Source organism: Phaenicophaeus curvirostris, chromosome 2, assembly GCF_032191515.1.
Source record: "Phaenicophaeus curvirostris isolate KB17595 chromosome 2, BPBGC_Pcur_1.0, whole genome shotgun sequence".
Taxonomy (NCBI): Eukaryota; Metazoa; Chordata; class Aves; order Cuculiformes; family Cuculidae; genus Phaenicophaeus; species Phaenicophaeus curvirostris.
Window position 1 is genome coordinate 30662593 of NC_091393.1, and position 121896 is coordinate 30784488.

The window sequence follows — 121896 nt, forward strand, 5'->3', positions numbered from 1 at the left end:
TGTGCTGGAGAGGACACGTCCGGGAAAGCCCTCGTGACACCGGGTTGAGGGCAGGGAAGGTCTCTGTCCCCCATCATCGCTGCCTCTGCCCCAGAGCAGGAGCTGGGTGCCCTCTGCTCTCTCCATCCTTCGGAGAAGTTGGAAGGGACCCACAAGGATCGTGGGTGGCTGCATAGGACGACCTCCAAATCATGGAATGATGGAATGGTTTGGGTTGGAAGGGCCCTTAAAGATGATCCGGTTCCAATGTCCCGTCACGTGAAGGGACACCTCCCACTGGATAAGGTGGCACCAAGTCCCATCCATCCTGGCCATGAACACCTCCAGGGATGGGGCAGGAACAACATCTCTGGGCCAGTCTGGGCCAGGGCCTCACCAACCTCACAGCAGAACATTTCTCCCCAAGACCTCGTCTCCATCTGCCCTCTTTCAGCTCAAAACTGTTCTACCTTGCCCTATCCCTGAACTCCCACATCAATAGTCCCTCCCCAGCTTTCCAGGGGCTCCTTTCCCTATTGGAAGCTGCACGAAGAGCCTTCTCTTCTCCAGGCTGGACAACCCCCACTCTCCCAGCCGGTCTTCATATAGGAGGTTCTCCAGCCTTTAGATCATCCTGGTGGCCTCCTCTGGACTCCAGCTGAGTTCTCATCAGAGCATCAGTCCTACCCAGCCCACCAGGATCCTTCACTCACCGATGGCCAGGGGCAGGACCTCGGTCTCCTCATCGGACTGTGTGGCAGAGTCCCCCCTCTGGGGAGACGCATTCTCCCTCCAGGCAGACCCACTCATCCAGGCCAGCTTGGATCTGCAAGACGGTCTCTCTGCCATCGTTGGGGATGGGGGTAAAAGCGTAAGCAATGAGAAGGCAGAAGCTTCGGCAAACGCCTCAGCACCACAGGGTAAGACGTGAGCTCTGCTCGGAGCTGCGAGCTCTGGTGTCTGTCCCGTGACTGTCCTGACGGACACTGAGGGCTTGGGGGCTGCGTCTCCCTCAGCTCTCGAGGGTCAGGGTGGGATCCCGCTGTGATGTCACAAAGGGTCCCACCACAACCTGGGCAGGGGCTGCGGGGGCTCAAAGGACGGGGGTGTGGCCAGCGCTGCCCCCCGCTTTGCCAGGGTTATCGAAGAGGCGGTGGCATTTATGCACAGAACCACCAGGTTGGAAAAGACCCACCGGATCATCGAGTCCAACCGTTCCCATCAATCACTAACCCACGTCCCTCAGCGCCTCGTCCACCCGTCCCTTAAACCCCTCCAGGGAAGGGGACTCAACCCCCTCCCTGGGCAGCCTCTGCCACTGCCCAGTGACCCTTTCCGTGAAATATTTTTTCCTAATGTCCATCCTGACCCTCCCCTGGTGGAGCTTGAGGCCATTCCCTCTCGGCCTGTCCCCTGTCCCTTGGGAGAAGAGCCCAGCTCCCTCCTCTCCACAACCTCCTCTCAGGGAGTTGCAGAGAGCAATGAGGTCTCCCCTCAGCCTCCTCTCCTCCAGGCTAAACACCCCCAGGGCCCTCAGGCCTGTTCTCCAGCCCCTTCCCCAGCCCCGTTCTCTTCTCTGGACTCGCTCCAGAGCCTCAACATCCTCCTTGTGCTGAGGGCCCAGAACTGAACACGGGATTCGAGGAGCTGGACACTTCAGCTCTGCCTTCTTTCAAGGATCCAGACCGCATTAAGTTTGACACCAGCAGAGTTTCTATTAGCTCATTTTTCGAGTTGTTCTCAGCAAGCGACAGCGCGTTCGATACCCCCCGGCCGAGCCGAGCGGAGCCGACCGGCCCTCGCCCTGGCGCTGCTCTGACCGCCCGGGACGGGGGCTGAGGGAGGCGAGACGGCAAAACCCTTCTGGCTTGGTTTTCCCCAACTGGTAGTGTGGTTTTTGTTCGTTTAGGTTTTTTTACCGGAGCTGTGGTAGGATCAGGCAAGCTTCAGCACGAGGGCTAAGGCCAAGGGGCAGGGAAGGGGAGGGGGCTTGTGTTTGAGCAGCAGTTTGCTGTAGGGACGGCTTGGCTGTGTTTAAAACCGTGCCCGTGAGCTCACTTCTTTGAAAAGTGTTTTGCTTTATAGTTCCAACATCTTCAATCAGAAAAGAAGAACATGCCTCCTCTAATTTCACTGTTAAGCACTCTGCAGTAAATGTTGTGGTTGTAACTACTGCTTTCTCCTGTGTTAGTTTGCTTTATTTCTACCTGAAGCAAATGACGCGAAGAGCCTATAGGTACGAGAGTCTTTACAAATGCTTTGGATCTCCCTTTTCTCTCTTATGGTTTGTGTTTGTTTTGAGTAGTGGAAGAAAAACAGTTTGAAAAGACACAGCTGTTAAGTTAGATTTTAACAGGAGAGTTGTATGCAGAGCAGTTGTGACAAACTGTAAATCGATTTAATTCAGATGGTCGTATTTTTATGTCATACATGTTTTAAAAGAGATGGGTAGTTTCTTGCTTGGTCAGTACTCACAGCCATGAATTATTCTCTGCAGTTCTTCAAAGAGTGAAGTACTGTTTGTTTCCCGTCCTCTTTATAAAAACCATCTTGGAAGAGCCATTAGGACCACTTACCATCTTATAAACTAATATTTTTATATCCAGGCTTTCTGGAGCGTCCGCAGCAGGGACAGAAAGAGCAAAACCGAATCAGGTGTACTGAGCCCAACCTGTGCTTCCTAAACAAAGCGTGGCTGGCTGCATCCTGCAGCTGTGGTCACTTTAGTCGTCTATTGGTAATGAGTTTTACAGGGGCATTCACCCTCCTCGCCTGCAAATGCTTCCTGAGGTTCCTACCCTGCTCCATCCCAGTCCACCTCCAGCCTGCCTTGAACTCTGATGACAACCCTCCTTGCCAAATGAGAACAAGCTGTACCGGCTGGTGACAGTCACCTTACCTGTGTAAATAATTTTAACAAGGTTTATGTGTTTTTCTGGCTTAGCTGTGCCCCCTCCTGAAACTCCGTCTTTACAAATCAAGGAGTCATATGTCGCTTAAAACTCTCCATGTATCGTGGTGTAGAAACTCTGTGAGCTTGTCCATAGAGCTTCTCATGAAGATGGATTTGACTGTATAGGCCTAAAATTCCTTTTAATGTAGAACAGCAGCTTGAGGACTTACACGGCCTCAGGCCCATGGCAGGGGGCTGGAACTGGGTGGGCTTTGAGGTCCCTTCCCACCCAAACTATTCTCTGATTCTATGATTTCCATGACATGCTTTGTCAGTTTGGCTTGGAAGACCAGGATTTACAGTGGCTGCATAAATGGGGAAAAGCCCCAACTGTCTGTGGAAGGATGAGGGGAACACTTTTGAGCCGAAAGAGAGGAGGTTGAGATGAGATCTCAGGCAGAAATGTTCTGTGCGGGTGGAGAGATCCTGGACCAGGCTGCCCAGAGCAGTCATGAGAATTAACAGTCAGGAGTCAAACAATATGCCCTCACAAACTGCCCAGAAATGCAGCTTTCACCAAATCCTCCCCACAGCCCTCCCCAAACTCCCCCAAACCACGACTTTCGCCTCATATCTTTTCAAATTTCAACTCGATGTCCCCCCGTGTGGGAATTTTTACCCCACATCCCCTAACCAGCTCCCCCAGTACGTGACTTTCACCACCAATCTCATTCCAAATGGTCCAAAAGGACAATTTTCACCGCAAATCTCCAAACTCTCCAAAACCACAACTCAACACCTCTGGGAACTGAGGGGATGAAGGGCACTGGGAGGGGGATGGGGAGGAGAGATGTGAGGACTGGGAAGGGATACTGGGGTGGGATGGAGACTGGAGGGGGATATGGTGAGGGGATTAAGGCCCGGACTTCAGTCTGATGGATCGAAGACACTTTATTGAGTATCAATCAGCCCCACAGCATTCAGGCCTTCTTCTCTGTAAAATGTCTCCACAAGTAATGCTGCCCCTCTGCCTGGCTCAGCGCCACCAGGAGCAGATCCTTTGCAGAAGGCTTTCTCTTCCTCGGTTGTTGTTCGGAGAGCCCAGCAAGAAGAGGGCCGCATTCGCCCTGTCACAGACTGAGGTGGAGATGTCTATTCTGAGGGGTACAAGGGCTGTGATGGAGAAAAGCAGAGCTGAGATGAAGTCCCGCGTCTACAGAGACCTCCAAACATCCCCCCCAGACCCCACCCACCCCATCCAGTAGACACTTGTTGAGCAGGAGTGCCCCAGCTGCCCCACACAGGCTTCCCTGGAGCAGGACCTGGCAGGGTAAAACCCCATCCCCTGTCCCACCAGCCCCGGCCAACGCAGCCTTGCCCCTCCTCACCTTTGCAGATCTCTGACGCCTTCTGCGGGTTTTGGTCCTTCAGGGGCTGAGCAGCAAGCGCTAGGGACAGAGCTCCATCAGATCCCCCTTGCTCCCCAGTGCCGTGGTGGGAACGGGGACAAGGGTGACCCCAAACAGGGACCGAGGGGTGGTGGCTCACCAAGGAACGTCACAGCTGCCTCTCGCACTACATCCCCAGGAGCATTCAGGTACTGCAGGCTCTGGTTTACATAGTCCTCAGCCCTCTGCTTGTCCTGCTTCAGCTGGAGAGACCACAAGAGTACAGGCATGTCCCAGTCCCTCCCCAGCTGGCCGCCCCAGTCCCTCCTCCCAGTATCCCCCGCTGCTGCTAGGACCCCTCCCTCCTTCCCACAGAGTGTGGACAAGAACCCTTGGGGGCTCTGTTCTTGAGGATAGGGAGCAGGGACGCATCTCCAGGCTGTGGGCTCCAGGCTGGAGCAAGGTGGGTGAGACCCACACCCCAGACATGGGGGGCAGCCCTAGTCCAGCCTGGGCCCCGGGGTATGGGGGTTCTTCTCACCAAGCGCTCTGTCATGTTCCACGTCCCCTTCATCTGAATGAGGCTTTTGGGCAGTTTCCAGCCCAGGAACTTTGCCACAGCCAGGAGACCTTCCTGGGAAGCCTGTGGAGCAGGAGAGGGTGGGAGATGGCACCGCAGCCCAGACAGGGAGACTGGGTGTCCTCCTCCTCTTGGCTTTGTTGGTGGGGCATGGTGGCCTTAGGAAGGTGGGACCTGCCCTGGCCCAGGTGCCTGGGAGTCTCCTCCCTGCGTCACAGCTCAGCTTTGAAATCCGTACCTCACTCACGCTCGGCGTTTCGTCACGTAGTTGAGCCACGAGCGGGAACAGGGCCGTTCGCACCTGCTCCTTCATCTGCCTCTTGTGGTTCCACACCACGCTCTTCAGCTGCTTGGTGAAGAACCTGATGGCTCGTTCTCTCACCTGGCTGAGCGTCTGTTAGGGAGAAAGACAGCAGGACTTCAGAACCAAGTTCTCTTTGCCCGTGGTGAGCAGGAGCATCATCATGGCTGATGGGTGAGGAGATGCTCCAGGCTGGGATTTGGTCACTGGAGGTGTGGGATAGCTCCGTAGGGTCAGCTGAATGGCCCCAAACTTGTCCAAGGCCCCTCAATGGGCTTTCCTGACCACCCAGTGCTCTCCACCAGCTCCACCAGCCACATTAGGGATGAGTTCCCACCAAAACGGGCTGAGGAGTAGACGGGCTGGTCCTGGGCAATGCCTGTGGGCCACACACCCCTGGCCACGCTGCCTGGGGAGAAGATCTGGTCCTCTTCCCCAGCGCAGCTAGGGAAGGAGGAGCCCTCGGGGCTCTGAGAGCAGCTCTCCGGGAGAACCTGGGCTGCAAAACTCAGGGGAGAAAGGCGAGAAGGTGGCCCTGCTGCAGGTGCTGCAGTTGTCCATGCCCAGCGCCCGTCTGCGGGGCTCGGGCTCTCCCATAGCCTTACGTGATGAAAGAGGGGCAGCAGCTTCTCCACCAGCTGCACGGTGATGGCGCTGGCCGCCTTCTTCTTTAGGTGACCCAGAACGATTTGGAGGATCTTCAGGGCGTTCACAACAACCTTTGCGTTTTCGTCCTCCAGGTCCTCAGCCACATCTGGCAGGAGGCTCTCCATTCTTCTGGCCTGTGTGAAGAAGAGAATTTCCTTGTTGGGAAAAGCTCCACGGCTGGAAAGCTCCCCAGGTGGCCACCCTGGCGGGGATGGCGCTTGGGGCCATCACCCCACCGCCTGACTCCAGCCAAGGCCAAGCCACCACCTTCCCCACCGCCCCAGCTCCCGGCTGCCCTCGGCCAGGCCGTGCTCACCGTCTCGGGTCTCTGAGCGAGTGTGAGGAGACCCTGGAGTACTGCTGGGCGCAAGGCCAGGCTTGGGCGCCTCAGGGATCTCCAGAATTTGTAGAGTCCCTCAAAGTTCTCATTTTCAAAGTCCTTGCAGGCCAGGACCTGGAAGAAAGGCAGCAGTGATGGAGCGGCAGAGCAAGGTGTGGCTCCCCGCTCCGTGCAGCTCTGGGTTCCAACAGCAGCTGAGGCCGAGGCCACCAGGGCTGTGGGTGGTAACTCACCAGCAACTGGAGGATCCCTGTATCCTCAGGCAAAGCGTAGAGGAGCCGAGGAGCGTGTTCCGCCTGATGCCAGCTGAACAGCCCCAGCAAGACTCTGTCCATCGTTTGGGGCACGGAGAAAATCAACTCCCACAGGGGCACGGCAGAGCTGCAAGGCAGAGCGCTCGGTCAGCAGGGCGACCTCGGCCACCGCGGCCTGGCCTGGGGCAGCCCTGCAGGACAGGGACCCTGGACCTCAGCTGGGGTGGCCTGGGCAGCAGGAGAGGAGCGAGGGGAGGTTCACTGTGGGGCTGGGAGGAGCGTGGTGAATCATGGAATGCCCTGAGATGGAAGGGACCAACAAGGATCATCCAGTCCAACTCCTGTCCCTTCACATGGCAACCCTAAAACCCACCCCGGGTGTCTGAGGGCCTTGGCCAAAGGCTTCTTGAACGCTGTCAGGCTTGATGCCGTGACTGCTTCCCTGGGGAGCTGTTCCAGTGCTCCGCCACCCTCTAGGTGAAGGACCTTGTCCTAATGCCCGACCCAACCCTTCCCTGATGCATCTTCCTGCCGTTCCCTTGGGTCAGGGAGAAGAGCTCAGCCCCTGCTCCTCCTCCTCCTCCCCGTGTGAGGAACCTGCAGAGCACCATGAGGTCTCCCTTCAGTCTCCTCCAGGCTGAACAGAGCAAGTGACTTCAGCCGCTCCTCACATGGCTTCCCCTCTAAACCCTTGGCCAACTGTCAGGGCCAGGACCTGTCTCTGGGTGGAGCGATCTTCATGAGTGTTGAGACCGCTTCAGTAAGGTGATGCTCGGTCACGAGGAACAGAAGGGCGTCCATGCTCTTCCGGGCTGATTCCGTCCTGATGTCTTCGATGTTTTCCTGGAGGCACCTTATAAGACTGGGCACCTGGAGGGGACACAGGTGAGGATGGAGCTGCCCCTGGAGAGCAGCCATCTCCTCAGCTCCATCCCTCTCTGCTGGTTTCAGGTGGCTTCAGGTGCCCGGGACACCTGGGTTTGGGAGGGGGTGATGGAGGAAGAAGGTCTGACAGGACGCAAGGGTTGGGCCGTCCAGCCCCGGGCCACTTACGTCCATCAGCCAGCACTCAGGGGCGCTCATGGCCACGTCCAACACGTTTCTCGCCTCCTCCTTGTCAAAGACACTGGACTTCCTCAGTGCTTTGATGGCCACACAGACGATGTCGGTCTTCTCCACAGCGTCCAGGTATCTTGCAAACCTCTGCAGGAGGAAGGGAGAGAGGAAGAGATGTCCCAGTGAGAGCCCGGCAGCGCTGGAGGCAACACCCAGAGGAAAGTGTTGGGCTCATGGGGGCAGTGGGTGACCCTCAAGCAATCCAGGCCTTGGCCAGCGATGCTGGAGGCGCTGCTGGGAACCCTGGAGTGCACCCTCGCTTGGGGACAGCAGGAACCTTCTCAGCAGGGACAGCGAGGCCACGCCAGCCCCACTGAGTCTCCACGCCTTTGCTCCTCCAAGTCCCCTGTCAACGCCTCAGGCAGAAATTCCAGCGACGGAGGAGCTCCTTACCGTGAGCACGTCTCTGGTGGAGAGCAAATGCATCGCAGAGGTGTCCTCAAGATCCTCGTGGATCTGTTCTCCTTCGTTCTTTGCCATTGACCTGCCTGAAGAAGCAGGGAAGAGGCAGAAGGATCAATAAGACAAAGCAGCTTGGCCAGCAAGGTCAGCCCTATCATCACCATCCTCAAGATCTAATGATGCTTAAAGAGAAGCAGAGCTACCAGGAGATGTCAGCGTGGAGGGACGAAGCCTACCACAATGTCTCTTACTTTCTTGCTTGCGGATGAAGTTGAACAGACAAGAAAGTGCTTCCAAAGCTGGAGCTTCTTCCTCTTTCACAGGACATGGGAAGACAAAGAGATGACCAAGCAGTTGGCCCAGGATGGGGATCTGCAGCCCTTCAAAGCGGACAGGGCTGTCCGTGGATCTTGACGCTTCATTTGGGACCTGGGTGAGAGAGGCAGAAGAGCGGGAGGGTTGAGGGCTGCATCCCTGGAGAGTCAAGGCTTTGCCGGGCGATGGCAGCTCCGGCTCCCAGAGCAGCCAACTGGGCAGGAGCTCCCCGCAGGGAGACCTTTGGCAGCTCTGGTGGGCAGGGAGGGGACGTGGCCTGGCTGGAGGGTTCCTCGCTCCTCACCTGCAGCGTGGGGTTGTTGGTCAGCAGACGAATCAGCTTCCCAATCCTGCCCAGGGCCTTCTCGCGCACAGTTGATGTCTTAGAGCTGGTGAAGTTCAGAAGGGTCTGGGAAGAGAGAAGGTCCTGGTGAGCCCTGGGAGCAGAGTTCTCCTCCAGCAGAAGCAACGCTGCTGAGCTCCTGGGCTGGACTCGCCCAGGCCATGAAGGCTTCCTCTGCTCTCCAGCAAAGGCTCCAGTGGGGGCCGTGCCCTAGGAGACCTCACAGACTTGGGCTGATGGTTGGACTGGATGAGCTTAGAGGTCTTCCGCAACCTTAACGATTGTATGATGCCATCAGGGTCTGACGGCCCTGGGTGGTGAGACAGACCCTGTGGGCCAATCTTGTGGCCAGGCACAAAGGCAGATGCCACCTTCTTGTGCTCCTGAAGAGCCTGGTGAGCAGCCCCTGGTTCCCAGAGGAGCTGGGCACCCTCCCGGCCAGAAATAAATACTGCTTTTGATAGTCACCCTGGGAGCAACCTTGTTGGCCTCCAGATCGCCACACAGACAAACGAATCCACGTTGCCCCCTGTCAGGGCCGGACACGAGCGTGTGGCTCGTAGGTCCGAGTTGTGACACCAGAGGAGCTGGGCACCCGCCCGGCAGCGCTCTCTCCGCCTGGCACTGAGGTGGGGACCATCAACTCCAAGTGGACACTCTCTTCTCCCAGAGTGAGAAGCAGCCCCTCAGAACCCAACTCGTTGCAGACCTGGAAGATGCTTGTCAGCTCCTGATTGAGTCTGGTGACCGGAATGGTGCCCAGCAACTTCTCCATCATCGTGTCCAGGGTTTCCAGGGCCTGCAAAGAAGATAGAGAGTTGTGGCAGGGTTTCCCGCTGTCCCCCTCAGCACCAGGATCCCATCTCCCAGTGCCGGGGCAGGACTGCCACACGTCCCAAAGTGCACAGCATCCTGTGGAGGTGACCGGAACACGAGAAGAGGACGAAGGCACGAGGGTGGGCAAGAAAAGCTGAGCCCCTGCCTTGCACCTGTGGTGGTAGCACAGCACGGGGTGGCCAGGGAGCAGCTCAGAGGGTGTGGGGGCTCCTGTAGCTCATTCAGCGCTTACCGAGGTGTAGCGTTCACGGATGGATTCCATCTTTAAGAAGTTCTTGACTTTCAGAGAGATGGACAAGACCGCTGTCAGGCAGGTTTGGAGCAGGAGTTTCTCCTTGCCCTCCAGCACTGTCTGCCAGGAGCTGCGGGGAGAGAGAGGAACCAGTCAGGCACTGGTGCTGGGAGCGGTGCCTGGAGGCCTTGTGCACACGGATGTGGACATCAGCTGTGCCCATAAAGGATGTTGAGGTACCTCATTTCGGTGATGGCATACATGGCTTTCTGCCACAGCTCCATCTGGAGATGTTCGTCAGCGCATTTCTCTTCCATCAGCTCCTGCAAAGACCAGCTGGTGTGGGACCTGGCAAGCAGCAGCACCCAGGGCCACCAGACCCTCATAACATCATAGAGTCATTAAGGCTGGAGAAGACCTCTGGGCTCATCCAGCCCAAACATCAGTCTAACCCCACCGTGCCTACTAATCCCCATCTGAAGCGTTACATCTCCACATGTTTTGAACATGGACGGAGACTCCATCGCTTCCCTGGGCAACCTCTTCCAGTGCTTCACCACTCCTTCCGTAACAACCTCGTTCCAGTGTCCAATCTAAACCTCCCCTGGTGCACCCTGCAGCCATTTCCCCTCGCCCTGCCCAAGCGTTGCCCTCTTCCTCCGAGCTCCTGCTTGACCTCTCACCTTGACCTTCTCCACCACACGGTAGCTGTGGCAGAACAGGTCCAGGCCGCTCGACAAGCGGTGCTTCTTGGCGGCCTGGCACACGGAACCAATGCACTCAAGGAACTTCAGCTTCTTGCTGTTTTCCTGGAACAAAGACCAAACAGGGAGCGTGAGAGCGGGACGCCCCTGGCCAGCAGGACAGGAGCAGGGCAGATGGAGACCTGGGAGAAGCCGCTCTGCCCAGGCAGCGAGGGGCAGGGTTACCTCCTCTGTGCAGTCGACAAAGGCGCAGATGAAGTCCACCGTTTCCTTCACCTTTGCGTAGATGGGCAACCAGTTGGTGTCTAAGAAGGGAGGAGAGCAGGGAGGGCTGTGAGAGGGTGTGGTGGAAGGAGACAGGAGACTGCTGGGGACAGACCTGGCTGCCTGGCCGGGTCCTGCTCTTGGGTCAGCACAAGCCCCTGCATCGCTCCACGTGCAGTTGGGCTGCTGTGCTGGAGAGGACACGTCCGGGAAAGCCCTCGTGACACCGGGTTGAGGGCAGGGAAGGTCTCTGTCCCCCATCATCGCTGCCTCTGCCCCAGAGCAGGAGCTGGGTGCCCTATGCTCTCTCCATCCTTCGGAGAAGTTGGAAGGGACCCACAAGGATCGTGGGTGGCTGCATAGGACGACCTCCAAATCATGGAATGATGGAATGGTTTGGGTTGGAAGGGCCCTTAAAGATGATCCGGTTCCAATGTCCCGTCACGTGAAGGGACACCTCCCACTGGATAAGGTGGCACCAAGTCCCATCCATCCTGGCCATGAACACCTCCAGGGATGGGGCAGGAACAACATCTCTGGGCCAGTCTGGGCCAGGGCCTCACCAACCTCACAGCAGAACATTTCTCCCCAAGACCTCGTCTCCATCTGCCCTCTTTCAGCTCAAAACTGTTCTACCTTGCCCTATCCCTGAACTCCCACATCAATAGTCCCTCCCCAGCTTTCCAGGGGCTCCTTTCCCTATTGGAAGCTGCACGAAGAGCCTTCTCTTCTCCAGGCTGGACAACCCCCACTCTCCCAGCTGGTCTTCATATAGGAGGTTCTCCAGCCTTTAGATCATCCTGGTGGCCTCCTCTGGACTCCAGCTGAGTTCTCATCAGAGCATCAGTCCTACCCAGCCCACCAGGATCCTTCACTCACCGATGGCCAGGGGCAGGACCTCGGTCTCCTCATCGGACTGTGTGGCAGAGTCCCCCCTCTGGGGAGACGCATTCTCCCTCCAGGCAGACCCACTCATCCAGGCCAGCTTGGATCTGCAAGACGGTCTCTCTGCCATCGTTGGGGATGGGGGTAAAAGCGTAAGCAATGAGAAGGCAGAAGCTTCGGCAAACGCCTCAGCACCACAGGGTAAGACGTGAGCTCTGCTCGGAGCTGCGAGCTCTGGTGTCTGTCCCGTGACTGTCCTGACGGACACTGAGGGCTTGGGGGCTGCGTCTCCCTCAGCTCTCGAGGGTCAGGGTGGGATCCCGCTGTGATGTCACAAAGGGTCCCACCACAACCTGGGCAGGGGCTGCGGGGGCTCAAAGGACGGGGGTGTGGCCAGCGCTGCCCCCCGCTTTGCCAGGGTTATCGAAGAGGCGGTGGCATTTATGCACAGAACCACCAGGTTGGAAAAGACCCACCGGATCATCGAGTCCAACCGTTCCCATCAATCACTAACCCACGTCCCTCAGCGCCTCGTCCACCCGTCCCTTAAACCCCTCCAGGGAAGGGGACTCAACCCCCTCCCTGGGCAGCCTCTGCCACTGCCCAGTGACCCTTTCCGTGAAATATTTTTTCCTAATGTCCATCCTGACCCTCCCCTGGTGGAGCTTGAGGCCATTCCCTCTCGGCCTGTCCCCTGTCCCTTGGGAGAAGAGCCCAGCTCCCTCCTCTCCACAACCTCCTCTCAGGGAGTTGCAGAGAGCAATGAGGTCTCCCCTCAGCCTCCTCTCCTCCAGGCTAAACACCCCCAGGGCCCTCAGGCCTGTTCTCCAGCCCCTTCCCCAGCCCCGTTCTCTTCTCTGGACTCGCTCCAGAGCCTCAACATCCTCCTTGTGCTGAGGGCCCAGAACTGAACACGGGATTCGAGGAGCTGGACACTTCAGCTCTGCCTTCTTTCAAGGATCCAGACCGCATTAAGTTTGACACCAGCAGAGTTTCTATTAGCTCATTTTTCGAGTTGTTCTCAGCAAGCGACAGCGCGTTCGATACCCCCCGGCCGAGCCGAGCGGAGCCGACCGGCCCTCGCCCTGGCGCTGCTCTGACCGCCCGGGACGGGGGCTGAGGGAGGCGAGACGGCAAAACCCTTCTGGCTTGGTTTTCCCCAACTGGTAGTGTGGTTTTTGTTCGTTTAGGTTTTTTTACCGGAGCTGTGGTAGGATCAGGCAAGCTTCAGCACGAGGGCTAAGGCCAAGGGGCAGGGAAGGGGAGGGGGCTTGTGTTTGAGCAGCAGTTTGCTGTAGGGACGGCTTGGCTGTGTTTAAAACCGTGCCCGTGAGCTCACTTCTTTGAAAAGTGTTTTGCTTTATAGTTCCAACATCTTCAATCAGAAAAGAAGAACATGCCTCCTCTAATTTCACTGTTAAGCACTCTGCAGTAAATGTTGTGGTTGTAACTACTGCTTTCTCCTGTGTTAGTTTGCTTTATTTCTACCTGAAGCAAATGACGCGAAGAGCCTATAGGTACGAGAGTCTTTACAAATGCTTTGGATCTCCCTTTTCTCTCTTATGGTTTGTGTTTGTTTTGAGTAGTGGAAGAAAAACAGTTTGAAAAGACACAGCTGTTAAGTTAGATTTTAACAGGAGAGTTGTATGCAGAGCAGTTGTGACAAACTGTAAATCGATTTAATTCAGATGGTCGTATTTTTATGTCATACATGTTTTAAAAGAGATGGGTAGTTTCTTGCTTGGTCAGTACTCACAGCCATGAATTATTCTCTGCAGTTCTTCAAAGAGTGAAGTACTGTTTGTTTCCCGTCCTCTTTATAAAAACCATCTTGGAAGAGCCATTAGGACCACTTACCATCTTATAAACTAATATTTTTATATCCAGGCTTTCTGGAGCGTCCGCAGCAGGGACAGAAAGAGCAAAACCGAATCAGGTGTACTGAGCCCAACCTGTGCTTCCTAAACAAAGCGTGGCTGGCTGCATCCTGCAGCTGTGGTCACTTTAGTCGTCTATTGGTAATGAGTTTTACAGGGGCATTCACCCTCCTCGCCTGCAAATGCTTCCTGAGGTTCCTACCCTGCTCCATCCCAGTCCACCTCCAGCCTGCCTTGAACTCTGATGACAACCCTCCTTGCCAAATGAGAACAAGCTGTACCGGCTGGTGACAGTCACCTTACCTGTGTAAATAATTTTAACAAGGTTTATGTGTTTTTCTGGCTTAGCTGTGCCCCCTCCTGAAACTCCGTCTTTACAAATCAAGGAGTCATATGTCGCTTAAAACTCTCCATGTATCGTGGTGTAGAAACTCTGTGAGCTTGTCCATAGAGCTTCTCATGAAGATGGATTTGACTGTATAGGCCTAAAATTCCTTTTAATGTAGAACAGCAGCTTGAGGACTTACACGGCCTCAGGCCCATGGCAGGGGGCTGGAACTGGGTGGGCTTTGAGGTCCCTTCCCACCCAAACTATTCTCTGATTCTATGATTTCCATGACATGATTTGTCAGTTTGGCTTGGAAGACCAGGATTTACAGCGGCTGCATAAATGGGGAAAAGCCCCAACTGTCTGTGGAAGGATGAGGGGAACACTTTTGAGCCGAAAGAGAGGAGGTTGAGATGAGATCTCAGGCAGAAATGTTCTGTGCGGGTGGAGAGATCCTGGACCAGGCTGCCCAGAGCAGTCATGAGAATTAACAGTCAGGAGTCAAACAATATGCCCTCACAAACTGCCCAGAAATGCAGCTTTCACCAAATCCTCCCCACAGCCCTCCCCAAACTCCCCCAAACCACGACTTTCGCCTCATATCTTTTCAAATTTCAACTCGATGTCCCCCCGTGTGGGAATTTTTACCCCACATCCCCTAACCAGCTCCCCCAGTACGTGACTTTCACCACCAATCTCATTCCAAATGGTCCAAAAGGACAATTTTCACCGCAAATCTCCAAACTCTCCAAAACCACAACTCAACACCTCTGGGAACTGAGGGGATGAAGGGCACTGGGAGGGGGATGGGGAGGAGAGATGTGAGGACTGGGAAGGGATACTGGGGTGGGATGGAGACTGGAGGGGGATATGGTGAGGGGATTAAGGCCCGGACTTCAGTCTGATGGATCGAAGACACTTTATTGAGTATCAATCAGCCCCACAGCATTCAGGCCTTCTTCTCTGTAAAATGTCTCCACAAGTAATGCTGCCCCTCTGCCTGGCTCAGCGCCACCAGGAGCAGATCCTTTGCAGAAGGCTTTCTCTTCCTCGGTTGTTGTTCGGAGAGCCCAGCAAGAAGAGGGCCGCATTCGCCCTGTCACAGACTGTCCAGTACCTGGAAGGAGCCTGCAAGAAAGCTGGGAGGAACTATTCATAAAGGCTGGTGGTGATAGGACGAGGGGCAATGGGCACATTTAGATTAGACATTAGGATGAGTTTCTTCACTGTGAGAGTGGGGAGGCCCTGGACCAGGTTGCCCAGGGAAGTTGTGGCTGCCCCATCCCTGGGGCTGTTCAAGGGCAGGTTGGATGGGGCCTTGGGTAACCTGATCTAGAGGCCGCACTTTGAATCCTGGGTTCCATTCTGGGCTTCTGTCTTCAAGAAGGATATTTGAGGGGCTGGAGCGCATGCAGAGAAGGGGAATGAAGCTGGTGGAGGGTCTGGAGAACAAATCGTATGAGGAGCGGCTGAGGGAACTGTTTTTTTAGCCTGGGGAAAAGAAGGCTGAGGAGTGACCTTATCACTACAGTTCCCTGAAAGGAGGTTGTGACAAGGTGGGTGCTGGTCTCTTCTCCCAAGCAGCAGTTGACAGGATGAGAGGAAATAGGTGTCACCAGGGCAGGTTTAGATCAGACATCAGGAAAAATATCATCTCGGAAAGGGTTTTCAGGCACTGGCTGAGGCTGCCCAGGGAGGCGGTGGAGTCCTCGTCCCTGTGGGGGTTTAGAAGCTGGGTAGGTGAGGTGCTTAGGGATGGTTTAGTAGTGGACAGGTATGGTTGGATTGAAGATCTCAAAGGTCTTTTCCAACCAAACCATTCTATGACTCTATGAAAATGAATGTTGCTGAAGGTAAGAGCTGACCTGCACTGGTTCATCCTATGGCAGCAGTGAAAAGCAGCAGAGAGGTGGCCTCGCTATGACTAAGACTATACTTTTCGCGTGGAAAATTACTGATTAATGAAACTTGAGAGTCTGAACTGAGAGAGGAAATGTCATTGTTTCTGTAGGGACCTGAAAGGATTGCAGTTTCAAATGTCTTAATACAGACATCATGGAAGTTAAAGCTGAGGTTACCTTGAAGATGTGCTGTCTGGATTGCTTGCTGAGCATGCACTACGTAAATCAATCTCTTCATCCACCCACAGGACATTTACTCTGTAAACCCAACATCTGACTGTCCAGGTGTGAGCAAGGAGTGGAGCAGTGGTTCTTTAGGTCAATGGATGTGTCGCAACCTGTGAGAGCTGGAGGGTTTGCTGTCTGCGCTGTGTGCTTCCTGCAGGGGTAACCAGTGGCGCGTGGGTGCTGTGTTCAGAATATATTTGTTCTCCCGAAGAAGCTGCTGCTGCTGCTCTTCCAGTTGGACTTTGGTGTCTTTAAGGACTTTGGAGTGTTGAATGAGTCTGAGCAGCTCCTGGCGTAGGTGCCAATTCTCTGCCCTTGTTTCTTTGATTCGCTCAATCGCACATTGTGCTGCTGCTGCTTCCGCTTTCTCGGTGACCGCCTGGATCTTTCGGTGGAAGTCCCTCTCGCAGTCAGCCTTGGCCCGCAGAAACTCACTCCTGATTTTGTGCATTTGTTCCGCGCGCTCTACCTTTGTGACCAGCAATTCCTTCTCCAGCTCTTTAATCCTTTTCATCCGTTCCAACTGAATGGCTGGGCCAAAGAGACGCTGCAGGTCTTCAACCTCCTTGTTCATAAGGGAGAGCTTTGTGTGCACCTCTTTTAGCGCTCTCCTGAGTTCCTCCTCCTTTGCTGCACACTGGGAGACCAGCTTCTCTTTCTCCTTCCGGACTTTAGACAGGTCAATGTGATTCTGGTCATTTAGTGTTATTACCAGGTTCTGGCACTTCTGGCTGCGTTTTGTAGCGTAGGACAGGTAGGTGTTGCTCTCTTTCTGATTCCGTTTGCCTTCCTTTTCTAGGAACTTATTTTCCTGCAGCAAGCTCTCTACTCTTCCCATGTACGTGTTCAAGAGGTCAGTGAGAATCTTGTATTCCTTCTGCAAGTACGATTTCCTCTCTTGTGCAAGCACTTCCACGCCACTTGTTCCTGTGGACTGATCTTCATTCTTGGCTCTTGCCCCTTGCTTATCTTTCCTGGTGCGTGTTGTGTCTTGTTTCATTTGCTTCGTCGTGGATGCCATGTTCCACGGGGGGGGAAATCAAACTGTAACAGAATGAACAGTTACAAATTGTAGCATTTATGCCACTTACATGACTGTTCCTTCTCCCCCGCCCCCTCCGCCCGGCCATTGTGGCCTCTTGTGTAAGCAATGAGAAGGCAGAAGCTTCGGCAAACGCCTCAGCACCACAGGATAAGACGTGAGCTCTGCTCGGAGCTGCGAGCTCTGGTGTCTGTCCCGTGACTGTCCTGACGGACACTGAGGGCTTGGGGGCTGCGTCTCCCTCAGCTCTCGAGGGTCAGGGTGGGATCCCGCTGTGATGTCACAAAGGGTCCCACCACAACCTGGGCAGGGGCTGCGGGGGCTCAAAGGACGGGGGTGTGGCCAGCGCTGCCCCCCGCTTTGCCAGGGTTATCGAAGAGGCGGTGGCATTTATGCACAGAACCACCAGGTTGGAAAAGACCCACCGGATCATCGAGTCCAACCGTTCCCATCAATCACTAACCCACGTCCCTCAGCGCCTCGTCCACCCGTCCCTTAAACCCCTCCAGGGAAGGGGACTCAACCCCCTCCCTGGGCAGCCTCGGACAGGGACCAATGACCCTTTCCGTGAAATATTTTTTCCTGATGTCCAGCCTGACCCTCCCCTGGTGGAGCTTGAGGCCATTCCCTCTCGGCCTGTCCCCTGTCCCTTGGGAGAAGAGCCCAGCTCCCTCCTCTCCACAGCCTCCTCTCAGGGAGTTGGAGAGAGCAATGAGGTCTCCCCTCAGCCTCCTCTTCTCCAGGCTAAACACTCCCAGGGCCCTCAGGCCTGTTCTCCAGCCCCTTCCCCAGCTCCGGTCTCTTCTCTGGACTCGCTCCAGAGCCTCAACATCCTCCTTGTGCTGAGGGCCCAGAACTGAACACGGGATTCGAGGAGCGGTCTCACCAGTGCCGAGTCCAGATGGAGAAGAACCTCCCTGGACCTGCTGGCCACGCCGTTTCCGATCCAAGCCAAGATGCCCTTGGCCTTCTTGGCCACCTGGGCCCCTGCTGGCTCCTGTTCAGTCACTGTCAACCAACACCCCCAGGTCCCTCTCCTCCAGGCAGCTTTCTAGACAGACTTCTCCTAGTCTGTAGCACTGCACAGGGTTGTTGTGTCCCAAGTGCAGGACCCGGCATTTGGCCTTGTTAAACCTCATCCCATTGGACTCTGCCCAGCGGTCCAGCCTGTTCAGATCCCTTTGGAACCTCCCAACCCTCCAGCAGATCCAGCTTCCACCCAGCTTAGTGTCATCTGAAAACTTGCTAAGGGTGCACTCGATGCCTTCATCCAGGTCATTGATAATGACATTGAACAGGGCTGGACCCAGCACTGAGCCCTGGGGAACCCCACTTGTCACTGGCCTCCAGCTGGAGTTAACTCCATCTCCCACCACTCTCTGGGCCCTCCAGCCAACCGGTTTTCCACCCAGGAGAGTGTGCGCCTGTCCAGCCCAGAGGTGACAGTTTCTCAAGCAGAATGCTGGGAGAAACTGTGTCAAAGGCTTTACTGAAGTCCAGGAAGATCCATCCACAGCCTTTCCCTCATCCAGCACAATTCTTCACACTCAGATGAAATAAACAACTTCCTTACACATACAAGAATGGTTAATATGAGGGAAAAGAGCAAGCTATGGAAATCAAAAGCTAAACCCACTGAAACCTTGTGCCAAAACACTGGTTCGGCTGAAAGACGGGGAGAAATTAAGGGCATAACGCACGTTCCTACTTGTGCCACAGAAGTGCCATGCGGAGAGACAGAGGATGAATGAGCCCCAGCAGTCACTGCTGAGCCTAAAAGCGCTTGCTTTGTGTTACCTCAATGTCAGCATAGGTGCCACCACTCCAGGGTGGGCGGGCCTGGTGTTTCCAACATCCGTATAATCCTATGTACATAAGAGAAATGGTAGTCTGATGAATCATAAAATCATAGAATCACCAGGTTGGAAGAGACCCACTGGACCATCGAGTCCAACCATTCCCACCATTCACTAACCCATGTCCCTCAGCACCTCGTCCACCCGTCCCTTAAACCCCTCCAGGGAAGGGGACTCAACCCCCTCCCTGGGCAGCCTCTGCCAGGGACCAATCACCCTTTCTGTGAAGAATTTTTTCCTAATGTGCAGCCTAAATGAGGCATTGCTTTATTAGCCTGCTGAGATTTATGGATTTCAAATGCTTCAGAAATATTACTGTTTGTCAGAGCTTATGCCAAAATGTATATTAATCTCTCCCTTCACGATCACCCAAATCTTTATTTCAGTATCGGACCTGCCCACTCAGCAGGTACCAGCTGTGTTCTCCCCTCACGGCTACAGATTCATCAGGCAGAGACAGCAGCTCCTTCCATCCTGCGTAGGAAGGAACCTCACGCGCCCTGGGGATACAGAGGGATCCATCTCCTGACACCACTGTGCCGCCTGACCCCAGGGAAAGGCACCGTCACGTGCTCTTCTATTTGTACCCTACTCTTACATTAGGAACATTTTCCCACCAGCGATCAGTTCACGGAGACAATGAAACATGGTCCTTCTGAAGGGTTGAAACTGGAATCTAGTAGTGTTAGGATGTCACACAAAGCATTCCACGTCTCATCCAATATTTTTTTTGATGGTACGGCACATAAATCATCTCTTAACTGTTGTCCCCGTAAACTTTTGTCATACCAATTAGTTTAAGTGACATTTAGAGTAGATATTTTCCAGAGTCTGTAAAGTGTAGAAATACTTGATTTTTTCATGATGCTTTTTAAGAAGGTAATAAACGTTGGTGTTTGTAAGCTGTTGCAGTAGAGCATATAGTTCTACAAAATAAATTAAAAAAAACCTGAGCCATTTCCTTTTCTTTTTCCAGCTTTTCTATTTCCTACAGGGTTTCACAGAATCGCAGAACAGTTAAGGCTGTGAGGGGCCTCTGGAGGTCCCTTCTTTGCAGCAAGGCCACGTGGCTGGCTCACAGTCAACCTGGTGACCACCCACATCCTTCTCTGCGATGCTGCTTTCCAGCTGGGTGGCCAGCAGCGCGTGGTGGTGTTGGGGGGTTATCCCTCATCCCTTCCCAGCTGCAGGACCTTGCGTTTCTCCTCCTAGAACTTTGTTCCTCCTGCCAGCCTGTTTCTTCAGCCCATTGAGATCCCTCTGGAGTATCAGCCACTGATCCCACTTCAGCGTCCTCAGCAAATCTCCCAAGGCTACAGTCTGCCCCATTCTTCAGACGATTAATGAAGACATTGATTGATTGATTGATCAATGCTCCAATCCAAATCATGGATGAAATTTACCAAGACACACAAAAACCCCACCAGAAACTATCAGGTGCATTTTTTCCAAGTAATTCTTACCATTTTTCTTTAGATTCCCTCATAATAGATTTGTAATTTTTAATCTTTTAATTTTTAAACAACTGAGACATTTAACTGTCACAGTAACTGAGCTTGTCTCAGGCACAAAATTATTGCTCCAAATTTAAAATTTCAACATCTGCCCAATATGAACACAAATTAAAAATTATTGCTGTGCTTCGATGATTAACAACATTATTAGTCTACTGATTATAGTTGCTGTAACACCAAAAGCCATTTACTTTCCTTTCTCCAATTTCCTCAACTTAACTTGATCGAAATCGTGACCACGTACCAAGTGTATTTTGCCATCTGACAGAAGCACTAATCCAGGCAGAGGCTGCGACGGGGCAGAGCACACGGGCAGCCGCGTCACTCACTGTGTCACAACCCAAGGAGCAAAGTAGGCAGCCGAGGGCAGACCAGGAGGATTTGATGCAAAGGCAAACGTATCTGAAACAAAATAAAAGCTGGCATCGAATTCTCTTCCATGAAGTTATTAATTATCAAGTAATTTCGGGATCCCATCAGGAAATCACATGCCTTAAGCATGTGTCACACAGGAGTGTTCTGGTTTTTCTCTTGTGCTTGATTTCTGTTTAAATGGTTTTCTTATGACAGGCGAACAACTGGAATAAAAGCGCGGGGAGTCACTTTTCTGCTACTTAATTTGCAACTACAATTAATAACTCCACTGAGAAATAACTCCTTTACCACTCTGTACAACCATCCTAGGAAGACCCGCAAGATGCACTGGCAAACCAGGCTGGGGGGTACAGGTCTCCAACTTTAATCTAGAAAGTCGGTTGAAGAGGACTTCCCCTAGACCTAATTCTGTATTCTGTACGGAAACATCCTGCATGTCATCAGGAAATTACTCAGATGGAATTAAATTAATTATAGGCCCAGGAAAATATCTGCTGTCTCAGAGATGTTCTTAATCAGGATTTTCTGGGCAGTACCTTAAAAGAGTGCAGTTAAAAATTTCTGTCCTAAGAATAACCAGATTAACCCACAAGTCCTAGCATCCTGAAACAGCAATAGAAAACTGTTTATCTGTTCAAGTAAGTTTTCCAGTAAATCTAGTAATGAATGTTTAGATTCTCATACTTCTGACTGACTCCATTGCAAATGTATATTCCAGAAGGGAATTTCCATTAGTCTCCAACTTCTGGTTGAAATGACAAAAAATTACCAGAGCATCTAAAATGGCATCTGTAGTCCTTTATGTTGAAATGGCAAGTATTTTTATCTCCCATGATACAGCTTTCTAAAACAGAATTCTAGACACACAAGGCTTAAAAATACCATTAATACAGTAGGGCCTTTCAAGAGACCAACAGAAGCGCTCCGCATTCCTCTAGGCTGGGACCGCTTGCAGGAACAGACTTTGTAATAGCGTCAAAGAAGTCACGCTGGCTTTAGAAAGTTTGTACTGAAGCACAATTAATACCAGATCGAGAGAAAATGATTTGCTATGAGACAGGAAGAGAAGGAATCAGCCTTTGTTGAGCAGTGACATATAATATCCCTTCTTTTCTACAACCATCTAAATGCAGGTGGATAAAGAACATGTAGGTCGAGGAGTCTCAGCCGGCTTTACTGTCAACAGCCAAAAGACACCAGCATAGCGAGTCCTACTAGTCAAGCTGCAAAAAGCAAAGAAATGCACGTGCAGGCACATATTTAGTCCTCCTTCTTTGGAATCATCAAATAAATAAGCAACTTGTTCAAAACGTCGACTTTGATTTGTTAGTTATGCAGTTTCCATGTATCAAGCTAAAAATACCCAAATTGTCAAATTCAGAAATAGCACACGAGGAAGCAACATGCTTTGAGGTGGATATTTTTAAAAGTTACTTGAGTACCCAAGTAATGAGGGTGGACTTGAAATTCATGCGTTGTCATGTTTAGTAATCTATACAGTAAAGGAAGACTTGCATTAAAATTAAAGACAGACACCAAAGAATTTAGAAAAACAAGTTCACTTTTTTTAAACTACAGTTTAATCAGATTTATCGACACAAATTAGAAAAAAACATTTATAGGCAAGTTAAAAACACCTTTAAAACATAACAGCATGCTGCTTCGGCAGCACTGCTGAGACAAATTAGAAATAAGTAATTATTAAAATATCACAATCACCAACTAACAGTGGTATTTTAATTTTACCATACACCAACACTTAAGTTTATGGATCTGTTGAAAAATAACACTTTTTAAAAAATATATATTTTGGAATAATAAAAATGAAATTCACTGACAATGCATTGTATTCTGAACCAGGAAAGGCAGATCTAGGAATACTGTCGCTATCCACTTCTCGGGGTGTGTTCTCACGTACGGGTAGCTGGAGGCAAAACTACTTCTGCATTGAGGTAAAACTATTCCCTTGAAACCGTAACCAAGGCAGGAAAGAACAACGTTCCATCTTTTAAATTCTTAAATCGAATAACTTATTACAATGTCTCTGAATAATGCTATAGTTACCCATCTTACACTATTTTTCATTCAATACATTTTGAATGTTCTCTACTAACTGATCTAGGACACATCTGAGGTCTGGGATTTAAGAATAACTACCTAATCACTATTGTATCGCTTTGACACCTTTGTCACAGTAAGACACATCAGCAGATTCTTCATGGAAATAGTCAACACCACTGGACAAAAGAAGATACAAAGAAAAGATGTCAAGAGAACCGATAAACACGTAGAAAGGCAAACTATGCGTAGGCAAATACTCCTCAACTTATTGTGACAAAAGATTGTTGCACCTTTAATGTCGTGTTGCGCTATTCTGATTACTGGTCTCTAGGCACCCTGTTTCTCTGGCTTTTTATTCAGATTCCATCTTCACAGTTTGGAAGCCTAATCCAACTAGCACATGGATCTCAGCTACTGGTTCATATTCTGGTGACACCTAAGTGAAAATCCAGCTCGGGGTACTCCTCCCTCCGACAGCAGAAGGCAGGGAGATTGCGCAGAGGTCTCTCTTGCCAAGAGGTTTGTTTGGAATAAGGTGCTGGACCAAGTTGCTATTAATATAAAAAGTTTCCTCCAAAAGTGGCCCTAGTGCAGATTTTGGTCATATCTGAAGCCAAATTTTGCGTTCATAGCCTGCAGGACCAAGCCCTGCAAAGGGTTGGTTTTGCAACAGAGCGCAAGAAGCCCTTTACTTTCCACTTAAAGTGTGACCAACAGACTCTATTTTCACTTTAGGAAGCAGAAAGCTTGGTACTGTGAGAACAGAGCCCCCCAGCCTTCGCAGACACAGCGTACGACCAGAGGGCTCAACGCCAGCCTCGTGTAGATATCGATATGGCCTATTTTAAGTATATTTATGCAGGCTCTGCGTAGCTACAGCATTGATAAAGTTGACACAATGTTCATATGGATATGTACACAGAGTTAGACAATCTTAAAGTGTCTAAAACCCAAAGCAGGCCCAATCACTGGGCACAGCTAATGCACAGAAGGTGACAAGTGGCAAAAATTTGCTTTTGCAGGCTTTTATACCAAAAGCGATCAAAATTATGATTAAATATTTAATGGGATGAAAATTGTTACATTTGATGGTTAGGTTTTGTAAAAAGCATACAAAAAGTGCATCTGAAAGCAACTTTTTAATAAATTAATTCTTTTCTTCATTTAGTTTTGACCATAATAAGTGACTGTTGCGATATCTGCAGTTACAACCTTAGGGGGTGACTCTGCGGATGCCCGGGTTTCACCGTGTTTGTCTCGGTTAAGACAGCAAAGGCATCACGACTCAAGGGAGATTTAGCACAGAGCAGCTGCTCCCGGGGCTGCAAGCGAGCAGACCCTCTGCCAAGGTCCGCACGCAGGGTTTGCTCCCCCAGCTCTCTGGCAAACGCCCCCGGCCAGGGGCAGGACACGTTCTTACCAGAGACTTCTTCACAGCCAGATTTTCCACCACTACTGCAAGTAATCGGGACCGACCGTGCCAGCTACCTTAGGGACCGGCAGATCCAGTGATCTAATACGAGCAGGCTCAATTCACTGCAGTATCTGCTTAGATACCTCGCGCAGAATTTAAATACTTGTTAAAGTACTTACAGCCAGTGGGTTTTTAAACAGGAAAATTAAAAACACTCCCAAGTGCTCTTCTGAGCGAGTGTTACTGGACCTAGGTAAACACATGAAGGCTAATCCTGTAAGGTAATGCTGCGATGAATCAGCACAGAACCAAGGTGTATTCTTTATACGTGGAGTCTGCAACACATTAAAATCCTTCCATTTATTTCCATCTGATTTTCTAACACCGATCACTTTTCAACATAAATGACAATATTTTCAAATTTTCATTGAAAATGAAAAATTCTCAAATCTGAGAATTCAATAGGAATTACAGAGCAAAAGACTTAAAGATAAGGAAAAGGAAACCCTAAATTATTGTAACTTGTGCTTTTGAATTTTTTTACCATTCAAGGCCAACTTATAAAGTTGATCATGTGAAAGTTTAAGTGTAACCAACAGTGACACATTTGCAGGCAAACATGAGGACACATTTGACCATGTATTTAAACAAATTGTCAAGAATTTGTTTGCAAAGCTTCTGAGAGAACAATCCAGACTGTTAAAACTACTTTTGATACCAATTTGACCAGGGGTGAGGATCTCATGAAGGTTTCCTCTGCATCAGAGGACATTATACCGTAACCGAACCGACACCATCAACAGAGGCACAACCACCTCAGCGTGCATCGTGTCACACAAGCACAGCATTTATAATCATATTCCCACAGGGGAAACCAAACAAGTTATTTAAGTGTAAAATTCCTCTAATAAATAATATACTATACCAGTAAAACTCATACCACAAGTCAGCGTAGAGCAGGGCATGTACAAAGATCTCTTTATCAAGTCTTCTCACTAAACTACGATTTGCTATCGAGACCATATTGAAATGCATACCAGTAGTTTTACACAGTAATGCATTTTAAAGTGGCACCTACCACTGAAATTTTGTCTACACATCAACTCAAGGAAAGGCTGTGGAAGAATGATTTTCCCGAATCAGTAGGGTGCATCTGTCAGGGAGGCTAACAAAGCCTCCCTGATTCCCACAGTAGGAGGCACTACTGGAAGTATGATTTAAATACATATTTCCCTCTCATTAATACAGAATCGTAAATGTTAAGAAAGGTTAAGCAAGCAAATAGTTTTTACCAGGGTGACCACATTAACTCATAAGTGCCTGAATGAATTGTTCACAATAGGCAAATACCTGCAAAGCACTGTAAAAACACTGATATGTTGTGTTTATTTCTCAGTGTGCTGATCTGCAATACAGAAAACACTTTTATCTTTGGGTTATACATCAGTTAATATGCTTGTTTCCTTCATGTCCAAAACATTTCTCGGAAATTTACCTTAGTCCTGTTACGTTCCTAGGAAATCTACCTTCTATTACTTTCTCCAGCAAAAGCAATAGTAAATCGCCACCATCCTTTCAAATTCAATGTTAAGAATGATGAGTGTGAAACCTAAAAATTCTCTAAAGTATCGGGGCTGGTTGCTCTTGACTTTCTGACTGAATTAATTGAAAGGATCTATTGTGATAGCAAGGTGGAAAACCAGTAATGGAGAGGGAAAGCAACAACAAAACCCCAGTCTGAGGAAAAACTGTAAAAAAGCCTCTTTCTGTAGTCCCCAAGATAACTCATTTGCATGAAGAGCAGACTTTGGTTCAAAGTACTTCTATATTCAGCAATATTTATCGGGCAAATTCTACGACATTACATTTAAAACCAAATTCTGTGCAAAACTAATTAATTGTTAAAATTTTCTTGTGCTGCAATTATTTAAGGGGTTCAGATCAAGAAGAAAAAAGTAATTGCATTGCATGCAGACACCAGTCGCATCCAGTTTTGAAGCCTATACCTTGCCGCTTGTGCCCGACTACAGCGTGGATGTATTTTCTTAGCTGTTTCAACTTCCTCACAGACAAAAGTTCTGAACAAAAATATGCTTGTGAATCCACTCAAGCTGAAGTACCAGCCTTTGCCATCCTAAATCTGCTTATTTTCTGGGAGCGCTTACAATTGTTTCGCTATTTCGTAATGAAGAGTTAGTAAGCCTCCATCGCACACGTGGGCACGCAGGCCAGAACAAGAAAACATGAGAACCAGAACATGAGTGGGAACAATGGCATGATAGGTGTTGTACTGGCATCCAAAAGTGCTTGCTTGGGTCGATATGTAGCCCGCACCAACAAGGTGAATTAAAGTTCAACAGCAACAAATACTGAAAGAGTCAACCCTAACTCTACTCACCCACCCAGAAATGTGCAATTCTATTTTTTCAATCTAAATGTCCCTTCAGGAACAGTAAGTGGGAAAATGCCTTTCCTGATTCTGTATCTAATAAAGATAATCAAGCACAGAAACAAGTGTGCTATTAGTTAAGAACAACAGAAAAAAAAAATAATGCCATTTCAGAGGAACGTGTGACAACCACAACCTCAGGAAGGGGGGGTCGACTTGGGTCATGAGAGTCAGGATTTAGAAGTCAGATTTTTTTAAAGATAATACAGCTGTCACTGAAATGAACATCCCTACTCGTCTAAACAGACTCATCCACTCTCATTCCATACTTAGCTCCCCCTTTCTAACTGAGTAAGTTAATTAGTGCTAACCTACATTTATGGAAAAGGTACATTATCCTCCTGGAGTTTTAGGCAAGGAGCCAAAGACCAGGCAAAGAACTATCCCAGCCAGGAAACAGCTCCGACCTGACTCACCATCTGTTTCTTTAGAGTAAGCCATAGGTACTCTGAATATTTTTGCACGGTCGTAGCCCCAAAGCTGAGGGCTATCATTGCACTTCTGGTAGTAAGAATATTCACCCCACTAGTGCGATATTTCATCAAAAATTTAGGGTTCAAAATGCTATGACAATTTCTTTTTTCATTTGTAGGTTATTAATCAAGAAGCTGCATTATTTTTCTCCAGTAGTATTTTGTGTCAGTCTTAAAGCTAAAAAAACCCCATCTGGATAAACATTTTGTGTATACTTCAAAAAATTATAAGAAAATACAGAATATAAGCAATTAAAATGTAGCCCTTTAACAGTAGTACTCTACCAGGGACTATCATCACAATAAATAGTCTGGAACAGACCTAATCACTGCATCGTTCCCTTCACTTCCATAACTCAAGTCAGAAGGATTTCTTTCTTTAATTATGTTACCCACAAATATGACATGAATTTGGCACCTAAAATTTTAATTTAGAGAAAAAGCTTTTCCTCAAATTCACGTATGCCTTTGGATAAAGGGCCATCAGTTATCGAGCATACAGAAATTGGTTATGATGGTAACTTCATGTTTGACTCCCTGTGAACTACATTTCAAGTGATTCTGCTATTTTATACCAAAAGCACCATCAAGTAACTCTGTATGTCTGAAAATTCAAAACAACTTTAAGTATTAAAAACATTTTTTTTTAAATATTTGTATTCTAGACCAAGTACTCCTGGTATTCAAGGGTAAAAACATGCTTTCATTGAAATCCTCATGCTTGCACATTGTCTTCTGTGTCCTACGGCTGCCTTTCCTTCTCTAGCTGCAAACCCCCCCGGCAGTGGTTGTTGATATTGGTTTTAGGTACGTTAAAAGAAACCTAGGTTGGAGCTATAAAGCCCTGAAAAAGATGAACCTTCTCGTGGCATATTGATTTTTTTTTAATCCGTTCGGAAGGGCCATGTGTAATTATATTCTTTATCGAAGAAATCTAACTATAATTCGGCATCAGTAACGTTTACAGTTCCATGATGTACTGTGATAGTTTGAGATGCTTTAAGAAAACCCTCCAAATACTGAGACGCTTATTGCAATTCCCTTTTAGAGATCCAAAAGCCTTGTAATGACTCTGCATTTTATATTTTTATCTTCTTTATAGCATATGGTATTATATATCTGAAATATGCTTTCCACATAAAATCAAACTTGAAAATACCCACTTAGAAACAAGACTTCAGTAAATAGAGGGTTTAAGGCAAGTCCTTAATCTGGAAAAAATAATTTCCATTTGCTAATCCTAGATTGACACAATTTTACTCCACCCCATCAGTGCCTTGGGATACACAACGTACATTCAGCATAGGGCACACAGATGACCCTGTGGACATACGTTGCAAGTCCTGAGTGCCCATTGAAATAATGGTAATATCTTCAGATAAGGCGTGACCCACAGGGACATGGCATGGGAGGGGTTACTCTGTTTTGTCTCCAGTCTTGCTATTGTATGTGGTTTTCCTAGGTAATGCATTCTTTTCTTACTAAACATCTTTGCAAACAAATACAAACCCCTTTAAAAGGTGCTAAAAATGGGTTTCTGAAAACATACAAAATATATTCATCATAGTACTCCCTCAATCACTGTTTTAATGCTTGATATCTGCAGGTTATTTCTTGTTTCTGACTGAAACTATTATTTGTTGTAGAATAACTGTTCTTTTGCAAAAGATTTTCTTCTTCTAGTTTTTTGGACCACGCAGGCTGGATGCTTTCGTGCTTTTTACTTCCTTTTTGAGTTCTTTTCAATGGAAATACCAACAACACGAGGATACTGGCAATGTGAAGACAGAAATAGCAGGAGCTAAAAAGCAAACAAAAATGATAATTCAGTAAAACTGACCACTCTTTCATGAATAAACTGTGAAAGCTTACTTTCATTCAGTACTTTGCACCTAAGGCATTTAAGTCAGAAATACATTAATATTTCCTTTTTAAGAGATTTACTAAGGAGAAATCAGAAAGTAAGTCTTCCCCCAGAGTACTCAGTGCTGTGACAAAGTGAGATCTAATTTCAACTATTTTTCACCAACATTTCTTTTGAGAAGGCTTTATGTCATCTCGCTATGAAGTAGTACAAGTGCATGCAGCAATCCTAAAGGCACCCTCCGGTGTTGGTTGTTGTTCTTTTCCCCCCCATGCCCCAGGAAAAGTTAATTCTATTATGTTAGGAAAATGAGGTCACTTCATGGTTTCTCATAAACAACAGAAATGATGTTTGAGCACTAGAACAGATATACAGCTCGCTCAGCTAACAAATCCTGTCACTAAAGCAGCTTCAGAAATCTTATGCCACAGAAAATATTTCAATTCCAAGTTAAAGAAAAAAGTAGAATATGCTTACCTGTAAAAGGTGAACGAGGGTTTTACAGAGAGCAGTACAAATGGCACAACTGTGTAACTTATTGCTACTTGAGTTGCCATCCATGTTATAACGTCATAGCAAAGTTTAACAGCAGGAGATTCAACAAAATAGTGTCTGATATTGTTTCTTATCTGAAAAAGCAGATAACAGTAAGTTAGCTTAGGAATAAACTTTGAGAGGTATCTTACTGCACAGAGTTTTCCACAAAATCCACAGGATTAATTGAAGTGCTGCAGTTCAGTCAAGTGTCTTTGTCAAAATACCCATCAACTTCAACGGTACCCAGGTCAAATTCCCTGCCTGTGAGAATAGTGCACTTCATCCGGACAGGAATTTAAGTATTTATGAATTAATGCACAATTTAAGTAAATGAAGCCCCCCACCCCCACCCCATCCCATGCCACTTTGGACTCCTTGTCTGAATGAGGCAGGCACTCTGTTCTGTCAAGCCATTCTGTAAATACAGCTGGAGTAAACAAAAGCCAGAATGCTTCTCTTGGAAGCTTCTATATGGTGACATTTCACGTACTTGCAAGTAAGCTCTGTTCTAGGAAAAGTAGGGGATAAATCAGAATATACAAAATACCAGTTCCAATGACATATTTCAGGAGTCTTAACAACTTAATATCAAGTCAGACTGTTATCAAAGGGGTCAATTTTCTATGCTGATTCATCTTTTGTTCTTAAAATTCTATTCAAACAACAGAATACTAAAAGTACTTTAAAAAATCCAAAACCCACACAGGTTTGGGTTCAGTTTTATTTAAGTCTATAATGAAACAGACACTAGCAGATCTTGGCCCTTTCTTCCTTTGAATGAACTGTCACCCTTGCTCACACCCTTATTTGCTGACAAGCTAAGAAGGGCTCAATTCAGCCTTTGTGCAGCTCGGAATCACAGTTGCCACCTTCCGGTCATCCGCTGAGGCAGCCGTCTCTGGAAAGCTGCACACCAAAGGACAGTTCAGCTTCTTCACCCTTCAGAACTCCTGGTTCTAAAGAACATACGGAATGCTAGAGCTTGTGCTGATTTCATTCTTTACATTAAAAACCTTTTTTACCTTCCTTGTCCGTGCTTACCCTAAGTAACACACTCCTACTCAGCCTTTGCTTGGTTAAGCAAAGTAAAACAAAGTCATCCTAGCCACATACCTTTCATCCTTCCATCTGCCATTCTCTTATGGTCACTTGTTCCTGAGTTCCGTAATACTAGAGAAACCTAGTATTTTAGGACTTGAAGGATAACTTAAAAGATGAATCTATAACTGCCCTTTGTCAACACCTCCCTATGAAATGTTTATTGATTAAAGGAAGCAAAACTAGTTGCCTAAGCATGACAGGAGAAGAAAGTGTGGGTCAGAACTGCCAAGCCTGGCAGCCTAAATAAAGTCTAGTACAGCTAAATAAAAACATCCTCAAGTACCTCTAACGTATCTTATCAGTTAATATTAAGTAACTTTTCATACAGAAACTAACCCTGTAATTATTTAATAGCCTATTGATTGATATATAGGAAGTGTGAAAACAAGGCAGCTTACTCAAGACAAAGTGCAGCAAGCACTCTGATTTACTGAGCTTGCCTGAGAGAACAACTTTTACCTGTAAACTGTCCCTGAACCTTGGATTTTGCCCCAGCCCCCGGCTGATAAATGTCAAAAGTTCACTGTGACAGAGTCTGGAAAGGAGGAGGGAGCTATACCTATCGTAAAGAAAAGAGCCAGTTCTGTCAAACAAGGACTACACCCACATCTTCGTGAAGAAAGAGAAGGAGCATCTGGTTTATTACCATTAGTAACAATCTAAATCTGTCACCTTCCCCAGCTGTTAGAGCCACAAAGAGCAGTCTGCTTCATTTCTCAGTCTCCTGGTTCTTTCGACAGAGAAATGGTCTGTTATTCTGCTCTGAGCTGACAGCTAATTCTTTTTGTTCCTCTTTCCCCCATGAGTAACTGATAAACCTGACTCTGTTCTTACTCAGCGTTCTCAGGCAGCACTGAGAGATTCCTTGGCAGATTTGCTGGTTCCATATGGCTCTGGATGGAAGCTGTGACAGCTTGTTACTGTGACTGCACTGCTGGCTGGCCAATTCTGAGCAGTAACAGAGCTCTTGATCTGCTGGTTGAGGGGGAGTATTCTTTAGTTACCATCTTCACAATAGTGCTGGGCAGAAATGAGGCAGGGGGACAGATTCAACAAATACAAAGCACTGACCCCTCCCTAGATTTTAAGCTACTCATAATCAGTGATAAAGTTTTTTCAAAATTATCTTAGCTAACATCATCTTGTTTAGCATGCCTTAATAATACAGTTAATACAGAGGAAGGGCTTCCACAAGAGATACACTACAAAGATGTTATAGGCTGTGCACCATCTTGCTTGTTTCTACTGACCACCCCCTCCTTATTAATAATCATTCACACTGCTCTAATAACTACAACAAGTAAACAAAACTATCAGACTGCTTGTGTGTCAACTGCAAATGACATCTTTGGACTAGAGAACATGAGAACTGTTTATTGTTTAAGAAGATACTTGGTTGGTACTTACAGCTCGTGCTGCGAGTGTCATTAGTACTCCTGTTAAAAATGTTAAATAATATCCTGGGTAAACCCCATGCCAAATGGCAGAGAGGATGAAGGTTTGGATCGTTGGGCTGAAGGTGGCTCGCTCATAGCACACTCTAGCAAGTCAAAGACAATTCAAGATAATTAACAGGAGACACAAATCACCACCAATCTTCCCAGTTATCAGTTATACATTTACACTTTTAGCACTTTCACCTCCAACACATCATTTGCAATGCAATTGCTGTTTACTATTGTTTAGTAATGTTACCACTATATTACCACTTACAGACAATAAAGCTATTTCACAGCTTCTGATTTAACCCCTCGCTGCTAACCTACGCTCAGTGCCATCATAGAGGGTCCTTTAGTGAAGTGACAGAAGCATCCAAAGGCAGGTGTTGCTATTAAGGGATCTCAAGCCACATGAAGTGTTTGAAGAGCTGCACTAGAAAGCACAGGCCATCCCACAAACTCTCCTGATGAGCCAGATACATATTTTTCATAAACAAAAGCAGCTTACAGAAGAAGGGAAAAAATAACAACTACCTTTAGTTTGAAGTAAGTGAGAGTACAATTGAAAATGTGTCTGTGTGTGGCAATTAAGTGAGCATGACGAAATTATAATTAATGACTCTAGGGAAGTGAAAGTATCAAATAAGGAGAATGCTGAACTCTGCTGTTTAAAAACTGAGACTCCAAATTATTAGGCAAGGTCCTAAAGTAAGGAATTCTAGGAGGAAGAAGGGAAATAGGGATCCAAGAAAAGCAGTTTCTAGAAGACGACATTAAATGACACAATGACAAACCATCATGATGTGGAAGAATGATAGGAAACATGGCAAGGTCCTGATATGGCTTCATCAAGAGTTCTTTAATGATCTGAAAACCAGAAAGCAATAGGACATATGGAAACAGATGCACACTAACATGAAGCAAAAATAAACAGCACAAGTATGCATGAACACAAATCTAAGACTAGCATACAAAAATGAGTTTTAACTAAAAAAACCATAGACACCAATATGTAAAAATGTTTTATAAACACACAGCAAGTAACAGAGAGAGAGAGAAGAGAATGCACATCTGTTCTTCAAAGAGGGAGGAAAACTGATGATACAGGGGCCTGAAACATTCACTAATGTAACTACTTTAGTAAAACTTCCATATATACAAAAAAATTGCTGACACCAAACGATACAACCAGTGTTAAAGAGCAGAAGGTAAAAAGGCAGGATCTAAACAGGGAAAGATCAAGAACGTATTGTGATAGTTTAGTTTATCCATTCAAAGAGATGTGCTAAGTTTCTCTCAAGCGGTCTCCAGCGCGGGGTAGCAGCACCGCCCCCTCCCCTTGCCGACGGGCTTCACTGACAGTGCCCACGGAGCTGAGAACACGGGCCTAAGCATCTGCCCAGATGTGTCATACACAAAACTATCCGAGGACATTTGCCCCCAGCACAGCACCTTAAGGAGGGGAGCAGCACCGGCCAGACTAAGCAGTAACCAGAGAGCTTCAGAGAGACTTTTGAAACAAAGAAGGTGTCAGCCTAGAAAGTAGAAAAGCTCTAGGAAAATTTGTAAACGAGTCAGGGAGACACCCCGGAACGAGACGCTGGTCACCAAAACCCGGCTGCCAGAAGTCACCCCACCGGCTCCCTGACCTCGGCCCCGGGAGGCACCGAGCGCCCCGCGTCCAGCTAGCGGGGGCGTCCGCACCACGTGCAACACGCAGCGAGCGAGGTCTCATCCCGAGGAGCCGCACGCACGTGAACTCTTGGCACGCTCTGCTCACGGGGAGCTGCAGCGCCCACAGCTCCCACAGGCAGCGCAGAGCGCCCCGGCTTCCAGAGACAGCGCTGGGTTTGTCACCCACGCGTCCCGGGGAGCGGAGGCGCAGTTTCCATGTAACCACGGGCGGGCGTGGATGCTATTTTGAACTCTGTGCGATTAGTTACACACACATTGAGGAATTTATGAAGCCACAACACTACGCACTTACAAAACATTATCTGCTCTCGTACTGATATTAATTATGAATATGTATTTCACTGATTGGTGATTAATTATGTCTTCTTAATTAATTGATAAACTACTTCAATCTTTATTTGGTTTAAGCTGCATTAACTAAGTGGATTTTCACCTGCAAAGCATTCAGGAGCTAACAAAACTACCTAAATTACTGAACCAGTTTCCAGCTATATCAATGCAAGTCAGATAAGATATATACCAGGAAAAGGAGAAATCATGAAGCTTCAGTTTTGAAGAGTTAAAAGTAAGCTTAAAAACTCCTCCAAGGATTTGCCGATAACAAATAATAAATAAATAATAAATAATTATTTGCCAATAATTCACTTGTTGTTCCTAAAAGCAAACCAAGGAAATATGCTCATCCCAACAGGCTGAGGAAATCTATTCAAACACGGGCGTAGGTCCAGGGTACCCACGATTTGCTCTAGGAGTGGGAAAACACATCAACTGTTCAGCAAGATACTCCCCTTGCTCTGGTTCCACATTTTCATTACTAGCTTGGGTTGTAGATCAAGAACTATATTTTTCCACCCTGCCTTCCCTTCCTTTTTTTCCTTAGGAGGAAGGGGGATGTGGAGGGGTGTGTGGAATGAGGAGATTGTCGTCGTTTTCTTAACAGACAGTGCACTAGCATCCAAAATAATCTTGATAGACTTGAAGGATGTTCTGAAATCGACAAGATGAAGTCCAAAGCTAGAACATCTAAGAAGAAAAGTGGAAGATGCAAAACAGTACCCATCCATTTCACATGACTGGAGAAGTGCAGCTGAGCATGAATATAAATCAAGAGTATGAAACACTGAGTATCAGCTGACCATGAATCAACACCAGATTGCTGCTGCAAAATGATACTGTGATGTTAGAGAGTTATCTAAAGAAAAGAAGGGTAATTAATGCACTCAAAGCATTCAATACTGCCTGTAACAGGCCAGGGAAGGACCTCGGGGGTCTTCGCACGAGTGCGACACCCACTGTAAGATGGCAGGAACTTTGGAAAGAAGCCAGAAGAAAGCAACAAGAACCACAGAGGTTTTGCACACATGACCAAAGACAAAAGAAATTAGATGTTTTCTTTGGAAAAAACAATGAACAGGCTCATGAACAGCTTTCCCAGTCAGGAAACATTTTCATGATATAGATTGTTAATATGCCACTATGTAAATATCTATTTTAACTTGCATGCTTGTAACACTCATACTGCTGTATTTTGTGACCTACATTCAAAGGGTTTTAAACTTATTATGATCTGTAGACCATTAACTGTGTTTTTACGAAGGGTTTGGCTTTACACACATTCAGGGTTAAAGTTCTGTTCCTCTTTCAAAAGCATCAAAACAACAGATTGAATACTGACTTAATGCAAGGTAAATGCCTAAGATTTTGTTTGCTTCCATAGACAGTAAACAGGTGAGGTATTAAAAGTGGATATTTAAAGTAATACATGGGTTTGTCCTCTATGTCAACATCGCAACTAATCAAATTATTGGTAATACAATATACACTTTGGACAAATATTTATGCCTCATATATAGTAATTAAAACAATTACTTACTTGCCACAAATCTTTAAGAAAATATCCACCCTTCTCCTTTTCACTGTGGCTGAATCAACATGTATTTAGACTGCCCTCAAAGATTCTTCTACATTGTTCTTAGGAATTTAGGCTATTGATTGTTCTTAAGTTGAATTTAATTTTTCTTTAAAAATTTATTAAAGACTGTGCTTGAATTTTTCCTTGTATCTTCTTTTAATGTCACCATGAACAACTGATCTACATTTTTTCTTTCAGTTCCTAGAAGAAGCAGTACTCGTCTCCACTGTTTCAGTTTAACATCATTCAACTTACGAGCTTTGAAAGTTTGTTGGAACACAACTATCTCCTGCTAAGTTTTAATACTGATAAACCTCTTTTCTCTAACTAAATTAAAATGCATTTTAAAGTAGTTTATTTCTTTATTAAATGATACATTTCAATACCTGCAAGCATGCAATTCTTCCTTACTGACTCTCCTAGCACTAGATTCTATTGCCTACTGAGCCACTGAGAACAATCACAGACAATTCAATTTCTGTTCTTGATTGGGCCAGAAAAATATTTAGTGAAGAAATTATGGAAAAAGAGCAAAAACAATAAAGAAATCTGATGAAAGCAACATCCTGTTGCCAGCCATCCTAGAAGAGATAAGGAACTCCGAGTGATCCTACGATGGGGTCTCAGTTAAACGCACACCTATTTGTAAAAGGTTTCTAGTTACCACAGAGAAGCAGTAAAAGCAGAGTGACTTAGTTCACTGGGCATTATACCCATTTCCCAGCCAAGGAAAAAAGCACAGCTGAGGGATACTCATTTGTACTTTTTTTGATAGCACACTGTAGGGTTTGAGTGCACAGAAAGTTCTCTCCAGAATGTATGGAAGTTCCTGCAGCGCTATGTGGCTAAGCAAACCCAAAACAAACCAAAAAACAAACACACAGTTACTACAGCCAGCCTGCTTTCAGCAGGCTTGGAACGCCAAGACAGAAAATAAAAGACACACTTCCACAGAGTAACACTTTTAGGTTCCCTGTGACCAGTGAAGAAAAACAGATTCTATCACTACCTGATAGTTTACACTAAGAAAGAAGCGTTCAACTCAGAGTCTTGAATTCAAGTATTGCAGGAACAACTTCCCGCGTAGTTGCTAAACAATCATCCTGCTTTGTGTGGTTTAGCTTTAAATGTTACATTACCCTCAAAGACATACTTATCTAAGAAACTTCACTGCAGAAAAGCTTCCTTTTAAGAAATAAATACCTTTTAAGCCAAAGAGCTGTTTGGATATTCCAGTTATCAAGAAACATCTTGAAACTCGTGGAAAACTGTAAAGTAAAACCAAACTCATTATTTCCATAATTGTAAAATGTTACAAAATACTTTTAATATAATAAATGTTATTTAAAAAAACCATACTTTGTGATAAGTTATGTATTTACTCAACCACTTGTAACCAAATAACCTGACAAGTAGAACACATTCAAAATTATTTTCCATCCTTTCCCAACAGTGTGAACACATCAATTTTAACTTAGAAAATATTCACTACCATGAGGAACAAAATGCATAGGAAAAGTTACTGAAATTACAAGCTGTATGGGCATGTATTGTATTTGAAAGAGCCATGAACAAACCTCTATTTGCTGGATTCTCAGATTTGATATTAGATCCCAATGTGTCACTCCATTTTTATCATAGCCTCTAAAACCAAACCCTGCTGCATTATTAATTGCATCTGCTGCAATGAAACAAAAAGAAACAAGTGAATTATAAACGGCCTGTATTACAAAATCTGCATCACACATGCAATGCGTTCAAAGGATTTACCACATTTTAAAAGCTGCATTTTTTAAAATACTGAGGATCACAGTATTAGACACTTGGAACAAAGGGAAAATAATCCAAGCAGCACACTGGCTTTCAGTTAAGCTTTTACAAAAGCAAAAGAGTGAGAGGTGGCACTACTGATGTCACAGTGCAGATGTCCCCTTTCCTTCACACCACCTATTTAGCCTTGCTTGAGCAATCCAACAGAAAAAATAACTTAATGAGATGCAGGCGCACGTTTACAGCCCCACACAGAGCAGCGCAAACCTTATAGAAAAAAACAGTAATTTACTAAGCAACGCAGAGTTTGCCAGATTTCCACTAATGGAACAAGGTCACTGTTATCAACACTTCTGAATGCAAAGTGTTTACAATGCATGTCAGAGGTCAAACAGTTCAAAGCAAACAATATTTTTCCCTAGGAAAAAAGGCTGCTACCTACCACCATCTGGACTACGTATAAAAAATACAAGGGATCTCAGTCTAAACACCATCCGTCTTCTTCAGTCATCACCTTTGCCTCAGCTTTAGTAGCTTGGACAGCAAGATTCCATGAGCTGTACTTCTCAAATTCGAATGGCCATGAGTTTTTCCCAAACAAGGTCTCTGTTGCACCAGAGGCTTGGTTGCAAGCACCCAAACACGGACACACATCCATAAGGCGTGAACTCCTCCGTGTATTCACTTGGGTGGATAAGTAAGTGACCATGGGGAGAAGAATGCCAGCTCCTCTCCCAGTTCAGAGGAGTCCTGAGGAACTGGAAGCAAGGCAGGCAAAAGGCTCTGCAGAAGCAATGCAGATCCAGTCCTCTAGTTACGGGACACGAGCCCTCTCTGTTAGCTCAGAATTCTTCTAAAGCACTGTAATTAGAGTGTTACTTTTTTAATTACAGCTAGCAAGGTAAGAGAAATTGCTCAGTTTGTATTACCATATTAAAAAAGAACTTACACAGTAGAGGTACATAAAAGAAATTCACATCTTTTGCATTTACCTTTCTTCTTAACAAGCTTTTCAAGGCATTAATCCAGTGTATTTGGAAAGTAAAAGAAACAATTGACTCAGTTCCTTTTCTGAAGTTGTTTCTCCAGTTATCTGCCACTCTGGAAGAGGCCTTTCTGACATTTGATTTAATATAGCGTTATTTATACTTATTTTATTTCTTTATCCATTTAAAAAAATCTTTGAAAGCGACAGTCTCTGCTATTCTGTATCTGCTACCACTGATGTTGATGTCAAACATTAGACAATTATTTTATGCTCAGTTAGAAACAGCTGAAGACATGAACTCCATACCATCTTGCTAGCCGAAGTACAAACACTACGGTCAGAGTAAGCACTCATTTTATTAAGCATTCATTTTAAGTAGTTAATTTTATTAACAGATTTCTTATTCTAAGTGCAAAGAAGAGCAATGGACAACTCCAGTGCATAAACACCCAGTAAAACTGTTATGGCCTCTTCACATTCTACTCATACCATTAGAAGTTTAGATAAGATAAAGTGGAAAGAAGAAGGTAAAAAGAGTTACTTTGGCAAACTAAAAGTACAGAGTTGAAGTAATTTATTTTCTTTAGTGTTTTACCAAAGGACTACACTGCTAGCAAGCTTATAAGGAGGAAAGCATGAGAAGTATTAAAGGGGAAAAAAACCCAACGATTATTCGTTTTTTCAGATGACTTGTACTCTTTACAGACGATGATACTGAGGCATAAGAGCACAATATTCAAAATTGTTTCATTCCACAGCAAGCCCTAGAATTACTATATCCAGGCAAGCTGAAAGCACTTCATTCATTTGCCAGGAATGAAACCAGCAGCTGTAAATGAGTCACTCTGCTCTGCAACACTAAGGCTTTCTTTATTTCATTGTTTCCCACAGATTCTCTCTCAAAAGAATTATGAAACAAATATGTAAAACTGGAGAGGAGGAGGAAACTGATGAAATCTGTTTTGCGAGCCACTTCCAAGATGGCAGCGTACACAAATAGAATGTTTTTTTTGTTATATGTATGGTTTTTTTCAAATAACGTGAAGTGAAAAGCAAAACAGTCTCTAAACTATATCCTATTCAGTGTCTTAAATTAGTGACTATGGGTTTTATCCTGTTGGTCAATTACAACTTTTAGTGAACAAACTAAGACTAAAACTGAAGTGTCACTCAAATTCTGAAAATACCACAGCAAACACCATCTACTATTAACAACGCTGTGATAGATCTGAACTTCGATATATTCATTTTTCCATCATACTTTAATAACAAATAGAATACTGATTACTAAAGCTTAGAATAACTAACTTCTCAAATATGCCAAAATCAAGGTATCAAAAAAAAAGATGGGACATCAGACTGGATTGACTCCATTTTTTAAAAACAAAAAAAGTCATAGCTCATTAAAACACTATCTCTCTGCAACAAACCTGTTGTTTCGCTCAGATTTGTTCAGGAGACCATGATCTCGTTTGTAACGGTGCCACAACACTGAGCTTAGATGTATGGTAAGTATTGTTTCCAAAAAAAGAGACACCATTCAACGTACTCGGACAACACCTCAAAATACTTTAATGCAATAATGTTTTCCTAAGGCCTCAAGAGGGCACTGTCACTTCTTACTACATGCTTAGCGTGCAGCAAATCAAAGTCCATACCTGCCCTTTAACATAGGTACTTACCTAAAGTCCATGCAAAATAATACTTGGGTCTGGCAGCCATAAGAGACACATAAAGGTAGAAAAACCTTATAGGCCATGATGCTGTAGCTCTGAAGTTATCATCGATGTTGTATTCCACAGGCAAAGTTTTTGTAATAGTCATATGGAAGAGTAAGGACAGTCCACAGATTAAGAGCTTCTGTGCCACAGCTATCTGAAAAGTTCAAGATGAGACACTTGGTAAACTTCCCTTTTTGTTAATCTTGTGAAGACAAAGACAAGTTATAATCTTCATTCCAGAAAACGATGTATACATGTGTCAATTTTTCAGTAATAATTAGTATTGACTTTAAAAGAGTAAGTAGCATTTTATAGAGGCTCAAGGGATGTTATCTTGATTAAGCTGAGCACCACTTCTGGCAAACACAGCACATACAACTGCACCACAGAGAACCACTAAAAACCCTTCACAATAACGGGAACATCTTTTGCAACTTGCAGGTTTTTTTATCTCCTGGTCAATGACTTAAGCAAGTAAATTGTTAAGACATCACAACACAAAGCATCCAGTACAGGACAAGGGATCCCTGATCACTGCAGGGATTCCATAAACAGGGCCAAAGCTTCTGTCCATTTTTGGCAATCTTTGGCATAACGCGGGTGTTCAATTCATAGAATCACAGAATCACCAGGTTGGAAGAGACCCACCGGATCATCGAGTCCAACCATTCCCATCAATCACTAACCCACGTCCCTCAGCGCCTCGTCCACCCATCCCTTAAACCCCTCCAGGGAAGGGGACTCAACCCCCTCCCTGGGCAGCCTCTGCCAGGGACCAACGACCCTTTCTGTGAAGAATTTTTTCCTGATGTCCAGCCTGACCCTCCCCTGGTGGAGCTTGAGGCCATTCCCTCTCGTCCTGTCCCCTGTCCCTTGGGAGAAGAGCCCAGCACCAAATGCTGCCCAACTCAATGTATCAGCCATCTCTCATAGATTATTACAATATCTAGATTATAAACCAACTGAAATACTTAAGTAATTTATGAATTTACAGTCAAAATACCTCAGTTGTACCTATAGATCACTGGTTTCCCAACTGGAGTGATCAAGCTATAGGGAGTCAAAATAAGATGTTCACAGGCATGTAAGGACACATCGTTTATGTAGGACCTGGACTCAGATTTTCTCAAAATTCAGTTTCGCTATAACCACCACACTAAAGACCATGTATTTTTAGGAAAACACCCCTGAAGTTCTATAACACACAGGCATTGACTGCTTTAAGTAGCTACGCTGATCCACATCCCAAGGGCAGATGCCATGTTCTGTGCAAGTTCCTAAAGCAACACTCTAACCTAGCACCTACAAAAGAGAAGTTTGAGAGCTAAGTAATTTAAATGTAATTTTCAAGTTAGGACTGTAAGTAATTTTGATATTTAACTTCAGATATTATAGTCTTAATCTATATTACAGTCCTACAAACACTAAACTTGGCAAGAAAACAATCTATCGAGCTATTTTTCTTTGAAGCATCAAAACAAAAGGATAATCAGAATCCTTTTTCTGTCCACCCTGCTTCCAGTGTTCCTGCCCAAACTTCTTAAAAAGATAACATCCTGCATCCATTCGAGCGCAGTTTCACATATCTAGTAACAAAATAAAGAGTAATTCTGTTCCACAATACAGAGTGGAGCATTAAGTGCCCAACTGAAAACAGAGATTTCTGCAAGACACGGTATCAAAGATTCACCCAGTCACACAGATCCAAGAGGTGGTACACGCTGATAAAAAATTAGACTTGCAAAAGCTGTAAAAAGGTCAGGGTAACTTTGGATATTGCAACTATTTCACAGGGCTCATTTCAAAAGGTATTTCAGAGAGGTCAGCTGATGAAAATAAACCAGATGGGTAATTCTGGTGGCAGCTAAACCTGATGATTAATTATTTATTTCTATTTGTTTTCTAATAAACTTCATTCTAATATTTTACTTCATTACAAGAGTTCAAAGTAAAGGGCATTAGCTTTCTAAAAGCGTTCCATTGTTTTTTTAGCAGCTATTAATCCATCTCTCTTTGCCAGAGCAGAGGGAAAATTCATTCAGCTTAACTCCCTCAGGAATTTAAATAGAAATTAATGTTCAGAAAATCAGTTATTATTAACACTAACGAACCTTTAATTTTGCTGTGCCAAAGTTAGAAAACTATAAATACCAAAAGGCATCACGCCAAAGTTCTGAAGACAGTTGCAAGGATTTAACTTCAAAGTCCAAGCCGTAATTTAAAGTCATGTTTGATTTAAGCATGAGAAACAGTATTTAGAAACTGGTGACATTTACATGCAACTTAAAATACAAGCATAAACACATAAAATAGGTGTTTTGCATCTGAAGGCCTCTACAAAGTCTCAAAATATGTTTTGGCAATTTATAAGTAATGTTATCACTGTTGAAAGGCCTGCTTCCTGCTTTTTGCCACTATCTACCAATTTTTCTATCAGTAAATAAAAATCAGTAATCTGCCTATCCAACCTAAAATACACTTACTACCTCTTTGAAAGTCTTTAACTAAATCATGGAGGTGAAAGTCCTTCGTTTAAGGAAAAGCATTTCAACAATATTTATGTTAAGAAAAACATCCTGAACTCATACAGGACTCATATAAATTGTACTTTTAAAAAAGAAACTCTGCAGTTTTCAGTTGCTGAAAGAATACTGTAGGAGCAAGGTGTTTTAGTTTACCTATTAAATATTAATAAGATGTATTTCTACAATTTCAGCAGCAACATTTGGACATAGGGACAAGCATAACTACATCCAGGAAAGCATAACTTTCTTTTTTTTAATTATACTATTTCACTCAATAATTATAAATCCCAGAACTCCACCCAAGCATGCTGACACCACTCAGAGGGATCGGTATCAGGTATATTAGTGTCTTTCACAAACAGTGACGGCGATAATCTCCTTCCTCTACAAAGACTGGGAGCTGCAGTTTCCAGACTAGTTTAAGCGGAGTTTCTGAGGACAACCCAGCCCCTGGCTGCAACACAAAGCAGCGGCAATCCTGCCTTGGTCCCTCACCCTGGCTTCAAGTATTTCACAGAATCACGGGAGGGCTTGGGTTGGAAGGGACCTCTGGAGATCATCCAGTCCACCCCCCTGCTCTTCCTCCTAGTGAGTCAAATTACAGAAGTAAATTAAGTGAAAATCTAACCTTTGCGGGTTTTCGCTTCTTTGTTTTTTTTGAATGACAAGTAATAGATGGATCCAATGATCTGAATCAGACCACGACACAGTGTAATTGCACGTTAGCACCGCTACGAGAAGCAAAGGACCCAGCACGCACAGTCAGGACCTGCCAGAGTCAGCAAGAACTTACACCTGGGTTACCCTAAATAGATTGAACTGCAGCCTGAGGCTTGTTCGTAGCACTCCAGGTTTGAATACATTTATACAGAAACAGAAGTCCTTACCTGACATCAAAATAATCTATAATTCAATTACCTATGGAAATGCATTTCATAAAACATTAATTCACTTCCCATTGCTGAATGAACCAGGTTATTGATGCTTCTCCGCCACGGCATAAAAGGGCAATCACGAGACTGCACATTCACTGGAGGAATGGTCAGCTCTTACAAGGATGAAGTAACTAATTTAAAAGTTTGAAGTTTAATTTCATTCATTCTTTAAAGTTTTCAACGTATCAAGTTGAAAAGTAACACTTGGTTATTGTGGAAGAACTCAAAAGCTGCACTTCCCCAAAATAACTGCTCTGTTAAGGAATTACAAGAACTTAATCTGCAGAATGACTGATCTCACATCAAGTAGAACACAAAATTTATTTTACAACTAAAAAGTAGTAAGGCTTGGCTCGTTTGGCTTTGATCAACAAAACCTGAGCATACCTATATAAAAATATCAACTGTGGCTGACACTGGGAAGGCAAAAGGTATTTATTAAAAGACAGTGCCAGGGTGAAAGCAAATGTGCATTAATTAGATGGGAATGCAATGAAGGTGAAAGCTACATTCTTAATCAAAGAAAGGAGTTCAGGAACAGCTTTCTAACTGATGCAATAAAGGTAAAACACTCACTGAGCTCAGGAATTTTGTAAATATAGTATTGCATAAACATGTACGATATATATCAATATATACCAAAAAGTACAAAAGGATCTTTTAACCCTTTATTTGAATTAATGTGTTTGAATGAATCTTCTCAGTTGCTAAACAAGCAATAAGGAGCTCGATACAATACTGAACTATGTTAAAGCATATTATTTTGAGGAGGCTGGCACTATCGGTAAAAATTACAGATGATTTAGCAAGAACTTTGTAACCTGTAGGAAAAGACTGCATAATAAGCATGAAAGCTGATATCTGCTAATGGGAGTCTGTATTTCAGGGGTAGTCATAATAAAAATAAACTTACAAAGACATATTAATTTCTGAGAGCTGACACCACATTGAGCACCAACAGTTGATAGCTTGCAAAAAGGCACAATAGGAGGGATATAAGAAATAAGTTTTACTATGTTGACTTGATTCATTTAACATGCAACGATCACAGCAAAAATACTAAACCAAGTTAGCATCATGCAGTCAACACACAGGATTGAGGAGGAGGCTGGCATGAACTACTTTGGTTAAGTAATTATATTTAACAAGAAATGAAATTTACTGTAACTCAGATGAAGGAATTTTTTTTTTCATTTACTACATGAACATTTGCTGATCCCCATTATATTTCATTTTTTAAACTAACTAACAACTGAAACAACTTGAGAATCGAGGAACAGATTTAAAGTGTTAATATGAAGTTTATAGTATTTAAACATTCTTCTAGAACAAGACAATGAATATTTAAATTGATGCAGCAAATGCAGTAAAATTATACCATCCATGTTTCTCTAAAAGCAAACAATACTCTGGTGTTACAAAATGCAGCCAGATTTCTCTAACACCAGCTGGGAGATGAGCATCAACAGCACAGACAGCTTTTGTCTTGATTTTTGCGTCAAAAGCTAAAGCAGCATAAATAGCAAAAAGTTTTGAGCATCTTAAGAGCAACTCGTTTTAAGGAATATTGCTTACCTGAACGAAGAATCCATCATAGGTTTACACTTATTTCTATTGACTTTGTTCAGATTGCTAGCAAGATTATGCGGTAAAAAGCCAGGAATTCCTACCAGGCAATCAGCAGGTGCATGCCCAGAGATTCTGATACCAGCAGATTTGGTTAGTGCCATTTATTTGCAATAATTCTGCTACACTATTTGTGTGCAGAAATAGGATTTTAGTACATAAGATGTAATGATTGCACTGAGCCAACATGCTGTTTAAAAACAAAAGAAGTGCCTGCCGCTTTGACAGTACAACACGTCAGCGCAGCCTGCAGACCACGAGGTACCAATCTATGCAAGCAGACTCGTGCTGCTCTCCCTTCCTGAGCACTCGCTCCACAGCACATTCCATGAGCTCAGGTACTTTGTCAGCTTGTGGAGAGGCTTAAAACGTTACCATCCTCCAGCCCCTACTTTACATTCCTGTGGTGCACGTTACTGCAGTCACACAACACGGGTAGAACGGGACGTGCAAAGAGTCCTCATTCACGTTCAAAGGATGGAATTGGCTGGAGGTGACACAACGGATTGGGAGGCACTCCCTGTTAGCCCAGCTGTGGGGACGCTAACCTCCAGATGCTAGGACGTGACAAGCAGCTACATGTGGCATTGCCTTTATCTGCTCCAGCAACAGTTGGTTGTCCACAAGATAAACAGAAAACAGATAATCAGCATTGGAATTAGCAAAAGCCATTTATCTGAAGTGTTCCAGCCAGCCCCATGATAATTTTGCTTTTTATGTGTGGTAATAATTATCTAAGGCACACACAAATTTAAAAGCCTGATACACTCCTATTTAATAGGATAAAAAAAGAGTGAAAAGATAATATTCAGTATCCTGAGCATTAAACTAATTGGATTAAATTTTAAAAGTAGCAAGCTTTGGAAGCTTTTGATTTTAATTCAGCCATACATTACAAGAGAGACTGTTTGATCAGCTGGACTTTCTTCCCTACATATTCAGTTTCTTTTCCAATAACGGAACAAAGAGAAGAAAGAAATGTGTTGTATGGATTACTAGCCATAGTGTTATGGCTAATAAATCTTTTACTATGCCTTCAGATCAAAATCCATCTTTAATCCATCTACATAAATGAAAGCAAGAAAAATGAAAGTATTTCTGAGCATCTTTCGACTTGTTACATGTGTATGTTTTATTGCTGCAAGGAGATGTTAAAATACAGCAGAATTTGAGAATGTTCCTGAAACCTTGCTGGAACATTTAAGTGTCACTGGCTTTCAAATGACAAAATGTGCACTTTGTCCTTAACAGGACTTTTTATGCACAGTATATGCTTTGAAGGAAACATGTATGAACCGTTATAATTTAAAGACGGCTTTTTACCATACAAGCTTGTTAAGGAGCTCAAATTTAATCTGCTTTTATCCACAAGATCCAGACTGGAAACCATGGAGAAAACCTGCCTTAAAAAACATAAGCATTTAACTTTTTGAACTGCTGATGAATGAACCCCAGGTACAGCTCAGAAGTTATGCCTGTAAATGAACAGTGCAAACCAAGCTTTTCATGCAATGACAATGTCAGCATCGGCTCTGCAAGAGTCATACATCTTACATTTGGAGAAGGATCCATTTGTTCATATTTTGTATCTTCCTTCCCATTTGCTTCAGACTGTTGCAGTTGGTATGATCTGCCTTCAATGAAAGTAATATAGTCTTTGTAAGAGCATAACGGGCCTGCCAGGATACCCATGAAATTACAGTTGTAACTTAAATACTCCAGTAGACTTGGCATGCGTCTGTAATTCAAAGACAAGCAACTCGTGAGATGGAATGTGTAGTTCTATACAACTTCCACAGTAGGAGTATGACTTTTCCATGAAATCGCTTACTCTAACTGCTGTAAAAACCACATGTGAGAAAATCAGTTTGTGCGTCTTTTGTAATCACAGCTTAAAAAATTCTACACATAGTATTTCCTTCCAATCCACACCGAGCATTTTCAGACAGATCTCCTGAACTCTGATGACTCTCTCCTTGCCCAGAAGGGTGTGTGACTGAAGCTGAGCCTGGAGAAGGAAGGGTGTTTCCCTAAGTGTTTGTTCAACTGTTTATGTTTTTTTCCCCTCAATAACTGAATCAGTAAAAAAAAGGTTTGTGTTAACCGGCAATAATTTCAGTTAAGGAAAATGTCTCAAGTCAAGACTGTTTTGCTCAGGACAACGTACTATTTTCAAGTCTCCTGAAAGGAGAAAAAGTAAGTTAAATACTGAAAAACAGAAATGAACAAGCACGGTCATTCACCAGCTACTTTATATGTTGACTGAATGTTAACTAGTCTCCCATCTGATATGGCATTAATTTGCATAGACTGCATAGAGCTTCTAATGTTTTCCTTAAGTAAGTATAAGACCTACTTCTAGTGATATATGAATTAGGCTACAGATTTAAAAAGCATGGATTTGTTTTACATGAGTTTGTAAACACTCCCCGCCCCCCAACAAAACCAGACTTGGAGATGTCTGAGAGCCTACCTTACAGCCAGGCACCTCTGTGACGGAGTCAAATCTTCATTTTTCCGAAACATTCCTAGGGAAGAGGACCAGAAAAAGGAAAAATAAAGAAAAGTTAACCCCCTACACATTAATTAGCAGCAGATCAAGCCTCATGCAACAGTGCAATTTCCTAAGTCCTCAAATCATTTCAGAGGTTTTATGTCATATAACATACTTCCTGGAGCTGGATTGAAAAATTCCTACTGTTGACAAAATTACAAACTCTCACACCCTCAGTTATATCCAACAGTGCCTAAACCTGAAATGACATGGATTTCAGTAAAGCATTAAGGAGGCTTGTAAGAAGTGTTGACAAATACAACTCCCCTCCACCAGTTAAGATTTCAGTCTGCAGGGTTTAAACCCATTTACTCCCAGTCCTGGAAGCTGGACAAGCCCCAAACCCCTTTCAGCATTGCAGCAACCCAGGGACATCACACGAGCCGTTGCATTTTTGATGTATAGTGTGAACACAGTCAAAGATAGATTTAAGCAATTCAAAACTTAAGGCAGACCTCAAAAGCACCTTCACACCGCAAGTAAATATGGTAAACAAGGTCCAGTGAAGCAGGCACAACACTAAAGGGTGTTCAAGTATTTTTCGTTAGTAAAAACCCCTAACCCCACCTAGTAGAAGGGGGGAGGCCAATTCTACGTTTGGCAGCAAGACTGAATTTACCTTCCTGCCATTATGTGGCACTTTCTGAAATGCTGGTGGCCTGTCTCTGGAAAACAGGCTTCAAAATTAGTGCTCCCATAAAAGACAAAAGTAAACAATATCACCTTCAATGCTTTAAATTACTACAAAATACACTCCTTCAGAGACACAGAAGAACAGAGCTCCTTCCTTCCACAGCCCTGGTTTATACCAGTGAACACCCTGCCAAAATGATTGTTTCGGCTCCTTCGGCAGCCTCTCCGCCGGTTCAGGCATCAGTGCGTCCATCCATTCCCTGCTAGTCACATTTGCAAGTTTTCTTTGCCACTGCAAACACTAAAAAAATTCTTTTCATGGCAGAGCTTCCTAAAGGAAATTAAGTTTATGGAATCCCCCTTCAATTAACTTCCTCCCTAGCAGTGCCTAAACCCAACAACGACTTTCTAAACAAGTTTGATGAAAGAGTAGGAGTAATGTAGCTATGAAATCCCCATGCACTTTATGAAAACAAGTGATTCTACAGAAAATCATCCTGCACTCGCAGAAAGGTTGACTTCAACCCTATGTGTTGATGCCAGTAAATCCACAGCGGGTTGCCCTTATATTTGATCCAAGCATAAGGAAACCTTTAACTGGAGAAATTTTTTTTTTTTAGGTATCAAAATCAGTCAGGCTTAAGACAAAAATAAAAAGATTTGGGGGGCAGGGTAGAAATCAAACCCTGCTTAATTGGATGACTCATGAAAATAATTATCTAAAGAGAAGATAACCCTGTTGTCTTCATGTGATTCCAAGAACTGTGACCTACGCACACTTAAAACTTTAAAACTGTCGTTTTAGTCTTCATCAAAGCTGAGAACACAGAGGGGTTAGCAACTTGCCATCTCTTTTCCAATCTGACATGGAAAAACACCTTCCTCAGTCCTGGTGGAATGTCACCCCCACTCATACCCACTCAAGGGAAGAAACTGAAGGACAAAGCATCACCCCTAACTTCGTGCAGGAACATTCCCTTCCCCATCACTACATTTCCACATCCTCTCTTTGGTGCTACAGCAAAGATTTCTACGCTGAGAACTGTACCGAATAAAAAAATTTGGGAGAAACATTTTTAAAAGCCCTTTAACCTCTCAGGCCATAAGATTACAGTTCCCACGTAGTGAATTTTTTAATTTAACACAAACTTAAACAGAAATTTAATACTAAGACTCCTAGACACAGATGTAAAGCACACAGTAGGACTACTGTAGGGTCGTAGTTCTGTCTCACTGCAAACTGAGTGGAGCAAGAGCCCTCTTCTCTGTTACGCTCCAGGTGAATATTTTACCCTTGAGTCAGAAGGAGGAAGCAGTCGCCAAGCGTGTCCAGGTGAACTTACGTAAAGCCAGACTAATCACTAAAGGTCATCAGTCAGATGAAAGATTTCACATCATCTGTGTGGTGTGAAAAAGGAGGGAGAAACCTCAAACCTGAAACAGAAGAACCTAACCATGGGAATATGACCTATACTTTTGGAGGGCTGAGGAAGAAAGAATTGGCATATTTAAAATGGGTTCAAGTTCTATACATAGATACACAAGAAGCCACTGAAGGCTTAAGTAACCTGGTGAGCAATACGCTTACTGTCGCAAACACGCCACACACAAGTACACCTTCATTTTCCTTTCTCACTAAGATTTCACCCCAGACAGCAGCTTCTTTGAAGTCAGTTCAGTGGCTTTCCTGTATTTTTCTACATGTCTTCTCAGTGCCTTGGAGGCCCATTTATCATCTTTGCACAGCATGCACGAACAAGGAAACCACTGACCTCTGTCTCTGTCTTGAAAGCTTCCAGGAAGCCACTGTTCGCATTTTTTGATTCATTGAAAATATATATGGAAAAGGTGTTCTTACACTGATGTTAATCTAGCATGAGATGAATTAATAAATATACATTCAATATTTCCCAGGCAGTGTGGCTGCCCATGGGAACAGAGGCCTCATCAATCATAACCATTCCCTACCTGTTACACGTTGGCAATGAAGAAACTCGACCTCAGCAGCGGATCACCGCTAGGGAACTCATGAAGTTTTCTAACTGTTCTCTGGAGATTATGAGAATTGTTTTCTCCTGTCCCAAAGCAGGAGACTACTGCAACAGCTGCAGCTCTTACTTGCTACCAAGTCACATAGTGGGAACTGGAGAAAATGTGTTTTATCGAACATCTGTTAGAGAGGTGAAATCATTTGGTCACTCAGCAATTATAACTCAGTTTTCTCATCTGTAAAATAGGAAATACTCCTACGTTCCTTCCTTGGTAAAAGAATTTTGCAAATCATCAACAACAAAATTTATCCCCAGTTGTGTAGATCATGAGAAAGTTTCATCTTTACATTCCTCCTCAGGAGACAACAACCTAATGATAACAAAATCAACATCTTTAGGTACACATCAATATTCTGCCATATAGGCTTTATTAAGACATGTTATGATTACCGCCATGCTCGCACTATTGTAATACAATATTTACAATCATATCATAGCACAACTCTAGCTTTGTGGTTAACCTGTTTGATGACAACCATCTTTGTATTTGCATGAAATCTGGTTAATCAGTAACTCATTAATAATGCTTAATAACATTATATTACTTTCTAACACTATATTACTTTAATAATGCTTAAAGCATTGAGATCATATCACAGGCTTTGTTGGAATTGCAGTAAATTTTAATCTGAGGTTGTGAAATGGATCACCAGCTGAGCCTAGATCATAGAATAACCAGGTTGGAAGCGACCCACCGGATCATCGAGTCCAACCATTCCTATCAAAATGCATCCTGTTATTAAAATACTTTAAGACCTGAAGAAGGCAGACAGCAACAGTTTTAGTTGTTACTAGCACACTGGCAGCAACAAAAGCAGACACAGATGCCAGCAAAGTAAAATTGCAAAGAAACTACCAAATGTGAGAAAAATCAGAAGTCTTGATACACAGAGAGTTGTGGAAGCAAACGCAGGGCCAGAATTGCACAGGAAGACTTAAGAGAGGAGAAATACAGTGCAGTTCCTTCAAACACTAATGGCATGGACTGTAATCGAAGTAATTTGGTAACTGATACAGTAATGACCATGATGTCACTAACACAAGAGAGCTGTTTAAAAAAAAAAAAGTATATAAAAATATACATTGAGACAATTGGAGAGAGCATTAAGAGAAACTCCTAGATATAAGAAAGCATCAAGTTATCAAAAAAAAACCCCTGAAAACATACATAACCACACACCACCACACCATAGCAGTTTCACTAACACAATTCACAGAAAGTAACATTCTGCAACAGCTGCAACTTTTTTAATGTAATATGAGCATTTATAAAGTGGAACTGGGTCATGATGACCTATCAAAAATCCTTAAGAGTATTTAGTTCTACATTCATAAATGCACGTGTCTCTGTCTCAAGAGTTGTTCAGATTTCTCTTGCTTATGCATTCAGACAAGCAACCATCCAAACACACAATTTTAAAAAGAAATAATAATAATAATAAATAAATAAACGAACAAACAAACAAACTTATTTGAAATCCAAAAAGCAAACTGATAGTTGGAGACCTTTTTTTTTTCATAAGCACAACAACATTCTTAATTGACTGCCCCTTACTACAACAAAACAACCCAGTTAATCGCATGAGTTCAGTTGGCCAAAACACAGTATGTTCCCTCATACCGTGGGGTCACATTGTGACAATCAGTGATTCGGTCCAGTAATCATGTTCGGGTTTCTAGGTACTTGTTTAAAATAAATTTGAAATATCACATCTCACGTACAGAAATGCAAGAGCTGTTCAACACTTCATTATATCCACATTTCCACCCCAAATAAGCCAGAGCAGACCAATATTAAAGTTGTCTACAAGCCTTTGGAAAGATGTAATGTTGAATATACGAATGTGCTGAATATGGGAAGTATTCTTTTGAGAGAAATAAAAGGCAAAGAGTCCTGTTAACTGCAAATAAAGAAGAAATGCCTATATCAACTAAATCAAGAAACTTTCTTCAATATTTCAGTTATGTTGTCCAAGAACAGCTAACAAAACCATTACTGCTAACACAATAACAGGCACTGCAGGTTGGATGGGACTGCTCATTAGTTGGAAACCAACCAGAAATTTACTTTTTAATTTAAAAAAAAACAAGCTCTGGCTGGGAAACATCCCAAGTGTACATTGTAGTACCACAACTTGATGAGGCAGATAGATAATTAAGACCACAGTAACTAATACAGTATTTGCACATAAGTTTCTTCATCACCTTTGTTTCTTTTTCCTCATCTCTTTCCTACTTTCTACATGTTTCATAAAATCTCTCTCCTCTCAGAGGCCATACTGGACACAAACTTCACTTTCTTTATATTGCAGATGGAAACAGGATCTAATAACCTATTTGGAAATCTTACAACTTTGTAATAGAACAATAAAAGCATGAAGAAAAACAGCATAAAATAATCCAGGCACTGTCCCAATAGTCTGTTGTTGAAGCAAAGTAAATGAGACCTAAAATGCTGGCATAAGATAAGCCTTTAACTCTATTTCACCAATACATCACTCAACCAAAAAGGCAGAAGTAAAAAAAAAAACCAAAACTTCGGAAAAAATACAGAACTTCAAGTTCCGTATTCATTGTTCTCTTTAGTTCTCACGGTACATGCAACGCTTTGCCAGATCAGCGTCAATATCGACTCTATTGCTTTTAAAACTGGACAGTGCCGGGTGCACAGGAGGAAATAATAATTAGGAAAAAAAGCAAGCAGCATTCAAGAAAACTTACATTCAAAAATCAGCAACTACAGAGCAGAAACATGAGGTATAAGGGATGGGAGAAGGGTACACACAGGAACAAAATGTTTATTTTTTTGTGGTCAGAAAGCATGTGAGAAGCCCCTGGGAACCAAGAAGCAGCTGACAGGAGTGTTGCAGTTCTGGTTTCTTACCTGTCTCTAGCTGGCCACACATTTTTATGGACACACAAGTGCAATATAGTAATATGAAGAAATAATTTGGAGGAATCAGATTTCATGTTTAGTAGATGGGCATCACATTTAAAAAATTATTTGTTCCTTTAAAGTTTTATGTACTATTTAGCTTAAATTAGAGAAAAGGAATCAGACTAAGGCTGGAAGAAGCTGTGAGAATTCTTTTTCCCTTGTACATGTCAAATAACAAGTCTAACATTCTGTAGCTTTGCTGGCTCAATCTCTTGGACATTTAAAAGTAAATACATTGCCAGCTCCAGAACTATGAGCTATGAATATAAACATTTGAAGAGACTCTTTGTTTAAGATCCCTGTAAGGGTCTCTGATCTCATACAGACCTGCAGCAAAATGAGTGAAGCTCTGCGGGGATGAGGGAATCATAAGCAAAAAAAGGGAGAACACCCTAAGACATAAAGTTAAGCAGTAACAGTATCTCTCTTCCTTCCCCCTGCTTAACTTCCAGTACTGTGTAACTATAATTGCATAAGCTTCTCTGCTTGTAACCATCTTCTAGCTACAAATTCCTCATGCAAGCACAACCCTCCATTTTATAGCCCTTCTAAACTGCACCTGAAGACAAGCCCTCTGCTTCTAGAAAAATTGCAATGCACCTTTCCTTCTCCAAAACATGCTAGTTTTAATCACAGAATTGTTTAGGTTGGAAAAGACCTTTAGGATCACCAAATCCAACCCTTAACGTAACACTGCCAAGTCCACCACTAAACCATGTCCCTAAGTGCCACATATACACATCTTTTAAATACCTCCAGGGAAATAAAGTCATTGCTGATTAATATAGCCAAGGTGGTGTGATGAGAGGCTCAGAACGCCATTAAACGCTCAATATAATGATTTGCAACATTATCTCCTCCCTTGTCATTATATCTCTTAAAAGTATTTACCAGTGAAGCATGGACCTTTGTACAGTGAACAAAAGCCCATTGACAGAAGATGTGTTTTCATTAATTTCTCATGATGGATCCCTTTTAAGTTGTCTGTGGTTAAAAATCATTGCTTTAATACAGTTTCAGTTTCCCCTGTACATCTTCTCTTTGCATCTCCTGACAACAGATTAGCAGTTGTGACTGAATTCACATGGTTCACATCAACTTTTTCAAGTCCTGTTCACACTGTGCTCCCAGCAATGGTGATCAGCCAGCTCAAGTCAAGGACTCTGCTACACTGCAAATGCAACCAGGGAAAAAGTTTTCCACTAATATTATCAGTTATTCCTCCCGGGCTGACAAAGACTCTAGAGGATCTCAGATATGAGGGCAACAAGGAACAAAATTTCACGATCAATACTCAGAAGTCAATGATACCTACAAGAAATTCAGATAGAAAATAAGCTGGGCTTATGAAGAAAATACAAATTAGCTGAATTAATTTAAGTAGAAAAAAAACTAGTTCAGTTTGTGATGAAACTTGAGAACAGAGCTGATTAAATGAAACATTTGTTTCAGGATTACCAGAAACACTGACATGCTTGTCCCGCACCACAACTCCACTATTTGTGCATGATGTAAGCAAATCAAGAACAGCTTTTCCCCTCTAGCGAAGTAATAGTCAGAGGAAGCTTTTATCTTTGACAGAGAAATTATTACTCACATATAATAACCTGTTTCCTCTAACTTGTGTACTCTAATTGATTACACCTTGCAAGACTAATACTTTTGAAAACTTATTCTCTGCAAGTTAGACATCGATTTCTTAGACCTACTAGATGTGCCCAGCATTACTTATTTTCCTTCATTCAGGTATTCTTAGAAAAAGGTGTTTTCACAACTTCATATTCATGAACATTGCCGCCTACAGGCTTCTCTAGACAGAGTGCATTAACAAGAATGGCAAAAAAAGAAATGCCAGTAGCAGTAAAATTAGGACACATATGAGAAAAACATATTAAACTCCATCCCTAATGATAGGAAAGGAATTTTGCAGAATCATTAGGTTGGAAAAGACCTCCAGGATCATCGAGTCCAACCATTCCCATCAAACACTAACCCATGCCCCTTAGCACCTCGTCCACCCGTGCCCTAAACACCTCCAGGGAAGGTGAATCAACCCCCTCCCTGGGCAGCCTCGGACAGGGACCAATGACCCTTTCCATGAAATTTTTTTTCCTGATGTCCAGCCTGAACCTCCCCTGGTGGAGCTTGAGGCCATTCCCTCTTGTCCTGTCCCCTGTCCCTTGGGAGAAGAGCCCAGCTCCCTCCTCTCCACAACCTCCTCTCAGGGAGTTGTAGAGAGCAATGAGGTCTCCCCTCAGCCTCCTCTCCTCCAGGCTAAACACCCCCAGCTCTCTCAGCCGCTCCTCTTCTTCTCCAGCCCCCTCACCAGCTTCGTTGCTCTTCTCTGGACTCGCTCCAGAGCCTCAACATCCTTCTTGTGGTGAGGGGCCCAGAAGTGAACACAGGATTCGAGGAGCGGTCTCACCAGTGCCGAGTCCAGAGGGAGAAGAACCTCCCTGGCCCTGCTGGCCACGCCGTTTCTGATCCAAGCCAAGATGCCATTGGCCTTCTTGGCCACCTGGGCCCCTGCTGGCTCATGTTTAGTCGCTGTCAACCAACACCCCCAGGGCCTCTTCAGAAAAACAGGTGGCTTGATCCAGGTGTCTGTGCCTACACCCCCAAACCTTCAACTGACAGCTGTAGCCCCAAGCAATTCAAGGCAATGGACTAGGTTTATTGCATAAGTTTAACATGAAAATTAGACCTCTGAGTTTAAAGGTAACTAAAAATTGAGATAACATAGCCATGAAAGCCAACATTAGGATTCACTTTTTTCATGATTACGGCCCACTTAATCAATGGATAAATCAGACAGAAGAAAAGGCAGAAACATAACTCAAAAATCTCCCTGTTCTCACAGATATGTTAGCAGTGAATGCGATTATGGTAATAAACAAAATGAAATGTATACGAAAGTTATATAAAAATGAGTATACATGGCACAAATTGGAAGGAGATTAACGGCTAGCTTTCTAAAACATGAAGTGCTGAGTGACTGAAATTACATGTCCATGTTCTACCAATCTGTCAGCATCAGTGTTCTCCAAATTTGGAAATTATTTAGCTAATACCAAGGATCAATACCCCAGCCCCAAGAAAATGTCAGTGGTCTGTGGTCACTGCCCCCAGACGTGTCAGCTCTTCTGATAAGAACTATCTTCTGCACAATGTAAGCACTATCATGGCTTTTGTAGTGTCTGACCAACTTTTCTTCCATTAGTAAGCATCAAAAGAATCAATCTAGACACAAAAATATATTTTGTCCTCAAACAGAAACTGGACTAAAGTAACTCATTGACTCACGACTAGCTTTCCTTAAGTTCTTTTAGTATGGAAAATTAAACATAGTTTAAAGAAATCTTACCATCATGAATTTCAAATGCCAAACTAGTAATCTTCTGTGTAATTATCATCATTGGACTGTTACAAAAAGGGAAGAAATAATGATTTAGAAAAAGCTCAGGATTTTCTTTTACACATAAATATCACAAAAAATTTATGCTACTAGTCCAGATTAATTACGCTCAATAGGAAGATTTTCAATGCAAGGACAAAGAGATTAATTTTTGGTACTCAAACCATTCACTCAATGCAATGAAAAAAATTTACTCCTTACTTATAGTATTTGATAACCCATGAGTTTTATTGCTGCATTAGGTTCCATAAAAATAGCCAGTGTTTCACGTTTATTTTCTACTAATGTAGTTCATTTTTTTTACAGTGGGAAGAGTAAAGAAAAAAAGGGCAATAAAAGCAACTACATGCATTGTAAATTACAGCAGCAGTAAGCAAAGGACAATAAAAATATACCAAAGTTGAAAAGTGCAATGGTTTATTTAGATATGCAGAACACTTCCGCAGTTTCTACTAAAACCTGGCCTTATATTTAATTTTTCCATCTACAATTATTATTATTTGCTTCAAGTAAACATATCCGGCAAAACAAAAACCCAGCAGAATTCTTCTGGCTCCAACAGCTTTCGGTTTGTTTTGAATTTGGTACACTTGAGCGGATCTTAAACTGCCCAAGAGATATTCTCCTCCAGCTTCATACTGAGAAATTATACCATCTTCAGAGTATCCAGAGTTTCTGACCGATACAAATCCCAGCACTGATAACCCCTTAACTGGGGGGAGGGAGGGGAGAAGGCATAAAGTAGGCTACCTGGAATTTAAACTTTAACTTTTCTCAAAAATATATCAAAGCCTGTATTTACCTCACGGTATCTGAGCTGGAGAAAACACACACATGTACAAAAACGCACAACAAAATAAATGGACTGTGGGATGGGCACATAGTTTTGTTCAAGTCTTTTGACTGCACTTGGCTTTGTTTATAACATATTTAAATTGGCACAGAAAAACAAATCCAAGAGCCATCAAGTCCTCCCTTGACAGGGCTATGCCAGTATTTTGCCAGATGGCTCAGTCTGTCAAATTAATTTTTTTAGGTTATGGTTATTTCAAAACACACAATATTTCCAGTCCTCAAAATGATATCAGGGACAAAGCTTTTGTTCTGCTGCATTATCAGTTCCCCCAAATCCTGATATCACGATTAGAGTGACAGGCAGGGGTCACCAAGGAATAAAACTCAACAACAACAGACAGCCTGGGAAATCCTTCTCTTTCTAGCATTTAAGCTGTAGACTTGCCTGGTGCTGGCAGAAATACCCAACTGATTCAGAACATAATGGATTTTCCTTTTGTAAGTGGGCATGTGACAGCATGAATCCTGCCTGGTTGAAGGATGGAGCCCAGAAGCAGCTCAGTCAGACCTTAAATTAATTCTAGCTGATATATCCGTCATTGTTATCATAGCAGACGCTGGTGCTTTTTTACTTCTCAAGTGGCTATTCCTGTATCTTCAGACATTTGGCTGAGGAGCAACAATCTGGAGACTGAAACAGCAAGACTCTTTACTGTAAGAGTGAGGCTGTGAACCAGGATTTTAATAATGCCTTTTAGGTGCCGGTAAAATACAAAGGAGGCAGTGGAAGGCTCACCACAGGACCACATGGCTCTGCACAAGCAATTGCCCCCCTAGCATGAGCTCCCCTCAGCTTTCTCCACTGTCAGTGCATTGATACCTTCTGTCCAACTTTTTGCAGATACTCTGGGCTTGGACACTTCAAGGTGGGCATGGTGAGCTAGGAGAAATATCTACATAAACAGACACTCAAAGCTCTTTTGGCGCTAGCCGCTATATGAATCCAGGACAACGCCTCTGGAAAAACTTGCTGGTGCTGGAGTTCAACAGTTGGTGAGGCAACTTTTGTTATTCTCTTGAATCTGAGAAAATTGACAGAAAATAGCCACCTTTTGTTTATTTTCTTTTCCTTCCTATTTTTGAAGCAACTTCTGTCTCAGGCCTCAAGGAAGCAGATGCAGTACATCATAGAATCATAAAATATCTGGTTGGAAGTGACCGAGGATCACCCAGTCCAATCTTTCACGGCAAAAACGTGGTCTAGCCAAGATGGCCCAGCACGCTGTGCAGCCGAATCTTAGGTGTCTGATGCTGGGGAAACCACCACTTCCCTGGGGAGATCATTCCAGTAGCTGACTGTTCTCAACGTGAAAAATTTTCCTCTTGTGCCCAATTGGAATCTCTCCAGGAGTAAACTGTACCCATACTCCTCATCTTTTCCACGTGACACCTTGTGAAAAGGGAGCCTCCATCTGCCTGCCTTTCCTCAAGGCTGAACAAACTGCATTCTCTCAGCCTTCCCTCACGTCAGGCTTCCCAGTCCTTTCATCATCTCTGTGGCCTTTCTCTAGACCCTGTCTAGTCTGTCCACATCTATTTTTGTACAGTGGGGACCAAAACTGGACACAGTATTCCAGGTGTGGCCTGACAAGCACTGAGTGCAGCGGGATAATGACTTCGTAATCTCTGCTGGTGATGCCCTTGTTGATGCAGCCCCAGCATCCCGTTAGCTTTCTTTGCTGCAGCAGCACACTGTTTGCTCATAGTGAGCTTGTTGTCCTCCAGGACACTCAGGTCCCTTTCCACAGAGCTGCTCCCTAGCTAGGTAGATGCCAACCTGTGCTACACTTCCCGGTCTTTCCCAGGTGCAAGACCTTACAGCTGTCCTTGTTAAATTTCTTAAGGATCTTGTTAGACCACTCTCCCAGTTTATCCAAGCCTTACTGCTTCTCTCTTCTGAAGCCTCCACTTATCCTCTCAGTGCAGTATCATCAGGGCACACTTTATCCCATCATCCAGATCACTTGTGAAGCTATTAAACGATCCTGGGCCAAATTTTGATCCCTCAGGGACCCTACTTGTGACAGGTTGCCAATTTCAAAAGGAGCCAAATGCCAAAGGTTTAATGTGATGTGCGTACATCAAGCTCCCAAACTGGTACATGAAAGGATGATTGACATCAGGCAGCTCAAACATAAAACCAGAGACTTGGATCTGAGCTTCAGAGCAGTTTTCTCCAGAGCACAGATCTCATAAATCTTTGGATGTGTTTAGACCTATAAGAAATCTCTGAGCTAACACCAAACCAACAGAACTGCAAAGACAGCTGCTATGTGAAAGCAATAAGGTTGCACTGGAGCAATGGCATGTTCAAGCTCTATTAACAGTTTAAGAGCAGCAACGAACAAGTGCAATTACACTGTTTCCAGGGTCAGCTCAGAGCTTAGATCGCTGCCAGGTTGTACACTTTGGCCCTAGAGTGAACTGGAAGTGACAGCATTTGGATTACAGTTCCACTTGTTGGAATTTAATTCAACAACACTAAGCCTAGTTTTGAAGTGTCTTTATGCATGTCTGTGTTGCAAGCTCTCATTATAGCCAGCAGAGATCTAGTCAATACAGTCAGGGGCATCTGGCAAGTGCCCCGGTTCATGCTAAGGTAGATATGTAGCGGTGAGAGAGCTGAACTACCCTCCAGGCTCTACTGTCTACCTCAATCAGATCTCCACTGACTACAATTGGAACCTGGATATCTGGCTTGAAGGCAGACACTTGGATATAGGCATAAATTATAAAGATGTATCAGAAGGCAAGACCTAACTAAAAATGACAGAAAAGATGAACTTGACCATAAAAGCTTTTGGCTTTGGCCTACAAGTTAGTTTCTGGACTATATGCCTGTTAGCAATGGAGACTAGCAGCAAGGCTAACAAGCACAACTCTACACAACACAGGAAATACTAAACTACAAAGACTGCTGCCATTCATAGTATTCCTGAAAAGTATTTATTGCATTTTGTAGCAGACTAGCAAACAGTCCTCATCTCCATTTTCCGAAACACATACTCTCCTTTAAATGAAGAAAAGCACCATCAGTACGTAACTTACAGGACATGAGGTGCTCACTTCTCTGCCTGCAGTACAAAGAATAATCACCGATACTGGTTCTTTCCTTTGTCTATTTAATTCTGTTTTGCTCCTATACAGCTTAAGTCAAATATAGGTCTAAGTTAATTATCTAAAATGAGAACACATGTAGACCAAGCTTTCTGTTGTATTTTTTTGAATACTCTCCCCAGGGAAGTGGTGGATTCCCCAACACTGGACTCTAAGATTTGGCTGGACCATCTTGTCTATACTGTGCTTTTGCCTAGAAAGGTTGGACTGGATGATCCTTGGTGTCTTCCAGCCTGGTATTCTAAGATTCTGTTTTTAAGGGCTGAGTGACTACTACACCATAGAGATGCCTCTCTCCTTAGCTTTGCCCTTCTGGAACATCCAACGTAAAACCAAAAAAATTAAAGATGTAACAAGCTCAGTTCCATAAAGCATGCAGATTTTCCTCACAAAGCAGTATCAGATTGTGGCAGGTGTGCAAGTACATCAGATACAATTCAAGTTTCATCATGTTGTCATGGGTGGTGGCAGAAATTTCAGGGGAAAAGGCAAAATAAATTAAAAAATCCCACAGCCACCAAATTCTTGATGGTCATGCGTTCATGGTTCTAACAGACACAGCTGTTCCTAAAACTCTGTTTGCATGACTAGAGCTAAAGTACAAAAATATTTGTATGCGTGGCCAATACACACACTGCCCAGCTTTCTCCCAAAGTTTGAAAGGTTGACACACTTAACTCAGAAAAAAACCCCAATAACAGATACAGTACCACTTAGGAGGACAAGACGGAAAGATTCTTTTTCTCCTTACCCAGAAAAATCAGCAGAATACTGTCCATAATCAAAGATATAGACTCTAGTAATTTGGCACACAGTGAGGTATCCCAAAGCAAAAACAAAGCAATACCTGGAAGGAAAATGGAAAAAAAGAAGTTTTTCAATTAAAAAAACCAAACATTTCTCCATTTAATAAACTACCTTTTAAGTAGAATTTAGTACTTAATTATTAAATTACATGACTGGAGTGAGTAATTACACCTTTATTCTACCTGGATTTTTTTATAATATTTATTCTATAAAAGGACATAGACTTTTCTAAAAAAGGTGTGCAGTAATAACTTCTATAGTAATTAGCCAAACTATTTATTCACATAAATAAAACATAGTATTTATAATGTCAAGTGCCACTAGAAAAAAATGGAAGTCCTATAAAGAGAAAACCAATCTGTTCTTTTTGGTTTTTAGTTCAAAGTTAGTTTTTGTCTATATAAGTATAGAAATTCAGCAAATTATACACCAAACATCATTTGTATTGAATGTTTTTCTATATATTCAAAATTTAACACCACAAATCTTACTGCTGCTGTTTTCAAAGGAACTGGAAGAGACAACTAATTTTCAAATACACACATTAAAATACATCTAAGAGGAAAACGATGCCTTTTATACCTCCTGTTACAGCTGATCCTCAGCAAGGGTTCAGAAAGACGCAGAGAAGAACCACCTTATACAAAAGTTTCATAACTTTAATTGCACATACTGTTTTTTTTCAGGTCACTGTTGGTATTTTTTCCCCCCCTTTTAAAAATGTACAACAGTATAACTAATGAGAACTGATTTGCCAATATACCTCACAAAACCTGACAGGGAGTCTCTGCAGCCAAAAAGGATGGTGAATGCCAGCAGGAACTCAACGAACCCTTCATGACTTTACCTAATTTTTACAGTCTTCTTTTAGAGTTTCCACATAACTTAGGAAACACTCATGGTAATGAAAGGAAGCATTTGTTTAATGTTCACAAGACTAACGTGTAACTCCCACAGCAAACTGCATTATACATTCAAAATCCAGTTAGAATGGAATATTCATACACCAAGTGGAAACTCGTGACTAGGACTGGATTCAGGTGAAATAGGGAACAGCTTGGAACATGCTGCTGCTTTCTCTTCCAAAAAAATATTTTTTGGGGAAAAAAAAATTGTTAACATAATAAATTTTAAAGGCTCAGAAATTATTCTTCAGTCTGAAAGTGATAGCTATTTTTGCCACACAGAACACTTGCAATTCAACCTTTAATTAAGAGTTGTACTAGATATAAGCTATTTAATATTTTAAAGCATCCGGCTTCCAAATTACTGATTACCTTCTGTATCAGTAGCTACATTAAACCAAACTTGTCACTTTTTAAAAAAAGGTTTAGGGTATCTGCTTCAGCAATAGTTTATTTTCTGTTTTCATGAATATTAACAATTCAAAACTAATATGCTGTTGGGTAGACAATGGGTACAGATGTGAGGTCAACAAGAATCCTACAAAAGTACATAACAATAGGCTCATAATTACACCAAATTATTTCATCAAGAAAAACAACTTAACACAATTAAGTAGTCCATAGTGGACTGCAGCTACCAGGAGTATGATACAACGTAGAAACCTTTTTAATAAGTTTGAAATTAAAATTTTCCTTAGCTATTTTAAGAGAAAGTACCACCACCCCCAAAAAATCACTCAGGTTTGAGATGAATGAGGAGTATGTGGGTTCAGTTTGCCCACGCAGAGATCAGGCCAAGTTCCTCCATTCACTAAAAATTCAGTATGATTTTCAGCTTTACCAGCCTCTTGATTCAAGTACTAAAGAACTCTAGATTAAAAGTAACTTATGTCTAGAGATACCTACATGTCCACCCACGGATACCATACTAAAAGGCCAAGAAAAATTAAAATACTGTAGTTTTCTTTAAGAGAATCTCATTTTACCCCCACTGCAAGACCACGTATTTATTAACAGTCCATTCACAGTGTATTGCAATAAACAGAACTACAAAGTGATGCTAACTACAGCTTTCATAACTTCAAACGCTATCCAAAGCAGCAATGCATACTTCGTTAGGACAAGAAACACATGTAATACATCTGTTGCACACCTTCAGATGTGAGAAAACAGACACCAATTTCTGCCTAATACAATTTATGTCCTAAAACATCTACACTGATTTTAAACCAACATTACGAAGGCTTCATTTTGCAAGAAAAAAGCTTTGCTGGTAAGTACAAGTGAGGAAAACCTAATAAGTATCCCAAAAGAAGAAAAGTGCTGAGAAACTATAAATCTTAGGTTCTTTTCTGCACAGTCAGTATGAGACAGTCCCAACAGCATTAGGTGAACATGCCACTACAAATTCCTGTCTCAGTGAAGAAAGAGGTCATTGTTCTCAGTATCTTTTATAGACCTTGCATTCAAGTTCAAGACACATCCAGGGATTTTACGTATTGCATCTCCTTCACATGCTGCACTTCACAAGTGTGGGACTTCTCCCATCAGCACTTCCTCAGTAACGCTCCGTGCATTCAAGTGTTTCATCAAAATTGCGTTCTCTTAAAGATGAATTTTAGTGATACTCAATGTTATCTCAGTTCTAGATATACAAGGAAACTGAGAAATAAAGAGATTACGTGGGTCTCAATATCAGACTGGGGAGGTGCAAGGTCAGTTCTTGGAGAAACTTATTTTTCTTAAAGCTGACAGAAAGGATATCACCAAGTGCATTCTAGTCACACGCACATAAGCTCTCTGCACTTCTACAAATCTAACCACAGATGTTCATGAAAGGTGAAAGATCATACTTGCAGCTAATACAAGTAGTTTAAACCAGTCCTGCACTTAGGAACACAGACTGAGGCAGCAATGCCACCTGATTAAGGAAAAATGAAAAGCGTAGGGCAGTTTGAAGGATGCTACTTCACTTGCAAGTTCCTATGGCTTGAACACCTTTCAACTTCTACAGCAAGTTAACTTCCTACAATGAAGTGACTGGCCTGGTTGGAGACAGGAGAGCAGTAGATATTGTCTACCCGGACAAGCTTTTGACAGTGTCTTCCATTGGATCCACGTAGACAAGCTGCTGATGTATGGGCTGGATGAGCAGACAGTCAAGTGAACTGAAAACAGGTTGAACAGTCAGGCCCAGAAGGTGGTAGCACAAAGCTGAGTTGGAGGCCAGTAGACTAGCAGTGTACCCCAGGGGCCATTACTGGGTTTGATCCTCTAACATCTTCATTAATGATCTGGATGATGGGGCCAAGTGTAGTCTCATCAAATTTGCTGATGACACCAAACTCAGAGGATCTGCTAGAGGGCAGGGAGAAGGACCTGGGGGTGTTGGTTGACAGCGACTGAATATGAGCCAGCAGGGGCCCAGGTGGCCAAGAAGGCCAAGGGCATCTTGGCTTGGATCAGAAACGGCGTGGCCAGCAGGTCCAGGGAGGTTCTTCTCCCTCTGTACTCGGCCCTGGTGAGACCGCTCCATGAATGCTGGGTTCAGTTCTGGGCCCCCCACCACAAGAAAAATAAAATTTAAAAGAAGTTAAACTTCTGCCTCAGATTCCAGATTCCAGTTTACAACCTAAACCAAAAGCTGATCCCTCAGAGCAGTGAAACGTGCTGCTATGTTACATTCACCACACACAACTATGAATTTTAACTATCTTCCATCTGCATCAGCCACCAGCTCCACATTACCCACAGCTTGTAAGACTTCAAACTGAGGAGGAAAACACAGGAACTTGCAACCCATACAATGCTTTTCACCTTCCAGTATGTCACTGCACATCAGCCTTACTACATCATATCCCTTGTTAATGAGAAATGTCATTCAACCAGGGAAAGCACAGCAATATGTTCTCCCCAAAGGCGATTTAAAAGGTTTACGACAGCTTCGCTCATTGTTCTTGTTTCTCCTGCAGGTTTGCGGTGCAACTTGCTGATCATCTTAACTCTCATACAAATCCAGCTTTACTTAAAAATCAAAACAGAATGGAAAATGCTTTGAAAACTTTCTAAAATACTCTAACTGCACGTTTCCTATCTTCTTAAAGGCTCAGTCACCATAACCACCCCTTAGACCAGAAACCCTGAGTAAGGTTTTGCAAAGTTCAGCCACGCAAAGTTTTACCCAACTACAATGGGTTTACCCAAAGCCAATTTTTCTCCCTTCAGCAGAAAAGCAATTGGTTTTGAAAGTCAATGTTACTCCACACTTGCTCCTCAATGAAAAAGTCCTTGTGAGCAGAAAGACAGAAGTAATTCATACTGGACATGAATGACTAGAAGCAAGTCCCAATATTGTTATTATTACAAGTAACTTTAAGGCAAACGGATCTGTAAAGAATATTGTCTTTTTATTGCATATAGTACAAAGACATTCATTATTAATATGTTGGAGACTAATTCACAGCATCTTTGTCAAAATGACCTTACTTTATCTATGAACAGATGCAACAGTCAGACATGTCTGGGGGACACTGCAGTACTGAAGTAGCAGAACAGATTGTCTGAAATGTCTAACTTCTGCTTTAAAGTTAAAAAAACCATAGATTTTAAGCAAACCATACTGGATAATCCATTATACAGGAGAGCTTTTCTTGTACGACTCTACCATACTATGTTTTAATTCCTTACTGCTTTAAACCTCCAAGATCACAAAAAATACTAACATCTACCCATAAAATTCTATCACCGCTTTAAAAAGAAATATATCAAGTAAATTAATCCATTTTGTAAAAGTATATTCTAATATTATACATAAATTATAGCTTAACATATTATACACATATAGTATTATGACAAACGATTGTAAAAGTCACACATCTGTGACAACAGGGAATACTGCCTAGGCAGCCTCTCTAAGTAGTGCTGTACAGAAGGTGCTCATCAAAAGAGCTCCTGATTAATTCTAATAAAAAAAAAAAAAAAAGAAATGCATTTGCTATAACAGTTGCTACTGCTACACTGCAGTAGCTACATCAAGCAGACTGCTGAAGCACCATTTCTGCTAGTGCAGAAAAACCTCCATCAATCTCATCCCTGTGCCACTCCTCGTTTTTATTGTCCTCACAAGCTCAGCAGAGCCGGAACAACGCTCACCCCAGCTCTGCTCATCTACTTCAGTGCAAAGTGGTCTGATTTTGTCTGAACACCTGTTTTTTTTCCCTTACAGGCAAAGCCTTTTTGTCCTTACAAATTCATTCCACGTGACACACCTGCTGTACCACCACCACATCAGTTATACCAGGACATAAAGGCCCAACAAGAGTGGCAGCACTAGGTCCCCATCTATAGCCCAGGACCCAGGACTGTGTTCCTCCCCAAGGCAGCTGAAGCACAGATGCCCCGGAAAGCAGATGAGTGGAACAAGCACACAAACGACTTCCCAATACTCTCCCAGACCCAAACCATCAGCATCTAAAGACCTGGATTCAGATGTGGCATATGGTCTTCTAACAGCCCTCAGCATACTACTCCTCTAAGAACCTAATTGCTCCACAGCACACCCTCAACTTCACCTCCCTCTGATGCTCCAAAAACACTTGAGAAAACTCTGTTAATTTTCACAATAAGTATGTACAAATTCGATAGCACAGAACGAGGCAGAACCTGCTTAGATAAAGCTTCCATAGCTTTATATTCTGTGGTTTAACAGCAGATCACCCAGCTTTTGTCCTTCGCAGATGTTGGGTTGCTGGCTAAGGAAGAGCAAGAACTGCATAGGTTACTTCTGGAGTTTTGCACCCACGCGTGGGCGAGCTGGGCTGCACACAGGCCGAGGGACAACCGTAACATACATTAGCCGATTGTATTTACATCACCACGGGCAGGAGTCGCATTTTTGATTAATTTTAGACCTCTGGGGGAGTTGGTGTCTTAGTTAAAAAATATTTTGTCATGTACCTACCATAACTATCTCCATTTGCTCAAAAAGAAGCAAAAAATAACTGCAGTCTTGACCAAGGCACACTTAGGAAGCACAACAGCTTCTGTTACCTTAGGCTATTCCTGTGCAGTGGAAGGACAACAACACAACACATCCCTCCATGATATTTTGCTGAAAGAAAGTTAAATAACCAATCAATACAACTTCTTCACCAGGTAGTTGGCATATAGGACAGATATAGCCTTGAAATAAAGGTTTAATGTCCAATCAAGATCCATTCCTTCCATAATGTTCAGAAATAATATTTTTTTTTTGTTTCTAAGTGTGCAATTATTCAGTTTCAAAAGGCAGAGCCAACCCCCATGTAACACTATACTGCTTTGATTTTTAGAAAGGATGACAGCACAGTTTGAGTTTTCCCGTGCCCAGTGCCGATAGCTGCTGCTTAGGTTGGTTCACTTGGTTTTCCTATTATTTTATGCAATGTTTAATAAAAAATAAATTAAAAAATTCTTGTCTCTAAGATCAGAACCGAATTCTTATCAAAATGCAGCTATGTTAATTGTTTTAATTCTAATGAGCATAATCAGTTTTCATTGTTTACGCTGAGAAATTCAACTCTATGTAGTTAAAACATACAATATTTGTTTGTAAAACTTCAAAGGGAAAAATTTACGTCAAGCAAAAATGTCCAAAGTGCCAAAGCTAAGCATCTGATTCTGTAATCATCAAGTAGAAGCCAATAAAAATATTGATTTGAATTAGCTTAGCTTTGACTAAGAGTCACAAGGTAAGATCGTCTGCCCAGCCAGCCATTGTCACACCAAGAAGAGATTCATATTAACACAATTCCTGTTCAAACTATGGATGCACTATGGACATACATCATCAGTATCAAAACACGGGTCAGTTTTACGATATATTCAGTAACAGACTCAGTGTGCGTCCTTAATAAAATCCCAATCCTCTCTGCCTTTCAAGAAACCACTGACTAAAATGTGGGGACGCCCTCTGATCCACATTCCCCCAAAAAACAAAACCAGGTTGCCTACGAGCCCAGAGAGGGAAGCGTTCATTTCATCATACTGTGGTTACAAGCAATCGGCTATCCATCCCATTCTGTCTCTCCTCAACCCTCAGCTGAAGATTTTTGGGTCTCACAGCCATTTTAAAGTAAATTTAATAAGTGCACAGATCTCTCCTACGCTGGATCCAACAACAGTCCCACACAACACGCAGCACACGGCTGCACGCGGCTTCCAACGCCATTTGCTTGGCGTGCCCGCCGCTGCCACGCTGAGACTGGCCAAGCTGGGCAGCAGGAGGGGGCAGCGTCAGACCCACACCAAGGATGAGGAGATCAGCTCCAGGCTCTCGTACCTGGGAGAAACATCTACAGTTAAAGGGGAGGCAGGGATGAGGGTGCTTTCATTTTTCCCTGGATGAAACACATTGTGTGCTTCATTCTCCCCGTAAGCCTCCAAAAGAATGTGAAACCAGGAAGGGTAGGAATAGAAAAATTTAATTTATCCTTCATCAAAGCTAAGAACTGAAATTGACTGAGGAGCATAGTTTAGTGATTGACAGGAATGGTTGGACTCGATCCACTGGGTCCTTTCCAACCTAGTGATTCTATGATTCAAAGTTTCTTCTCACCCGAAAAATCATAGTGTGTCATATAAACCCCTATTTCTGTAATCACTCAAAAGTACAACAGTAAAGAATGTAGATAAGAGCACCAGATCTGATCTTTTTATTCTAAAAAGCTGATGATAGTACATAGCACTTAAAAACGTACACAGAGCAGAAAGTCTAGCAGCTTCACAACAATTTCCATTACAAAATCCAGATGAAGGAAGGAGATTCTTGACACATCTGACAAAGATGAGTACTCATAATTCAGAAATAAAATAGCTGCTAAGTACAACAAACACTTCTATGCTGGTGCTGTGAATTTTCAACTATCCACCCATTTTTTCCTATGCATTTTTCTGTATAATATTTGTCTAACAACATGACGTTTCAGCATCATAGCATGCAAGTGATTTTAGCCTTGTTCCTCTCCTCTTGTGACACATAAGCAACCCGCTTTCAAACATCAGAACCATGCCCGGTATCTTTACTTTTGCAAACTAGCAGAAACTCATAGAGCACATAGCCAGAAAACCGTCTCTAGGCAGCCAGATAACTTCTGTAGAATATTTTTAAAGAAATAAAAATGTTATTACAGAACACTGACAATAACAGGTCTATTAGAAGTACTCTTTTGAAGTAGAGCCCTAGTAGCAATAAACCAGAACTGCTAAATACAAAATATTTTGCAAGAATAAACCAGTTTGTTTCAGTGGTCCATGAAGCTACATGCAAGAACTCACAGCCAGTAAAACAGAACAAGTTCTCCGTTGGCATAACCATGGTGAGGTCAATCATCAAAGTTCCGGAAATTTGGCACCTGGCAAGTATCATCTTGGATCAAGCTAAGAGCGAGGTGTTATTTTCATTTCACCCACTGATCACGCTGCTCCAGCTACACACCCCTGTCCTACTCCCCACACGTCTCCATGTGCCACATCTGCTGCTCCTTCCCGGCTGCTGAGCAGAACATATTCTCAGCTGTCCCAGCCCCCCAAGCTCTGCAGCTACAAGCTCTGCCCCCACATCCTTGCCTGGAGACACAACACCTTAGACAAATAGTTCAACTGCAACACCACTGGGAGACAGGGGCGGGTTTTGCTCAGTCATGAGGTGGTGCCAGCTGGAATTTGTGTTCAGCCAGCTACGAGACATTTTCTGCAAGCATTAAGGATGGGAGCAGCTGGGAAACATACGGAATATGATTTGCTGAGAAGGTGGTTGAGCAGCCAGAATCAGCAGACAGGGCAGCAAGCAGATTAATAAACAACTCACATCCCTGCAAGTGAAGTGTGAGAAATGAAAGGCCATAGGAATCAAATTTCATTACAGGAACAGCATATTTGGATTATTCTAATATCAAAGGAAAGGCTCAAAGGAAAGGCTTTCTTTGCCTCAGTCTTTAATAGTAAGGAAAGTTGTTCCCCTGTGTGTCCATACCCAGGAGTTAGAGGAGCAGAATGAAGCTCCCATGATCCAAGAGGAGGCGGTTAGAGACTTGCTTGCCCAACTGGACACCCACAAGTCTATGGGGCTGGACAGGATCCACCAGAGTATTGAGGGAGCTGGCGGACGTGCTTGCCAAACCCTACACTACAGACCTCAACTTGCAATTCACAGAATTTATATAATTCAGAAAAGTCACTTAAAATTCTTTCAAGGAAATAAATAATAATCAACCTTACTGCAGCAATTTCTTTCTCCTGGCATTCAAGCACTTTTTGTACTCACTGTGTATCTGGAAATTTCCTCATACTACTGGTTTATTCTATTTTGTACAAGCAAAGATACAACCAAATGCAATAAGCCATTCTTTATGCACACTAAGACCAGTTATTCTGTTTGTGACGAACATGATGTCCAAGCAAATGAACTCCTTGCTCCACAATCTTCTGTCACACTGACTTATTGATGAACAAAATCTCTTGCTGATAGCAGGACTACCTGAGGAGTGCAAGTTATGTACAAGGAATGTCTCTGCAACCGTTTTGTCAGCTCAAAGCTTCCTTTGTGAAAATTTTAATTACTTAAATTCCCTTATCTACAGGTAACACAAAAGTCACACAAGAATTCTAAAGTGACATTTATAAATCTTAAACCCAAACTACAAAAAAAAAGAGACCAAGAAGAAAGTTTGTCTTGATTTGCATTTTTCATGACTAATATTAGCCTGAATTAGGAAATACTCTCACATTTATTTTTAATTATAATTCTAGATGGTATGCAGTGAAAAATTGTATTCAGATGATTAAAAGGTAAATACTCTCATTTAGAATCAAGCTTGTTAAACTTAGAGCAGGAATTTACACGGAATAGTTTGTTCATAGCAAGAAATACATGCCATATCCAGAAGAAGACTGCTATTATCACAGCAGCAAAGGTCCCACTGCACATTACATAGTTCAGTGTAACATCACTCAACAGCCAGCATCAATGGGCAGAACAACCAAACTCCAGCAGCCTGGGAGATGCACCACAGACTCCCTGTGTGACTACAAGCAGATGACCTAAATCAAGATCCACAAATGCAGATGTTCCTATTTAAAATAATCATTCTCTAGGTATTGAAATTCCCATTGTATAAATCTACAGAACCTTGATATTTAGGAGTTAATTTTATGGAGCTATTTCAATCCCTCTGACTGCCCCATCTATAAAGCACGAAGTGAAACACTTACCTAGCTCACAAGAGCATTCTATGAATAAGTGCATTAAAGATAACGATTCACTGAACTGCTTTATGGTCACTATTATATGAACACCTAAACACTAAGCTCATCTACTGTCCAAACCAAGTTCTGTTAGAAAGTGTCCGACATATAGCAATATATAAATTGTGTTCAACTTAATTACAATCACTAATTTTCATATAGAAAAGAACTCTTAATTTCATTCTAAGCATGATTGCCAATCCACACTGTAACCCTTCAAACCTAAAAATAGCATGATTGCTAGTCAGCTAGAAATTCAGCGTGCATCCAGAAGCTCCTACGCTGCACTCGCCAGGAATGTCAAGACCTAGAAAAAACCACATAGACCATAACACGCAAGACAAACTAATCTGTAACACAAGCACACAATGCACACTCTCTGATCAGCCACTACTGTGATGCCCAGCAGCATCACAGCAGTTCAGCTTCATTCTGCGTTCTCATTACAAACCAAATGTGAAAAAATGTTTCAGCTAAGCGGGCATGTCCTGCTCCACACGCCTGAAAAAAACCACTTCAACGTGTCTGGCATTTATGACACTTATTAGTGGCTCAAGAATGTGAGGGGACATTAACTGTATCTTTAAAGGCAACAGAATTTCATACTGGTTTGCCCACCAAAATCTACAGCTATCTATATAGTTGCAGACCTGAGTAATGAAAACTCCCCCTCGAGGGGTTTTAATCAGCGATATTCTGTTCATACAAACAAAACACACTGTGTTTATATTCCTATTTTTTTGCCTTAGTTTTTTGATTATCAGTTATGTTTTCCATTTGTTGGTTTATCAAAATGTTTTCAGTCTATATGAAGGCTCTATCACGCAGATCAGATATTTCTATTACAGCTGAAAGCAGCACACAGGTTTGACCTTCAGCTACTGGTAAATTAAGATCAGTGACACAGCCAAAAAAATCAACACTGCTCCCTTAAGTTATCTGTACCTTTGCCAGAGAAGGTGCTTTTAAGATACCATGAACACAATAGCACACTTCTAGCCTAAGCTCATTATTGCCACTAGACACAGGCGCGCTACACCTCTGCAATGATCCATTTATTTCTCAAATTCAACAGTGAAGCAATAACACCAGTGAATGTGTGGACGTAGAAAAAAGTGTGAACATATGTCTCATGAAATCTGTGACTGCAAGAATAAAGGGACAAAGATTTTAATGCAGAGGAGCAGTTATTCATCACTGCCCAAATGATACTGGGCCATTGCAAAAACCAAGAAATGAGATTTTCAAGGAAGAGAAGGAAACCTCAGACTATCAAAACTGCTATTAAGAAGCCCACAGCTTCACAGGTTGTATTGTTAGCCTAAGGTATGTTTTTTTCAGCTGGTAATAAACTTCATTAACTGTGGTTAATTTTAATTCAAGGTGGACAACGAAGTATGGAGCAAGATTTTGTTCTGAAGGTCCACTTCGATCTTTTATAGGTCTGCTCCTACCTGATTAATAGTTTGAAGGAGAACAGCACAGGATGGTGATGGTTATCGAGACTCAGGATAAAGTCCTGAGTAACCTCATCTGACCCTATCACTGATCCAGCTTTGAGCAGAATGCTGGATCAGAGACCTCTCAAGACACTTTCCAACTGAAACCTCTTATTCCATGAATTTATTCAGTTTAGTCAACTGTTAATGTAACAGTTTAACTGTTAATTTTCTAAGGTAAAATTTGGTAAAGAAAACGAGCAACTTTTTTCTACTGAAGTTTTCCATCAAATAACAGCATAGCTGCATTCCAACCATAAAATAGTACTGTTTAACAGCTTTTTGTCCCAAAACAAGTTAATTTTCCTCAAATAACCAAAATCGAGGAGAGAACCACTGAATGCAGGGTGAAGCAGACCTCACTGAAAGAAGCTACAGCGCAGGGATAAGTACTGGAGCACAACTGAGACATGCTCCAAATTCAACACAGGATAAATGCAACAACAACAATGCTCCTGCAGATAGTTTCATCTGTATGGTATCTATACATCACCATACATTGAGGTATAAAGTATTGCTACATTTATAGAACTTTACTAAATGCACCAAGCTTTAAAATCCCAGTATTTTAATGTATGCAACAGTAGAAATATCTACCTGCAATACAAATTTGTAAATTCCCTAAATGTGAACTTAAACAGAAGATTCTATTGCACTATAAGCACCACAGTTAAATCTGATTTCTTACTGCCCTCTTATTTACTCCCAAATGCCCATTTTTAAGTTGCAGAAGCCTGTAACAGAGAGCAAATATGTCATGTCAACTTTTAGTATAGGTGGCAGAGATTGTAGAAAAATCTACATTTTTAATAAAGACCTCAGACATTTGTGAAGATACTTAGAAAGAAATAACTGCGGAAGTGATGGGGAGCATCTGAGAAGAAAGGAGTCAAAAAGATGATTTACTTTAACAAGCATATGCTCCACTAGTTACTACAATTTGCTGTGGGAAACTGTCACTAAAAGAAATCTCCACATGTGTGTGCCCCAAACCACTTAGGACAGGAGTCACGCCGAGGACCCAGAGTTAGCCATGGTTCTAAAATTACACATCTCAATCCCATCTCCCCTCCCACCCCCTTAAAGAAAGCTTTCCATAAGTCTTATAAAGGCTTTTTATTTGGGGCAGGGGGAACACAACACCCAACAAACCAAAATCAATGCACATACACACAAGTATTACTAGAACAAGGAGTTTAAATCTCAGAGAAAAATCTGAGAGCAAGTAGAGCAGACAGAACAAAAGGCACATCCCTCCCTCCATTCACCGTGTCCTTGGCAGACAGGCTCACATTTCCAGCCAATTCTCCCATTTTCTGAATGGTGGCAGATTCTGCACGATTACCCCCCACCCCTCACGAGATCTCTCTGTTCCCGAAGAGGCCTGGCCACTCACTCCTGGCCCCTCACCGAAGCCTCACAGACTCTAGATGAGCTATGGGCATCAGAAGCTTCCTCCGTGACTTCCTCCCTATCATCCCACTTCAGCAATTTCTCAGTCTCCAAACCCCTGAATAAGCTCTTAAAAGAAGAGGCAATTTCCTCCTCCACATAAGAGATCCACCTATCCTTGTCTTAGAAGGAAGAAACAAGTCAATGTATTTTGTTAACTACAATTTATTTTGGCACTTTTCAGACAATTTTTGTTGTACATAACAGAAATTGTGGTTCATGTTGTACATAATAAATTATGGCTCATTTAACCCAGCATCCTTGTCAGGTGCAGATAAATCAGAAGCAGTTGAGAACCACATGGCACAGTAGCTAGAAAATATCTCGTTAGGAGGCAAATGTTATTTTCATAGTGAAAGAATGGGAGGTCTATTATGAGATCTATTAAAAAGGCAAAACCACACAGGCATAGCAAGAAATAATGCCAGGAATATAGCTCAAAACCATTCTGACTAGAACCAACAGAAGCAATCACAGGATTTGCTTTTAATAGAAAACATTTTGCAACTCCCAGCATCTTCTGCAAAAGCATCCAATCCTGACTGTGAAATACATGTACTTATTGGTTGTAATAACCATGGGATACACTATGTGCTATATCAGAAGCCAGCTAAGATGACCTTAAAAATCTCCCTTTAAAAACTTACACCACTTGTCACAGACCTCCATCGGGACATCGAGCTGTTGACCACTACTCTCCAGCTGCAAACATCCAACTCATTCCTTGTCCACCCATCAAATCCACATCTCTCCAATTTAGAGAGAAGGATGTCATGGGGGACCATGGCAAAGGCTTTACAGAAGTCCAAAGATGACATCCCTTGCTTTTTCCATGTCTACTGACATAGTCATCCTTGTCCTAGAAAGCTGCTAGGTTGGTCAGGCAGGACCTGCCCTTGGTGAAGCCATGACAGTTGCCTCCCTGTCCTCCACATGCATTAGCAGAGTTTCTAGAAGGATCTGTTCCATGATCTTCCCAGGCACAGAGATGAGGCTGAAAAGTCAGTAGTTCCCAGCATCATCTTTTCTACCCTTTTTAAAAATGGGGATAACATTACCCTTCTTCCAGTTGTCAGGGGCTTCTCTTGACTGCCATGACTTTTCAAATATTGTGGTCAGTGGCTTGCCAACTACAACAGCCAATTCCCTCAGGACTCTGGGATACACCTTGTCAGGTCCCACAGACTTAGATATGTTCAGGCTCCTCAGGCGGTCACAAACCTGATCTTCCCCTACACTGGGAGGGACTTTACCTCCCTGGTCCCCTTCTCATTGTCCATTGATCCAGAAGGTCAACGGTGAGGAGAGCGGTTGCCAGTGAAGACTGAAGGAAAATAGTTGTTGAGTACCTCAGCCTTCTCCTTGTCTGTTGATACAAGGTCACCATTTTCATTCATCAGCTTTCATTAACTTTCCTTTCTGGTTGACAGACCTGTAGAAGCCCTTCTTGTTAGTCTTTGCTTCCCTTGCCAAGTCCTGCTCCAGCTGCACCGTGGCCTTTCTGACCCCTGCACGCAGCCAGTTACTCTGTCTTAACCCTAATGTTCGAGTTGCTGGAGACGACCTGCCAACACCTAAATTATGCAAAGAAGAAGGTATTGATGAAATGCTAGCAAATCATAAGGATGTATTAGATATGTTTGAGTTAGCAGAACTATATCCAAACAACAGGAAATATTTATTAAGTATTTTGCTAACAGTAAGTACACTAATTAAATCTGCAGGTGGACATTAAATTATAAAAACCGCAAGCAGTCAATGCAGAAACCAAGTTACCTAGAAAAAGATAATTAAGAAAGGCTTAAAAGCATCAGATGAAATTGAATTAAATTGTGTAAAGCACAATTTTGGCTGTAAACAATCAACTATACAAATTTGTAATGGAAGCCAACTATTAGGTAGCATTAGAGCAGAAAAGGATCTGTGGAAAGGAGACAGAATAAGATTTTTACTTCATTTAGCATTACAAATACCTGAACCTGTTTGGAAAAGCACATCTCCAAATTGCATAGAACAACTGAAAGAAGTCCAAAAGCAGCTACACATAAATTGAAAGAAGCCTTGAAAACACGACCTAAGGAGAGATTTAAATAGACTTATTCAGGCTCTACTGGACTGAAAGGAGACCATATAAATAGAAGACTGCTGCAGAAAGCAGGAGAACACACTTCCCTACACAAATGAAGGGATTCAAATTACAGAAAATTTAGTCTAAATTTAGGCTAATTTCTAGGACAACCTAAGCACAAGCATAGTTAAGGACCCATACAGATTGACTAACAAGACTGAAAAATCTTGGTGGATTTCTTGTTCAAAGATCTTGAACTGTCTTTGATTAGAGGTCCAGATAAATTCTTGAATCCCTCCAACCTCTTTTTACAGAACTCTATTATCACATTTTGTTTCCCAAATAAATATTTTTAGAAATAAGGGAAAAGGAATCTGCCTAAAATACAACCCAGTATGTGGATGAAAAGACATCTATATTTAAAGTATTTATAATTTAGAGTCTATTAAGAACTCGGATGCTATAAAGAGGAAAAACAGCTGTGAGAGCCAGTCAAGATGCTGATGATCTGGCAAGACAAACTCAAGAATAAGAACGTGAGAGACACTCATGAGAATGTTATTGTGTCATAACATATTTTAGTACTACTCAGATTTCTTTTAAATATTTCCAACCTTGGAAGGTTATGTTTGCCGCAAAGCTTTCACATTTTAGTCACATACTTTTCTTTGAACATATATTCCATACACTAAACATTGTTTGATTAAGGAGTTCAGCTGTGCTGTGAGGGCAGACAGTCTACACCTCTCTTATCTCCTGATAAACGCAAACAAATATTTTTAAGTGAGAATGAGGCTTTAGCACCAATAATTTCAGAAACTTTTGTTTGGTAAGAGGGAGGTAACCCACAACTATTTTTTTATCTTCTGATTTACAGATTGTTCAAATACTTTTGTCAAATGTCTTTGCAATAAGCCGCAGAACACATCATAAAATGCAAAAATAGAATGTAAGCAATGTAGAAAATTGAACTGAATTGTTCCTACATGCATCTATTGTCCTTTACTCGCTTTTCTCCTGGAAAAGCCAGATGGAACATTTCTTATTAGTATCTTTGGGAAAGCAGAAAGAGGACATTATGTCTGACAAAATTCAGATATCTGAATTCTGTGCTTAAAATATCAGATTCCTGAGGAAGGAAGATGCAAGTCTAGTAACAGAACTATGGCATTCGAGTCAGCATCACCCTAAATGAGGATATGAAGTTTGTGATCAAAGCAACATTGGCTGCAGTTCGCCATAATACATGTTATTCCAAGAACTTTCATAAAATACGCATGTTCACCTCAGGAACAGATGCAAAGAAGTTGCAGATTAAAAACCTGAAAGTTAAATTACATCAGGACCTCTGCTCCTTCTCCTTGAGTAGCGATCTTGGACTCTGCAGCAGAACTGAAACCACACAGATTCTCGTAAGACATGCCCTGATCAGCACAATAAGAAAGAAGCAAGCAAAGAAGCATTAAGAAAGATGAAAGCTTCTTCCTTGAAAAAAAAGGCAATTCCAGGAATGTTAATCTGTTGATATAAGTCTTATTGTTTTCTCCTTTTGGCAACTGGGAGAAAACAGTGAAGGAAGAAATCGTATATTGTTTCTGGTCTACTTCTGACTATTTCTGTTTGTTTCCCCATAGTCTAGTCTGCCAAAGGGTATAAAAATCAAAACTGAATACTGCACTTTAATACAGAGGTTTTCTTTGCTTTAAAAAACAACCACCCACAGAAAAAGCCTTCAATTTCCAATGAACATTTTAATGGTGATAAAGCATCGAGAATCAAGCTTTTTCTAAAAGCCTAAGCTCATCTAAAAGGAAGGTTTTCACTTGCTTCATTTAAATGAATGAAGTAGTGGGCTACTCTACAGTAGTGGGCTGTCGGCAGACTTTCTGCACCCTGTGTTTTAGACAGCTTTGTGTCCCAGTGGAATATCTGGGAATAGGACAGCCAGATGCCTGAAATCATTCCTAGGTCATCAAGGAAGTCCAGAAATTCTCTCTTACTATCTAGAAACGTTTCCTATGGAGCTGTAATTCTGTTTATGGAACCTCTGGAAATCAGATTTCATTGTATTGATGTAGTTAAGTAGCAGGGAGAGCTGAAGTTTCATGAATGATATAGCATCTTTCGTTAGTGCCGCCAAATCTCAAAAATAGCCTATGACATTTACAGGGTAAAGCTGCTACTCTCTTTTCAGAAATTAAGACACTCCCTCCCCAAGCTTTAGCTGGAAAGCATGATGCAAAGATGATTTTTTTAAAACTCACAAACTACATTTGTAGAAAAAAGTAACAGCTACCAAAAGCCATGTGTTAGCTAATTAAGCCAGAACTTCTCTCAACTCACCATTCCCCATAGTACTTGCCTTTTTTTCCTGGCTTTTGCTATGCTGAATTATGTCAGACTACAAAAGGACAGCAAACATCTGAGGATTTCTGGGGGTTTATTGTTGTTATTGTTTGAGGTTTTTGGTTTGGTAGTGGAGTGGGGTTTTCTTGGTTGGGATTATTTTTAGTTTGGCTTTTTGTGTGTGGGTTGGGTTTTGCTTGTTTGCCTATAGGGTTTGGGTTTTTTTTTACAACTAAGATACCCTAGCAAAGAAGTTTATCTCAAACTGATCTTCTAAAAGAACCCTAAAGGAAAGGAGATTGTGATACACACTCTGACAGCATGAGGTATTTGGGAGAGTAGTTAAATTGCTTCAAAAAGAACAACAGGACAATTAAAATTGTTTTGAAGTAGTTGGCTCTCTAACTAATACAGTCCAAAACTTACTGCCACAAAAGCACAGAAAAGACGTGCAACAACTTCATTCCTGCCTGAAGCCAAGAGGGCTTCCCTCTACCCATACTTAGGTCAGAGGCTGACCTGCAGAAAATGACGGATACAGGAAAACACTGAGGACAAAACATAAATATTACCAAATATTTAATTCAAGAATTTCAAATTCAAGAAAAATGAATGTGCCACTCATGAACCAGAGAGCACAGAAAGACATGGGAGTCCACAAAAATTCAAGGCACTACACAGTGTTCCACAGAAAAACAGGAGAGGCAGGCAGCAAGGAGTTGCATAGGTTCACAGGATGGAAACAGAAGATCCAGCTGGTGAAGGGGAACATGCGTGTACAGCAGGATGGCTACATTCTGCCTGATGGACAAAGCAAGTCCACAACAGATGGGTGAAGGTTTTGAAAACATTACAGACTCAGACTTGGGATTGTCTCTTCTCCAATTGGCATCCAATTTTCACAACATGCAAAGGAAATTGTCTTGAAGAAAGTAAAATTCATGCCCAAGCTGATTGAACCAGTTGGCCAAATTCAAATGCAAAAGCATAGCACCAGGTACTTTTCACTGAGAAACTGAAGGGGGCAGAAAAAGAAACTAACCACACAAAAGCCCATCATGCACTTCCACTTTTAGGGAAAAAAGAGAACCAGAAAGGGATTGAACTGTAGATGAACAATCAAGCCAACTAATACTACAAGCAGGACTGAATCTTTGGAAATCTCTAAGTGTCTTAAGGTATTCCTTTAAAATTAAAAAGTTAAAAAGCAAAATCAAACATGCAATAAAATAAACTAATATGGCCTCAGACAGAGCAAACAGGCACACAGATACTGTGGCTAGAAAATGATTTGTAAAAGAAGCAAGTTGGGGTTGTTCCAAAGCTGGTAGTCTTAAGTATCTTAATAGGTGTTCTTAGGGGAAAACAGATGGGTGCTTGTTTTCCAAAAGAGAAGTACCTCTACTCAGATAACACCCCACTTCAGACATGACACAGTAGTGCACCCTTACCGCAAAGCAAGCTCATGGCCTCCTGGGCTGTGTTAAGTCTCTCCAGCAAGCCAAGGGAGGTGATCTGTCCCCTCTACTAAGCACTGGTGAGACCGCACCTGGGAATGCTGGGGTTTCCAGTACAAGGGAGATGTGGACATACTAGATATAGTCCAACAAATGGCCACTAATATAAGGGACTGGAGCACCCTTCTCACAAGGAAAGGCTAAGAGAGCCAACGCTGTTCAGCCTGGAGAAGAGAAAGCTCAGGGGGATCTCAGTGTATGTAAATATCTGAAGGGAAGGGTACAAAACAGCATGGAGCCAGGCTCTTTTTCAGTGGTGCCCAGTGGCAGGACCAGAGGCAATGGGCACAAACTGAAACGCAGGAGGTGGTGTCCCAACAGCAGGAAACTTTTTTACTGTAAGGGTGACTGAGCAGTGGTGGAGGTTCCTCAGGGACTTTGTGGAGTTTCCCTCCTTGGAGACACTCAAAAGCTGCCTGTACATGGACCTGTACATACAACATGCCCAGGTGGCCCTGTTTGAGCAGAGAGGTTGGACCAGACGTCCTCAAGAGGCCCCTCACAACTCCCACCATTCTCTTAACCAGCAAAGATTTTTTTTCAGCCTTTTAAAAATCAATACAACAGATTCCTTCAAGTAAGCATCAGAAAACTTGGACTTACTCCTGTACGAGTCAATCCTAGGAACCCCAAGTCCAAAACTTCGCTTTTAGAAAATAAGAGGCTGGTAGAACAGACAAAGCAATCAGTTGCTGGAGGGGAAGATTCACTGCTGAGCCTTTAATGAGAACTGTCTGGCTTATGTTGAGGTTACAACTCATTTTCTCCCTCTACCTCCTCAGAACACTTGGCATTCAAAGCATCCAGCAACCAGCGCCCATCTGGCAGGAGTCCCACTCTGGAATCCTTCAGGCTTCCTCTAAACAATGGGGTAGTCTGAACTCCTCTGGCAAAACTAATCCATTTTTCCATTTGCAAAACATTCCCTTTGACAGAGAATCCTTAACTGACCACACTGACAGTTCAAGGATTGTCTGCTGATATTACCTAATGACAAAACCTGATTACTCAAAGATAAGAGACCAACTAGTCAGGAGAACAATAAATACACAAAGTCCATATTTCTCATACTAGTTATTCTTTTGGGGTTGTTTGGTCTCTTCTTTCCCATTCCATTTTCACTCAGCTGCCAAATGAATCACAAGTTGCAAAAGTTACCTGTTAATCACCACCTTGTACAATTCTTCAGCCACCTCCACACAGGGACAGGAACCTTGCAAGAATTTTCACTGCCAAGGACAGCAAAGGAAAGTGACCCATGCAGGTTGGCCCAGGATCTGCTCAGTGACTTAATCAAAAGTCATTTCAAGCATGTCAGTCCTGTGACCTGGAAACTGAGGCAGCGTATCCAGACCAATCCAGACACTGACACAACACTCCTCTGTGTCTGCAGATGGTGAAGGAGATCATTAAGACACTGAAACTACCACTGATTGCTCACGTATTTTTACTCTTACTATGAGAAAATAAGGAAAGAAAATCAAATATGTAATTATGCAACACTGGAGAAATACACTACAGATAATCAGATAACAGCCTCATTTCACAACTAGCACAAGTAAACAGCAGGTCATTACCACTCTGATAAAAGATACTCCAAACCACTGATCCCAGTACAGATCTGAAGAAAGAACCTCCAAGAAATATCTCAAATACTAGATGTTCCTACATCTAGTTAACACCTATAGCAGAAGATTCGAAAGATGAAGAATGATTTTACTTCTTCACTGATTCTGCTCACGAATACAGAAGGAGGTGATACTTGTGAGGAGTGGGTGTATTGGCCAACACGGTGCATTACATCTACCATTGCCCATTTTACCAGTTTTATAAAGCATCACTTGCCTCATAACCCAATGCATTATTATTAACTGCTAAAATATATGGAGCTTACTACTTCAGCAAAAGGATCTCCTCTACCACCAGAAGCGGACAGGGACTGCATTTATAACTCTCTCCTAGAACAGAGCAGACTAGTTCAGTTGGAAGGAACCTACAGTGATAATCTAGTTCAACTGCCTGACCGCAGCCCAGAAGAGCTGACCAAAAGTTAAAGCATGTGACTAAGAGGCATTTGGACGGTGCTTCTTAAACACTGACAGGCCTGGGTCATCAATCGCCTCTCTAGGAAACTTGTTCAATGTTTGACCACCTTTTCATTAAAAAAACGCTTCCTAATGTCCACAGTCTGAACCTCCCCTGATGCAGCTTTGAACCCTTCCCGTGGATCCTATCACTGGATAACACGAAGAGCTCAGCTCCTCCCTCCCCACCTCCCCTCCTCAGGAAGGGGTAGAGAGCAATGAGGTCACCCCTCAGCCTCCTTTTCTCCAAACTAGATGAGCCCAAAGTCCTTAGCTGCTCCTCATAGGACATGCCTTCCAGCCCCTCTGAACTTCTGATTTGTGTTTTAGATGACCGATGTTGTACTTTGTACCTCAATCCTTATGAGTAACAGGATAGCTTTGAAGAGCAGAAATCATTTTGTAGTCTTGAAACTTGCACTTCTACACTGCAACGAGAATACCTTAGCAGGACCACAAGCGCCGTCCCCAGGGCTCAGTGCTGGGTCCAGTTCTGTTCAATATCGTTACCAATGACCTGGATGAAAGGACTGAATCCACTGTTAGTAAGTTCGCAGATGACACTGAACTGGGAGGAAGTGCTGATCTGCTTGAAGGCAGAGAGGCTCTGCAGAGGGATCTGGGAAGGCTGGACCGCTGGGCTGAGATCAGTGAGGCTCAACAAGGCCAAGTGCAGAGTCCTGCACGTGGGGTACAACAACCCCAAGTAGCACTACAGGTTTGGGGAAGAACAGCTGGAAAGTGCCTGGCAGAGAAGGACCTGGGGGTGTTGGTTGACAGCGGCTGAACATGAGCCAGCAGTGGCCCAGGTGGCCAAGAAGGCCAATGGCATCTTGGCTTGGATCAGAGACAGTGTGGCCAGCAGGACAAGGGAAGTCATCCTTCTCCCATACTCTGCACTGGTGAGGCCTCGAATCCAGGGTTCAGTTTTGGGCCCCTCACACCAAGAAAGACATCGAGGGGCTGGAAGGCATCCAGAGAAGGGGAATGGAGCTGGTGAAGGGTCTGGAGAGCAAGTCTTATGGGAGGCAGCTGAGGAAACCGGGTTGATTTACCCTGGAGGAGGCTGAGGGGAGGCCTTATCACTGTCCACAGCTGCCGGAAAGGAGGGTGTAGCAAGGTCGATGTTGGTCTCTTTTCCCAAGTGACAGGCCAACAGACAAGAGAGAATGGCCTCTAGTTGTGCCAGGTGAGCTTCAGATTAGATATCAGGAAAAATTTCTTCACTGAAAGGGTGGTGAAACACTGGAACAAGCTGCCCAGGGAGGTGATTGAGTCACCATCCCCAGAGGTGACAGATAGATGAGGTGCTGAGGGATACGGCTTAGTAGTGGACAGGTACGGTTGGACCCAATGGTCTCAAAGGTCTTTTCCAACCCAGCAATTCTATGATCTTTGAAAAATGCACCAAGTAGTTATATGAATAGCAAAGCATAGCTGGCACAACTAACTGAACTCAGTCTGCTGCTAGATGCCTTTCGCTGTTTATTTAGACTCTTCTACTGCTTATACAGCTTGTGTCACACAATTCCTCAAACATGAAGTGTGGAAAACTGGCAGAGAAAATAACCAGGTTCCAAAGCCACTTATCAAACTAATATCAGAATAAAGCTTTACTTCAACCCACTTTTCAGAAGACACCCATGAACCAACTGTTACTTTCACACTCTTTTGAAAGGTCTAGAAAGCCTTCTTGTGAAGATAACATGCCTGGATACAGATGTTATTTCAGACATTTGTATTAAACACAGCAAAATTGTTATTCTGCTCTCCAGCAGCTAGGAATGCTGAAGAAGCTTCTGACCGCAGCTCCGATAGCAGCTGGGTAGTGAGGCCCTCCCGTTCTTCTGGAAAGTGGAAGTTCCCTCAGGCTCAGCAACATAACACACCACATCATGTTCACGTAGACCAATTCTAATTTTGTTACCATACAAAGTGGTAAGGTGTTACTGTAGGGACAACTCTTAAGAAATTGCAATCACACTGCCTACGTGAGTTTCTGAAAAAAACCTTCCACTGAAACTATTGCAGCCAAGACAACTGAAAAACGATGCCCCCAGGAACATAGTTTTACATTAATAACCTCTGCCTGCCCCTTGAGGAACGTGACTATGGTGTTTACTGCTCAGCTTTCCAGAGCACCATGGTCACGTGGAGGAAGAGTCGGAGGAGCCTGGACTCTCTTTCACTACAACTGGACACAGATAATGAATATTGCTGATCAATACATCTTGGTTTTCTTTTGATTTATTAAAATACATTTACCAATTTTCAGCTGGCATCTGTATACCTTACATGGAGAAATGGCAGACTTTTACTAGTTCACACTGTACACATGCCATCTCATTCCTGTCTCGAAAGTTTCCTTTAAAGCATTCAATAGATTGTGAGCTGCTTTGAAGAGGAAAAATTCTCTACAGAGGCAATAATACCAATCGCAAAAAAAATTAGCACTTGATATCAAAACCAGAAGACAGTGATTAGACAACAAGGATGACACCACAGCATATAGTAAACACAGTATCACAAATAGATACCATGGTGAAGGAAGCAGAAGAGGAAATCTGATGAACTGAAACCCCCGAGACTTACTATGGAGTTTCCAGGATATGGAATTTAAAACAGACACTCCTAGAAAGGGCAGAATACCAAGAAAAAGAAAGGCGGTTACGTGACTTTTGTTTAAAAATATGCATTACTTGTATGCATTGTGCATTTCCATGTAACATGATCTATTATAAAACAGATCATTCACTCCAGGTACTCATACACTGAAATACCCAGCTCCTCCTTTTGCAAACCAACTGAATTCACAGTTCCCATTGTGTCTGCGATTAGTAATGACTGTGTGAGCTGTTTACTGAGTTGTTTTTTTTTTTATTTCATCCTCAGTTTTAAAGATTAGCACCATGCTACATTGTCCAAGGTGCCTGCATTTTCCTACCACAATAAACCAATACCAGTACCATATAGCTAAAATCTCCCAGAAAACAGAACACCAAAAGCTCCACTATCACTTCAGTCAGATTTAAAACATTTACATCTTTTTTAATTTACTCACTTCTCTTTCAACATAATCAAGTGAAACTTTTAAACAGCAAAGTTGGAATTTTACTATCAGCAAACAGTAAGCTTCCCAGCTAAAAACTATGCCAACCAATATATAAGGAAATAGGACTTCAGCCCTCTTCAAAGTTTCAGGCGACTCATTCATACTGAAGACAGTATAGGAAGATGCATAAGGCATTTACTTATGCCATAGGAGAAAATAATAGATTTCTTGTTTGAATACTGGAAACATTTGTCTTCAAACACCACTGAAAAGTGACTTGAAAGTAAAATCATACTCCCTCTAGTATTTATTACTCATCCTAGCTTCCACCTTCTTCTTCTGACAAAGACACAAGAGTTGTATATTTCCTCTTGGCATGGCTTTTGTTTTGTGTGGTTTGCCCCATCCCCTTTTTATTATCTCTTACAAAAAAGGATAGGAAGACAGATCTCTACAACTTGTTGCCTGATCTCCTCCTGCCAAAGCAATAGTCTCAATTGCAGTTGTTTTATTTCACTTTAAATTGAAATGTAATAGAAATTGTAATAGATTTAAGTTAAGAATGCTAAATCTGTGCCATTTCCTTGAAATCTGACAATGCTGTGCATTACCTCTCACTCCCACACTGGGAGAACAAGCCAACACCTCCCGCTGCCACTCAGGAAGGACTTGGACAAGGGAAAACTCTGAATGCTCTGGAGGGACCTCCATGCCCAGGTCTGAATGAGGCACCACAGAGGGGGCCAGAGGACCCGAGATAACAAGAACTTTATTAATGCTTCACTAGGCACTGCAGCAACCTAAAGCCCAACAAGCAATCACAATAATCACAAAAGCCTCAGCAAAGAGGAAACTGAACTGGCTGCAGAAACACGAAACATGGTCTCGCGTTCAAGAGCGGTGGAGATGAAGCTTAGCTTGGTGCAGGATTGAACCGCAGAGAAGAGCGAGAAAGAGAAAAGAGAAGGAAGAGGACAGGTAAGGTCTGATTCTCCCACCCCCCTTGAAGCCTGTCAATCCTTGATCTGTAGACGCACACCCCCAAGGGCAGCAGGGCGACTCGCTGCCACATGCCAGTCTGTTGTTTATATCCTCCCGGCTTCCTGGGTTCTACCCCCTGGGCAGGGACTGACAAGGGACCCTGTGCATGCAGCCTTGACTGTTCTGGAATGCTCTCTGCAGCACATGCTCTCCTGTTGCCCTGGGCAGGGGGCACCTGGAATGGGTCAGTGGTCCCACGTGTGCTCAGTCTCCACTTTGTGCTGCCTGGAGCTTGCCAGTGCTCTCAGCCGCTCAGCACCCCTGCTCTCCACCGAGTCCCTGCAGAGGGACAGTGTGCACACGTCTGTGCCCTCCACCCATCAGGATTTGCGTTGGGAGACATCGAACTGCAGTGTTGTTTCAGGCACCTGGTGCCTTCAAGCACCGTTTCCCACCACTCTGCTCAGCAACCAACAACTGTCACCACTGCAGCTGCCCAAGACAAAAGTCCCAGCCGGAGCAGGCTCTGACACTGTGCAGTTATTGGGTGGGGGGAAATGAAGACTAAAAAACACTCTTGTAGCAAGTCCCAATCGGATCAGAAAGCTAAGCTGCACAAACTCACCTCAAAGAAACGTTAAGCTGTAACACACATTGAAGCAAAACACCAAAAGGAAATGGCCAGCATGCTTAAGACAGCTGGGGCCATCCAGGATTATGTTCATATTAAGGAAGACTTGGATTTCACAGCGCAACCTGCTTCCGTTGATCCTGCTTTGAACAGTTGGGTGTTGAACTTGGAAACACGTCCCTCCTCATCTCTTCTATGACTCTGTGACCTCCTCTTTGACTTCTCGGAAAGGTATCTGACTTGCAAAACTAATCAGCTGTAAAAGTCATACAAAATGTATTAAAATGTTCGAGACACTGGATTTTAAACTAAAGAAGTCTGTGGTCTTTAGATATCAATGTTTTTTGTTTAAGTCCACCTTCCCTTAAAGGAAACAAAACCAGATTTTTTGTGGATCACCATCTTTTACTTCTTCAAACATATTTTAGCTCCAACACAGACACACAGCACACCGCCACTTGCAGATCTGCAGGCACAACTGGATTGCATAATTTACGGTCAGCAGTTCCACTAAGGACAATGAAATAATAATCTGCCAAGCTTGTCATAATTAATCAAGTGAAACTCATCTCAAATACAAGATATTTCACCAAAGAATAAATAACTATGCAGAAGCATGTACTTAGAGAAGAAAGTTGACTATAAGATACAGAATCCTTGCAGGTAGTTTCTCTATCACAAACACCACTGATTCAATTCAGTTAATGCCATGCAAGCAGAATTTTTAATTGGCTCTTATTAGCAGCAGTCTTTGCCAGGAGCTGAAGAACACCAGTTTTCACTGAACTCTTCTAGGTACAATTTATTCTGCCACTTCACTTTGTAGGGAGCCTGATTTATTTGACATCAATAGTTTGTAGAGGTAATAAACCATGCAGCAATAATACCATGACTCAGAGCTCATTTGCTAGCAGTCAAGTTGCTTGGCACCATGACAGGCAGAAGAATGCGCCTTGAAGAAGTATCTCTATAGATGCTACAAGCTTTGAGATTAACAAATACAGAGCCCAGAAAACACAACTTTACTCTCACTATCAATTTTCTTTTGCCTGATCGATTGTGCTCAGCCTCAATTTGAGCACAGAGATTTTAAAAAATAGAGATCTGTGCAAGCCAAAAAGCAACAGCCACTCAGTCCCAACAGATAACCAACACACACAAGCATTTTATACTGCTTCTTTCCAAGAAAATGCTGTCCTCTATGTGCTTACAGAAACCAAGTACACAGTTTGAAAACACTGCCTATCAATTTAAAATTTAAGGAAGTAAGAGACTCCACTTTCAGGTAAACATCAATACTCAAGGTACAGCTACTTCATAAAACAGAAATCCACAATTTTTTTCACCTGAGTTCTCAAGCACAATGATGTAGGTTTTATATGAGAACAACATCGTTCAAATGCCTGTCCTTCTGGGAACTCAGTTCTTTGAATAATGTCAAACAAGTGAAAAATAAAACAAAAATAAAACAAAAATAAAACAAAAATAAAACAAAAATAAAACAAAAATAAAACAAAAATAAAACAAAACAAGGAGGTAGGGAATTTAAAAATCACTCATTTAGATTCTTCTCCCTGAAAATACAAAGTACACAATCAGAATTTTTTCTAGTTGCATTAGGACAGTGTATGTCCCTTTTGTACCAATCAACTGGCTACAGCACTTCAAAAACGCCTTATTCTGCACTGTTGTTTATTATGTTTATCTGCACCTCTGCTTAAGTGCCAGCCTTCACAAAGGAGCAGACACTACATGGTTACTGTCCTTCCTTCTTTCTCCCTACAAATACATGGTGGGTGAACAAAAATTAAAGACTTTAATCCTTATTTCAAAATAAGGCAAAATCGACAGGCATTAAAGATAATTCCAATTCTATTTTCACTTTACTTCTGTAGTTACAAAAATTATGATCAATAAAGGCCTTTCAATATGAACATTATAATTCTAAAAAGGATAATAGCAAACTACTTTTCAACTTATACCCTTTTTTTTTTTTTAAGGAATGCATTGAGTTCTATCCAAACACAGCCAAGAGAGTTAGAGGAAGTTATCAAAGTGGATGAACTTGTAATAGCTATTTTAAACAAGTAATTTAAAAAGATATTTATACGGATTACTAGGAAATCCCTTCACAGCTGTTTATTTAAACAAGTGCTCACTTGAAACCATTGAAGACAGCCGTTTACACAGCTATTTTTATACTAGTCAAATCTTCAGCATGCAGAGAATCACTGCCTGGTGCCAGTCAGTGTTTCCATTCACACTCTTCAAAATCCAAAGGTCTGATCTCTAGGTAAGCATCAGAAAAATCAAGGATGTAACAAGTTATGAAGGTAAATAAGTCAATGAAACACACAAGAAAAAAAAACCAAACACAAAGCCTCCCAGCACTATTAATTGCTATTCCCAAGCTCCACAAAGGTAAACAGGGATACAGAGGATTTTGTTGGTAGTGGTTTGGTTTTTAAATTGGTTAGATAAGTTTTAAATTGTATGTGGTTTTGTTGAGCAATTTGATGTAGAAGTGATGCAAACAGCACGTGAGAGACAATTATTGAACTTCAAAGAACTACAGGATATGCCCCATGCAAGTCCTGTTCCCACACATCACCAAGGAAGCACCAGCAAGGTACAAGAATTTGAGTCACGCAGAGCTCTTATCTGCAAGGTTAACTCCAGTTAAGACATTCAAGCAGATCATCTGATTTAATCATATGAAGAAGAAACTCTGCAGTTAAGGACCAAATTAACAGCCATGAAAAATTTTAATGAAAATGTAAAACATATTTCAGATCACAAGCTTCAGTTATCTGTGAAAGTTCTATGATTTAACCCTGTTTTTACCTTTTTTAATATGTGTGTGGATACATTCTTGAAGAAAAAGATTGATGTTCGCCTCTGCAAACAAGCAAGAGAAGTCTTTGCCATTACACAAGCAAAAATTCAAAGATTTTATCTAAGAAGACCATCAGGCAGCCAGACAAAAGGCTTTGCTATTAAACAAACAGAACTAACTAATTAAACAAGAAAGGTAAAGCATCCTTTTGAATAGAGCCATCCTAGTATTTATGATAGCAGAAAAGAGCTTTCATCTAAAAGAAAACAGTAATCTTGCTTTCAGCACCATATAAGGCAAGTTCTCTGCATTTTTATCTCCAATATAAATACTCCACTGTCTTGTAGTTCTTCTATAAGAACCCAATAACAATACTTGATTTCATTCCTCCGAGTCATAGCTATGGCTCTTCACATGAGATTCGGTATTTCAAAATCATACCTAAATCCTGGCTACTATAACAGGACAAAATTCTGCAATCTTACAGCCACTTTTGGAACTGGTAAGAACTGGCAATCTTTTTTATATATTGAAGATCTGCATCAGCTATTTTAGCTACAAAAATGCTAACGCCAAGACAGGCACATGTAATGACCATCTACCCTTTCTTAGAGGGAAATCAACAAGTGCAATCCATTTTCTTTGGGAAAGAGATACCACTTCAAAATGAAAAGCTTTTTAGTTGAATAACTATTGAAATATGCTCCTAAATACAGCCATTCATTAGCCTTTGTGTTTATTTCTAATAGGGGAGAGTAAGAGTTCTGTGCATACTGTAGAAATTATACTGTTTAATATGTATTTGATTCTCACCCGTAAGAAAATTACTACTTAATTACTTTTAAATAAAATACAAACTTTATACAATTTTAACAGGGGATTTTGCATTAAGCATAGATCTAATAAGACAATAAGATGACAAAAATTGCTTGCAGTGACACAACAGCAACTGGTTTTTCAGTCTTTGTTACTTAAGGCTAGAGAACCAGAACATGTCATCTTCCTCCATTTTGCACTTATCCTTGGCTAAATAATAAGAACATACTCAATATTTTTCAGCTTTCTATTAGTTTCTTGACTTCAAATAAGCATTTTACTTGTGCTAACTGTAGAAGCAGAAATGAAGAAAAATTGTATTTGCATATGCAGGACAGTTTACAGATTCTAATATTTCAAAATCTAAATCCAGGCATTCTCAGCGTTATGCCCACTGTTCTTTGGCAGCTACCTATGTACCAGACATTTTTATTCAAGTTACATAAATTATGAATTTGTAACCAACCGAGAAGTTCTGCCAAAAGCTTACAGTTGGCTGGCTGTCCTCACACCTTTGAAGAACTGTAATTATACTGGCAGACTTCCAGTCCTAGATCTGCTAAAAATTACTATTAGAAATTGATAGCATTTCTTAGTCAAACCCTTAATTTTCATTATATTGTTATTTCGGTATGCTGATCTGATGATTGCTAAAATCTTTTATGTTGCTTCAGATACTTTTGTAGATTAAAAAAAAAACAAAAAAACCCAAAAAATAAAAAACTTTATCCACATCAAGTACATTCTCTATAGACTAAGACACTTGTGATCAAATAAAAGCAGACAGAAATAAAAAATAAAAAAAAACCAAACTCCCAAACTTACAATTACTTTGATCAAGGGCCTGTGGAGAAGACAGAAGTTCAAAAAAACAGCCTAACTCCCATTTTCAAAATCAATCCAGCCCATGAGTGCTGTCACTTCCAAAGATGCTTATGATAGCCTTGCCAACAACATATAGGATGAACAAGTAGGTTGCTTGATCCATTTTGTATTTCACTGAAATCATAACTTTTAAATAATATTTAACAATTTGCACAGTAATCTAAGTTATAGGCTAACTAGCAGTTAAACTTGCTTATCAAAAAGTCACGACATTCAGCATTATTAAACAGCTAACTGGAAAATTATATGCCTCAATTAACATGCTAAGTGAATTAGTTCACTCAGATGAACAAGACTTAGAAATCTCAGATTAAGAGACAAATAAAATCAAGCCACCAAGTCTTCTCTACACCTCCTTTGCCAAATCACCCACTGTTTGTCAAAGCCACAGGGCAAGGACGGAAGAAGTGCAGTAAGGCTCTGCTTCGTCCAGCTCTGGCCAGGAGGACAACAAAACTTAACAAGGACTAACATTCCCACATCCCAAGGAAAGCAACCAGGAAGCACCTCCACAAGGGCCAGGCCAGTTACAACCAAAGTTTGCTTACTCAAGTTCAAACATCGCTTTACATCACCACGTTCAAACAGGTCACATATACGAGCACAGGCACAGTACAAAGATTTGTATGAGCATCCAAATAAAATAGAACCACAGAATGATTGAGGTTGGGAGGGACCTTGGGAGGTCATCTGGTCCAAAGCTTCTGCTCAAGCGGGAACAGAGTCAGCTGCCCCGAACCATGTCCAGCTGCTTCTGAATATCGCTAAAGAGGGAGCCTCCACAGCCTCTCTCACAGTAACAAAGTGTTCTTGCTGTTCAGAAGGCGCCTTCTGTTTCAGTTCATGCCCACTGCCTCTGGTCCTGCCACTGGGCACCAAGTGCCTGACTCCCTTCCTTCAAGTATTTATATACATTGATGAGATTCTCCTGAGCCTTCTTTCTCCTGGCTGAGAAGTCCCAGGTCTCTCAGCCTATTCTCACAGGAGGGATGCTCCAGCTCCTTCATCATCTTTATGGCCCTTGCGGCTCACACACACATCAGCTCATTATGTGTTTACTGCCTTAGTTATCCCAGGTCTCTCAGTCCTTCGTTAATTTACTTTTCATAACTCAAATAGCCAGAAAACAGTTGAATGATTTTTTTTTTTTCTTTTCTAAAGCCAGAAATAACCTATGTTTTGGTAGTTAAACTCATGACTTCTGAAACAAGAAAAGTATCATCCTGCAACCTTGCGCATAAAACAGAAGGTATTGGATATGAAAAGCATGTCTATGAGTTAATTTTACATTAGCACATTACAAAATTTACAGTTTAACAGGAATGACTTTAAGTAAACAGATTTATTTTCTGCACTGACACAGCTGGGACTTCTATATTTTGTCAGTAAAGTCATAAGAAAGCTAGCGACTTCACAGAAGCAACTGTGAGCCCTATAATCAACTTTCCATTCCCCACAGGCTGAGGGATGTTATTTACCAGCCATAAAATGAACAATCAAGTCAAAAGAGAAAAAGTTACCTGGAAACCTTAAAATGTTATCATGAAATCACATGTGCAAGCACTGCTTACATAGCTAACAATAGCCAAATGCTTTAAGGAAAAAGCTTGTGGTATTTGTGGTTTTGCTTTTTAAGACTAGTAGCAGTTTCACAACCATAGAAGAAACAGAAGAATTTCTAAGCCAATAAAAAAAAAAACCACATTACCACACCGGTTACTTTATGTAAATTCATTGGAATTGAGAAGTTGTTTAAACAACATATTTTTCAGTTTCACAATTAACTGAGCCACAAATTAAAATGTTACAGCTTTCGAACCGCCAGCTAGTGTTACCGTTCCATCTTTCATTTAAAGTACCATCATTTGAATAGGACATAAGTATAAAAATAATTGATCAATTTTAGCTAACTCCAAGTTTCATGTAACACATTTTCGGCTAATTAATTTTATTCTAAAAGTTGCTAAAACATAAAGGTGAAGTTTTTTTAATTTCTTCTAACCAACCCGGGGTTTTGCCTTTTTCTTTCTTGTTTTTCCCCCTTCTCCCTTTTCTGTTGTTCAAGTAACACTTTCATGTCTTTAACATACAATGTGTTGTTAAGACCAACCTAGAAGCAACAGCTGGACAAGGTTCAGTTCCCTCATGAAAATCACAAAGATAAGAACCTTGCAGAGCGAAGATTTTTAGGATCCAGTGGAAGTACATTAAGAAAGCAACAGAGGTTTAGAGGAGTATCAGTATCAGACCTGAAAGTCAGCTTTGGAGAACAGACAAGTTTATCAAAGACCTTTCCTTGCTTCAGACGGTAAGGAAAAACGGTATTCCCAGTGCACAGCAGTTGAAATGATAAGCAATTTAAGAGCTTCAGTTGCCTCTTACTTGTTTAAGCAATTTTTACAAGGATGGAGAGACTGAGGAATTGTGTTAGAGGATGAGGGAAGGAGGAAAGAGAGGGGTAATGGTTTACCTAATCCATATACTTATGAGGTCTGCAGTAACACCAAGCATGACAGAGAAAAAAAAACAGGGAAACTTCATTCAGTGAATGAATTTAGATAAGCAGACAAAACTAGTTTTAATTGGAAAAGCATTTGTGTATTGCACAAAAATCATGTGAATCCATATCTACATCATGTAAAGGTATTTCATGTTCTAAGTTGCTAAGTTTCTAAGTCTCAAAGTTTAAGAAGCTTATGAACAATGCTAACCATGACTGCCAGCTGACGGGTCCCTCTGTGACATGCCAAGTAAATTCCAAAACTTGGGCTAAGCAGGTATACATACGCACACTGGCATTAGCTGGACAGACAGACAGGCAGATGAACCCACGCGCACCAGTAAAAGATTGATGGGGCCCTTCTCCAGTCCTGAGGCCAGGTGGTACCAGCTGCATCCTACATACAGCACTTAACCTTAAATCTCCCCTAGGCACCATGGGACACGGTTTTAGTTGGAAGACAAACATTTAGGTGGGGAAGGGAGTCATTCATGTAAGTTTATTTTCAGGCTGTCAAACAGAAAGCTATAAGCTGTCACATGCAAGAGAACCGGGTGATCAGGCCCAGTCAACACGGGTTCACAAAAGGCAGGTCTTGCCAGACTAACCTGATCGCCTTCTATGACAAAGTGACTCGGCTGCTGGATGAGGGAAAGGCTATGGATGGACCTTCCTGGACTTCAGTAAAGCCTTTGACACAGTTTCTCACAGCGTTCTGCTTGAGAAACTGTCACCTCTGGCCTGGACAGGCGCACACTCTCCTGGGTGGAAAACCGGTTGGCTGGAGGGCCCAGAGAGTGGTGGGAGATGGAGTTAACTCCAGCTGGAGGCCAGTGACAAGTGGGGTTCCCCAGGGCTCAGTGCTGGGTCCAGCCCTGTTCAGTGTCTTTATCAATGACCTGGATGAAGGCATCCAGTGCACCCTTAGCAAGTTTGCGGACGACACTAAGCTGGGTGGAAGTGTGGATCTGCTGGAGGGTTGGGAGGCTCCAAAGGGATCTGAACAGGCTGGACCGCTGGGCTGAGACCAATGGGATGAGGTTTAACAAGGCCAAATGCCGGGTCCTGCACTTGGGGCACAACAACCCTGTGCAGTGCTACAGACTAGGAGAAGTCTGGCTGGAAACTGCCTGGAGGAGAGGGACCTGGGGGTGTTGGTTGACAGCGACTGAACATGAGCCAGCAGGGGCCCAGGTGGCCAAGAAGGCCAAGGGCATCTTGGCTTGGATCAGACACGGCGTGGCCAGCAGGTCCAGGGAGGTTCTTCTCCCTCTGTACTCAGCACTGGTGAGACCGCTCCTCGAATCCTGTGTTCAGTTCTGGCCCCTCACCACAAGAAGGATGTTGAGGCTCTGGAGCGAGTCCAGAGAAGAGCAACAAAGCTGGTGAGGGGGCTGGAGAACAAGAGGAGCAGCTGAGAGAGCTGGGGGTGTTTAGCCTGGAGAAGAGGAGGCTGAGAGGAGACCTCATTGCTCTCTACAACTACCTGAAAGGAGGTTGTGGAGAGGAGGGAGCTGGGCTCTTCTCCCAAGGGACGGGACAGGACGAGAGCGAATGGCCTCAAGCTCCGCCAGGGGAGGTTCAGGCTTGATATCAGGAAAAAGTTTTTCACGGAAAGGGTGATTGGTCCCTGTCCGAGGCTGCCCAGGGAGGGGGTTGAGTCCCCTTCCCTGGAGGGGTTTAAAGGACGGGTGGATGAGGTGCTGAGGGGCATGGGTTAGTGATTCATGGGAATGGTTGGACTCGATGATCCAGTGGGTCCTTTCCTACCTAGTAATTCTGTGATTCTAAGTGGCAGAAAATTAAGAGTACCTGATGCATTCCCTCACTAAAAGGTACAGGCACATTGGAACACCAAGAGCCATCACCACTCCTGGGATACAGTGGCAACAGCATCCAATTGTTTTTCACAACTTCAAGTAACAAATTACTTAATTATATTTTATTTTCTTCACTAAACAAAGAGCTTCCTGGTTTTATCCAACCATGTGTTAACTCACGCTGTGATAGAGCAACGTAAGCCTGGTAGTCAACCAGAGTTTTAGTCAACAGAGTTTTACCCTCCTACCTCTAAGAGCAACAGAAAAACATACCTATACAGTTGTATATAGCACAGTAAACATTTCCACAGACGAGGCCACGCAGTTGTTAAACCACCTGGTATTAGTTGAGAGGATCAGGAACTAGCAAGTTCCCTTGCTTCACTGCAGGATCATTAAATATGCACATTCCTACCTGCTTCTCACTAGTACAGAAGTAATCCATGCAATATTTCCTTTTACAAGTAACCTATGTTATATGTTATCATTAACACCAAAATTACTCCTGCCTGGTAACTCCCTTTGAAACTTTCAACCACATTAATAATCTTTTAAAATATGAAGGTACATAAGTTACATTGTTGTATGTCTACAGAGAAATTGATGTGAACAAGTTGCTTTAAAACTGCTTCTAATCAAATAAACCATTTCAATATAAACCAGCCATCCAACCAAATGAAGTTATCTTACATCTGCAGCAGTTTGAATATATCAGCCTTTTTAGAAAATCCTGGAAATAAGAACCTAATATGGCATATTTCAAAAAATCAATAAAACTATATTCAGTAACGAGGCAAAGAGGCAGAGTGTACTGACAGGCAGGGTCATGAACTAAAGCCATCCTGGAACTGCACTTTCTGTGAAAATCACTTTTCCTTTTTGGTTCTTTTAACAAGATCTTTCCCAGCAGCCACACATATTTAGGAATCTATTCAAGCAAGAATTTGCTATTTTACTAGACATTTATACAGAAATTAACACAGTGCGAACCTAATTTGGTTCTGATGTGTAGACTTGTGGAATAGTAAAATATATGCATACAGTAATAAAGTAAGTGTCTTTCCTGCCTTTAAAAATGATTGAAAGAGTGAAACGTGCCATTCTATACAGATTCAGATACTGCTAATCAAATTATGTTTCAAAACAAACCTAAAATAATGTCCTACGTATGTAATTTTACGATAGTACTCAATCTAAGACAGCATTCACAACAAAACAAGAGGAAAAAAAAAAGAGGAAAGTACAAATGGCACCTATAAAAACGTCCCACACAAATTCTGTTCCCTTCAGACATCTTCCTCATTGGCATTGGTCGTTACTAAATTGCTCCGAGTTAACTCATTTGTGAGACACCTAGAACTATTTAGAATTAAGTAATGACCAAAAAAATCAGAATGCTGAGAACACAAAAGAAGTCTCAGCGGAATATTACCAATTTTAACAAGCTTTAGATATTCCAAAAAGCTGGCAAAAAAATACTCAAGTAGACCATTTTCTCTCCTGGAAATAAAGCCACGGTTAGCAGAATTTGAATACTAAAATATTACGATACAACCAGAAGTACTGCATATGTGCACAATTACAAAAAAAAAACTTAAACAGCATTCTTGCAAGAGCAAAAAAAATATTTTAGAATGGAAACTTACTTGTGCATATTTTCCACTCCTATTATGATCATGATATAGTAGGAAATTCCACTTTGTATAACAAAATGTAAGGCATACCTAGGAAAAAATAATAGTAAATCCTCACGGCATTTTCATTACTTAGAAAGAGCATGCATTTATTTAGTTAATGTGATATTAAATAATTTTGTCAAATTTCAACTCCACCACTGCCTCCAAAAACCTGGTTTGTTCTATTTAGGTTCTCTGCAGCCATCCTTTCGGCTGGGAGCATTGCCCTTTAGCACGACACAGGCAGCAGTAAGGAACAAAACCTACAACCTTAGCTAGAATTTTCCAGCTTATAAAGAACAATAAAGTAAATGCTGATAATCATTAAAATACAAATAATATGTCTCATAATACTTCCACTTGGCATTATTTCACAAGTAAATAACTTGAATATTTTGCGGTTCGATTTCCAAACTCATCTTTTTACTTGTTTGCAATAGGTTTCTTGGGTAAGGCCACTAATATCCTCATCTCCATGATATGAGCTACTACATCATTGTTGTTTGGTGGGGGTGGAGGGGGGAGCTGTTCTGCTTTTTAAAGAAGTTATACTTCAGTAAACCGGTAGAGCACTGGTGACAAACCTTCATCAGTGACTAGTGAAAAGTAGGCTAGTCCTCTCTCGCTCTGGCACTTTAAGTGCCTCAGTAACATACTTAGTTGTGCTTCGGTGACACACTGGTCTAGCTTAGGAATTTCTCCCATAAAAAGCAGCCTAAAAAGCAGTTTGTTCAGTTGTAGTGTTTTCTTTCAGCTTATCATCAGCAATTTCCTAATTTCACTCCTCATCTATTTATAAGGTGATGTCTTCAAACTCTTTCAACAAGAAATCCAGTTCTATCCAACTAAAATCCTACAAAGTCTACACATGATGAACTGAGGAAAAAAACAATTAATTTGGATATTAACTGACCTTGAAAAATCTTGACTTTTTATGGAAGACCTACTCTGCACACACTCTAATGTTTTACCTGCTAGCTAGTCTCATTTAAGATACGATTACCTAAAGTTCAAATGCACATTTAATATAAGCAATTGCTAACTAAAAAATACTCACTTTTCCTATCAGCCATGTATTAGCAACATAGCGTAGCAAATACAAGCAGTAGTGAAATGATAAAAATTTAAGAAGTTTGCTTCTTAAACGGAGAAAAAGATGTAATAAAATATCAAAGTACGAAAAATTTGGGTTGACACAGAGTACCATATCACAATTACAGTCTCTGAAAGCATTTCTCTTCAGAGTTGTTAACAGTAGCACTAGGATTGATCTTTGATTCAAAAATTAAACAGGATGCATTTAAATACATTTACCAAAGTAGTAAGTTTTAGCTATGCACAAAGGGTATTCCCAGGCTGAATAAACCCAAGCCCTCAAAAAATCATGCTTGTCTAAATATATACTTAAGCAATGGTAAAAACAGTTGGCACAAATGCAACAGAAGTATCATCTTCTCAAAACAACGCATACTTTTAACATCTCAATTTGTTTTCTTTCTTTTGGCACTTTAAAATGAACTTTTAGAGTCTTTAGTTCCATGACTGTAAGAAAAAAAAGCTTTTAGCAAAATAGATACTAATTGCTGAAATAATTGCTTTCAATATGATTCAAAGCAACCTAGAATAATCTGGATTTCTACAATGGCATAAAATGTCTGATTCCTTTTCCAGGACGTATCGCCAATGAGAGGCTTCCACAAATCTTTATTATGACTGCTGGGGGTAGAAGTTGTTCCTTTGTAAAGTCTCCCATCCCCAAATTTCAGACATGAATATATTGTTAACACTCTCTCATTACAAGCTACAATTAATTATTTCTTTATCTACTGCTTTGGAAACAGAATGCACTTCTAAAGCTTACACAGCTCTCTCGCAAACCCACACACAGCAGCACCTATCTCCTGTATCATCCTCCTCCGGTGCTAAGACTGGAAGTCTTTGACATCAGATCATTGTGTCAAAGCAGAATACCATGTCCAAAAGCTTAAGAAATGTATGGGAGTTATGGAATACACACAACTAAATTGCACATGTAAATCCAAAGAATAAAACTAACCATTTTTTTTCTTTTCCTAAATTTAAAAGTAATACACACCAACTAGTGCTGAGAAGCCTCTGCAACATGCCATGGTAGAAGCCAGATCTGAGGCTTGGAATTCCAAGATTTACACACACTGTGTGTGCACAGACTGTGTCCATCTTCCCACCTGCACAACAGCTTCAATAATTCACCCTAGGTCAGTAATACTCTGCAATAGTCAGTATAAATAAATCTTCTATAAGCTGAGCAAGTGCTTTGTTTACCATGCAATAAAACAAAACTGGCATTTAATTAATCTCAAACCTGCTTGGGAAGATGAGAGCCATTTAGAAAGCTAAATTTTAAAGAAAAAAAATATTCACCTAAGTGCATACCCTCTATCAGCCCTACTAACATTCTGGCTTGCTACACTGTGAGAAGATCAAGATGTGAAAAGAGTATTCACAGAAAAATTGTTTAAAAAAAAAATTCCAAACCACACTCTTCCTCCAAAATTTAAACGAGAAACCCCATGCACACAAAAGTGGCCCCTAGTTTTGGGCCCTTTAGTATAAGACAGAAATTGAGGTGCTGGAGCGTGTCCAGAGGAGAGCAACGAGGCTGGTGAAGGGGCTGGAGAACCAGTCTTATGAGGAGCAGAGATGTAGCTGGGGGTGTTCAGCCTGGAGAAGAGGAGGCTGAAGGGAGACCTCATTGCTCTCTACAACTACCTGAAAGGAGGTTGTAGCAAGATGGGTGATGGTCTCTTGTCCCAAGGGAGAAGTGATAGAACAAGAGGAAATGGCCTCAAGTTGCACCAGGGAAGGTTTAGGTTGGCTATTAGGAAAAATTTCTTTACTGAAAGAGTGCTAAAGCATTGGAACTGGCTTCCAAGGGCAGTGGTACGAGGTAAACAAACGGCACCTGCTCATCCTCCCAAAACCACAGGGAGACTGTGTTAGTTACGAGTTTGAAAAAGGAAGATCTTTCAAATTTTGTGCAACCCATCAGAAAATTTAAGCTCATGTCTGTACAATTACAGCAGCTAAAACCAACAGAATTCAGAAATAAGATTCTTCATAACAAAACTTTGCTTCCCTTTAAACAAAAAATTAAAATCTACAAGTCCCTGAAAAGTGAATGTAAGTGCAACTTACCATCCGAAACAAAAAAGTGCAAGATAAAGGCCCAGGAGGGTTGCGACAACATGTCTTATAAACGGGCTAGTTTTGCTTGAATGAAGGTATGTTCGGAACCAAATTGCCGCAAGCAAGGCAAACAGTTGGCACACTACAAAGTTGACCTGCGTAAAAAAAAAAAAGAAAAGAAAAAAGTTCTCACACATTTGTGTATTAAAAAAATTAACAGAAATATCCATACAGTATTAGCAATTTGCAGAACCTTTGGCTCTGCCACAGCTCTTACCACAGCACATCAGCCTCAAAGAGCTTCTCCCAAGAACCACCTACTCCAGAAAGCACAGAACAGTGCTCTTCTGAGCAGCTAAGAAAAGACACCAAACCTGCAGAGGCAATTTATGCATGAATCAAGAAAGTAAAATAATTTTTACATATCTTCCTGTAAAATATTCTAGCTGCCAAACCCCTATCAACCATGAAACCGTTCTCACTCTCCTAGTAATGTGAAGACTTGGGCTGGGCTTTCACTCGTTTTCTTTTTAAGTGAGCATGACTTGGAAATAGGTATCAGCTACACAAGTCACTGGCAGATCACTTCAGCAGCCTGTGCGGGCTAAACAAAGTGCACACAATCAGATAAACAGCTTGGCAGCACAACGGATTCTCTCGTACATTCAAGTAGGATAGTTTCAGAAATTCCTCCTTCCTTCAGGCCATTTACTTTAGAAGACAGAAAAACTCTTGTATATTAAATATTTAAACATACTAAGGCACTGAAAGGAAAAGCGGAATTAATAAAATACAAACCAGTGACTAAGAAAGAACCATCCTGACTGTGGCCTGCAAAAACTTTAACAGTAAGGGTATGATAAAGAAATAATTTCTTCAAATACAGTAACCGCTATCAAAATTGGCTGAAGTTACACAAAGGCATATGAATTCCTTTATTTAGAAAAGGATACCTCCCACTCCATGGATTTTTCTTTTTTCTTCCATAGAAAACTGCCTAACAATTTTCCTTGTCTAAAAGCAATATCCCAAGCAAACACAAGCAACAGGTCATAAGCGCTACAATAACAAGCAACTTTCATATACTGAAATACATACTAAATCTTAACACCACAGGGTGCAGCGACAGCACCGTGTTTATGTTCATGAAGCAGGCCTCACACTGAGGGCTGCAGCAGCACCGTGCGTGCCTCTAATACCTTAATTCAGCTCGTCCATTCCTTCATCAGTTTTCAGCCAAGCCCCTGGCAATAACAGGTAAGGGTGTGTGAATATGCAAACATAGCTAAAGGAGATGCTAAGGAACATCAGCTACCTACAGAACTCTCACCTCTAACAATTGCATAGGTTCCCTATTTGCAAATCCAAGGACATCCCCCCTTTTTCTGAACCACAGCAAACCTTTCTATAATACGAAGTTACACAAGCATTAAGTGCTGGCAGGGAGAAAGGCTCAGAAGTCAGGGCTGCTCTTTTTAATAAGAGCAGTTCCCAAACCTAAACCATCACATTCACTTTGCCACGCATTCTCTTACTCCTGCATCTACATTATGCTTTTAAGACTATTTGAAAAATCCTAAATGATTGAGGACATATTCTTTCAGGGCATAACTTGACCTGGTTTTTTTCTCCTTTATAAGCAGTGATGCAAATTAAACGGAGCCACGTTTATAAAACAGGATGAGTCTGTGGATTTAGTGGAAAAATTTCATATAAAACAATCAAGTTTAACCACTGAACCACTGAAAGGGAAAAAAATTGATTATGTTTTTAATAAAGGAGGCAATAAATAAAATAAAGCCAAAGCGAGTAACTACAAATTCAGTATCATGCTTGATATTTATTACAGGAATTACACTATGCATACTACAGAGCATGTTGCTGACCTAAAGAACTGGCACCCAAGACAGACTAAGAGTTAGACAGAGACAGAGGAGAAAATTGGGACAGCTATGCAGTGAAGCTAAGATGAAGAAACAGCAGGAAGAAACGAGCATTAATATCCACACATAAATGAGCACAATGGGAAGTTAGCACTGCTGGCTTTATTGAATGTCCAAATATCACTGCTTTGGCTGCATTACAGATGATTTGCCAGCATTACTATGGCAAACTGGACCAGTGCTTGGCGTCTCTGATCTGTATCGTCATCTATAGAAGCAGACAAGCAAAACAATGAACTTGAAATTTCACAATTCAGGGTAAACCTGCAGGTTTAGGAATGTGGAAAAGCCTCATAAAAAACATGCAAAGAGAATCTGAGAATGGTGCCCTCTCTCCAAGCCCCTCCTGCTGATTCCTTTCATGGGTGCTTGCTCTTGCTTTAAATTATTCACCCAAATGACCAAATCCATATCTGAAAAATGGTACTCTGTTAAACAAAAAACCTCTACCTTTCTCCATAAGAATATTTTGAGAACAGCAACAAAAAGCAGGATTAGCACACCTGTAGACAAACCTTACAAGCAAAACTTCCAGGGATGCCAATCCATGATGCTGTTTTGAGCACACAAACGACTCAACCAACACAATCCTGTTCCAAAAGCTTCTCACAGTGATTGCAAACTTACCAGTGGGTATTTTTAAACTGCTCTTCCTGAAACGTGCACAAAGTACACATACTTTTATTCATAAAGGACACTGCCACAATGTTCGCACACCACCCTGCATTCCTTCTCTACTCTAACCAACCCAATCCCTTCACTTGCCTCACTGAATACTACAATGCAGATCGCAAATCTGCAAACCTGCGGGTGCTTTGTATCACATCAAATCCTCTGAAAGCTTTAAATACATGCCTGTAAAACCAGGCTATAGAGCAGTTAAGATTTCAAAGCCACACAGCTTCAGTTTAGCCTTTACACATACCTACTTCTGATGCTGTTCTTCCTGCTGCTTTATTCCATTTTCCCCAGCAGGATTCCTGCTTCACTCAGCGAATGGGCAATTGCCTGGTTTTTGCCCTCATCCCATGACCCATTAAATGCTTTCCATCTGCATCCTACACTGAATACAAAACACTTGCATTTCCCATACACATGTTTATGCAGATCTGTCCATAATGTGGGAAGACTTCATAAAATAAATGTAAATTTTGCAATAACTTGCAGGATCGGTATTCCTGTTCCTGTTTTAAAGGTGGGTTACCGGCACACAATGACAAAAGCCCAAAGGGTAAAATAAATACCTACTAACTTTGGGTGCCCAGTTTCAGACACTTGGTGCCTGTGCCTCAGTAAGTACTTTTAACAGAACTTTAAATGGAACTTTGAAAATATAACTTCAACTGCTATTTTGAATATCTCGCATGCCTATAAGTCAGGCCAAAAGTTATCTCAAAATGCAAGCAAAATTGAAAACCATCACTACCACATATTTTTATTACATTGTTTCTCCAGGTCACTGAAACTCTGTGGTTTACTAAGGATTTGTATTCCACATAAGGGAAGGAGCTCATATGGAAGAGTCTGTGACCATCACTGGGCTGTGTTACAGTCACACAAGTAATCCTCATCTGACATTTTTGCAGACTTTTGAGCATCTGCTATCACAGGTTATATAGTTACTTGGTAAGCATGCTGAGAATCTGATTTCTTATGTCTTAAAAAGACACAGAAAACACAGCAATTCTACCACAAAGTCAAAGCTTATCATTAGCAATTACCTGCGGCTGCTTCAGTCCAAAGCACAAATTTCTACCACTGCAGCTATCAGAAATACATATTCATTTCTACACACAAATAAGATTAAACTCATGCCAATAATATAAAGGACAGAAAGAGAAGCAGACTCTCTGGGCTCCAAGACTATATTCCATTTGCTTCCAATTCCAGCAGTGAGACAACACTTGTATTTACACAGCATTTCAGTTCAGATCCGTAGAGGAGTTCCTCCTAGTCGTCCTCACTTCTGATGCTTCAGCATGCATTGTACAGTGGTGTCTAAATACATAAATTTGATTTCTTTTAAGCTAAACTGAAGTGGAAGATCTCCTCCAAAGGTAAGTGGACGTCTTCAAGGAATTACTCAGTAGGATCCCCTGGGACTTGGTCCTCCAAGACAAGGGAGAGGAACAGAGCTGGAAAGTATTCAAGGATGCTTTCCATAAAGCACAATGCCCCATCCCTGGAGGTGTTTAAGGCCAGGCTGGATGGAGTCTTGGGTAACCTGATCTATTGGGATGTCCCCGCCCGTGGCAGGGGGGTTGGAACTGGATGATCTTTAAGGTCTCTTCCAATCCTAACTATTCTATGATTCTATGATCTAGTCCATGGACTGACCTAGGCAAAAGCACTATTTACCAATATTAGTATAGCATCACTGTTAAATCATCAATGCCAATCATTTTATTCCATAGAAACATTCTTCCTGTACTGCACTACTTGCTGAAGTAAACAAAGCCAAAACTTAATGTTCAGCCTTTTACTAGCTATATTTCCCATCTTTACCCCCACGAACCAATGTAGAGCTGCCATACTGATCCACTTTATCCACACATTGGGATACATGAAGAACTAAAGATACGGAGCCTGCCTAGAAACACAGCACAAAAACTAATCTGGCTGCCCAGGAGACAAACAGAACAGTCATTCAAACAGAGCTGGACATCACCATCATGAAAGCACCCACCAAAAACAGGCAGTAAACCAAGATGTTATTTGGTTGGCAGACATTATATACAGTAACTTCAACGTCTGGGAAAGGTACACTCGCATACCTTTAGAAAAATATTATAAGAGCTTGACATAAATTTGAGTATGGGCAAAATATATCTTTTAAACACCTCATGACTTGTTGCAAGCAAATGCAAGCAGAACACCTAGAAAAGACAAAGACACATTCGCAAAAGAAACACAATTCATTCACTGAACTAAATTCTAAACTTGTCTCCCTTAAGTAATAAAACTTATTCTAGTAAGCAGCTCCAGTTTTATAGATATACTTAAAGCTGAGACTTCCTACCTGATGCAGATGCATAGCACAGCAAGTTTCACCCTGGATAGTTACAATTTACCACACGTATAAAAAACCAGACACAATTTTTTACCTCTTCAAGTACAGGTCATATCAACAGCTCAGCTTATCATGACAGTAACACCTTAAAGGCCCATACAAACAGCAACGTCAAAGTTATGTGCACAGAAGAATAAAAAAATCCTTACAATGATAACGCAGATTATCACCACTGTTTGCTCAGCAATGGTTAATGCAGGTGTCTGTTAAACACCACTTAGACATATTAAGCTATCACAAAACCAGTAGTACGTATTCTAGCAATTTAAAAGTTAAATCCGCTATTTAGGTGCAAGCCAGTGCAGTTTACAGACACACTTTGTGCTAAATGTAACAGTAAAACACAAGTACAAACTCACAGTTTCAGTGTTTGTAAGCAGCTATATAAAATGCAAATTCATTATATCATCAAATGCATCAAGCTATCTACATATTTTTTCCATTTGCATTAACTGTGCAAAAGTCAATACAAAGTTTATAACTAAACTTTAACTCATTTATTCTAGTATTTTAAACATTTAAGTGTAATTTGTCATGCAATTGTAAAAACAAAGTTATTTCTAAGGAAAAAAGCATTTGAGGGATCAATTCTTTAAATAAAGCAAAAGAAAATGAGAAAAAGGTCATGGACTGCTACAAGGATTTCCATCATCAAGAAGTTTTGGCAAACACTTGATTTGAACAGCTAGAAATCTCAAACCTTCTGATAAAGACAGCATTTTTAATAAATCATTAAAGAAATTTTTAAGTCCAGGTAAAAAAGAAAAATAGAAGGAAACATTATTTCTCCTATTAAACTAATTTTTAATGTACTGCTGTGTAATTTGTATCCACTATGCTAAGCTTCCTCCACACATCAGCTATATTTTAATATCAGAAGCCAACAGCTGCAGCCAAGCCCTTCAGAATCCTGCAACTTCACAGCACAGAAGGCATTCGCCTCACTCAAAAACACTGCCAAAGCAGCGAGGGAATTTTACAAATATAGATAATTCCTAATTGGATGGCACAAATTAATCATACATGCCCGCAGAGTCTACAATCGACTGAGAAGCAACAACATAATTGTATAAAGTTTTGCATACTAGCTCTAGCAAGGCAGTGAGAGGATCAACCACCTCCCTGGGCAGCTTGTTCCAGTGTTTCACCACCCTTCCAGTGAAGAAATTTTTCCTGTTATCTAACCTGAACCTCCCCTGGCACAACTTGAGGCCATTGCGTCTTGTCCTGTCTCCTGTCACCTGGGAGAAGAGACCAGCATCCACCTCCTTTCAGGGAACTGCAGGGAGCTATAAGGTCTCCCCTCAGCCTCCTTTTCTCCAGGGTAAACCACTCCGGTTCCCTCAGCTGCTTCTCATAAGGCTTGTTCTGCAGACCCTTCAACAGTTCCATTGCTCTTCTCTGGATGCACTCCAGCCCCTCAATCACAGAATCATAGAATGGCTTGAATTGGAAGGGACCTTAAATATCATCTAATTCCATCTTGTTCTGTCCAGTTTCTAGACTTCACCCAGCATACAAGAGAAGGAATAAACAGCTTGAACAATTATTCAATAATTGCCTGCTGCCACATGACCAAGAACTTAAGAATAACTACTATTTCAAACCAATGATCAGTTTTCCAACTAGTTCCTGAAAATTGTTGCACTTATATTTAAAAAAAAAAAAAGAACAATTCCCACAGTAAGACTTAAAACAGCAATACCATTACAAGAATCAAAATCAGTGTGTTTGGTAGTTTTCTTCAGTTTGTTGGAAAATGTCAGAAAGAGGAGTCCAGAGACAGTGGCACAGTTATCTGACAAAGCTGAAAGACACTTTAGAGATTAATTCAGAGAATATTTATTCTCTAAGTGATAGGAACAGGCATTCCTCTTTCAACGCAAAGATCAGAGATCTTGTAATGCTTCCTAACGTGTGTTTGGTTCAAATAACAAGAGTCTTTCGTGACAAAAATGCAACTAATTAACACTCCTGCCCTGAAGTCTTACATCTCAGTCCATGGGTGAAATATGAAGAAATGGAGGATAAGCAGTAGTGATTATTTTGGGGTGGTATCAGTACGTGAAGAGTTTATGTTAAGGCAATGTGTTCTTCGCAGCAAAGACTCTGTTACTGCTTGTTTCTACAGAACCCAATGTGAAGGGGCACTCATTTCCAGATGAGAAAGCACAGCTCCTCTAATAGCAGCCAGTTCCTTGAAGCCCATACTCTTACCAATTCTGTAAATCAACCCTAACAACACTGGCAAAAGCTTTCTAATGTTGCATGAAAATACTTCATCTTCATATGAATTTATTGGCAGCTACAAGGATTTACTCAGATTCTGAATACTTTCTTTCCAAGCCAATTTTAGTCCAAAACACCAAAACCAGTCATGATATAGGTTAATAATTTCTATTTCCAGTATTAATTTCTGATTCGTAGTTTGTAATTCTTATGTATGCTGGAGAGAGTGAAGAATATAATGAAGGACATGATGCAGGCACTACTAATCTGGTTTGTGCAATAAGTGAGCATCAAATCCAATAAGCTTTTTCAAACAGAGCTTACTAAATCATTACCCAGAATTACTCCAAGAGAAACTGTATGACTAAATATGTAAAAATGAAACATCAGTGTACACATTTTATAGTGAAAACAACCAAAACTAATTAATTAAGCATGGGAAGATGTCAGCTAAAGGGTCTGTTCTCTGATCGTCTCTTAAGGATTCAGCATTACATATACTCAGTGGACACACATAACAGCTATTCATTCACAGGAACAGATAAAATCTAGGAAATCAAGCCTGGTTCAAAGGTGAAACTGGATGAAGAATGCTGGCCTGGGGTTTTCACTTGTGTGTTTTGTTTTGTTCTCTCCTTAAAAACAAGGATCTAAAATTCTTGCTTGTGTTGAGCAAAAACTGGTTTGGCCAGTCAAAGGTTGCAAACTACCAGGAAAAAAGGGTTTACAATAGCAAAACACAACAGCCTAGCATCATGTTGGCAAAACATAATTCCAAACAAAAGGCCAGCTATGGAGTTTTCAGGAGCCGTGCTGTTTTATAATATGCACAAAGTGACTAACCTCAAAATCTCTACTCTTCGATACATGAGTACCAGCAGTATACAAGATACTCAAATGTGTATTTGAAGAATAAAACCCCACTTATTATACCCTGGACTGTCAGTCCACTTTCTGAGTGACATGCTTAGTCTTCACTAAAACATTTTAGATATATATATGTATATTTACGTATATATACATATATATAAAATATACACATAAATATATGTGTGTGTATATACAAATAAATACATGTGTATATATATAAATAAATATATGTATATGTGTGTGTGTGTATATATGTATATATATAAATTGATTCACAAGGGACAGTAGATCAAGAGCAGTGCTCAGCCAGAAGGCAGGCCAGAAAGATTAAGAATGATCTATGCAGGTAGCATTACCAGTATAGAATAGAACACTAATTTCATAGCCGATGTGCTCACAAGCCGTGTTTCAGAATACCACCTCCTTCTTCAGCTTAGGCCACTGTAGCCAGAAGTAAAAGGAAACACCAAGATCCCAACTACAGCAAATTACACCATTACAGCCAAACCAAAATAGTTTCTTCACCTTCGGATATATTATTCCAGAATAAAAATCAGAGCTGTGGATGCATCTTTTCCTTGACAGAAGATGGCTTAGCTGCCAAAAACATCACTTAGAACAGGCAAGCATTGCTAGCATTTATCTAAATTTGCAGACAAATTTAAATTGTTTAACAGCTCTGTTCACCAATAATAACTACTGTTGTATTTAAAGTACTTCCCAAAGGAAGGAAGGAATGTTAAATATCCATAATGAAGAACTGCATCAACATTCTTTGTAAATTGAATACTGCTAAGGAGCAGACAGAAGAAGCAGTTTTTCACTTGTGTAGGTGTAGGTTTTTTTCACCTGCAGGAGCAAATAAAACCCTGCAGTCTACGTCCTTCATTCAAAGGCTTGGAAAGCAAGAAAAAAAACTGGGCAACTTGCTCAGGGAAAATGCACATTAGTCAAAACAATAACATGAAGACAACATGCTGTAATCAAGGCTGTGAGGGATGTATCACAGTGTTTCATTAGATCAAGGCAGGAACAGGTAATCAGGAGTTAAAATCAACAAATATTAGAGTTAATGAATTATAAAGATGACTCTTACTTCAGTTTTACCAGTTTTCAGAACTCTTGTTTTAAGCCAGAACTAAACTCAAGAAAAGCCCCCAGAAGAAAATTATCTACATAACCAAGGTATTTACATCAGTGACACTTCAAAACCAAACAGAAAGCAACACAGTGGTAACCGTGTACTCATACACAAACAACTCTTATCATCTTCCTTATGTCTTACTGTTTTTATTCATTAGCCTGTTCTTTGGGCACTCCTGTATTTCAGCATTCCAGGACCACAATATTTTCGTAGCACTTTCTGAACCACATTTTGAATTCAGAAATAGCTAGTACTGTGGTGAGCGCAGGTCAGTAAGTGTTCACACTTAGACCAGCTAAATGCCTAAGGATGGGAAAAAACATTTGATAAAAGCAAAGCAGGTGACTGTAGGCTGTTCAGGTAACAACTGTTTATTTTAGATGCTTACTGTAGAAACCTTGGTCTCCAATTATATTTGAGTTTTTTCACTGCTTCAAAAACACTTGAAGAAAACATTCTCAGTATGAAACTGTGTGAGAGTATATAAGAATGAGAATTTCCTGCTGCCTCCCTAAAAATTAATCAAGTAGCCTTATACTTTATGTCCTCACAGTAATTTTCATGAACCTGAATTAAATAGGGGTATTTATTTCTTGGATTAAATCTGTCTATCACTTAATAACTAGTTCACGTTTTCCAAGACTGTAACTGGTGTCCGCTTCCTTTTCCAACTCTGTTAGTTACAGCTTCCACCCTTCCTTCATCCAAACCCTTAACCGTTTCACCCTTTTTTTTACACATTTCTCATTACAAAGTAACTTCAGCCAACAATACCTGGAGAGTTAAGTCAATACCCAACACTAACACTAAAATCTGGTAAAGGTGTCACTGCAAAGACAGTAGGACCCTTTGGATGATACATTTCCTCCCTTCCACTAGTTCAAATGAAGTTAAGAAACCAGTAAAACCAGACTTCACCAGCAAATCCAAACAATTCAAAACATCCAATCATTGAGAACAGCATATATAGAATCACAGAATGGTTTGAGTTGGAGGGGACCCTACAGATCATCTAATTCCAAGCCCTCTGCCATGGGCAGGGATACCTCCCACTAGAATGGAGAACAGGATTTTTTTTCCAATTTCTTTTCACCCATAATAGTCCCCATCTGTTGTCATGAGAGATCCTGCTATGCTCTCCACCCTTCGTTTTCCAGACAATCGTTGCAAGCAGCAGATAAGAAAGATAAAGGGCAAAGAAGGAGCACAATGTTCTTATCCTACCCCTCCCTCATTGTCGTGTTTGTATTTTACACACCCACAAATGCTACTTTTACTCACTTCTATTACTCATAGGCTTCCTGGGTCACATCAGAAATATCAATAACGTGCTGCTCTCTATTTCTCAGGTGCACACGAACATCTAAGAATCAATGGGGGAAAAAAAACCAAAACTTGGGACACTGTTCATTTCATCCTTTTTTTTTGTAGTTTCATAATGCTTAAGACAAATATCAGGCTATCTAAATTCTGGACAGGACAAACTTTTTTATTTCCAGTCAATGTTTAGACAAAAAGGTTTTATCAGACTAAAACATTTCAGTCCTCGGGAGGCTACAGTAGGATGCCTGGGCAAAAAAAAACAAGTGGGGCTAAGGCATCACTAATGCCCAAACTTCGTGAAATAACAGAGATCTAACTAGGAGACACATCCAGACGTTCCCTACAGGCAAATCAAGCATGTTGCTTCTCAGCAAAATGATTCCCTGTGTCACTGCCAAGCCTGGTCTTCTACTTCAACTCCAGCTGTGGCTCATCTCAAAAGCACCAAAATAAAGTTAAGACACTTGCAGATACATCTCGCCAATAACACGCATGTAAGAAATAGACATTTCATACATAGGAAAAAAATCCTGCCCACCCTCCTTGAAGGCAACAAGGTGAAACATGAAGGCTCAACATACATCCATGATAATTGTTTCTATGTGGAACTGAGCACATTAAGGACACGTGGAAAGCAACTCAGGTAACCCTCTGTGCAAGTATGCATATGCAGAAAACTATGCAAAGATGATGATCACAGGCTCACCTGCTGCATCTATAAATTAAGGAAGTTCATATGACTTATAAAGTTCACATTTAGGAGGACTTGGATTTTTATGTCTATTCTTACTAAAAAAGTAATGTTACATTACTTCTAGGTTGCTGCCACTGGTGTAGAAAATTATATTTATTCTACACAAATGAGTAGATTTATTCAAATAAAAGTTTAAAATAGACTGGGGGCGAGGGGAACAAAAAATGTGGAAATAGCAAAGATGTCTTTATACCTTTTGAATGAACACTGCTTATCTTCACATCCTGGATTTTAAGTGAAATGCATAATCATAAGATTGACATTTTATTTAGTCCACGCATCTTCCTACAGCTATGCTGCTGTCAGTTGGAGTCATACTCTTTCTTTCCTTATGCAGAAGATAATCACTGAAGTTAGCTCAGTTGATCCAGTTGTTCAGAGCATTACTCCAGAATCTCAAGATCCATCTCTTCGACAACCCGTGCAAAACACTGACACTCACATATCACCGTAGTCAATCTCCTATCTCTCTTGCCCAGCTATTCCTCTACTATGGTTATCTCTTTCTATGACAAATGAAGGGTAGTAATAACACATTTAACTTTGCCCCATGGTCAGATAAAAATTTTGCTCTGTCTGGTGGAAGCACTGAAAGCAACGATGATTCTCTGAACTCACCCCACCGAGACCTAACGCCAAGAAGAAAGCTTTGCTCTTCTAGAGTCACCCTCATCTCACAGCAAATTTAAATATCTCCAACTTAATGACAGGTAAGCTAACAGGTCATTAACAGAACGCAGTTTTCCACAGCCAATCAACAAGATAGTGCCAGAACTAGAAATGGACCAAGGTCCAGCATGGTATTTGTCCGACTTCACCTCCCGGAAACAAGAACACAGCAGAGACACTTATGACAGGAGTACAGAGAAGGAAAATAGAAGTGACAGGTGCAACTACACTAAAATCATCTGAGTTGCAACCTGAGTAGTAAGCTTAGGTTCTCCAAGAAGTGAAAAGATTCTTATATGAGGCTTCTCACCCTCAAGGAACTAATGTGTTTTTTCCCCACAACAAAATACAAGAGAAAGATGGGGAAGTTTGCCTTCCTAAATCTAAAGAGATAGTCACAGGTTCTTGTTCATACCAAGCATCTTGCCTGACACCAAAAAAAAAACCTGAGAATAACAGAAGAATTGGAAGCAGACTATCAGTAACACACTAAGTTAACTGAAATGAACACTTGTAAAAGCTAGAGCAAGACAAAATAAGAGCCAAAGGAAGGGTTAACATAGTGACAAGTTATCACATAATACCTTGTTGGGGTATGCAGAGAAGTGGATTTTCTTCTCCGTTCCTGTGGCTAACCAGTACTCTACTACCAAGAAGAAGGGTCCATGAACAGCTATCTGTTAAAGTAACAAAGCTTTTCTCTTTTAAGCCAATGGGTCACATAGAGGAGATTGGTGTGCCAAATGGCTCTGCTGGAGCTGTCATTCTCCGTTTTTTGCACTGATCTCCAACAAGCACATAACCAACACCGTTCCCAAACAAATCTGTGCCTCTTGTTCTACCAAGCATTAAGTCAAAAACTAACTGATTTCTCACACTCCATCCACACACTGATTTGGATTCAATTGATAAGTTCAATCTTGGAGATAACAGCTTCACTTACAGCTGAAATTTCTACTTCTATTCACTGTCAAATAGCCAAGGGTCCTCTGTCCATTTGTCTGGACAACCAGACAGAATAACTTTTACACAGGTTGCTTGGAGTTGTTCTCCCAGAGTTACAAGCCTTTACTAAAACTTTGTAGCGGGATAATTAGGCAGTAATGGCTTAAAGGTAAACCACAATTGCAACATTTTTGGATATAAAGATCAGTATCCACCTGTGGCCAAAAGTGAAACATAGAAGTGAAGAAACAAAACCCATTCGTCTCCATCAGCTCCCAGAACCAGGATTATTCTGGAGGGCCCATTTCAAGTACCTGCCGTGCTGATGTGACTGCAGGCACGGCACAGATCACGATAAAGTACTCGAAACAAGCCGCTCATCAGATAAACCGTTTTTTTTCTCCAAAGCACTGCTACCAAGTACACATGTAGTATCACTGAATGTCATGCATAATCTCTGAGCACACACAGCAAAGAGCAGCAGCACATTCTCTTCTCTGCCCTCATTCTCTCTTTTACTACTTTTGATTTGATTATACAGAACACATTTCACATTCTTTCTGTACTACAAGCTTACTATCAAGACAGACTCTTAAGCTGAGAGGTTACAAAAAAATAATCTAACTGTTCTTTTTTCCTAAATCGGTTACAGATGCATTCACCTTAGTGCAGCACAGTTTTGTAACACTTCAATTCATACTCCAGGCATAATCACTGCTCCATGTACACAATCGGACCTATGTAACATACAGTCCACCGATGTCTAAAAAACAAAGTATGTATGATTTTTAACTGCCTAGAACAAATCTTCCAAACCAGGTGTTTAGCCACCTTCCATTGTGCTTATCCCTCCCCTCAAAGCTCCAACAGAGCGCAAACAATAAATTATAAAAACATCTTGGCTCTACAGGAGCCAATGTTTATCGGTTGATAAACATTCAATACGGGGAAGTTTTCCAGGCTCCAATAAAAAGTAACTTTATTCTCATCAAAACGTCATATCCACAACATTTAAAACAAATTTGGTAGAAGCTGCACTATATCATGAAGTAATTAAATTGATGACTACTGTTATGAAGATAATTATTCAGTGCCAGCATCACGCCATAAAATGATGGCCATCTCTTAGGTTTCCAAGCTACCCCCTTTATGGAAATGAACACACGGCATCACCAAGGAGAGCTCACAGCCTGCACGCACGGGGCAGAGCCACGCAGTGCCGTGATCCCAGGTGCAGGTATCATTCCAAGCGGTGCACACTATCTATTCCATCACAGTGTGCTCGATTTCACCTCATCCGCTTTTGTCAGTGTTCTGGAAGATACTTTTTCATGTGTATCCCTAACCTAAGTTTCCGTTCAAACAAATGGCTGGGGGCACAGGGAAAGAAAACAAGAGTGAGCGTGTAGCTCAGTTACTTCCCAAACTCACTCACATGCTCCTTCCTTTATTTCATTTCTTATGACTTTTCTGACTCATTAGGTGCATTTTGTAAAACTCGACAGTCAACATCTCCCCTTACAAAAGCACAGACTGTTTTCCTTGATGGGTTTCACTCAATCATACCTTAAAGACGGTTTTGGGTGTTTTTTTTTAAGTAAAACATTCTCAGATGAAATTTCCTGGTGCTACAAAATTTTGAGCAGTTACTTAATTCGGATTTGTCCTCCTGGAGTTACCAGCCTTTACTAAAACTTTGTAGTAGGATAATTGGGCAGCGTTAACTTAAAGGTAAACCGCAAACACAACATTTTGGATATAAAGATCAGTATCCACTTAGAATCGTAGAATCCCCAGGTTGGAAAAGACCCATTGGACCATCGCGTCCAACCACTTGCAGCCAAAAGCGAGAGGCAGGAGTGAAGAAACAAACCCCGTTGCTCTCCATCAGCTCCCCGAGCGCCCTTTCAAGCACCTGCCGCGCCGGTGTCCGCAGGCACCAGCCCCTCCAGGTCACCCTGTCACCCACCCACAAACACATCAATATTCCTCCATGTGTGAGTCCTCGACCCCCCCCCCGTGCGCAGACGCTCCCGTGCGGCTGCGGACACCGCAAACCTCGGTTTCCCACCCTCATTTTCCGATCTCCCGACGCTTCGCGCGGGCGAGAGGACGAGCAGCCCTGGGGAACTGCGGTACCGCGGGGACAATAGAGGCCGGAGGAAGGTGCCGCCGCCGCCGTCGCGGGGCCCCGCGCAGCCCCCCCCACACCCGGCCGGCCCGGGGGACAACAAGTGACCCGGCGGCCGCGGCGGAGCCCGGCCCGGGGGGCGCAGGGAGCGGGGCGGGGCCGGGATGCCGCCCCGGGGGGCCGGGAACACCGGGATGGGGCCGGCGCGGGGCGGGGGGGCGCGGTCACACCTGCATCCCGCGGACGGAGCCGCGACGGCGGCGGGGAGGAGGCGGGGGGGGGGGGTGGGATGCCGGGGAGGACGCCGGGGAGCCGCGGGGGCGCCGCCCGCCCTCACCTGGTCGACGGGCAGGCGCACGGCGTCGCTGAGCGGCTGCAGCAGCGTGGAGCCCGTGGTGCTGGCGGCCATGGCGGGGCCGGGGCGCGGGGCCGCCTGCCCGGGGCTCCGGCGCGGAGGGAGCGCGAAGGGAGCGCCCCGGCCGCGCGCGCGGCGCCGCGACAACGAGGGGCGGGCGCGGCCCGGGCGGCGCCGCGGCCAATGGGCGATCGGGGGCGCGCGCGGCGGGCGCGGCGGCCAATGGCGCCAATGGCGGCGCGGGGCGGGGCGGGGCGGGGCGGGCGGTGGCACCGGGACCCGCACCGGGACCCGCACCGGGCCGAGCGCTCGGGCCCCGGAGGGAGCGGCCGTCACCCGCCGAGCCTCCGGGGGGGATGCGCAGCGGTCTCCTGAGGGAAACCTGCAGTTGTTTTCTGACGTTATTAAACGGTTTTTATAATCGCCGTGTGAAATAGCTGTGAACCCTGCCGCGACCCGTAATTTGGAATCACAGAATCACCAGGTTGGAAGAGACCCACGGGACCATCGAGTCCAACCATTCCCATCAATCACTAACCCACGTCCCTCAGCGCCTCGTCCACCCGTCCCTGAAACCCCTCCAGGGAAGGGGACTCAACCCCCTCCCTGGGCAGCCTCTGACAGTGCCCAGTGACCCTTTCCGTGAAGAATTTTTTCCTAATGTCCAGCCTGACCCTCCCCTGGTGGAGCTTGAGGCCATTCCCTCTCGTCCTGTCCCCTGTCACTTGGGAGAAGAGCCCAGCACCCTCCTCTCCACAACCTCCTCTCAGGGAGTTGCAGAGAGCAATGAGGTCTCCCCTCAGCCTCCTCTTCTCCAGGCTAAACACCCCCAGGGCCCTCAGGCCTGTTCTCCAGCCCCTTCCCCAGCCCCGTTCTCTTCTCTGGACTCGCTCAGTCTCAACACGAAAGTTTCACCATTTTAAGCATGTGAAAGATGGAAAGCTCTGTGCGATGTGACAAGCACCCAGGGCCCGGAGCGGGCCTGCAGCAGGGCCGGTACCAACACCAGCGTTTAGTTAACGGTTCATGCTAATTGGTAGTTGCGGGAAAATGGAGTAATTACCTGAAAACATACGTTGTTTCTCTCACTGAATTGCAGACCGCACTCTGTAGTTATGGCATAGCTTCTGGTAAGTTCTTTGGTCGTCCTTTAAAGAGACTGGTTAATAGGTACAAATAAGTGCTTTTAATTAGGTTTCTCCACTGCGTGGCCAGCAATTGCAGTTGTGGTAACATCTGCAGCTTGAGAAGCAATCGCGTGATGTCCTTGTAGTAAAGCAAAGAAAGCTGATTTCAAAAAGAGGAGGGAAAAAACCTTTGCCCAATTAATTCTGAATCAGTCCCCTCAATCTAAACCCAAATATCCATGCGAGTAACTTCATCGGAGTGCAGTGTCACTGGGCTCAGCACAGTCTGCGTTACACTGTGCGCTTGTATCTGTGGATGTAAAGACTAAGCTCATTTTATCTGACTCTCTTTTAGTAAGGAGACGCATACCTACGCACAAATCCTTGGAAATCTTACCCTAAACATTCTCAAACGAAGCCACAAAAGAGCTGCTTTAGAAAAGGCTGATATCTCATTCTGAATCACAGTCTAGTCACAAGAAATTATTCTGGTGCATCTATATAAATCCACGGAGGTGGTGTTATTGAGACTCTCATGAAACATTCGCAGCAAACCGTTTTCCTACTGAATGAACTCTGTGCGTTCAGTTAACAAAATGCCTGAGAACAAGCTCATGATATCACAGCATAAATTCCAGCTGGTTTTAAAAGACTACCCGTGATTTTCTGGTAATTTTTATACTTTTTTTCAATGTATGTGTTCATGCCGTGCTCAGAAAATACAAAAACATGCTTACCTACATGACTTCTAGGATCTTAGGAGTCCGTACTTGAAGGATACATTTCTCTATACTGTAGATCACAGCGTCATTGTAAATAGTTCATAGCTATGGCATCGTGTTACACAATTACATCTTTCACCAGTTTCCACTGGGGAAATGTGGCGTGTTGGGAACCTATTCTTGCGCTCTTATTTCGGAATGTGTGCTTTGTGGAAGACATCAAAGAAATACTTCTCGAAAATAGTAAAAAAATAAATAGTCCTTTTGTAGTGACAGAGGAGATTGGTTACATGAAAAAAATAAAGCCGTCCTGCCCCACAGAGCTTGAAATCCATGCTCCCGATTAAAAATGAAGAATACAAATGTTGGTCAAGAAGAAAGTAACAGGAACATAAGCAATTTCTTCCAGAGAAAATGTAGCCTGTCTTTGCTGTCTGCTGTAAAATGTATGGTAAGGGCTTTCACGTGCACTGCAGTAAAAGTAGGTCTGCTTTTTTTTTTTTTTCTTTAAAAGAAATCTATTACATGTGGTCCCAGGTAACTGCCTGCCCGTGTGAGAACGCTGTGTTAGGGGGCAGGGGGATGTGAAGCACTGGCTGGCGATAGGTAGCATTTCGCTTCACAGGGACAATGTGCAGTTAGTCCTGAAAGTTAAATGATGCTGTGAAAAAGAAGGCTGGCGAGTGACATAAAGAAGATAACGTACCCAGAGTAAAATTTCACATAAGTTGGACAATTTTCAAGAAATATTACTTACTTTCCTACTGTTTTAAGTATTTGCATGTAAATGAACAAGTAATGGTACTTCCACAAGGAAACTCTTTCCGCTAAAGGCTCCAGTCAAAATGCAGGAGGATGTGTTGATTTAAATAATCCCTGGAGAGTGGCCATGAACTTCTCTTGATGTTCTGCAATTAAGTTTTTATGGTCCCATTAGTGCTCATAATTCTTAGGTATAAAAATAATCACCAGGGCATCTCTCAGCCCCACAGAGATTACTTCATCTGTCAGAATGATGTGGCATCGATGTAACAAAAACTAGGGGTTTCCTGTAGACTTTGTTTAGTTGAATGGCAATTTAAGATATTGAGATGTTTACAATACCAGACAATACCATATGACATTATACAATAAAGAACAAAGAAAGAAGAGCTGTAGCAGAGGATGGGAAGAGACAATGGGACAGTTACTAGAGACACTCTTGTGTACAGTTCTTGTTCCTCTGTTTGTTTGGTAAGATCATTCCAGGAACACACAATCAGAAAATATGAACAATTATTGCAACTCTTCTTAGCTAAATAGATGAAAAGGGAGATGGATGTCAGTATTAGCTATAACGAGGCAATCACTTCCCAGAGTAAAGCCCTATTTTAGCCTTAATATATGCCTTTGCTTACCCTGAAATATTAGAGACTTCATACCAAAGAGTAGACTGTTCCTGCAAAAGCTGATGCCGGTCAAAGCTGAATTACTGTTCATAAAAAATCGACCATGAAAATTTTGGCATTTGTTTGTTTGGTTTTTTTTTTATTTGTATCACCTTTCCTCCAAAGCAGTCCTTTGCTGTCCCTTCAAATATTCTGTGCAGCATAATAAGCCTCACAGGCAGCAGCTGTTTTCTAATCTAATCTTTAATTAGCCAGTTCTGCTATATTAGTAATTCAGTACTCAGTGTGATTCCTCTTAATATTAGTAGGAATTCTTCATGATGATACTGTTTATTGCTGACTCAAGTAACATTTGTTTGGCTCTCTGATTACTAGGAAAAATATAAATACCTTTCTACGACGTGGCTATAGGAGAGCTAAAATCTCCTTTTGGCTCTTTTAGCAGAACACTTTGGCTTTAGATTTTTTTACTTGTTCTTTTGTTTCTATCTTGGAGCTGCTCAGAGAGTGAGCAAGCTTCTCTATTTTAAGGCAGCAATCAGTTTCTGTCATAAGACTGATTTGGACCAACTTTCTTTCCTCTAAGCGTTTAAATTTCGTAAATTCTTTGATGGTGAAATGCATTGACATCTCTTGAAAACATACATTCATGTTCAGCTCACATTGTTTTGTTTTCCAGCTATAATACAGTCAACAAAATCAGGCAGATCTTGTAAAGAAAGATGAGTGAAAGCTCACTTTACTGCTCAGCTGTAAATATCAACTCTCAGATATGGATCTTAGAAATTATAATTTCCCCTCTAAAGGAACTTCCTGCTTTCATGACCAGGACAAATCAACTGACTTCAACAAGAAGTTGTTATACTTGTAAACGAGTGAGTTGCCTCTTCAAAGCAAATTCTGCTCTAAAATTCTTTGGGGGGAAACAGTACAGACCAACAGCGTACAGCATTTCAAAGTGTAATGACTAGTGCCACGTGCAACTGGGGTATTGTTGTCATTTTGATGACTGAAATTCTTTATGGGAATAGAAGCCCTTTTTTCAGAACTGAAATAAAAGATTCAAAAATAAAAACTTCAAAGCTAAGTTACAAGTTTAAGTATAGATGTCTTGAGCTTAATTAGCTTTTTTTACCAGACTGTGAGAAATACAGTGGTTGGGAGAGGCTGGTGATAACCTTGCTAGGAACCTACTATTACAGCAGTAAAGAACTGATAAGTCTACCTGTTTTATTGACTTAACTATAATAAAAGCACATTCATATAAACTCCTGTGAACAAATGTACAGCGACTACATCATTTAGTTTAATTTCCTATCATACTGTTACACCAGGGCATGGAAATAACTACTTTTATCAAGTCTCTCAGGTTTCTGGGCTGTATTTGTATTGTGTTTCCTTGGCTGAAAGGGGAGACCTGACTTTTCTCAATATCTGATGTTACAGGCTCTCAAACTGATCCTTGCTGCTTAGGAAGCTCGGTTCCCAAGGTGCCTTCCACTTGCACTGGGTGAGTACAACAAGGTAGGACTAAGACTTTTCTCTATTTGGATTAATTGTTTCTGGAATAATAATGAACTTTATTCATTCCAGAGTTGCTTAAGAGTTGTTTTTAATGCCAAAATAAATTTCCAGAGTAAAGTTAGTTTGTTCTAAGAGAAAACTTTTAAGTCTAGGAGGGGGTACAATGTAAATAACAAAAGTGCAATTTAAAATTAAACTTACCAAATATGTTTTCCTTCCAGTTGCTTCTGGTTCACAGTTAACTTAATGGGAGAGAATGGGAGGACTGTGGAATTTTCGTTTTCTGTCCCCCATGACAGGCTTGTCCTAAACAGCTTTCTCAGACCATATGGTCAATGCTACTTACTTTGGGATAGTTATTCCCATTCTTATGAATTCTCATGTTCAATACTGATAGTATTTCTGTTTAGTAAGAAGTAGTAAGAAGAGTCGTTGAGGGATCTCTGGAGCTGGTCCTTATGTATTCATTTGAGCTTAAATTACCCTCCAATTTTTGGAACATTTTGTGAGTTTTTGTCATAAGGCGTTTTCAGTGTCCGTGCATCTTCTTAGCTTTATTGTCTACCATTCATATTAAGTTCTTTATTAAAATTGCACATATCAACACTAGAAAGGACAGAATTGATCGTACAACACTTCATTCCCACTCCCCTCCTTCCAACCATCACCTTGTCCACACACAGTTTTGAGGCTGCTGCTCTC

General features: G+C 42.3%; 2 protein-coding genes and 1 long non-coding RNA gene across 3 annotated transcripts; all 3 read right to left on the reverse strand.

The window, feature by feature from the left end:
* Positions 1 to 3862: 3862 nt before the first annotated feature.
* LOC138717432 (uncharacterized) lies at positions 3863 to 4505 on the reverse strand. The gene is made up of 3 exons (XR_011336853.1): positions 4421 to 4505; positions 4261 to 4320; positions 3863 to 4045 (listed from the first exon to the last, which is right to left on the reverse strand). It is a non-coding gene; the product is annotated as an uncharacterized lncRNA (long non-coding RNA).
* Positions 4506 to 15702: 11197 nt separating this feature from the next.
* On the reverse strand, positions 15703 to 18689 carry LOC138717433 (coiled-coil domain-containing protein 166-like). The gene is made up of 2 exons (XM_069850948.1): positions 18655 to 18689; positions 15703 to 16859 (listed from the first exon to the last, which is right to left on the reverse strand). Exon 2 carries the CDS (start codon positions 16834 to 16836, stop codon positions 15907 to 15909), a length of 930 nt encoding a protein of 309 aa, XP_069707049.1. The 5' UTR covers positions 16837 to 16859; positions 18655 to 18689; the 3' UTR covers positions 15703 to 15906.
* Positions 18690 to 22159: 3470 nt separating this feature from the next.
* Positions 22160 to 116511, reverse strand: MBOAT2 (membrane bound O-acyltransferase domain containing 2). Its single transcript, XM_069851625.1, has 13 exons — positions 116416 to 116511; positions 101010 to 101155; positions 97803 to 97880; positions 61427 to 61522; positions 56653 to 56708; positions 47586 to 47640; positions 46667 to 46850; positions 39988 to 40180; positions 37125 to 37228; positions 36751 to 36815; positions 31909 to 32041; positions 29341 to 29492; positions 22160 to 28800 (listed from the first exon to the last, which is right to left on the reverse strand). Exons 1-13 carry the CDS (start codon positions 116485 to 116487, stop codon positions 28578 to 28580), a joined length of 1557 nt encoding a protein of 518 aa, XP_069707726.1. The 5' UTR covers positions 116488 to 116511; the 3' UTR covers positions 22160 to 28577.
* Positions 116512 to 121896: the final 5385 nt, after the last annotated feature.

Coding starts and splice junctions, on each gene's coding strand:
- MBOAT2 (XM_069851625.1), bottom strand. CDS start 116,487: ATGGCCGCCAGCACCACGGGCTCCACGCTGCTGCAGCCGCTCAGCGAC. Junction 56,709..61,426: donor TATTCTGCTGATTTTTCTGG/GTAAGGAGAAAA, acceptor TTTTTGTAACAG/TCCAATGATGATAATTACAC. Junction 28,801..29,340: donor CCCTCGTTCACCTTTTACAG/GTAAGCATATTC, acceptor TTTGCTTTTTAG/CTCCTGCTATTTCTGTCTTC.
- LOC138717433 (XM_069850948.1), bottom strand. CDS start 16,836: ATGGCATCCACGACGAAGCAAATGAAACAAGACACAACACGCACCAGG.